Source organism: Budorcas taxicolor, chromosome 2 (genome assembly GCF_023091745.1).
Source record: "Budorcas taxicolor isolate Tak-1 chromosome 2, Takin1.1, whole genome shotgun sequence".
In the NCBI taxonomy this organism is placed as follows: Eukaryota; Metazoa; Chordata; class Mammalia; order Artiodactyla; family Bovidae; genus Budorcas; species Budorcas taxicolor.
This window is the reverse complement of record NC_068911.1, coordinates 20,391,716-20,496,226: the sequence shown is the minus strand read 5'-3', so window position 1 is coordinate 20,496,226 and position 104,511 is coordinate 20,391,716. Positions and strand designations below refer to the sequence as shown.

The 104,511-nt window shown below is 40.8% G+C and overlaps 1 protein-coding gene across 1 annotated transcript; it reads left to right on the top strand.

Moving 5' to 3' along the window:
* The first annotated feature begins 8,410 nt into the window (after window positions 1-8,410).
* On the top strand, window positions 8,411-103,937 carry TNRC6A (trinucleotide repeat containing adaptor 6A). Its single transcript, XM_052652139.1, has 25 exons — window positions 8,411-8,525; window positions 8,904-8,951; window positions 33,818-33,905; window positions 41,758-41,779; window positions 60,579-60,977; window positions 70,764-73,340; window positions 74,557-74,733; window positions 75,435-75,610; window positions 76,736-76,768; window positions 78,287-78,367; window positions 78,698-78,749; window positions 82,803-82,945; window positions 83,340-83,486; window positions 83,652-83,789; window positions 83,888-84,016; window positions 84,475-84,552; window positions 84,813-85,023; window positions 88,130-88,261; window positions 95,749-95,907; window positions 96,545-96,685; window positions 97,998-98,105; window positions 99,257-99,478; window positions 101,279-101,349; window positions 102,120-102,259; window positions 102,774-103,937. The coding sequence occupies exons 1-25, from the start codon at window positions 8,521-8,523 to the stop codon at window positions 103,147-103,149; spliced, it is 5,853 nt and encodes a 1,950-aa protein (XP_052508099.1). The 5' UTR covers window positions 8,411-8,520; the 3' UTR covers window positions 103,150-103,937.
* Window positions 103,938-104,511: the final 574 nt, after the last annotated feature.

The following is a 104,511-nucleotide window of genomic DNA, read 5'->3' as shown; positions in this document are numbered from 1 at the left end:
AAACAAAAGAAAAGCCCTTGGATTGAATTGTCTGGAAAAAGGCAGGTGACTGCAGATAGCACTGGGAGACCTTGCCAACCACATTAAAGATATTAGGCTTTGAGTCAAGAGCCCTGGAAAGCCTTTGAATTAATATTTTAAACTGGAGAGTAAGATCATCGAGTTCTCAATTGAAGAAAAATCACTGGGGCTGCTAAATGGAGAATGATTTCAAGCGAACATGTGTAAAGCTGGTGAGAATGTAAAATAACCTGATCTCTTTCTGGGACTGGAAATGTAACCTGTTGTAACCATTTCAGAAACATTGTATGGCTTCTTCTGTAGTTATGAATGCTCTTATCCTGTGATTCAGTATTTCTATTCCTAGCTATTTATCCAAGAGAGAGAGAAACATATGTCCCATGTCCAAAAAAAAAAAAAAAAATTCATACAAGAATGTTCAGAGCAGCTTTATTCACAATAACCCTAAACTGGAAGCAACCCAAGTATCAGTCAGCAGGAGGATGATAAACAAACCGTGGTACATTCATTTAATGGGATAACTCTCAATAAAAAAAAAAAGGAATGAACTAACACATGCAACAATGTGAATAACTCTCAGATACTTCAGCAAGAGTAACTAAGCACTGAAGGATATACACATACCATGTGACTCTGTTTATATGAGGCTCCAGCATAGACAGTACTAATCCATAGCGATGTAAGTCAGAGAAGTGGTTTCTGGGTGTCAGGTGTGCGTGTGGGGTGAAGGGAAAACAGGTGAGTGATGAAAAGGGACACAAGGGAATTTCCAGGGCATATTTATTTGTCAAGACTCGTCATTTTTTTTTTTTTTTACTTCAAATGTGTGCATTTTATTGTATTTAAACTAGTCCACAACAAAGAGAAAGAGGAAGGAAAGAGAACCTGTGGCATTTTCAGGGTTATGGGTGGGGGTGGCAGAAGGGGAAAAGAAGAAGTTTGGAAACAAAATAACAAGGATGCATTGGATGGGAGGGAAGGAAGAATCAAAATTAATTCAGGTTTCTGGCTGGGATGGTTTACTATTAGGTATTATTACTATCAGGGGGAAATTGTCTTTTGGGAACAGGTTTGTGTGTGGTGGGGGGAGTGGGACAGAGAAGGAATAAGGCTGAATTTTGACACGTCCGTCTGAGAAGCATCATTTGTCCCCATTACATGACGCTTAATCCTGTTAGTCCTGCCTTGCGAGGTTGCCACTGGGGTAGCTTTCCTCCACTCTTTCCTCACTTCACAGCGATAGTTCTCCATAATGTAATCCTTCGTCTCCACTCCTCAGAGGAGTTGGGGAAAGCACTGAAAAGTTTTGGCTCATCACAAAGAGGGAGAGGGGCTGAACAGGCTGAGCGGGCTGAACGGGGATGTGTGTGTGTGTGTGTGTGTGTGTGTGTGTGTGCATGCGCACACACGCATGTGCTCACTCAGTCATATCTGGCTCTCTGTGACCCCATGGACTGTGGCCCACCAGGCTCCTCTGTCCGTGGAATTTCCCAGTCAAGAATACTGGAGTGGGTTGCCATTTCCTCCTCCAGGGGATCTTCCTGACCCAGGGATCAAACCCACATCTCCTCCATTGGCAGAGGGATTCTTTACCACTGAGCCACCTGGGATAGGATTCCCCCCCACTCTCCACCCCCCATCCATTCTCATGAGTAAAAGGTACATTTGTAGTTATGCAAGGACCTAACTCTTTTTTATTCCCAGTGTTAATATACCCTTAAAATTTCAGTAATGCAATGTTCCCCTAAATTGAAAGAGACTTGTTTCCTAGTTGTTGAGAACTTTGACTGAGAGTTGTTCTCTCTTCCAGAGAAATGGCATCTCCAGCATCACTACACTTCTTGGTGTATGAGTAGTTATTTCAACACTGCTGTGTCAGCCTGCACTGGTAGGAGTGATTCAACACATAGGTGCCAGGATCTGCCAACTTTACTGAGTCTTTCAGTGTAGACAATTGCCCAATATTTACCTAGTGAAAGACTTTTTATTATATTTTGTTTTATTTTATTTACACTTCTTTGACTCTTTATTTCAGATGTCATTTTATGTGATTTTAAAATTATATGTTAAGTAACTTCTACTGTCTATGATGATCATTTAGGGATGGTAGGGGTGGTGTTACAAAATATTTCTTATCAAAGGGAGCTACAAAGGTTGCTTCAGTTGAGGAAAACAGATTTACAAAGTAGTGTTTAGTGATCTAGGCTCTGAAAACAAATTGCTTGATTTTACCACCTGTTATTTAGGTGGCTTTGTACAAGTTAATTATCCTCATCTGTAAAATGGGGATAACATACCTACCTTATTGGGCTGTGTGAGGACAACAATAATGATTAATTTTTTAAAAGCACTTCAAACGCTGCATAATTGGCCCATCAATTGCCACATATTAAGTACCAAATATATTTTGGTTAAATAAAACAAATACACTCTCTCCAGGAAATCTCATTTATGTTCATGTCTTCAATAACCGTTTATACATTTTTATGGACATTTTTCTAAATTTAAAAATCTTTTGAGTGAGCTTCATCTAAAAAGTACATATACATTTCATGATGATATCTGGTAGAGACTTGGGAGAAAAACAAAAGACTTTCAAGTACATAATATTCCAAGGATTAGGCTAGCCAATTACCCTTCTTAGATAAGAAAAAGAGGGTTGAAGAACATTTATGCTCTGGTAACCTCAGAAACTAAAGGAACAAAAATCCCAAGGAAGAAAGACAAATGGAGAAAAGACATTTACATTTAATTTCAAACAGCCACTGTCTCTTACTATGCTCACTAAGAAGAAGCAAGAATTTCCTGACGTAGTTACCGATTTTTCCAGAAATAGAAAAACATTATGGTAGGAAAGGCATATTTAATGTTACATACAAATTATCAAACTGTAAACATCAGTCATGAGGCATGTAACAATATTCACTTAATCTAGAGAACACGCTACACTGTAGGAAATGGCATTGGCTTACTTCAGTGAGTTGTGTTACGTGAGTCATCCGTGATTGAGCACGGCAACAGGAACACACTCTGCCCCTTATCTCTCAGTTCTCAGGTGAAGCCTGACATTTTCAAAGAAACCTTTGACTACACACTCTATGTAACATTCCTTTGTTTCTCTCTCAGCACAACATACATTTCCTTCTGTGCACGTGTTGTAGTTTGTAATTATACACTTCAGTTCAGTTCAGTCACTCAGTTGTGTCTGACTCTTTGCGACCCCATGGACTGCAGCACACCAGACTTCTCTGTCCATCACCAACTCCCGGAGCTTCTGAGTTTGCTTAAAAAAAAAAAATAGTCTGCCTCATTAGACTTTACACATGGGAGTAGTTGCTCTTATAGTGTTCAGAGTTGTCCCCTGGCACAGCACCTAGAACATACATAGCTTGACAAATACTTGTTGCATAGACAGACTGGCATTTTAGCTTCTGGGGTATACATGCGAGATATGGGCTACAAATATGAATTTGAAAGTTATCTGCATTTAAATAGTATTTTAAAACTAGAGAAAGGATCAAATTACCCATCCCAGGAGAGATAGGGGTGGGGGGAGCTTTGGAGATCAACGTTTTTTTTGTTGAAGAAATGAAGATGATGACAAAGGATACCCCAAAAATGAATGGGTAGAGAGGTAAAAAGAAACCCAGGAGACTGTCCTGCCAAGACAACCAGGAAAAGAAGCTCTCTTAAGACAGTGGGACTGGTCAGTTGTGACAAATACAGCTAAGAAGTAAATTAAGATCAGAATAGAAATGTTACCATTGAGTCGGGGAGCTTCAAGGTCATTTTGGACTTCCCTGTCAGTCCAGGGGCTAGGACTCTGAGCCTGCAATGCAGGGGGCCTGGGTTCGATCCCTGGTCAAGGAATTAGATTGCATATGCCACAAGGAAAAGCTGGCTTAAAATTCAGCATTCAAAAAGCTAATATCATGGCATCCGGTCCCATCACTTCATGGCAAATAGATGGGGGAAAAGTGGAAAACAGTGGTAGATTTTATTTTCTTGAGCTCCAAAACCATTGCAGATGGTGACTGCAGCCATGAAATTAAAAGATGCTTGCTCCTTGGGAGAAAAGCTATTAATACAACCTAGACAGTGTACTAAAAAGCAGAGACATCACTTTGCTGACAAAGGTCGGTATAGTCAAGGCTACAGTTTTTCCAGTACTCCCTTATGGATGTAAGAGTTGAACCATAAAGAAAGCTGAGTGCTGAATAATTGATGTTTTCGAACTGCAATGCTGGAGAAGACTCGAGAGTCCCTTGGACAGCAAGGAGATGAAACCAGTCAATCCTAAAGGAAACCAACCCTGAATATTCACTGGAAAGACTGATGCTGAAACTGAAGCTCCAATACGCCACCTGATGCGAAAAGACCCTGATGTTAGGCAAGAATGAGGGCAGGAGGAGAAGGGGGCAACAGAGGATGAGCTGGTTGGATGGCATCAACAACTCAGTAGATATGAGTCTGAGCAAACTTCAGGAGATGGTGAAGGACAGGGAAGCCTGGTGCATGGGGTCACAAAGAGTCAGACACAACTTAGTGACAATCAAGGTTATTTCTGATGTTGATAAGAGTGATTTGGGGTGGGGAGTGGGGATGACAGGTTAGACTGGGCTGGGAAAGGAGATGAGCAACTGGAATAAGTTGGTGTAGAACACCTTTTGAAGCAGTTTTGCTCATAAGAGAGAATACAACAAACAAAAAAACTTGGAGAGGAATGAGGTATCCATGGAGCTTTTTTGTTTTGTGTGCATTTTTTTCCTTCTGTGGAACTTAATAGAATATGTTTGTATGGTGATGGGACATTCAATAGACAGAGTAATTATTAATAAAGGGAAAGAATATTAGGGAAGATCCCTTAGTAGTTTCTTTTTCTTTTTTTGACTGCACGGGAATTTCCCCAACCAAGGACTCAACTCTCGCCCTCTGCACTGGAAACACAGAGCCCTAACCACTGGCCCACCAAGGAAGTCACAGTAGGTTTCTGCTAAGGAATCAGTGCTTGTTTGCTGTAGCCTTCTTTGACCTACCTCTATGAGCCAAGTTTAAGAGATAAGCAAAAAGTAGTTATCAGGACTTCATAATACAGCCCTGGAGGGTTGTCAAACCACTCTGAAAAGATCTTCAAGAAATTGCATCTTCTCAGCTTCCCTGAAGCTGGGAATTAGTTCCAGGGTTTCTCAAACTTGGGTGCTATTGGTATTTTGGTTCAGATACTCTCCTGTTAGGGGCAGCTGCTGCTGCTGCTGCTAAGTCGCTTCAGTCGTGTCTGACTCTGTCCTACCGCATAGACGGCAGCCTACCAGGCTCCACCATCCCTGGGATTCTCCAGGCAAGAACACTGGAGCGGGTTGCCATTTCCTTCTCCAATGCATGAAAGTGAAAAGTGAAAGTGAATTCGCTCAGTCGTGTCCAACTCTTAGCGACCTCAAGGACTGCAGCCTACCAGGCTCCTCCGTCCATGGGATTTTCCAGGCAAGAGTACTGGAGCGGGATGCCATTGCCTTCTTCGCCTGTTAGGGGCAGGGGTTTGAATCTCCTGTGCAGTGTTAAATGTTTCACCCAAACCCTGGCCTCTACCCACATGGATACCAGTAGTATCTAGTTGTGATACTCAGAAACCAGAAATTGCTAAATCTTTGTGTGACGGTTGGAGAGCAGATTGCCCCAGCTGAGAATCAATGATTTATTCAAACCTGAAAGTGAAAATCATCTCAGTCATGTCTGACTCTTTTCGGCTCCATGGACTCTACAGTCCATGGAATTCTCCAGATCAGAATACTGATCCTTCTCCAGGGGATCTCCCCAACCCGGGGAATCGAACCCAGGTCTCCTACATGGCAGGAGGATTCTTTACCAACTGAACTATCAGAGAAATCCTATTCAAACCTGCTGCTGCTAAGTCGCTTCAGTCGTGTCTGGCTCTGTGCGACCCCAGAGATGGCAGCCCACCAGGCTCCCCCGTCCCTGGGATTCTCCAGGCAAGAACACTGGAGTGGGTTGCCATTTCCTTCTCCAAAGCATGAAAGTAAAAAGTGAAAGTGAAGTCGCTCAGTCGTGTCCGACTCTTAGCGACCCCATGGACTGCAGCCCACCAGGCTCCTCCATCCATGGGATTTTCCAGGCAAGAGTACTGGAGTGGGGTGCCATCGTCTTCTCCGATTCAAACCTAAGAAAGTCTAATTTTTTTAAAAAAATCAGCTAATCCTAATAGCTGTTTTCATTGCCTTATGCTCTTATGGAAAATTATCATAAACTTGGTATGAAAGCATACTGTTCTATATATACATGTTCTAATTTTTTAATTCCTAAAAAATACTGTAATATAATTTTTAATGCTTTCAGTAGAAAGAACAATAAAAGAAAACCAAATGAAATATTCACATGGATGAATCAAACTTAAGGATGATGGCAAGAAAAGGAGTCACAAGATTTATTCGGTGCCCCCTACATTTTACATTGAGATTCCCCAGTGGCTCAGAGGTAAAGAATCCACTTGCAATGCAGGTGACTTGGGAGATTTGGGTTCAATCCCTGAATGGAGAAGATCCCTTGGAAGAGGAAATGGCAACCCACTCCGGTATTCTTGCCTGGGAAATCCCACGGACAGAGGAGTCTAGAGAGCTACAATCCAAGGGGTCGCACAACAGTCAGATATGACTTAGCATCGAAACAACATTTTATATTCTGTAAGAGATTAAAAAAAATTTTTTACAAGCATTGTATAAACTGGAAAAAAGATATTTTGACAAAAAAATTTAAAACTTCATATCGTCAGTTAACATGTTGGTGCATATGCTTTAGAACTTTCTGTGCATTCATTCACTCTCTTATTCATTAACTTATTTACACATCAGGGGCTTCCAGGTGCCACTAGTGGTAAAGAATCCCTGTGTCAATGCAGGGTAGAAAAGAGGCATGGTTCCATCCCTGGGTTGGGAAGATCCCCTGGAGAAGGAAATGGTAATCTGCTCCAGTATTCTTGCCTGGAGAATCCCATGGACAGAGGAACCTGGCAGGCTACAGTCCATGCGGTCACAGAGACAGGACTGAAGCTATTTAGCACACATTACACATCTCCCTGAGAGAGGACAAGAACTGGAAAGTCAAGGGAGCTTTGTTTTTTGTTTTTGTTTTTTTAATGGAAGACATTTAGGCATGTTTTAAAGACAATGAAAGGATCAAAGTCAGTTGAAAGAGGAAAATGGGATGACAGGTATAGTGAGGTTTCTGAGAAGGAATGGATTTCAAGCACAGAGTTGGAGTCACCTTTAGATTAGAGGAGGGGAAAAAAAAACATTGTGAGAGGATTGAAAGAATACACACATATCCACATGAATGTATGTATCAGGTATCTATATTCCTACATACCTGTATATACAGGTATTCCTGTATCTACCTGTATGTATCTTGTATCTACAAGTAGGTATTTTTTATTTTATCTATATGTATGTATCTTTATCTACATGTTTTCACCATGTGAGCTACTGAGGAACTTGCTTTTTCACTTATTCTACTGTAACCATTTTCCCCTCCTGCTGTTACTCTTCCTTACCATCATTTTTAACAGTATCCTAACACATGAAGTAGTTCAGTCTTTAAAGCCACCTCCTAATGTTGGACATTTTCGCCGTCACAATTTTTCACTACCATCAACGCAGGACTTAATATCACGATGGTGACATATTTGTAGCTACCCAGGATTATTTTTTGAACAGAAATTCATGAAGAGGAATTGCTGAGTCAAATGGTCAGCCTAACTCGAAGGATAAAAGTCGCTTTTAAACGTCACAGTCATCCTCAGGTATGCATTCTTTACCTGAGGAGGAAACGGAGAAGCAGAGAGGTTAAACAATTGGCCCAAGGTCAAAAGTAATCGCAAGTGGCGGATTTCAAAAGCCGCGCGGGCTCATCATGCTGCGGCAGGGATAGAATTTGCGGTTTAGGCGATTCTTTTTCTTTTTCTTTTTTTTTTGGTGTGTTTCTGTGGGGGAGGGGCCGGGCAGCAGGGAAGGAAACTTGTGTCGCAGCAAAGAAGGAGGAGAAGGGGAGGGAACTCATGTCAGAATCAGAGCTGACTGCACCGAGAAAGGGTATGCTCAGGATTCGGTGGGCCCCCAAGCCGCTGTGCGGGGCAGCTCCGAGGCTGTGACAAGCTACAGGGAGGTCCGGCCCGCGGCCGCGCCGCGCCAGGGCGGTTGCCAAGGGTCTGCCCAGTTTGCTGGTCTAGTTGCTAGGGCCTCCATCTTGAGGCCGGTGGCTGCGACACTCCCGGAAGGGGTTGCCGAGTGGGGCATTCACTTCCGGTCTGGGGCCTGCGGCGGCGGCGGCGGCGGCGGCGGCGGCGGCGGCGGCGGCGGCGGCGGCGGTAGCGGGTCGGTGTAGAAAATGGCGCTGGTGCAGCGGCTCGGGCCTCTCCCCGCGGCGCTACGGAGGGCTTGAGGCTCGCGAGCCTCACTCGCCGCGCCCCACTTGCTCGTGCACTTTACACACATGAGGTGAGCGGGGCGGGGGCCTCCCTCCGGGCGGGAGGAGCCTCGGGCGCTGCCGCAGGGCCCGCGATCGCGGGCGGCGGCGGCGGCGGCGCCGGGCGTCCCCGAGACCTCGGGCCTCGGCGAAGGGGGCGCCGGCTGCGCCGCTGCGGAGGCCGAACGGGAGGCCCGGAGGGGCCGCGCTGCGCCGCTGGGGCCGGGCCGGGGGCTGCGGCTAGCCCGCGCCGCCTGACCGCAATCGGGGCTGCAGCCCCGCAGCTTTGTGAGCCCCCCCGGGCTCCCTTTCCCCCGCCCCATCCGGCTCCGGCGCGAGCCTCTGCAGCAGCAGCTCCGTTTTCACGCGCATCTCTCTCTCTCTCTCCCCCTTTTTCTTTTCCGTTTCAGAGAATTGGAAGCTAAAGCTACCAAAGACGTAGAAAGGAATCTTAGCAGGTAAGATGGGCGCGCTTTCCGCCTCTCATCCCCTTTCATTAATCGTGCATTTCCACCGTGGCTCGCCCTTGCTGGGTTTAGAAGTTCTCCCGTGTCATTTTCTATCGCACGCAGGGAACAGACCCAGAGAAGAGGCTGGAGGGAATAGTGGATGGAGGAATTGCGGGGAGATGCGTAATTACGCGTGTGTTCCTTTCTTGGGCGGGGGGAGGGGGTGGCAAAAAACAGCGAAAAAGCAATTCTTGTAAACTTAGTTAAAGCATTCTCACCCTTTTAGAATTTAATTAGGGGACTTGTGCATTAATTACTATTGTAAATGGTTGCAGGCATTGTGTGACTCATGATTGAGGCGGCCCTTATGGCGGGCTGTCAAACTGTTTTGGCTTCCCCGTTATTACTTTGTAACTCAAATTGTTGCCTTTATAAAAAGATACTATGTCTTCGCTCCCCCACCCCCACCCCCAACACATTGTAGTCAGGCGGATTCTGTTGCAGTGAAAACAGTTTTGCCCTTGAACTTTACCGAGCATAGACTGCGTTTTGTTTTCTTTTGAAAATACATTTATATCTACGTTCGGTGTGTGCTCCTTTTATCAGGTGGTAAAATAATTAAAAATCTGTTCCCAGTAAATGGTTCTCACTCCCCTTGGGCCTGAGTGCTTTTGCACAGGTAACTTAAATCATCACCACAAAGGGGTTTTTTTTGTTGTTGTTTTTTAAACGATGCCCCTATGAAAATGTTGAGCTTTATTGATTGAGCTGTAATTGCTTAAGCATCAAGGCATTTAACTCTTTTTCACATTCATTTTCTGGTCTTACAGTCCTTTCTTTTTCGCCATTTTCTTTTGCATCATATTGGGACACTGAGAGAAACTTCTAGATTAATCAGTGAGCAGCTTTTACTTGAACGAAATAAAATAAAAATTGTCTATCTCAGGTGTTAATGTAGTTTGTGCTTGGTAATTGTAAGTTTTGTGTTTGTATTGAGGTCTTAACATTCACAATTCAAATCATCTGGATGTTTTTTCAGCATATAGAATCATTTCAAATTGCTGGTCTTTGGGGTTATATAGATATTAATTTGTTAAACTGGTCATTAAAGAATCTGTTCAGTCAGTGAAGGATGGTCGTCATTGGTTTAGCAAATAAGAGATACTCTGTTGTTCAAAATAATTACACAGTCATTTAAAGGAAATTAAGCCTGACGTTGCTGACTGAATAACTGGATATTTAAGTCTTGTTCGAAGCTATTAACGTTAAGATATGAAATGATTAAATAAACAGGTTGAGTTTTTAAGATAACACTTTCAGAAAGGGGCTTGGGGTGTCAGTATTTCTGTCTTTGCTTTGTCAGGTAACTATCAGTATAATTTCTGTGGAGGTTTTCTGGGACGTAATTAAAAATTGTCTCTACAACAGGTATAATTTTGGATAGAACTTGGAGTCTGTATCAGCTTTGTATCAGAGTTTGAATCCCAGCTTTGTCGCTTAACAATATGACCTTGACTCTAGGCAAATCACTTAGCCTCTCTCTTCCTAATCTGTGAAGGGAGAGGTTTGGGCCTGCCAGTTGCCAAGGTCTGTGAGGCCCCTTGGGTTTTATAAAAAGGAGTCAAGTGTTGTCCCTGTCCACAGACTCCATGTGCATTATAGGAGGAAGGCTGTAATGGGCACATGAATAACTAACTCCGGGTAAATGATGCCAGGGTCAAAAGACGATACCATTGCATTCATAAATTCACAGATCTTAAGTTGGTTAGAAAGAATGAAAAGGAAAAACAAATATGAAGGGTGTTACAGGCCAGTGTATACCAAGGTCCTTGGGCGAGGGGAACATTTCCTAAAGGTTAAAAGTTTTCTGAGAGAAGATTAGGTGGGTAAATGCTTCCTTCCACCTCCATCCTTAGCTCTGTGCTTCCTTTTTTCCAAATAAGGAGAGTATATTTGTCTTTACCAATTTGTGCCTCCCCAGGAAGGCATCATCCTAGATTCAGTGGGTAAACATTTCTTGCCCATCTTAGATGTTCCAAATGCAAGCCTAAGCACTAGGGAAGAGAAAAATGGCAGTAGCTGGGTTTAGTGGGTGTTTTCTGTCTGCCTGGCACACTTTGAAGATCTTACATCAACTCATCTGATCCTGGAACTCTCTGAGGTAGGTGCTTTCAGGATCCTGGTCTCTGTTTTACAGGTGAAGACTTTGATGCACAAAGAGGTTAAGTAACTTCCAGGAGGCCACACCACTGGCAACTGCAGGAGATGTTACGCTTTGGACTGTATTTGCCTCACAAAAGGCATGGTTCTTCACTTCCAAAAAACGTGGAAGTATCTTTGGAGAGGCAGAACCCTCATATACAGGCAGCACTCCTAGATAAGAATTTCTCATCCTGGGCACTGTTGACCTCTTTTTTGGCTGTGCCATGAGGCACGTGGGATCTTAGTCCCCTGACCAGGGATCAGACCCGTGCCCCCTGCCCCGGAAGCTCGGAGTCTTAACCAGTAGACCCACTGTTGACATTTTGACCAGATAATTTCTTGCTGTGAAGTCTGCCCTGTGTACTATGGGCTGTGTGGCAGCATTGGCCAGAAGTACTCAGGTGTGACGGTCAGAAAACGTCTTAAGATACCACCAGAGGTCCCCTCAGGGGTGGAATCACCCCCACTGTTCTAGATCTTCATGTTTCCTGAATACAACCAAACATTTGGATTTTTAACATTAAATCTGTAAGCATTAAATATGTTCTATAATACCGTGGGACTTCAGATTCCCACTGGGTAGACCCCCTGTTTGAAAACTCCTCCAGTCTCTGAATGGATGACGGAAGTTTTATTGCCATTCTCCTTTTCCTCTGCTAAGCTGCAAACCCTGAAGACAGTGTGCCAGGTAGCCAGAGCCGGTTAAATAAAATTGGCACAGTTGATAAGTTTGGTTGCCCGCATGAGGTCAACTCTCCTTCTTAATTTACTGTCGGCCATTAAAGTTGTCACTTTTTGTCAGTATCCTGTCATTCAAAAACAGAACTGTAATGTCTAGATAACGGGAGATCACCACTGAAACTAAATTTTAAAAGAATGGAATCCATTTTAAAAGGCAGAGGAAAAGGCAGTGTAGGAACAACAGCAGAAATAAAGGTGCGACATCCAGAAAGTATAGGGGATTGTGAAATAGCAGTAAGTAGTTCAGTTGCATTGGCGTGTAAGGGTGGGGGCAGGGGTAGAGTTTGTTGAATATCCAGTGGAGGATATTTTGCATAAATCTTACACTGTGGGAAGCTACTACGAAGCTTTAAGATAGGGTGGTGATAGGATAGAAAAATGATAACTAGTTTTCTGGGCAAGAGGTGAGGACGACCCAAGCGGTAGTAGAAAAGCAGGAGTGTGATTACTCAAGATGTTGAGTCTGGTGTTTGGCACCTACTTACTGGGGTTAGTTGTGAGAGGAGTCTTGGAGCTGCAGGAGTCTTGGGGCTTGCCTGGCCATCCAATGGTTGGGAATCTGCCATCAGGTCCAGGAGACGTGGGATCGATCCCTGGTTGGGGAACTAAGCCTGCGTGCTTTGGGACAGCTAAACCCATGGGCAGCCGCTGTTGAGCCTTTGAGCTTTAGAACCTGTGCACCACAACGAAGACCTGATGTGGCTACATGTTTTTTTAAATTAAAATCCACTAAATATACAGGGGTCTCTGTCTTGGGCGAAGGGGAGATTGACCCAGCCTCTGAACAAAATAAATGTGAGTGAGAACAGACATCGAGGTTTAGGGAAAAAAGATGATAAATTACAATTTATGGTTTAAAAAAAACCCTTCTAATTCAATGTATCTAACTTAAAAAAGTATATATGTGTGTATACAGTAAATTATATATATAAAGTACATGTATAAATTAAATTTTGTAAATTATATATATATAGGAAGCCAAAATGATAAAATCATTGCGTATTTAGATCTAGACCATAACACCAGCCAATATTTGGATCCTTCATTTTACAAGTGAGAAAACAGTGGTCAAGGTTATGGTCTCTAAAGTGACAAATCCAGGATTCAAACAGACCTTTTGACTCTTAGAGTACTTCAGGCTACGCAGTATTTTATACTGCACAATAGGAAAAAAAGATAACTTTGGTTTCTTCTTTCTTTCTGAAAATAATTACCTCAATAGACTGTTTTGTGACCATCTTACTAATTTAATGTAGTGTGTGTTGTCTGAAGTAGAAGTTACATGCTTTACGTTACGCGGATTTTTTCCCCCCCTAAAACCAACCATTAAATGCTATCACATGAGAGAAGTTGTTAAAGATACTGCATACTATATAATGTAGCATCTAACCTGGAGTGTTTTTATCTGAGACACCTTTTCCTGGGACGTGCTAACTAAGGCAAGACTAGAGAAAGCAGGTGTGAACTTCCTAGATAGGGTGCTCTTGGAATTCACCCAACTTTATTTGGGGGGAAGAAGCTTCGGATTTTGTTCAATTTTTGTGTTGCTTTCCTGTGATGTGCTTTGTAGGCCAACAATTTCATACTGATAGGTTTCTTTCTAGCATTATTCGGAAGCTATGTGGTACATCAGTTGGTAGAATAAATGAATCATAAAAGGTAAGCTTAATTTTAAAGTGTGTAAAAACCCTCTATGGAAATTTTAAATATAAACATTAAAAAATCTGAGTACCATTCTATAACCTCTTGTGACTTTTGGTATCTGAAATCAATCTGTGAGTATAAATTACTGTCCTTTACAGCTCCGTTTCATGACAATCTCATAAGTATTGCCCACAATTGGAAAGACTTAAATATGGCTGTATATGTTCTGCTTAGGTTAACTTATGATGTCTCTCACTCAAAATCAAGAAAATGTCCTCCCATTTAAAAAATTTAAAAATCATCCGAATCTTAATTAAAGTAGCAAGAAGAGTGCAGTGACCACTTGTATCTCCACCTAGGTTTACCAGTTACTAATATCTTGCCACATTGGTTTTTTCATGCCCTGTCACCCCTAAAGAAAGAACGGGCATTCTGTGTAACAGCAATCAAACAGATCATAGTTGGAGAAGTTTGGCTTTGTTACAGTACTATTTGGTTCATATTCAGATTTTCTCAGTTGTGCTAATAATGTCTTTTCGTCTTTTTTTCTCAGTTCCTTAATCCAGGGTTGCATTTGGTTGTCTTCATTTCCTTCCATCAGGAGCAGTTCCTTATCCCTTTCTTCCTGCTCATGACATTGACATTTTGGGATAGTCCAGACTAGTTTTGCAGACTTGAGTTTGGATTTGTCCTGTGGTTTCTGTGTGATTAGGTTCAGGTTAACCCTTTCTGGCAGTGGTGTCACATAGATGACGTGTTCGTTGCCAGTACATCACATCAGATGCCCTCCCCCACCACTCAGAAGGACATTTTTTTACCCAGTACTTTTACCTTTACACTAACTCAGCGTTTTGTTTTTTGCATTTTAGGATGTGCCAAACAATTAGTTGAAGCTGAGGTATAATTTTAAATAGTTGAGGTTACAATAATTCAGTTAAGTTCAATTCAGTCGCTCAGTTGTGTCCGACTCTTTGCGACCCCGTGAATCTCAGCACGCCAGGCCTCCCCATCTTCACTCCCTGAGTTCACTCAGACTCACGTCCATCGAGTCAGTGATGCCATCAGCCATCTCATCCTCTGTCATCCCCTTCTCCTGCCCCCAATCCCTCCCAGCATCAGAGTCTTTTCCAATGAGTCAACTCTTTGCATGAAGTGGCCAAAGTACTGGAGTTTCAGCTTTAGCATCATTCCTTCCAAAGAAATCCCAGGGTTGATCTCCTTCAGAATGGACTGGTTGGATCTCCTTGCAGTCCAAGGGACTCTCAACAGTCTTCTCCAACACCACAGTTCAAAAGCATCAATTCTTTGGTGCTCAGCCTTCTTCACAGTCCAACTCTGACATCCATACATGACCATCGGAAAAACCATAGCCTTGACTAGACGGACCTTTGTTGGCAAAGTAATGTTTCTGCTTTTGAATATGCTGTCTAAGTTGGTTATAACTTTTCTTCCAAGGAGTAAGTGTCTTTTAATTTCATGGCTGCAATCACCATCTGCAGTGATTTTGGAGCCCCCCAAAATAAAGTCTGACACTGTTTCCATTGTTTCCCCATCTATTTCCCATGAAGTGATGGGACTAGATGCCATGATCTTCGTTTTCTGAATTTTGAGCTTTAAGCCAACTTTTTCACTCTCCTCTTTCACTTTCATCAAGAAGCTTTTTAGTTCCTCCTCACTTTCTGCCATAAGGAAATGTCATCTGCCTATCTGAGGCTATTGATATTTCTCCCGGCAATCTTGATTCCAGCTTGTGCTTCTTCCAGCCCAGCGTTTCTCATGATGTACTCTGCATAGAAGTTCAATAAGCAGGGTGACAATATACAGCCTTGACGTACTCCTTTTCCTATTTGGAACCAGTCTGTTGTTCCATGTCCTGTTTTAACTGTTGCTTCCTGACCTGCATACAGGTTTCTCAAGAGGCAGGTCAGGTGGTCTGGTATTCCCATCTCTCTCAGAATTTTCCACAGTTTATTGTGATCCATATAGTCAAAGGCTTTGGCATAGTCAATAAAGCAGAAATAGATGTTTTTCTGGAACTCTCTTGCTTTTTCCATGATCCAGTGGATGTTGGCAATTAGATCTCTGGTTCCTCTGCCTTTTCTAAAACCAGCTTGAACATCTGGAAGTTCACGGTTCACATATTCCTGAAGCCTGGCTTGGAGAATTTTGAGCATTACTTTACTAGCATGTGAGATGAGTGCAATTGTGCAGTAGTTTGAGCATTCTTTGGCACTGCCTTTCTTTGGGATTGGAATGAAAACGGACCTTTTCCAGTCCTGTGGCCACTGCTGAGTTTTCCAAATTTGCTGGCATATTGAGTGCAGCACTTTCACAGCATCATCTTTCAGGATTTGAAATAGCTCAACTGGAATTTCATCACCTCCACTAGCTTTGTTCGCAGTGATGCTTTCTAAGACCCACTTGACTTCCCATTCCAGGATGTCTGGCTGTAGGTGAGTCATCACACCTTTTTTAAATTGGCCAAGTGTAATGATTGCAGCTTTTTGAAAGGTTATGCTGAAGATAACTCTTTTATTGTTAGACATAAAAGTTGTGTGTTTTTGGCTTTTCACCTGTAATAGACCGATAACCCTAGTAAGAAAATGAAACATCGGGCTGGGCTTGTGATAGGCTTTCTTCAAAAGAACGCCCCAGTTGAAATTACAGTGGTATTGTGCCACTGGAACACTCTCTCATCTTGAATTCCGCAGGGACCACAGATGGTATGAAATAGTTCAAAAAACTGAATGTATGCTTTAAAAAAAATCCTTAGAGTACTTCAAAGGCTTGTGGCTCCCCAAATATTAAGAAATATTGTATCATAGGGAGGATGATAGAGGAGCTGAATAATGTGAATAAAGATATTTTTAGGATTTAAAAAAGAGAAAGTAACATTTGACTAAGGCATAGTTTCTCTTTTAAAAAAACCAAAAAACAAAACCTCAAACAGCAACAATGTGAAAATAAGAGTTGACCCTCAGGGAGTTGGTTCCAAATCCCCCAGCCCAGCCCATTCCAAAATCCAAAGATGCTCAGATTCCTCATATAAAATAGCATGGTGTTTGCATATAACTTACACACTTTTCTCCCTTATATTTAAATCATCTTTTAGATTACTTATAATACTTTATTCAATGTAAATACTATGTAAATAGTTGTAAATACAGTGTAAATGCTATGTGAACATTTGCCCATATATAGCAATTCAGGTTTTGCTTTTTAGAACTTTCTGGAATTTTTTTTGATCCTTGGTTGATTGAATCTGAATTTGGAACTTGGGCTTTGGAGGCCCAACTATACAGTTTAAATGTCCTATCAAGGTGGTCTTATTTTTAAAAGGAATTGCATACTCTGTGTGAGCTGGTTATGAAGCAGAAATCCTAGCGTTTCTACTCTTTTAACGGGGAAAAGGCATTTTGAATTTTAGTGTGTTGTGTGACCGTGACTCAGCTGACTTCCCGTTTCAAATGGAATGTTCAAAACAGATTGAAGCTTGGTTAAGGAATTTTATACTTTGAACCTTACAAGATATTTTCTGCAAACATCAATTGATTAGGTTTTGTATAATAACAAACACGATGAAACCAAGTCACTTGTTTTGCTGTTCTTACTAGTAATTTTGAGTCAGCCAGCATTGATTGAACGGCTTGCTGCAGTGATACTGAATATTTTTTACAATTTTGACATCTGTGTTTTGTTGACTTTGGTCTCTTGTTTCTCTTACTCTTTTGGAGTATCCCCAGAAAACACTAGGACATAGTGCTGTGGGGTGTGAAGTATGCACTAGTTTTAAATGTATTTTAAGCATTACTTCACCGTGTTAGGGGCTTCCCTGGTGGCTCAGACAGTAACGAATCTGCCTGCAGTGAGGGAGACGCAGGTTTGATCCCTGGGTCGGGACGATCCCCTGGAGAAGGGAATGGCAACTCACTCCAGTATTCTTGTCTGGAGAATCCCGTGAACAGAGGACCCTGTTGGGCTACAATCTTTGGGGTCACAAAGAGTCGGACACAACTGAGCAAATCTCTGTTTGTTGCTGTTAATTGACAGTACAAGGATGTCAGAGAAATATGTTTCACTTAAGATTCTGCTTGTGAGTCCCTAAATGATGTGAGGCATATAAGTGAGAATCGCACTGTGAAAAGCTAGAAGGGGATGTAAAATGTGCCTTCTTTACATTGCTGCAAGTTAATCATGCTCAAGCTGCAGTTCTCAGCCTGTCACTTACTATTTCTTAGAAACGTCCACCGCCTCCCTGGTGACTCTGGAATTGAAGCCCGAACTCTTGTCTGTGCTAAGCTTATCTGTTTAGCTTTATCCCTTCTACCTCCTGCTCTGTCCTCAGTTCCTCCTTCTCTGAATGTCTTCTTCAATTTCTCCCTCAAAAAAATTTTTTTCTAACACTTTCACATAGCATAAAGTTCACCCTTTTAAAGTATATGATTCATTGGTTTAGTTTATTTGCACAATTGTGCAATCATCACAGCTCCCTAATTCCAGAACATTTTTATACCCCCCTCCCCCACCCCCTCAAAAAATGACCCATACTTACTATTGATCGCTCCCCCTTCACCCCGCCTCCAGCCTCTGGCAAACCACTAGTCTATACTTGTCTGTATGGTTTTGCCTATTCTGGAGATTTTGTATAAATGGAATCATAATATGTGACCCTTTGTCTTGCTTGTTTCACTAAGCATGTTTTTACAGTTCATACATGTTGTGGCATGTATCAGTACTCCATTCTTTTTATGGGCAAAAAATAATCCATTTCACTTTTTGGCTATTATGAATAATGACGCTGTGACCATTCATTTACAAGTGTTTGTGTGGACGTATGTTTTCAGTTCTCTTGGGTACGCACCTTGGGGTGGAATTTTGAGGCATATGGTAATTCTCTGTTTTAACTTTCTGAGGAACCACCAAGCTTTTCCAAAGCAGCTGCACCCATTTTCCATTTCTGCCAGCAGGGTATTTCATTTTCTGCATGTCCTCACCACTGTGAGTGGTATCTCATTGTGATTTTGATTTGCATTTCTGTAATGACTGATAATGCTGCACATCTTTTCGTATACTTACTGACCATTTGTGTATTTGATTTGGAGAAATGTCTATTCAAATCCTGTGCCCATTAAATTTGCTTATATTTTGTTGTTGAGTTGTCAAGAGTTCTTTATATGTTCTAGATGCAAGTCCTTTGTTGGATGTGTGATTTACAGATATTTTCTCCCATTCTGTGGGTTGCCTTTTCACATTCTTGATGTCCTCTGAAGCACAGAAATTTAAAATTTTGGTACGGCCAATTTGCTGTCTTAAACTTTTTTTAAAAAAATTTACTTATCTCTAATTGGAGGGTAATTGCTTTATAATATTGTGTTACTTTCTGCCATACATCACCATGAGCCACAGCCGTAGGTGTACATATGCCCCCTCCCTCTTGAACCTGCCCACCCCATCCCACCCCTTTAGGTTGTCACAGAGCACTGCTTCGAGCTCCCTATGGCGTAGCAAATTCCTGCTGGCTATCTGGTTCACATATAGGAACAGATATGTTTCCATGCCACTCTCAGATTATCCCACCCTCTCCTTCCCCCACTGTGTCCACAAGCCTGTTCTCTATGTCTGTATCTCCATTGCCACCCTGCAAATAGCTTCATCAGTATCATCTTTCTAGATTTCCATATCTGTGCATTAATATATGATATGTCTTTCTCTTTCTGACTTCACTCTTTTTAAATAGGCTTTAGGTTCGTCCACCTCATTAGAACTGACTCAAATGCCTTCCTTTTTATGGCTAAGTAGTGTTCCGTTGCATATATGTACTATAGCTGCTTTATCCATTCACCTGTCGATGGACATCTAGGTTGCTTCCGTGTCCTAGCTGTTGTAAATAGTGCTGCAGTGAACATTGAGGTACATGTGTCTTCTTCAGTTGTAGTTTTCTCAGGGTATATGGTGGAAAAGGAAATGGCGACTCACTGCAGTATTCTTGCCCGGCAATTTCCATGGACAGAGGAGCCCGGCAGGCTGCAGTTCACGGTGTCGCAAAGAGTCGGACACGACTGAGCAACAAACACACACACACGGTAAATGTCCAGTAGTGGGATTGGTGAGTCATAGGGTAGTTTTAATCCTAGTTTTTTTTTTTTTAAAGAATCTCCATACTGTTCTTCATAGTTGCTGTATCAATTTACCTTTCACCAACTGTGTGAAAGGGTTCCATTTTCTCTACACCCTCTCCAGCATTTATTGTTTGTAGACTTTTTGATGTTGGCCGTTCTGACAGGTGTGAGGTGATACCTCATTGTAGATCTCTAGTAATGAGCAATATCGAGCATTTTTTTCATGTGTTTGTTAGCCATCTGTATGTCTTGGGAAAGATGTCTGTTGAGGTTTTCTCCCTTTTTGATTGGGTTGTTTTTCTAGTATTGAGCTAATGAGCTGCTTGCATATTTTGGAGATTAATCCTTTGTAAGTTGTTTCATTTGCTGTTATTTCTTAAACATTTTTGAGTGTACATTTTAGTGAAATTAAGCACATTCATAATGTTGCTTCACTACCATTCACCTCCATAACTTCATCTTTGCAGAACAGACTCTGTACCTATTAAACAATAACACCCTGTTCTCTCCTCCCCTCCACCCTTGGGATCCACCATTCTACTTTTTGTCTCAGTGAATTTGACTGTTCTAGGTAACTCATGTGCATGGAGTCATAGTGTTTGTCCTTTTGTGACTGACTGACTTCACTTAGCACAATATTCTCAAGGTTCAGACGTGCTGTAGCATGTCATGCAATTGATTTTTGTATGTTGATTCTATATCCTGCAGCTCTGTTGAACTCATTTATATAATTTCCTTTCTAATCTTTATGCCTTCTATTTCTTTTTCTTTTCTTTTTTTATTGGAGGATAATTATTTTACAATGTTGTGGTGGTCTCTGCCATACAGCAACTCAAATTAGTCATAATTTTATATATATATATATGTGTGTGTGTGTGTGTATATATATATATTCCCTTCCTCTTGAGCCTCCTCCTCCACTTATTTTTCTTGCCTCATTTTCCTAACTAGAACCTACAGGAAAATGTTGACTAGGAATGGTAAAAGTGAACATCCTTGTCTTATTTCATCTTAGAGAAAAAGCATTCAGTCTTAACCATTAAGAACAGAGTGAACTGTGGACTTTATCAGATTAATGAAGTTCCATTCTATTCCTGGTGTGAACATTTTTGTCTTGTCTGGAAAGGGTGTTGGATTTTGTCGATGCTTTTTCTGTATCTGTTGAGACCATGTTGTCTTATCCTTTGTTCTGTCAGTGTTATATTACATTGATTTTCATACGTTAAACCAGCTTTGCATCCCTGGGATAAATCTCGCTTGGGCATAGCATACAGTTCCCATTATATGTTGCTAGATTCGACTTATTAGTCTTCTGTTGAGGATTTTTGAGTTTGTGGTCACAAGGGTTATCGATCTGTAGTTTTCTTTTCTTGTGACATCTTATGTCTTTTGGTACCTGGTGTGGTCTGGTCTGAAATCTGGAGTCTTGAACTGTTTGCTTTGGCATCTGCCTGATTCTGAATGGTGCATTAATCATTGTTTCTCTATATCCAGTTCCACTTTTCCTTTTTAATTTTTTTCCAGTTTTTAAAAACCTGTAATTACTTTTCATTGCGCAGGCCTTGGTTGCTATGCTCAGGCTTTCTCTAGTTGCAGTGAGGAGGCTGCTGTCTAATTGCACTGTGTCAGCTTCTCTGTTTGCAGAGCATGGGCTCTGGAGCACAGGCTCAGTAGTTGTAGCCCATGGGCTTATTTGCTTCAAGGTACGTGGGATCGTCACACACCAGGGCTTTAACCTGTGTCCCCTGCATTAGCAGGCAGATTCTTAACTTTTGGACCACCAGGGAAGTTATACTTTTCCAGTTTTATTGAGGTATGATTAACAAAGTCAGTTCCATTTTCTTTTCTCAGTACATACCTTTGTGTGTGTGTGTTATTGAGGTATAATTGACATCTGACTTTGTGCAAGTTTAATATGTACAGCTTGCTGGTTTGAAATATTTATATACATGTTGACCTTCGAGAATGTGAGTTTGAACTGTATGGTCCCGCTTATCTGTGAATTTTTCTTCTTCACTAAATACGTACTACTGTATGATCTTCGGTTGGTTGAATCTGTTGATGTGGAACTGTGGGTTTGAAGGGCCAACTGTAAAGTTACATGCAGCTTTTCGACTGCATAGGGTCTGTGCCTGTAATCCCTGCCTTGTTCAGGGGTCTGCTGTGTTCCAGCAGGATGACCACAGAAGTATTAGCCGATACCTCTCTCAGGTCACATAATTATTGTTTCTTTTTTGTGATGAGAACATCTAAAACCCAGTCTCTTGGCAACTTTGAAACATAAAACACAGTATCATTGGCAGTAATCACTATTCTGTGCATTAGATTTCCAGAACTTATTCCCCTTAGTTGCAAATTCATTATTCCCTTTAGTTGGAAGTCCTGTTTAACAAGATCTCAATTTTCCTATCCCCTGGTCGCTAGTAACCACAAGTTTGGTTTTTTAGCGTCCACATGTAAGTGATAGTCATAGAGTATTTATCTTTCTCTAACTAATTTTACTTAGCATGATGCTCTTATGCTTCATATCCATGTTGCTGCAAATGGCAGAATTCTTCCTCAAGGCTGAATGATGTTCCTTTGTATATATATACAGCATCTTCATTCATTGATGGACTTAGGTGGTTTCTCTGTCTTGGTTATTGTGAGTAATGCTGCAGTAATCATAGAAATGCAGGTATCTTTTTGATACCCTGTTTTCATTTCTCTTGCATATGTAGCCAGAAGTGAGATTGCTGGATCATTAGTAGTTGTCTTTTTAATTTTTTGAGGAACCTCCATACTGTTTTCCATAGTAGCTGCACCAATTTACATTCCCACCAACAGTGTTCAGGGGTTCCCCTTTTCTCCATGTCTTGCCAACACGTGTTACCGCTTATTTTCTTGAAGTTAACCATTCTGGGAGGTGTGCCATTTCTGTTTTCTACTCTCTTTTCTTTGGTCACCAGCTTCCTTGTATACTAACATTAACTTAGTGCAGTGTTTTGTACCTAGTCTCTTGTGGCCAATGTTTACTGTACACTGACGTGCATCTCTTAAGCACTTCCTCTGCATTACTTAATCTTCACAAGACACCTCTGAGGGAGGGAGGTAGCATTTAAGACCTCTTATAAAGATGGAGGCTTTAGAGAAATTAAACAAGTTGCTTATACAGGTCGGTAGTGGAGTTGACATTTAAACCCCCTTCTCTTTTAGGTTCAGAGCCAGAGCTCTTAACCACATGCTGAGCTGCCCAGGAAATGCTTGCTTGAATAGATTGGATTTAAACTGGTCCTTAAAGAAGTAGACTGTGGGTAGAAGAAAGAGTGAGAAGAGTGCATGTGTGGTGGTGGGTGGGTTTATAGTGTTAGTAAAAGCAGGAATTGGTATTTAGTTGGAGTACCTGGTGCTGAGGGAGTACAGTGTGAGCAGAACTGGTTTTTGTTCCCAGAGCAGTAATTAGTTCTGTTTGGAAGAGTGAGATTAACATCTGAAATAATTAGGAAAAGAGCATTGTTTAATTAGAGGTCAAGAGTGAGTTTTGTATGAGTTGGAAGGAATTATGAAGGAACTACTAATTAAGTCTCAGAAGAGGAGTGGATTTAGAAGAGTTGTTCAGCAAACCAGATTTTGGATTGGGCTTTCCCATTGTCTTGTGCTGTAATCCTTGTAATCCTTTCCTAGTATTATTTTATTGCTCAGACTATGAGGCCAATAGAAACCCCCTTTCAAGCTCAGCTTCCTACTTTTTTAGGCGTTCCAAACTACGTATCATCTGGATATTCGTGGCTACCTCATCATATCCTGTTGTACTCTTCATTCTTAAAAGGAAGATATGCTGACTTTGAACTGTGCTTTATAGTTCAAAATCAAATGCAATATAGAAATATACAGTATCGCTGCCACCCTGACTTTTGTCCTCTTTTTCTCCACATATTTCTGTCACAAATATGTATTTTTATTAGTTTCTCTGTGTGTGTGCTTCTAGAATTCCTTTATGCAAATACAAGCACATGGGGAAATGTATCTCTTCCCCACTTTCAACATGGAAGGTAATATACTGAGCCCTTTTTTTTCCCAGTTAACTATATACCTTTCAGAGCCTTTCATGTCACAACATGGAGACCTTCTTATCTGCTTTATAGCAGCATAGTGTTCCATTTTGTGGATGTACCAATATTATTTAATGACTTGAGCTACCTGTGACTGTAAACAGGCTGCTCTCGCGTTGCCTCGTTGATTGTTACCTTCTCTGATACTTTTGCTCCCTAACCCCTTTTCTATTTCCAAATAAGCACTAGCCTTCCTTATGCTGGGCTTCCCTGGAGGCTCAGATGGTGAAAAATCTGCCTGTAACGTAGGAGACCTGGGTTTGTTCCCTGGGTTAGGAAGATCCCCTAGAGAAGGGAGTGGCTGTCCACTCCAGTATTACTGCCTGGAGAATTTCATGGACAGAGGAGCCTGGTGGGCTGCAGTCAGTGGGATCACAAGAGTCGAACACGACTGGGCAACTAACACTTTCCTTATTTTTAAAAACAAAAAAATTTCATTTTTGTCTTGTATTTTTCATATCAAGGCTGAATTTTTAAAAATCTGATCACTCTTAATCTCTTTGCAACATTGAGTTTCTGTCTCTACTATCTGGTGAAATTACAGCTTTGTAGGTTACCAGCAACTTCCTGTTGTGTGGTACTAGACTGGCTTTGGTGATTAATTTAGATGTAGGAGGACAGAAGGAGGGAAAAAGGAAAGGCTGATGAGCAGATAGGGAAAGGCTGGGAGAAAACAGAGTAAGGGAAAAAGTAGGTGAACAACATTTTTTGGCAGAAGATGTGAAATCATTTTCATAACTAATTGGTGAACATACAGTTGGCTTCTGTGTGAAGATGGCCTGCCTTACAGTGATTTGTGACTGATAGGCTAGTTGGGCGCTATGGAAAGTTGCCCTCTATTTTCTCTATTTCCCTTATGACTCAGCTGGTAATGCAATGTGGGAGACCTGGGTTTGAGCCCTGGGTTGGGGAGATCCCCTGAAAAGGGGAAAGGCTGCCCACTTCAGTATTCTGACCTGGAGAATTCCATGGACTGTATATCCATGGCGTCGCAGAGTCGGACCCGACTGAGTGATTTTCACTTTTTATCACTTCTGTGTTATCATTTCTAATAGCAGAGCTTCTGTTGAGAAATTTTTGCTTTCTACAGTCTGGAGTTGCCATTAGCCTATCTCTCTTTTGTCAGTCGTATTGGTATTGTCAGCTGTTTCAATTTCTTGCGATTGCCTTGGATTTCTTCGCTTTTCATTTCCACTTGCCGCCCTCGTGGTTCAGGACATTGCACTTCTACTTGGATTACTGCAACAGTCTTGTCATTCGGTTGCAGGTTTATTCCTGCTTCTACCCAGTGCTTTTCCTCCCTTTTTCCACCCGGTCAGTCCTGGCTCTGGATATTGCCATGCTAATAGGTCTCCGTGCTTTGCTGCATCCATGCCCGTTTGTGCTCCCTTGCCTGAAACAGCCCCCCTCTGGCTTTGCAGAAATCCTGACTTTTCTTTAAGACCCAGATCAACTTCTTAATTCTCCCTGAAGCTTTCCTTAGCTGTAACAATTCATACGCATGTCTTGTTTTTCTAAACTTGCTTATAGCCTCTACCAGATGATTTCTTGTTTCCATATTTCAGGCGTGTTCAGTTGTTGTTCCTACAAAATTATAGTTTAAAAATGATGAATTTTACTTGAGTTCTCCTAGTACACAGCAGACTGCTTGACTTACAGAAATCCCCAAGCACATCCTTACTGATTTATTGATTAAACATTGTGTGGGTTGTTATTAAATAATTTTGGATGCAGAGAGTCAGATCATCCAGGTACCTTGAGGGTCTGCTTCTTTGCTATGCTGTGGATATGCACTTTTTAAAATGGGATTTTCTTTTTGATTTTATAACAAATGATATACACTAAACTGGACCTTGACCTTTTTTTTTCCAACTCAGTGGTGTGTCTTAGAGATCTTTCTGTAAAGCCATGTTTGTTGGGGGATCCCCAATGTCATCTTCAGTTTTAACAATTCACTAGGAAGGCTCACAGGATTCAGCATATAGTCATTCTCATGGCTGTGAATCATAAGAATGAAAGTATACAAAACAAAATCTGTAAAGGGAAAAGGCACAATGGTCTAAATCCAGAGGAAACTAGGAGCAAGCTTCCAAGATTTTTGTCCCTGTGATGTCACCACATAGAATGTGCTTAATTTCTCTAGCATCAAATTATGACAACATTTGTGAAGTGTCTACCAGGAAAGCTCATTAGAAATTCAGTGCGTACGGTTTTTTTGTTTTTCTTTTTTTAGGGGCTGATTGTGTAGGTACCATCTTCAGCCAGCCCCTAAAAAAAAGTTCATGGGGTTGCAAAGAGTCAGACACGACTGACGATTGAGCAACAATATTGAACAACAGTTGTAGGTACCTTCTGCCTAATATGTACCAAAATTCCCAACCACCAAAAACAAAGTAGGCTTTTAGCAAAACTGTTGCTCGTATGTTGATTTGGGATTGGTGGGAACCTCCCTGAAATCCGAGTACCTTGACCCCAGTCAGGAGCCAGTCTTGCAGTCCTTTCTCAGGATAGTAGTCTCAACCTGCTGTGCTAATAATAACTCTTTCCTGCACACCATGGAAATCTGTAACTCCCCTCCTTTAAAAAAAAAAAAAACTAATTAATGTGTAATGTTTCATGATCTGAGTACATTATGGTTTAACTTTCCCCTGTTGATTGATTTTTCGTCTATTATTTTGCAGTATCTATTTTTGTACATTTTCTTTTGTAGAGGCTTCGATTGAAATTGATCAGTGATGTTTAAAAATTTACTGTTAACAGATCCTTCCAAGTTGTTCATCAGAGGTCCTTATTAGTTCATGTCCAACAGCAGTTTACGGGAATATCCTTTGGAAGTGATTGCTTTGAATGATATTCATGTTGGGAATGAAGGGAAAGCTGACAATCAAGAATCAGGTCCAGGAAGGGCCTTCTGGATCCCAGACTTGTTGCCATTAAAGACACTTGTCTTGCCCTTTGTCTTCCCAAAATTCTTGGTTCACAGGCTCATCTCCTTTTATCTATCTCTTGCTGCCTTTCTCATTTGAGTAGAGGCTTGTTGTCAATCTTGTTTCATTTTTTCTCTTTTCCTATTTTTGGGAGGATGGAGTGCAGCCTAGAGAGTAGTGAAAGCAAATCCTAGACATGATGTTTTTAAAAGCATTCATTTTTGGTACTAATTTACAAAAATAGGGCATGTTTACCATAATTTAAATAGAGGTTTTCTTTTTAAAAAACTGAACAATTCCTATAAATAGGTTCAATTGTGAGGTTCCTCTGATGTTCCTAGTTCAGGAGGGTGTACAGAACAGACAACTTTTAAAAAATATGAGCTAACACTGTTTACAGTTTTACAAATTGCTTTTTTTCATTTAACAATGTTAGGGACATTCCTTCAAATCAACAAACAGGACAACTTATTTTCAGTGCAATACGCTATGCTATTATAGAGCCATCTCTTTACTGATGGACATTTCAGTTTTCCGCTAATATGCATATGGCCTTGTGTACTAGTGGCTTATTACTGTAAGATACATTCTGAAGCATGGGATGGCTGGTTAGATTATGTGTAACTTTATTTATTTATTGGCTGCACCCCATGGCACGGAGGATCATACTTCCCCTCAACTGGGGATTGAACCGTGACTCCTGCAGTAAAAGCTCGAATTCTTAACCACCGGAAGGACCACTGGGGAAGTCTCAGATTATGTGTAACTTTAATTATTAAAACTGTTACCACAATATTCTGCAAAAGGTTATAGTAATTTCTGCATTAATGTAAGAGAGAACCTCTTAATTTCTCATTTTTGCCAGCACTGGATATTATTATCCCTGATCATTTTTACCAGTGGAATTAGTATAGTTTTTTTTTGCCTTTTATTAGAAAGAAAACCCAGCAATTTATTTTGGAAAAAAACGTATTGAGTTGGCTTTATACTAGGAAACGCAAAGCTTGGTTCAATGCTAGAAGATCCATCTACAGAGTTAATCATATCAGTGATCAAAAGTCAGAAATTCTATAACCATTTCAGTAGAGACAGAAAAGAATTTTAACAGAATATACCATGCACTCATGACTGGATCTCCCAGCAAACCAGAAACAGAGAACAGCCTTTTACTGTTTAAATATTGAAATTTAATATTCATACTGGAAAACTTTTAATATTTAAGTTTTTGAATACTTACTCACATGGCTGAGAAACTTAAAATATTGAATGAAAAGGTTTATATGTTGAGGTCTCCCTTCCCCCATATGCCAAGTTTCTTCTGCCCCCTCCCCCCAGTTACCGTTGGTTCCTTAGGTGTTCTTTTAGAGTCATTTTATACACATACAGGCGAGTATGAATACACAGCCTCTCTTGTACTGTCAGGCACCTTGAATTTTTCATGAGTGTGTTTTTTTTAAGGCCAAGCATTATTGCTCACTTCTGAAAGCTTTTTAGCTACCTTCATGTTTCTCTGTCTAAAAAAAGAAAAAAAACTTGAACTCCTCAAACATGGACCTTTTAGCTCTTCACTAGTTGTTTGTCCCACATTGCCCTCCCACAAACTTTCACAAAATAAAAAATACTAAAATTGCTGTCTTAAATAGCACCAGTGCTTGGTCCCCTCTTGTTAAAACCAGTGGCTGTTCGGTCTTTGTCATTGAACCTTTTGCTGTTCTTACTCCTGATTATACTTGCATAGTGTTTGGGACTCCAGTACTTTGAGTTTCCTGTAGGATGGGGTTGGCCAAAAAGTTCGTTCGGTTTCCTATACAGTGGTTCTAATAGCTCTTAATTGTCTTTAGCTTCATTGGAAACAGTTTTGTAAGAGTCTGTTGTGACAGCTGTCCTATCACTGTGCATTTAAAAAAGAAAAAAGACATCACCATTGGTGAGTTTTGTGTAGCCATTTTAATATTGAAGATGGAAGGAAATGCAATGCTTTTAGCATATTATAGTTTATTATTTCAAGAAAGGTAAAAAACTGAAATGCAAAAAAGATTTGTGCAGTGCATGGAGAAGGTGCTGTGATTGATCTAATGTATCAAGAGTGGTTTGTAAAGTTTCTCATGCTGGAAATTTGTCACTGGATGATGCTCCACACTCCAGTACTGGTTGAAGTTGATAGTAATCAAATCAAGACATTGAGAACAATCAGTGCTATACCATGTGGGAGATAACCAATATACTCAAAATAACCAAATCAAGCATTGAAAATCATTCACACCCCCTTGACTGTGTTAATCACTTTGATGTTTGGATTCTACACAAGTTAAGTGAAAAAAAACCTTGACCATATTTCTGCATGCAATCCTCTACTTAGACGTAATGAAAATGTCCTGTTTTTAAAAGAAATTGTGGTGGGCGATGAACAGTGGATACTGTACAATAATGTGGAATAGCAGAGATCATTGGGTAAGCAAAATGAACCACCCCCAGCCACACCAAAGGCTGGTCTTCATCCAGAGAAGGCGATTTGTTTATGGTGGGATTGGAAAGGAGTCCTCTATTATGAGCTCCTTTCGGAAAACCAAGCAATTAATTCCAACAAGTGCTGCTCCCAGTTGTTGTTTTAGTCATTAAGTCATGTCTCTCTTGCAATTTTGTGGAAGGTTGCCCGCCAGGGTCCTCTGTCGTGTCCATGGGATTTTCCAGGCAAGAATACTGGAGCAGGTTGTCCTTTCCTTCAGGGAATCTTTCCAACCCAGTGATCGAACCTACATCTCCTGCGTTGGCAGGCAGATTTTTTATCTCTGAGCCACCAGGGAAGCCTAACTGCTCCCAGTTAGACTAACTGAAAGGAGCTTTTGACAAAAAGTGTGCAGAATTAGTCAACAGAAAACTCAGAATCTTCCATTAGGGTAACACAAGACCACATGTTTCTTTGATAACCATGTGCAACTTGTCTGGAAAGTTCTGACTCATCTGCCATATTCACCAGACACTGCACCTTCAAGTTCCTTTTATTTTGGTCTTTAAAAAATTCTCTTTATGAAAAAAATTTCACTTCCCTGGAAAACTGTAAAAGGCACCTGGAACAGTTCTTTGCTCAAAAAGAAGGAAAGTTTTGGGAAGATGGGATTATGAAGTTGCCTTGAAAAATGGCAGAAGGTAGTGGAATAAAATAGTAAATACACTGGTCAGTAAAATTCTTGGTGAAATGAAAAATGTGTCTTTTACTTAAAATCTGAAGGAACTTTTTGGCCAACCCAATACATTCTTTTTGAAGTGTTCTTACAAAAGGTGGAAGGAAATAAAAGAATTGTGTATGCACACAGTCTGAAGAAAAAAGTGAGATGTCGTCTCACTTAACCCATTTAAAGGAAACTCTGTTGCTTCTGAAAAGAGTCCTGGTACTTGACTTTGAGAAGTATTAGGGTGTAGGGGCGGAGAAGGCAATGGGACCCCACTCCAGTACTCTTGCCTGGAAAATCCCATGGACAGAAGAGCCTGGTAGGCTGCAGTCCATGGGGTCGCTAAGAGTCGGGCACGACTAAGCGACTTCCCTTTCGCTTTTCACTTTTCATGCATTGGACAAGGAAATGGCAACCCACTCCAGTATTCTTGCCTGGAGAATCCCAGGGACAGAGAAGCCTAGTGGGCTGCTGTCTATGGGGTCACACAGAGTTGGACACGACTGAAGTGACTTAGCAGCAGCAGCAGCAGGGTGTAAGGAAAAGGGAAGACCATGGCTTTGAAAACCTAATTGGAGTCCTGACCCCAGTCCATACTAGTTGTATGACCTTGGACAAGTTCCTTAACCTTTCTGAGCTGCAGTTTCTTCATCTATAGAAGGGAAATCTGTCCCTAACATTTAAAAAAAGTGACAAATGGGAAAATATCCATAAAATGCCCAGCATAGTCACTGTAACGTTCTGATCACTCAAGTTTGTTCTCATTTCTAGACCCAGAACTTGCATTTTGAGATGTCCTGCTGCTAACTTTTAAGGGGAGAATGATTTTGCTGACTGGACTGTTCCCTTTGTGGAGCACATATCAAATATGATGGGCGATGTAGACCTGTCAAATCCATCAACTCTTATTCCTTTTGATAAATAAGGCGAACGATAAACTCATATTTTGAATGAATTTCTGTTAGCATTTAAATTCTGGAAGTCAGTCTTTGCGCACAGGTGGTTGTGGGCGTGTGTGTGTGTGTGTATTTTTTCCAGTTGGCTTTCTGAAGGTGATGTAGGAAAAGTAGGGTTAGTTGGTTGTAATGACGATTTTGAAGAGAACTTTTGTTTCTCTTAATGCTTCTGGTGTCTACCAATACTGTAATATTTTCATGATACTGTAATATTTTCATGAGGAGAAATGGTTCATCTTTTAAGTACTAAAGAGGTCTTTTTGGTCTGCAAAACACTTGCTAATGTCATCAAAAGGTCTTCAAAATGAAGTTTGAGAAGGACGAAAAAAATTCCAGGTAAATAGTAAAGAAACATCCTATAGAGTAAAATTACAGAACAAGGACTTGTCTACAATTCACAGGCAAACACAAAGAGCAAATGCTAACGATTCCTGACGTTTCTGCATGTGAAGTGAAGTGAAGTCACTCAGTCGTGTCCGACTCTTCGCGACCCTGTGGACTATAGCCTACCAAGCTTCTCCATCCATGGGATTCTCCAGGCAAGAATACTGGAATGGGCTGCCATTTCCTTCTCCAGGGGATCTTCCCAACCCAGGGATGGAACCCAGGTCTCCCCATTGCAGGCAGACACTTTAACCTCTGAGCCACCAGGGAAGTGACCCTAAATATCTTAAAAGTTGAATGAATACAGTCTTCAAGATACCACTGAGAACGAGTGAGAAGGGTTCCTAACCAGCCATTTGAGTACTTACTCAAATGTGTTAATAAAGCATTCTTCATTGAAACCTGATAAAAAGGTGATGAAACTGATGCACATGGTAATTTATCCCCAGTTTCTTCTTAGTGCTAAAAGAGTTCTAAGTCTGTAGAGCTAGTAAACAGCTTTGGTTGAGTAAGATGACAGTGATGTAATTTATTTGCCTTTGTTTACTAAAATGCTTGTTTTTCTCTTATGCTGTAGCTATCTCAGGCCTTGACTTCTAGGATTATAATGTACAAGCTTGCTCATTTTTATTGCCTCCCTGACAGAATGCTAGAGAGTGAATCATGGTTACACTTGGCTTGATCAGCCACTAGACAGTGCTTACTTTGAACAAAATGAAATGAAAGACAGCAACAGTTATCATCCTCTTCTTCCAGCTTCTGATTTTAGCAGTTGTAAACTTAGCTTTACTAAATTATCATCAGTTTTACATAATGTCACTCTTTGTTTTTCACCATCTCCCTACAGCTCCTCTCAATTTCTTCTGTCAACAGAGCCAGCTTAAGTTTTGGGTAATCTCAGTGTGAGTGTACCTGTAGCGCCCCTTCTAGTTTCTTAGGTATTTGTCTCTGTTTTCTCATTTTATTTTCTATTGCATCTCCACTGCCATATGCATTCCAGCCTTAATGAATTATTTTACAGTTTTCCAAGTGTCTAGTTCCTGTTCCTTGAACCATCTCTGCCTGGTATTGATAATGACCCCTCTGAAAATCTTCCTCAAGGGCAGAATTAGGTACTTTTCCTTTGTGTGTTGATTTTCTTTAGATGTCTTGTGATTTTTGGTTGTCTGTTGATATTATGAATGAAGATTTAGGTTCTAGACACTAGAGTAATTAATGTAGGTAATGAGTATGTTTCCTCCAATTTTGTGTAGATTTCATTACCCAGTAGCCCTCTACATTGAAAGGGCTGGAGGAGTGTTGATGGGGAGCCCTGTATGTAGGAAGGGTGTTGACTTTACTTCAGTGTTGGTTTTTTGGTGTTTTTTTTTTTGGTTATAGGCTGAATTTGAATGCATTTGCTACCTGTGGCCGTGTAGCCATCCAGGAATGCAGACTGGATGGGAGTTGTTGAATGGTTGGGGCCTTTCTATTCCTTATGCAGTCTTGACTCCATGCCTGTTTGTGCTCAGCCAGCTGTAATCTTGGAGCCTCTCTGGAGCTGCACCAGAGGATGGGACATAAAGCCATTTAAGACTTCTCTGTGTTTATTCTTAGAGTGTAGCTTCCTTTGCACTTGTTTATTCATCAGCTGTGAATAGATTTAGTACCTTTTCCCCTATCATTTTGGTGAGTGAGAGCAGAAAGGAGGAGACAAACACATTTGCCCATTCATCTTGAAAACCTGAGCCAAAAGTTCTATTTCAAAATTTGAACATTTCTGATTTTAAGAACTGAAAAAAAATTATATTAGTGCATTATGGATTGTTTCCCAAGTGTTGATAGAATAGTTTTGAGTGTTTATAGGGTATGAAGTTGGTATAATGCTAAAATACAAGTCATCTTTTTATGAATAAGTTGTGTTCTAAAAATAGGTATGAAAACAGAGACTCACAGACTTAGAACTTATGGTTGCCAGAGGGGAAGGGATAGTTAGACGTTTGGGAAGGTCATGCACACATTTCTGTATTCAAAATAGATAATGAACAAGGACCTACTGTATAGCACATGGAGCTCTGCTCAGTGTTAGGTGGCAGCCTGGATGGTGGAGGGGAGTTTGGGGGAGAGTGGGTAAGTGTACATGTATGGCTGAGTTCCTTCACTGTTCACCTGAAACTACCACAACATTGTTAATTGGCTCTACCCCAGTACAAAATAAAAAGTTTTAAGTTTGGGGGAAAAATAAGTATAAAGCTTTTTAGAGCAAGGAAAGCTGAAACTATGCCAGATACTGGTCTGGAGAGGGTTGGGTGGAGGGGTGGTTCCAGGCATTGCCATTAGCTACTGAAACAAGATAACTCTGCTCATGAGATGTTGTTTACATTCTAGAATTGGAGGGAGTTGTTGTTTGCCAATGTAAAATTTGCTAACTTTAAGTTATCTTCCTTACTATAACATTAAAGCTCTACTACTTGTGACTTACTAAAGAAAAGTACTGTTCAGTGGCTGTATACTTAGATTGAGGTTTAAAGTTGTGTTTTATATTAATGAATGGTAAATGAATAATTTGCCATATCTTCTAATAAGAGTGAAAATGAATCTATATGCAACATTACTGTTATTCATTCATTTTGGGAAAGTTAATTGCAACTGTGTGGTTCAGGGATTTAGTGCAAGAAGAAGAACAGTTGATGGAAGAAAAGAAAAAGAAAAAAGACGACAAGAAAAAGAAGGAAGCTGCTCAAAAGAAGGTAGTATATGTATAAACTAATTACTTATATTAAGCAAACATAGATTTGAAAAGAAATTACTCTTATTGGATTACTTAAAGCATTTGATTTAATGTTTTAACTTCAGTGGTGTTTCATTTTAATATTTAATGTCTTTGAATATGCATAAATAGTAATGTGTATATAATTTAATGCATAGTTATTTGATTTTGCCAACAAGTTTTTTCTAAGGTAAGTCCTTTCATGGGTCTTTATTTTTGAATTAGGTGTTCCTAGGTTTTCATAATACTTAACATCATTTTATAGTGAGAAGAGCATGGAATTTGTACCTTTCTAGAGAGGAGTTGAAGTCTGGCTCTTCCACATAGCAAACAGAAGGTTGTGGCCTTCAACTTTATTTAGCCTCTCTGGCCTTAGTTTCCTTAATGTTTTGTAAAATGAGAGTTGAATTAAATAAGATAATGTAATACATATACATAATAGGAAATAATAATGGAAGTAGTAATAAATATAATAGGAGATAATGTCAGTTTTCTTTTCCCTGTTTATTTAGTACCTAGGCTCTTTTTTTTTTTTTAATTTGCAGGTTTTGCTAGGGTATATATGTATTTTCTTTCCTTTAAAATTTTTTTATTATAATATATTGATTTTACATACAGTAAAATTTTCACTTCTTGGTGTACAGTTCTATGTGTTGTGAAGCATGCTTAGAGTCATATCATCACCACTGTCATAATCAAGAAACGTATGTTTCATTACCTAAAAAAAGTTTCTCATGGTATCCTACTGTAATCGAAGGATATCTAAAAATAAGCCTAAGACATAATTGCTGCAAAAAATCTTTAGCCAGTACATTAATTAAAAACTATAATCAAAAAAAATAAAATAAAAAAATAAAAACTATAATCAAAGCAACACAAATGGCAGAAAAATAAAAGATGGCTGTAAAGATTTTTACAGATTAATAGTGGAGGCTGATGATAGTTAACTGAGCTGGGCACTCATCTCCTACTATGTTGTTTCAAGGACCTTAAAAATGTTCTTAAAGACCCAATGAAGATACTATTCCATTTCTATATTCTAGTGAAAAGTTATGACTTTAATTTTTAAATATATACCCTTTTTGTAGTAGCAACTGGATTTAGACTATAGTAACAGAATTATCTCCCCATTATTTAGTAGGGAAAAACTCAGGTACCAAACTATGGCAGGTAGGGAGCTACTGAAGCACAGAGAGAAGAGTTTAACTCAGCCTGAAATGGGGTAGAGAGACAGGGGAATTTTCTTAGAATAGAAATGAACCAAGTGAATGAGGAGCAGAATGGAAAATGGTTCCTGCAGTAACTGAGAATTAAGTGTCCATAGCTTGTATGGGTTAAAGGGTGGGTTTTGATTGAAAGGGGTGGTAGGAAAGGAGCCAAGTGTAGAAATGAAGCCAAGTGTAGAAATGTCAGGGGACGAGACTGGAGAGGCTGGTCATAGCTGTTGGCACTTCTTTCATTTTGACCATTGGGTGACCAAGACGTTTTAGTAGAGTGACATAAAATTTTCAATTTTAGAACTGTATTTAGAACCTTGACTGAGTGTAGAATTGGGTTGGGTAGAAGCTAGAGACTGTGATAATAGTGACGGGACTATTAAAAGGATCCATAAAATTTGTTTAAAGGATATGAAGGAGGAGTAATTTAGATTGACCCTTAGGTTCTAGATTGAGTGGCTAAATACATCTTGAAAGTGAAAATGAAGTTGCTCAGTCGTGTCTGACTCTTTGCAACCCCATGGACTGCAGCCTACGATGCTCATCTGTCCGTGGGATTTTCCAGGCGAGAGTGCTGGAGTGGGTTGCCATTTTCTTCTCCAGAGGATCTTCCCAACCCATGGATTGAACCTGCTTTCCCATATGGTAGGCAGATGCTTTACCGTCTGAGCCACCAGGGAATCTTAGGAGAAGTTTAACCAGGTTAGGGGATACACAGAAGGGGGAAAAGAAATATAATTCAGTTGTGGACTACAGAGTTTGGGTTATGGTGAAGCCAGTAAACTGGAGAAGGACAGAGTACAGAGCACTGAGGATGAGTAAGTGATGAGATGAGTTGATTTAATAACCCTTATTATAAAGATGCGTTGGTAGTTGCTAGGTAAGGTTTGGGATGGTTTCTCGTATACAGAGTTTTGGCATTGGTGATGCCTTAGGCCTCTGTCAGAGGCCTGTTGGTATAGGACAGTTTTTGCAATTGATCAGTCTTTGCTCAGGATTTGTTATGAAAAAAGTTGTATCTCTAAGTCTAAAGTTGGGAGGAAGGCTTATCATACTCTTGTTTGAAGGCCAATTACTTAACAAAAAGAGAGTCTTAAGAAACTTGAGATTTATTGAAAAAGATGCTAGGGTGCACTTAGTGTAGAATCACTAGTTTGTCAAGCATCTGAGTGATGGCATTAGGCCATATTGATCCCTGCTTCTAGAGTTCAGTATTTAGCTGGGAAGTTCAGGACGTATGTGAAGTGACAAGAGAAGAGGCCTTATTGTATAATGAAACAGGTTAATTTGGAATTTACTGTGATTACCGAGGAAATTCTAAGAAAGGGAGGAGTTACTCAAATGATTTCTTTAAATATTCTGTTTTTTTGAAATTAAGGAATAGTTGACATGCAGCATTTTAGTGTGTGCTAAGTCACTTCAGTCATGTTTGACTCTTGTGACCCCATGGACTGTATCCCACCAAATTCTCCTGTCCATGGAATTCTCCAGGCCTGAATGCTGGGAGTAGGTTGCCCTTTCCTCCTCTAGGGGACCTTTCTGAGCCAGGGGTCGAGCCCGAGTCTCTTAGGTCCCCTGCATTGGCAGGTGGGTTCTTTACCACTAGCGCCACTTGGTAACTATTTTAGTAGTTTCATGCATACAGCATAATGATTCAGTATTTGTGTCCATTGTGCAATGATCACCATAAGAAGTCTAGCTAATCGTATTTTTTTTCGTGTAATGAGAACTTTTAAGATTTTAGATACTATATTTTTAAAATATGTAATGTGAGTATAATTTTAAAGTTGCCACATATTTAAATAATGACTCTAGTCGTTGAAGCTTACCTCTACATTCTTCATCCCCAAATCTGGATCACAAAGTCAAGTGTCTTTAACGCACGAATGATGATTTTTGTGACATTTGGCCCCTCACAAAATCTGAAGCGACAGTTCTTCATGCTCTTCACTGCCGCATCTCTGCCTTGCAGTATGGTTCATCGCTCACCCCAGCTGTGTCCCACTGAAACCACCATCAGAGGCTTAGAGATGTGAGGAGGGTTTTTTTCCCTTTCATCAGATCTTCAGCTTTGATAGGGTATTGCTATGTATTCTGTATGCACAGTAGTACCTGGGGATTGAACATAATATAAAGAATATTTAATACTGCTAATAAGTGTTAAGCTTAGTAGACTAAACTGGCACTGTAAATAAGACTGTTCTCTGAATTCCACATAACTGGCTTACAACTGAATTTGAATACAACCCATTGGTGAAATGAGGACAGCTGGTGTTTCTGTAGGCTGTTACCAAATAGCTCTTTAAAAACAAAACAAAAGGAAAGATCTCCCAAGTTGGCACACTTACAGCCCATATGAAAGATCGTGAGTCACAGGAATTCTGCGTTTCCTTAAGCTTGTCTTTGGCTGTAGTAGGAGCCAGCAGGTGTATCCAGGTAGATGACAGACATCTCCATAAGTCAGGGAGATGAGCCCATTTATATAAATGTTGAAAACATGAATTCACTATGGTAAAAACAATCTGTCTGTCTTATGTAATCTGTGGACACTTTTTAAAAGACTACGTATTTTTGTTTCTGAAAAAGATTTCAGATACTATCTGTTTTAATTCAGTGAGTTTATGTGTAAGGAATCACAAGCATTAAAATGAGTTAAGTATCACAATCAGTGATGGAATAGGAATAGAATTGAAATCTTCTATTTCCCCCAGCTGGTGGTTTTCCAGAACTTGGTGCCACGGCTTTATCCTTTTGGTACAGAACATTATCTTTACTTTTATTTTTTACCAACCAAAGGTGAACGTTAAAGCTGGAAATAATATGATAGTTTTTATATAGTATTTAATAAATCTTTATCCCGTGAATACAGAAAACAGATTTAACAGTTCCTAATTGCCACTGTGGCAATTTAAATTTAAAAGAATTTCAAATTCAGACCTCGAGTTAGTTTCTATTTTAAATGAAAAGCTAGATAACGTAATTCCTTACATAAACAATCAGACAAAGCTCACTATACTGTTTATACTATGATAGTTTTTCTAATTTTGTCTATTAGTTAAGTATCAATTTAAATATTTTAAATTCCTCTATAAAATTTGTTTATACACAATTGCATGGTTTTTATTATATTTCAGTCCCAGTACATCTCTAGTTAATAACAGAAATCAATGACCAGATGATTTTTTTTTAAGCCTTCTATTTCACATCAAAGAATTATGGCTATTTGCTTATCTTCTGATTCTAGGCTCAGAAAATAATTTGCTACAGCACAGGAATGTAGTTTCTGTGCTTAAGGGCAACAATAGTAGCAGTAGGTAGCTAGGATGAATTTCTCTCGTTTCTGGTTTTAGAAGAAATTTCTAGCAGGAATCTTGAGGGAAATGTAGTGAGAAGGAAAAAGGAGGATGAGAAACAGGTTAATTATAGAGGGATAATTTAGTATCAACTTTACTTTAAACATGTAATTATAGTTCCTAGAAAGCATATCATGGTTGAGGGTTGGAGGAGAGAAGCACCAAAACAAATCGGGATGTTTTGGTTGAGAATGTGTAAAAGTCAGTGTTCATGAGTGTTTTTGTTACTGTGTTAAAAGCTTGAAGGGATTTTTATAAAAGGCTTTGTGGATTTAATATACTCATTTTGAGTTTAAATGAGACATAAAGTATAGAAAACTTCCAGTTTCATTCCTCCTCTTTGGAAATTTTAGTACATACTAGTCATGTCTCCCAAAGGTCATTTTGTTCTGAGACTGGGAATCTATTTTAGGTGATTTGAAAGAGAGGGAAAAAAGCAAGACCTGGGAGCTGGGAGTGAGTTTGAGTCAGATCCCTTCCAAATGTGAGAGCACGGAGCCAGAGCATGGGCGAGTAGGGCCCGACAGTAGCCACACTCGGTCCTATTTATTGCATGCTTTCTGTGTGCTTGGCGCTGCCCCACGTGAGCTCTTCATATGAGTTCAGTCCTTTTAGGCTAACAAGTCCGAGGTAGGTGTTTTTGTTCCTGTCTTATAGATGAGGAAACCAAGCTTTAGAGAAGTTAACTAATTTTGACCAGGGTTACCCTGTTCATGGTGAAGCCAGGAGTGGAAACAAGGCAGCTGGGCTTCAGACCCTGAGTTCTGAACACTGAGGCGCACTTCAGGGTCGAGGAGCTGGGGCAAGTGGTGCAGAGCCTGACAGAAACAAAACAGCTGGCACGGCCCTGGCATGTCTGCCACTGTCTTCCCTGAGACAGTGGTGCTAATTGCGGGATCGCAGCTCAGGTTTTTTTGTTTGTTTTTTAAGAAAACAATATTCAAAATAGAAATACTTTCGCTTCTCAGTTTTCTGAATCATTTAGTTCTGTTGTACAAGATCCACAATGGTACCTCACGTTTGAATAGTATTATTTATCCAGAAAAGATTTATGTTTCACTTGAGCCTCATGAGAGCCCTGGAAAGGTAAGCAGTACAGATTTTTTTTTTTTTCCCTCCTCATCCATTTGAGGGATTAGGAAACTTAGACCTAGACAGTTTAAATGACAAGGTCATTTCAAAATAAAAACAGGTTGTTGAAGTTAATTTTAATATATATTATGTAACCCAATATATCCAAAATATTGCTATTTTAACTTGTAATCAGTATAAAATATTATCAACAGGATAATTTACCTTTTTAAAAAATGCTCACACTAGCTCTATCTCAGTGGTCAGTAACCACCTGGGGATAGTCACCTCATTTTGAGCACTGTAGACAAACACTCTTAAAATCACTGACCCCCACTTGGAAAATTCTCTCTTTAATAGTTTGTGTAATATACAGGGTCTCTGGACCAACTCAGCACAAAAACCTGTTTGAATCATTCCATTTGCTCCTCATCAGGAGCTCTTGGGTTCTGGTAACTAACATTCTTTCACTGTATTAGTTGGTGTTCCGATGGGCAGACTCCTTTGAGGGTCTCCTTGGTGCTGTTGTCTGTAGATGACACAATACTTGAATGAGGTTAACCACTGTTTGCAAGCAACGTGGAGGATTTTTTCCCCAAAGGAGCTGGCATAGTAGATAGCCTTTACATTGTAAGGCCTGGAAGAGCAATCCTGTATGTCTTGAGATTTAGTAATATGGTCATGGTTTCTATGTACTGTAGCCTAGTTTCCTTTGGAAATAAACCGTGGAAGAAACCAGGAGAGTTAAACAAAAAGACAGAAGTCCCCACAAAACAGCATACGAAGTCTATTTTCAGTGCAGAATAATTTCTGTGTAGATTTTGTTTCAGAAAATTATGTTATCTTATTGTTTGGCATGATATTTATAATACTTGAAAGGATTCAGGTATTGAGTTCTATTTTTCTACTGCCAGATTTTAAAAACAATTTCTCCCAGAAATAAATTAAGTGTTCAAGCTAGTTGACTGGTCTTTTGCCATTGTCCTTCCATCAATTTTTTTTTCTTTTAAATTTTAAATCCATATAAAGTAAAGATGGGCCTCCATTATTTTACTTGTTACTAGTGCTCTAAACTTGGTAAAGCATTTGAGTGCTTGGATTTACTCTCTGCCTTTCTGGCAAAGTTTCATGTCTGGTCTGGCTTCAGTATTATAGTAATTGCCATACAGTGTTTCACCATGTAGTTCCATAATGATATAATTTTTAAAATGGTGTTTTGGCAACAGTTTACTATGATTAAGCAAAATGATTTATCCTGTCCTATGACAGTTTAATAAAAAGGCTTATTATCTTCATTTAGAAACAATTCCTGATTATTCAGTAACTAATTATTCAGTCTTCCCTCACCTCCCTGCCTATCTGCCTATCCTTGTATCTTTTTTTTTCTTTAGGATTCCCACGCAGTTGGACATAATCAAAAAGTCGATTTTCGCTTGTGGCCTTTGTAATCAGTTCTTATCGAGGCCCTTGAAGTTTGAGCCAGGCACCTTCAGGCAGTCCTGCTGTGCTCAAGCCCCTCTCCTTGTTGTATCAGACACACTGCAAGTAAGGGCAGGCATGGGAAGCAGGGCCCATAGCAGTTTAGCTTCAGAACACAGTCATTTGAATTGAATTGTCAGATGTGTCAGAAGAGACAAATATGTTTCAAAATTTTCCCACCCCAAAATACCTAAAAGTTAGCTATGTTTAACTGCAGCAGCCTTAATTTGTTACTGGCTTGGCCAAAGAAGTTATATGCAGCTTTTCTTCCAGAAAACATGATTTATCTTTTATCATTTGAAATAAGAAAATTTGAAGCCTTTTAAACATATGCAGAATTCAGTAGATCCATTAAAGGTAAAGGTGACAGTTATATAAAAATAATTTTAAAACTAAATGATGAGAGAAGTGCAGTTCCATTTTTTATTATATACTGTCATAGAATGGTGTCTTCTCCACTTTGTGCCTAAAACATTTCAAGAATTTTTTAAAATTAATAAACATTGTGTCAGGGACAATGGGGCACATCTGTGGGAAAAGTGTGCTTTCTTTGCATATCTTTTCCTATGCCGTTCATCAAAATGATGGATTCCTTATTTAATAAGAGTGTATATGTCTTATGTAATAGTAATGTATGAACATTTTATCATAACAATCCATTTCTTTCAGTTTCATATTTACATTGTTTTTTGTTTGTTTGTTTTTATTTTAGGCCACTGAACAAAAAATCAAAGGTACGTTGTTTAAAGCTATTTTTTATTATTTTTTTCCATTAAAGCAAGGTTGTTGATATACATTTTTATTCCTCTCCAGGATGGGAGAGAGAAGAGCGTGAAAGGAACAGAGGGGTGGGGGCAGACTTCTGCAGTGACATCACCTTGGAGTCACCTTTGGGGATTTATGGTTTATTGTAGTATACATTACCACTTTAAAAATACCCTGTCTCAAGACCTACCTTACAACTATCTCCTTAATCACCACTTCCTAACATACTCCCTGGATTTGAGTGTTGAACATACGTACCTTTCCTTTAGTCTTCCGTCTGAAAGTTGTCTTGTCTGGAGCTCCCTCTAGGACTTTATTCCTTGTTCTGTGTGTACTGTTGTCTCCGACTCCTTCCTGTAGGCTGACAGTGACGTCCATTCTATGTTATCACTGAGAATATTAGATGGCTAGCCTTATGGTCAGATTGAGCAGCCCCCAGTACATGCCAAGCGAAAGACTTCAGGGTGGTGAGGAAACAGGAACCTGATTCCTCTCAGATCCTGAATCAGAATTTCTTCACCCTCCCAGAAGTTAGTGAAAGGTGTACGGCTGTCTGATGCTGGACTTAAGATTGTGAATTTTTACTTAAGCTATACCAAAAGTATAATCTCTGCATTTGACTGATACCTGCAGTCAGAATTGCCTGTTTCTTTTAGAGGTAAGGTGTTGGTTAAGGTCACATTTTTAGATGCAGTTGTTTGAGAGTGAACAGGAACAGTTAAGGAAGACCTTTTTTGAGGTTGTGAGTCTTAAAAGATGAGATAGCCAGTCAAGGAAAATAATGAAATGGCAGAGGGATCAGCGTGATTGAAGACACAGAGACAACAAATAATGTGATGTTAATGTGTACTAGTGGTATTCCAAGAGCATTAAGTACCCAGTGATAAGTGGGCAAGGTTAAAGGATTTTTCTGAAGGAGGTTGGTAGGGGCCAAAGAGGGCCTTATATGCTGAATGTACTAAAGGAGCTCCTGGAGAAGAGCTTAAGAAGAGAGTGACATCATCATTTGTTTTTTCATTCATCTTGTAAATCTATCAGTCACTTACATGGAAAGTTTGGTTGAAATATGGGCAGGGATTTGAAAGATGGTGCCAACAGAAGACACTGGGCAGAGGAGGCAGGTGAGCAAGAAGAGGGAACATTCAGAGAATGAGTGTAGGAATGTTAAAGTGAGACGGCAGAATATAGGCACAGAGGTGGGGGGAACGGGAGGCCTTGGTGCTTGATATTTACATGTAAAGGTCATGGTCGTACGCTATGCTTTAGGAATATTTGTCAGTTGTGTCTAGTGTCACCAAAGAGGGAAGAGAAGGTATAGAGATAGTAATGGGGATTTGAACTGAGGTCTTGACAGTAGAGGTAGGGGATGGATGACAGATGTGTGAGATATAACTGATAGCATTGGCAGCTGGTGAGAGCAGAAGAGACCCCCAGGGTTATATTGTGGCCTTGAACCTGATGCCTAAGAAAGTTCCAGGGATGTGGAATGATGTAGGGAGTAGCATTGCCAAATTAATTAATTAACATGGGGAATTCCCTGGCGGCCCAGTGGATAAGACGCTATGCTTCCACTGCAGGGGCCACGGGTTCCATCCTTGGTCAGGGAACCAAGATCTCACAAGCCTCACAGTGTGGCCACAAGAAAAAAAAAATTTTTTTTTTTAGTAGGAACATGACCAAATTAGTTTTCTTAAAACACTTTTCTTGCACCACTCCCTTGGATAGGAATGTTGAGTTGTGTTTGTTACTTTGCTTCAAAACCAAACTCCTGATTGACTTACAAGGCCCTCTTTAATCCGACCTCCCACAATCTAACCAGCTTGTTTCCCATCACTCCTTCATATTTTTCAGATCCTTCTTATCTTTTTATGTTCATTCCTGTTTCTGTTTCTTTTTGATCCCATTTCTCAGCCAAGGATGCCTTTCAGCTTTTCTAAACCTCTCAGAACTTATTTTCTGATGGATCCTTCCAACTGCCATTGATCCTTCCCTTTCTGATTTCTTAAGATGTTGTGACATGTATTAAACTCGGGGCACAAAGTTATATTCTAACCTTAGGTTTTTGACTGGTCCAGGGATATTTTTGTTTCTTTAAGCATGATCTTTGAGTGGCTGCTGTTCCAAACAGAAGTCATTTCTTTTACATGTACTACCATACATGAAACATGAACATATTTGAATCTTTTTAAAAAGAATTTTTTTCCACAATTCTGAAAATGTTAGACTGAGCGTATGAAGGTCACTTCAAAATACTTTGTTGTTTTGCCAGCTGTTTTACTCACTTTATCCTTCTTTGGATGGCAGCTCCTTTCATACTTGGTCACACTTGCTCTGATTCATGAAAGTGTATCCATTTTTGTGGTGTGTATAATATCTGTATGGTGTTTATGGTTTGGGGTTTGCAGTGATTAGATTACAAATTGAAGTCTTGTAATATGGATTTGGCTCATACAGTTGATTTTTGCTAAGCTTAATTTTGGAATAATTTATGATTTACTGAAAAGTTGAAAAATAGTACAGAGAGTTTCCATATAGACCTCACCCAGTTCCCCATTATTAGCATCTTACATTTCTGTGGTACTTTTGTCAAAACTAAGAAACTGACATACGTTGATTGGCATTACTGAACTCCAGACTGTATTTCGATTTTACCATTTCTTCTATTAACTTTTCTGTTCTATGACCCAGTGCAAAATAATTTGTTTAGCTGTCATTTCTCCCTGATCTCCTGTGGTCTCCACACAGTTGTTTTTATTGATATCCTTTAAATTTTTAATTGATTGCCAACATTTAAACCTCAGGAGAATTCACCTTAATTCAAGATTATAGTTTATACTGTCAGCATCATTTTTGTCTTTTTGTATTATAGAGTCTGTATAAAGCCCAAGTTTAGTTACATGTGGCTTTTAAGTACTTGAAATGTGGATAATGCTGCTGGGGAACTGAATTTAAAATTTTATTGGGCCACAAAGCTCTAGAGCCTCCTTGTTTGTTGTTAGAGTCAAGATTTTAGTGCTCAGACTGAGCATAAGTGATTAGGCCCGGCACTTCCTTTAGAAGTCTGCCTTAATGAGCTATTTCTTTTTCTAAGGCTACTGCCATTCCCAATTAAACAACACCTACCAGTGTTGCTGTCATTCAGTGGTGAAACTGTATAAAAGCTGGATTTTTATAAGGTGTCACAAATTCAGTTCTTGACCAGCTTTGTTATATGAAAACAATATGGTGTTTATTTCTTGGTGCAGTGAACTCATGGTTCATCTCATAGAAGTGTGGACACTTATGAGTGACATAATGAAATTTTTGAAAATTTTATTCTTGTGACTTGAACTTTGAAAAACTATGAGGAGCATAAGTATTGGAATATTTGAATATTTGAAGTTCCTTTTTAAAGTATGTATTTGAGTATCTCTTTGAAACAGCAGGGAAATGAAGGGCTGAAAAAATTATGGTGCGATATAGGAATGGATGAATATCTTGTGGCCCTATACACTGTAAAGGCAAGGAAGAAGTGATTGGGAACTCTCTGAAGAATAAAAGTCATTTAAAAAAGAGCTTTCCAGCTCTGACACTGGCTTGTTTTGGAAGCATACGAAGGATTGTACATTCCTTACAAAAGAATAAGCACTGTTAATTTTTGTCAGCTGATAGTTATTTTTCTGTCTGTCTGTATATTATCATGCCAGGGCTTTCTTCTGGTGGTTTCATAAGCAAGCTAATTATAGAGAATGGTAATCCCTAGTGCTCCTAAAGGAGATAAGGGGAGCTTTCAGATGGAAGCAGAAACAGAGAGAAGTTGGTACAGATTTTTTGTTTTCTGGTGACCACATAGGGAAGCATAGTTTATTACTGCTGTTCTCTTTCTGGATTAATTTAAAACTGATGAGAAGTAAATCAACATTTAAAACATTTTTGTTTCTGCCACAGTTAGAAACCATTATTTGTATTCAGTTCTAGTCTTTCCTGTTTTTCTGTCAAACACAATTTCATTACTTAAATCCATTGATCTAGGGTGTGATCGAAATGCTCAAGAGCTGTTAAATCAGCTGCATGTCACCTCATATTAGAGACAGCAAGATAGTTAACTCTGAGCACTTACTGTGCAGCGTGCACTGTGCTTTACATTTACTTCATTTTATCAAGGTGAGAGTCCAAGTATTTAATCACTAATAGTGAATGGGCAGTGATTCAGAGCACTGTACTGCAGCAGGCCTAGAAGCTTGAGGTTGCTAAGAGTAAAACCAGCTCTTAGCTATTGAATTTTGGGAAATATGTGGGACCCAGGGAAGGGACCAGAGCAGCAGGCTGGGAACCATGAGACTTCACGCACTGGATATTTAAAAACTAATATGGGAAGAGGGTTTCCTCAGTGTGTACTAGTGCAGTATAAGCCTGCATGTAATAATTTCAATAGCCTTAGGAAGTGGATAGCATCATCACTATTTGCAGATAAAATCGAGACTAAGGAAGTTTAAGTAACTTGCCTGTTGGTTATGCAGCTGATTAACATCTGAGTAAGGATTGGACTACTAACCCTACTGGTGTCTGTGGCTTTGTTTTCTTTGAAAACTTCCCTGTGGTTGGTTACATGGAAGACAAAACAGAGCTACACCATTGCCCATGCTTTAATAATATGCAACAAATGAGCTAAAGCAATGTGTCTTTTAAAAATATTACAGAAAGCTCTTTTAATAGTATATGAAAGTATATGTATATACATATTTCCCATTTGAGCACAAAGAAGGAAGTAAAAACTGTATCACCAGCATATTTTTTTTGATTAGGTTTTGACAGCTTTGTGCTATGTGAGGTAGTTGGCTTTTCAAGAATTGTTAACGTTTGTGAAATGTTTATTGTGGGCCCACCCCGCTTCACGCACTGTCGTGGTCACTGCTGTGCATGAATAAAACAAACTCCCAGGTCCCTGTTCCCATGGTGTTGCCATTCTCATCCTTGTTTTGCTTTCAGTTCAGTTCAGTTCATTCGCTCAGTCGTGTCCAACTCTTTGCAACCCATGTTTTACTCTAGTAAAGGTAAATGTATTTACCTGTGATCTCAGCTTAGCACTCCATTTTCCCCGTAAAGTCCTAAGTTTCTTAATCACAAAGCTTCCTACGATGATGAAATTCAGGAACTTTGGTGGCTTGATAAAAGGTCACTGTACTGCATAGATTTTCAGAGGAGAAAACTGAGGCCCAAAGAGTTTGTGACTCGAAGCACGTTGCCTGACCTTGTTCACATAATGGCACGTGTAGAAAAGGACGCTTGTGGAGCTTTTATAGACAGAAGAGGCTGCTCTCGGCCCCAGATGACGGCCCCAGAGAGTCTGACCAGCCGGACTCTGAAGGGCTGCCCCCGCAGCGTCCGGGTCACCTGTTTCTGCTCCACAGGTTGTGAGGTCTCCTTTTAGAATCGGGGCTCAGTTCCGTGTGTTTCTCCACAGTGTGCATAGTACAGATACGACTTTTGTACTCCAGGCAGGCATTAGGTAATATTTGGAAGACCAAGTTCTAGTTCCAGATGTGCCATGATAGTACTTTGGCTTTGTGAGAAATTTTGAAGGCAAATGGGTGCTGACCTCTTTGAGGAAGCAGAGGTTCTTACTGATTAAGAATTTACTAATGGTGAATGTGTTTCTATGAAAATGTGTTTGAGCGGTATAACAGATAAGGTTTGTTAGCTGTGCGCTAACAGGAGGTGGGAAAAATGGCCTTTTACTTCATGGGAGCCAATAAAAACAATTAATTTGGGGGTATATCAGTCACAATTTTTCCTTTTCTCCTATTAAGAAAGAAAAATGATTTATATAGATTTATACATGTAAATCTTAATTTATGTACTCAAGAGGTTATAAAGAATGCTAAGAACCTCCCCCCACACACTTTTTTTTTTTTTTTAGGAAAGAACCATTTTATTTCTAGCAAATGTAGATGTGTTTGCTTATAATTAATAAATTATTAAAATAAGTAGAAGTGATTTTGTGTATTTGGATGTCTGATGAGACTGGAGCAGGACAAAGGAGACGAAATGAATAAGAGAAAAGTGGAGATTAATGTAGTTAACAAAGTAAACTATTGTTAGAAATGAGATTCAGAGACTGTTGAGCCTATAGTTGTTGGTGGCTGGTGGGAGCATCCTGGGTTTGTATCCTGAGCCCTGAGATATTATGCCTGGGCAACAATTAGATCTTTAGTTTCAAAGAAAACGAATTAGAAATCTTGTTTAAATTTTGGAGTAGAAATTGGGATGGATTAGCAAGAGTAGCTTAATCAGTGTATACTAAGTTTATAAGGGAAAACTCCAGACTAGGAAGAAACACATTGTATATGATAATTTCACTGTATATGGTAGTTCAGTGGTAAAGAATCCACTTGCCAGTGCAGGAGACACAGGTCCGATCCCTGGGTAGGGAAAATTCCTGGAGGAGGAAATGGCAACCCACTCCAGTATTCTGGGAAATCCCATCAGAGGAGCCTTGCTGGCTACAGTCCGTAGGGTTGCAAAGAGCTGGACACGACTTAGCGACAGAGCACCTTTAATAAGAATAGTAGCTGAGCTTCTGAATGCACACTAAGAGCTCGCTCTCAGTGCCAGTAGCCTTAGTGAGCGTGCACCTGATGAAACAATCCTTGAAGGGAGCATTTTGGAGGAAGCAAATAAGGTAGTCTAATAAGGCAAACCTGGGATTTTTGCGTAGACCAAGCATAGTGGTTAAAAGTCCATTCTTCTGAGTCAGATAAACTTTGATTTGAATCCTGCCTTTGTAGTTCTTATCTCTGTGACCTTGAGCCAGGTACTGTAACCTCTAAACTTGGGTTTGACTCTGTTAAAAGGAGATTATCTAAGCTACTTAATGTGGGAATGAAATGATATATAGAACATAAATCACAGGACCGGGAGGGTAGTTTATGCTGAGTATGTAATAGATAACTTATTATTAATATAAACACTGGTTAGAAATTTTTGATCTGTAGCTTTTAAGATGAAAATGTATACCGCAGGGAACATTGGTTTGGAGGTCAGATTTGGTTTTAAATTTTAGCTCCACCATTTACTAGATGTTTAATCATGGGCAGTCTTCTTCTGAGCCTTAGTTGCCTTACTGGTAAAATTGAGGTAATAATTCAAATGTGTAGAATCATGTGAGGATGAAGGGATATTAAATTGCGTGGTTCCAGCTGATACTTGGTAAGCTTTAACTTCACAGCTATGGTTTTGCAGTATCTTAGCAACCTTTGAGTCCCTTGAAACATCATACTAGTAGTTTCCCCAGTCGTTTCAGAGTTCCTCCTCACCCAGACGATGACTTGCTTTTTCCTTTCATTAAAGGAGAACCCAGCCCAACATGGGTGAATCACAGTAGTGTTTCTGCAATAGTGCAAGGAATATGAGGGTGGGATACTATGATCTTTATAAGTTTGTCAGGCTAAAATTGATATTTTATTGCTTTGATTTAAATATAAATCAATTTGTTTATTGGTAAAATGGAGTGTTATATGTTATTATTTGTACTTTTTTGCTCTAAAAAATTATCCATTCTTCTCTACCCATTTACTTTTTGAGCTAAGAGCTTTTGTTTTCTATTTACGTGAGCTCTCTATATAATAAGCTCATTAACATTCCATTTGATGTATTTGATGAAAAAAATTCTAAAATTATGGACTGTATCATATGTTTTAGGTTGTTCTGAGGATGAGATTCCAGGGAGAAATATCTAAACATCATAAGCCCCTGAGGGCTTATGTGTGTTTAAAAACAACAGCATTGTATAGTATTAACTGCTTAATTTTTCTGAACTTCATTTTTATATATGTGGGAGTGTTTTTTCTAATTAAAAAAATCATTTCTTCATCCTGTATTTCTTAAATAGTTTGTATCTTCAGTGATTATGACAGTTCCACTGCTATACAAATTTTGTGAACTTTTTTTTTTTCAGTATGTTTGGGGCTTCTGTTGTTCCTGTTACTGACTTCTAATTGAGTTTTTAGGTATTACCCTTTTTTTTCCCCTTTGGAGGCACAAACGGAAGTCAAAAGTTCTGTAAATGTTGCTACAGTATCTAGTAGAACGGTTTTCCAAGTTTACTCAGATATGAGAACCAGGTGGTACATTTTTTTTAATGCAGGTTCTGATTTAGTGAATCTCTGAGGCTTGAAGAACCTGGTTTTGGTTTGGTTTGGTTTGGTTTGTGTGGTTTTTGTTTTTAAACACATTTCCCCATTCCCCATAGCACTTTTAATTAAATTTGGGGGTCACTTCTAGAATTGTTAGTTATGAAGAAGAGACTCGAGGGCAGTAAATCTTTTTTAAATTTTTATTTTGTATTGGAGTATGGTTGATTTACAATGTTGTGTTAGTTTTAGGTGTACAGCTAAGTGAATCAGTTGCATGTATATTTATATCCATTCTTTCATATTCTTTTCTCATTTAGGTTATTACCGAATATTGAGTAGAGTTCCCTTTGTAAAAAAATACTGTAGGCAATTTTTTTTCTTTTTTAAGCATGAGCCTCTGCCTGAAAAATAAATCTTTTATCTTCCCACTTCTCTGCATCTCACACATTCGGGCAAGATTTGATGGAGAGATTAATCACAGATCTTGGGACTACCATATTGTGAATGTTGTGTGGGTATTCTCTAGCTCTTAAAGATTTGTGCTTTAGAACAGCTATACCTTCCTTTGGTGTTTTGCTGAAGAACAGAATTTGTTAATAGGGTGATTTCATCCAGAAATTCATTAATGAAGCTTGGCAGAATAATTTATTCAGTCATCAAAACCTAGAGGATTGCAGAAGGACACATCAGTTCTGTTTCTCTTTGTGTTGGCAGTTTAAGATGGGAGATTTGGGGTAGGAAGATAAGAGCTCTGAAGCAGCAGAGCTAAGACCAGGAAAATTTCTGATTTCTCTGGGATTTTGAAATGAATGAAAACTAAGGGAATTCAGGCATTCCCTGGTGATCCAGTGGTTAGGACTCCATTTGCACTTCGGGGGCATGGGTTTGAGCCCTGTTTAAGGAGCTAAGACACCACACGCCCCTTGGCATGGCCAAAAAAGAAAAAAACACCTCAGTGAGTTCAATTTCATGTTGGTTTTAAATTTGGGATCTAATTTTGAAGTGATTGTGTATATCTTGCTGTTTGGTTTTTTGTCTGAGGAACCTTTAAACAAATGCTGAGATTTGGGACCTCTCCTGTGGTCCAGCGGTTAAGGCTCCACACTCCTGATGTAGGGGACAAAGGTTCGACCCCTGGTCGGGGAACTAAGATCCCACGTGGCAAAAAAAGAACAATAAATTAAGATTTGCTTGTACCTGTATAAAACATAAATACAGTTTATTTTGTTTAACGTTAGTTTTTAAGTCTTATTTTTCAAGTTCTCAAATGGCCATCCAGTTCAACTTGTTAAGGATTAGCAGAAGTTAATGGATTGACAAGCATTTAGCTATTTTGCAGATTGGCTGAACGTGAACGTGAAGTCGCTCAGTCGTGTCCGACTCTGTGACCCCATGGACTGTAGCCTGCCAGGCTCCTCTGTCCATGGGATTTTCCAGGCAATATTACTGGAGTGGGTTGCCATTTCCTTCTCCAGGGGATCTTCCAACCCAGGGATCGAACCCGGGTCTCCCGCATTGTAGACAGATGCTTTACCGTCTGAGCCACCTGGCACGTAAAACTGCAGTCATTTATCCACAATGAAGATTTTAGCAGTGCATCTTTGTGTATCAACTGAAAAGCCAGAGTTCCCCCTCTGTGCCTTTCAGCATTCTAAAACTGACAGGTTAGTAAAGGACAAAGAACATATATTATACAGGGGAAGTATAATCAGTATTGTTAAATCATCCAGTATGCTTATTGATAGCAGAAATGATTTTTATAGTAGTACAGTGTTTGGCTATGTTTTTAATAAATTTGATTTATAAGCTCATTATAATTGAATAGAATTGCTCTTCACATTTTCAGCTAGCTGCTTCTTTCCCTTTCCCCCTCACACTTAAAATATAAGAAGATGGAATTCAAGTTATTGGGCCTCATATATAGGGAGAGTTGGCAAGCATTATTTCTGTAGCAGTAAAGTGACATTATGCCTTTCCTCCATTTTCTTCTGAACGCTGCAGAGTGGGGAAGCAACAAAAGTTGGAAACACCTATCTTTGGAATTTCTTGATATACAGAATTTTCTAATCTGCTGTGAAGTTTTTATCAGGTTTGTGCTTTGTGAAACTCTTGACTGCAAATGGATAATGTTGCTGTTTTCATCAGGAAAGCTGAAATAATTGATTTTTTATTTTATTGCCCATACTTGTTTTCACTTCCTTTGAATGTGAGGCAGATTCTTTAAAGTGAATGTTATTGCAAGCTACCTTATTATTTTAGTACAACAACTAGAATAATTAATTTGAGAATTTAGGCTTAAAGAGATTATAGTTACATATTAGAAACAATAATAAGGGAGAAAGATACATACTGTACATGGTATTGCCTGATAAACAGTAAAGTTTAAATACACTAGTTTGTTACACGTTAACTTTTCTTCCCAAAGTTATTTTATTTTGTGACTCTTAAGAGCATAAAATAATTCCCTGTGATAAAGGTTTTAAGGACTGTTAATTAATCTATAGTTGACACAAACTTTTTTAAAATACTTGAACAATTTTGTTTTCTAACTGACCAGCTTTCATTGGTAAATGCCATCTTGCCTTCAAAGAGGTTGACTTTCGTTTTTCCCGTATAATGATACATACTGAGATTGGAAATAGTAATTCTAGGTTAATGTAAGTTTGCCCAAGCACTCTATATTTTATAGATGCTTAGTAATTTTAACTATTTTAGTCCTTTAAATAATTCAAATGCAAATCTGTATGTGGTTTTTTATTTTCCAGACGTCCATTTAATACTTTTTTCTGTTAAAGTGAAACCATGTCTTAAAATGGCAGTTTGCATACTATGGTTATTATTTATGCTTGTACTTTTAGAAAATTTGCAGTGTAGCCAATAGGAAAACTATTATGCAAAGTTGATTTGTAAACTTCAGAAGGATAATAAAGGAAGATCTTGAGGCATTAAGATGTATTAATTGATGTTTTGGGGAGTTCAGTAGTAATACAAGATGATTGATGGCTGGTTTATATTTAAACTGGTCTTTAAATTTGTAGATAGCTGAAGAAAAGTTCATTTTAATTTTTTTCTGAAATGTGTTAAAATGTTAGCAAATTTTTTAAATGTTATTTTTAAGAAGCAAATATTTATATAAGATAATTTCAATCATTAAGGAATAAGAGAACATAACAACTTGTTTTTACAAATTTGGAGCTTGGTATATTTAGAACTTTGGATATTAAATTGTTTACTTATTGGTTTTTTATTTGAATGTAAGACTAATGCTGTGGGTTTTTCTTTTTTTCCAATTAATAGATTTTTTTTTAGCAACAGTTTAAGGTTTACAGAATGAAATGATGTTTTTACATTAAGAAATGCCAGAAAATTAGGAAAAAAGTAGAAAAAAGCAAAAGTTAATAATTTAATTGTGATATTGTTTCACAGTCTTGATTTGGAATACAGTGCAGGAAGATGTGGATTTAAATTCTTTCTTGAGTAATTTTTCCATTTTCAAAAATTAAAATGCTTGTTTATTTCTGGGCCAATTCAAATTTTGCTTATCTCCTTTAAACTACAAAAGACAAATTGGGTCATGGTATGGCCCAAAAAGAAGTAAAAGTGAAAAATGGCAGTGAATATGTTGTATACTAGCTGAATGAAATTTCTTCAGAATACTTTTCTGATATTATGGATAATATAATGTTAGGGCTAATTAGAGTGTCTTTTCCACATTAACAAGCATATTGACTAAACTTGTCTTGTTTTCTGGATGCTCGTTTGTGACCAGTGAGTTACTCAGCAGCGTACTTAGGCAGTGACCGTCACGTCCTTACTCTTTCTGCTTCTCTTGATCATTCTTTGTCCTTCTTCATTGGTTCCCGATTATCCCCTCTTGAACGTTGGTGTTGCGGTGTTTCATCCTTAGTATCATTCTGCATTGTTTTTCTGGATTCAGTCATCTTGTATACGCTGACGGTTCATAAGTTGTTGTTCAGCCTGTAGTTCTTGACCATTTGCTATGTTTGGTTCTGGGAACACCAGTGGAGAAAGGAAGAGAAGATAAGAAACCTGCACTTAAAGAACATGTTGCAGTGTAAGAGATGCCCCAGAGTTTTGTGGGAGTGGGGGAGGGGCACTGTCATAGTAGACTTCTAATGTTAGCTGAGTCTGGGAGAGGGAGAAGTCGGGGGGCGATTGGTTGTTTCCTTGGAAAGGTGGTGGACAGAAATATTTTGAAGAAAGGAATGCCGTAAAAGTGCATGATACCTTTTGGAAAACCATAGACATTTGATGCAGAAGAGGAGATGTATGTGGATATAGCAGAGTTATGATCTGGACAAGTGGTAAACAGGGGCTGTGTTAAAGACTTTGCATTAATTCTGAGAGCACTTTAAAAATATGGATAATATAGGGCAGAGGTTTGGGAGAAGAGGGTAGGGTGGGATCAACACTTAAGGAGACTAGTTGGGTTTTTGCATGATTGAATTGATGAGTCTAACCTATTCTTTCTAAGTCTTGCCATTTCTTATTTTACAGCTTCATAGCTTCCTTTTCTACCTGTATGTTGAATGCTAAACCCATATTTTTAAAAAGTTCAAACTTTTACTGAATTCTAGAACCATCTTGCTCCCAATCACTTAGCATTCCTATAGCAATGGTTTTCATAGTTTACCTGAGGCCACAGGAGAGGCTCCCTGAAGCTCTCTTGAGACCCACAAGATTAAAACTGTTTCCATTATAATAGCAAGACTTTATTTGTCTAGTTCACTTACTCTCTCATGAGTGTATAGTGAAGTTTTCTAGAGGGTACACAGTGTGCAAATCAGAACCAGTTGGATGCAGAAGTGGTTGTGAGAATCCACCTGCCTTCTGTTAAGCCAGATGTTAAAGGGATTTGCAAAAATATAAAACAATGCATGCTTTTTTTTTCTTCTTTTCTTGGGAAATAGTTATTTTTTTTAAAAAGAACTTTTAATATATAAAGAATTTTCCTAATGATTTAATAAATATTTTAAAATTTTCTTTAATTTTCTAGCATGGTATATATCTGTAGGTGTAACCCACATAAATGAAAGATTTTTGGTGTTCCATATTTTTAAAATTGTAAAGGGGTCTGGAACCGAAAAGTTTAAGAATGGCTGTCCTATAGTAATAAACCTAACAACAACAACAACAAAAACTAATTGAACGCGTTCTTTCACACATACTTCCCAGATTTAATTTTTTCTCTATTTCATATCTTTGTAAATGGTACCACTCTCTACTCAAATTTCAAGCCAGAAACTTGGGGTTCATCTACCTTTTTAACCTAAATGGTAGTAGTAATCACTAATGTTTATTGAATACTAACCATGTGCCAGATACAGTTTTTATTAATAATTCTTTACATCCATTATTGTGTTAAAGCCTCACAAAACCCTATAGGTATTGGTATTAATATTTAACTTTATTTTACAGATGAAGAAAATGTACAGAGGGAATAGATACCTTGCCCATGGTCATGTAGCTACCAAGTTTCAGAGCCAACCCAGCCAATCTTTTGAACCTGTACTTCTTTGTTCTGTAACAGTTTATGCAGGATAGATACATGTTTCTTGAGGACTTTATTGACACACACACACTCCCTGTGAAGTCATCTGGACCAAGTGCTTTTTAGAGAGGTAAATCTTGCAGGATCTTTTAATGTCCTCTACCCTTACTATACCATAGGATCTTCTACTCCTGTGTGAGCTCATTTTGGGAAACTATATTTTGTAGAGCAGAGACTGGAACACTATATCCTGCAGGCCAAATCTGGCCCACTGCCTGCTTCTTTATGTGAAGTTTTGTTGGCACACGATCACATCCATTCATTGACGTGCTGTCTGTAGCTGTTTTTTGTGCTACAGCAGCGAGTTGAGTGGTTGTAACAGAGACTGTATGGCCTGGAAAGCCTAAAATGTTTACTGTCTGGCCCTCTACAGAAAAGGCTTGCCAAGCCATTAGCTGGGTTTTCTGCTTTATTGGTATATATTACACATAGTATGTTGTCTTTACAGACTCTCTATATGTGAAGGTATCTGTTTTTCCCCCAGTACTATTTATATTTCTTCTTTTATTTCCCCCATTGTTTGGGATTACTAAACTTTTGTCTGATGTATTAGTAATAGTGTTAATGTTGGTATTCGATCTTATGCTGTGCCCTACAGCAATTTGAATAGCATTTGATTTAGAGATATGTTCTGTAACAGTGTGCTAGCTTTTTAAAAAGTGAAGTATGCATGGTAGTTTTGATCAAACTAGCTGATCCTGATGGATGATTTAATAATTTCTTCATTTCTTTTGTGCTAATTAGACTATCTTTTCTGCCTCTTCTGGAATCTTGTGGTAAATAATTACCTCCTCCAGTTTTTCTAATTATCTATAAGTTGAGCCTAAAGAAATATCTTAATTTTAGAAATCATCTCATTTTTTACATTTTTAAAAAATTAGGTTAACTGGTTGTTTACTTCTCTCTTAGAATCATGCCTTGGATTTATTGGTTCACTGTTTTGCATTTCAAAAAAATTATTGAATCAACAGTGTAAAATATTTCAGATCAAACTATAAAATTATAGCATATATTGTTTATAGTCTTTTAAAAATATTTGTCTCATATATTTAAATCTTTATTTGCTTATCGATTCATGTTTAAAGCCACTGGTTTCTGTTTTTATCTTTACTGATGTCTTACCTCTTCTTTTTGTTGGATTTTTAACTTGAGTTGGTTTCTTCGCATTCTCATTCCCTGGTTTAGTCATGTCTTAAAATTTATTGTGTGTATTGTTTTCATGATTTTTTTTTTTTGATAGCTCTAAAGTCCTGGTATTTATTTCCTCTTCAACTCAAGATTTATTTGAATAAGGCAATTTTAGTTGCTAGTTTTTCTAGTGTGATTACATTGTAGTCCAGGAATATCCTCTGTATTACTCCTACTTTTTGTAATTCATTGATATTTTCTTTAGTGCTGAATGGTTTGTGTATGCACTTCCTGACTATTTCATGAGTAATTGTCAAAAAGGTTTTGCTTTTTTTTTTTTTTTCAGTTTTTCTTTTCTGTCTCTACTTGGTTTTCGTGTTTTGATACTAAGATTTGGTATATAAAGGTTCTTAGCTGGTTGTTTCTTTTTAGTTGGTTTCTTTATCAGTATGCAAAATCTTTATAATGCTTTCTCTTTGAATTTTAAACGTGTGCTTTCATCTAAATTTTGTTAGCATCTCTTGTTAGTGTGTCTGTCTCTGTACTTTTTCCCACCAGTTTTCCTGAATTGTTTTGTTTCAGGAGTGATTGTTGCAAAGTGTATTCCTTAAGTTTGTTTTTTCTTTTCTTAACCCTTTTTATGGTCTTTAGTAACTAGTTAATTTAACCATTCACATTTTTATTGTGATTACAGATATTCTGAAGCTTATGCTTGGCATTTCATTTTGTATTTCATGTTAAGCACAATTTTAAAATAATTCTCTTTATTGCATTTTCTGTGTCTATTGAATGGTTTTGTCATTTTCCCCTCTTCTAGTGGTTTAGATATTTACTGACATAATTAATCTAAGCTATACACGTAGACAGTAGCCAAAATTGCTCATGTTTATTTCTGTTACCCCGCAGCCCCACCCGTACCCTGGCACACCCGCATGCACTGTTAGTTAGCTCCTTTATTCTTTACTACGACATCCCAAGTTTCCATCTGAGACTTGACTTCAGATTATTTAGTTTTATAATCAGTAGTTACGTCTCAGTGTTTTTTGCTGGCGTCACTGAAGTTTTCTGGCCCTAGAGACTAGTATCTATCAATATTTCAGCCTCTTTTTCTCTGTGGCACTTTATTGATGAAAAATACAGGAGTTCTTTGAAGTTTTGAGGTAAGTGTGGGGTTGCTGGGTGATCAGTGTAATACTGCTTCTGAATTCCTACTCGCTTCTACAGTAGCATTAGGGTTCTTGTACATGTCTTTATGTAAGTTATCTTCCTCCTTTCTTGAATGTATTAAAGAACACTTTCCTGTTGCTATCTGACATATATAACATCTTGTTTGGGTATTAAATTGTTGTCACAGTCTTTTCCCTTTAGGAATAAAGTGGTGGACAAACTTTTTAGCAGTGGGTAACTATAAAACTTTAAGGTTACATTCAATTGCCAGATACCATACTGAGCTCAATATTAGGCATGTAAAAATGGAGTTAAGAGTTTTTATCTGCCTTATAATATCATAGTTAACATATATTTGATCCTTTTGGTTTCAGATATACTTTAGAATATTCTAGTTTGGAGAAGGCAACAGCACCCCACTCCAGTACTCTTGCCTGGGAAATCCCATGGACGGAGGAGCCTGGTAGGCTGCAGTCCATGGGGTCGCTAGGAGTTGGACACAACCGAGGCGACTTAGCAGCAGCAGTAGCTGTAGCACTTCCTTATTTTCCTCACGACAAAGGAATATACATTATTGTTACATTCTAAGAGCATTAACTTGTCTAGGAGGCAAAATTTTCATACATAAAGTAATTAGACCTATAATACACTGGGCCCAAATTGGTAATAAGAGGCTTTCCAGTCATCAAGAATAGAAGGACTTTGAAGCAACAGTTGGAATATTTGTAATCTAAGGAATTCTTCCTGAACTACAATTTTTTTGTATTACTTTAGAAAAGTCAAAGTCAGATTTTTAAAAAATAAGAGGTCAAGATCATATATTAGTATCAGTAATATAAACTAAATCCTCCAACTGTTCAGAGAAAGAAGACAATAATAAGGCTAGACCATTGAATGAGAGGCGGCTGTAGATCTGAGCGCCTGTAAGAGGAAGTTGAGTGACTTGGAAACAATCTAGGTAACCAGTACTTTATCACAGAATCATATACATTGTAGGTATTTGGTGAATATTTCTTTTTGGGGGCTGCAGTAATGGCTTCTGTTATACTGAGTGTTTACATTATGCTGGGTATTAGACCACACTGTCTATATCATACAGACAAGGAAGAAGATGCAGAAATAACCCAGCTCCTGAGTGGCAGGGCTGTTTTAGTCTCAGGCCTGGTGCTCTTAACTCTTGAAGAGTTTTCTCAGTGTCCTCACCAATCACATGGAGATGAATCACTGTTTATTTGACAGTGGCATCTGCAAAGCTGATTAAATTGCTACAAAAGAATAAAGTGATATCGTGCCAATCATTTAAAAGTAGACACTACGTATAAGCATTTTGATGCAGATTTGGTTCCAGGCCACTGCGATAAAGTAAATATTGCCATAAAGCAAGTCACGAATTTTTTGGTTTCCCAGTGCATATAAAAGCTATGCTTACTCTGTCCTGTAGTCTAAGATATTTAACAGTATTATGTCTTTAAAAATTGTACATACCTTAATTTTAAAATAATTTATTGCTTTAAAAATGCTAACCATTAGCTGAGCCATTGCGGGTCCCAAGCTTTTTGCAGCAGTAACATCAAAGATCACTGATCGTAGTTCACCATAATAAATATAATGAAAAAGTTGGAAATACTGTGAGAATGACCAAAAGGTGAAACAGACTGACAAAGTGAGCAGATGCTGTTGGGAAAAAAATGCCGCCAATAGACTTGCTTGATGCAGGGTTGCCACACACTTTTCATACAAACATGGAGTATCTTTGAAGTGTGATAAAGCAAAGCGCAGTAAACCAGAGTATGTTGCCTAGCCTAATGTTTGGTGCTCTGTAAACATTATTAACATACTCAACCGTAGGATAGCTCTGTGAGGAATAGGTGTTACCCTGTTTCACAGAGGAGACCACAGGCTCAGGTTTATACAGCTTGTCCGGGGACATAGAGCTTTTTAAAGGCATCGCTGGGATTGAAACCTGGGTCTATCTGGCACCGAAAGTTCATAGACCGTGCTGCCTCTCTGTAGTTTTAGAGATTGGGTATAGTTTCCCTGGTTTAGAGTATTTCCACCAGTTAACTTATTTAATCTCTTTTAGGAGTCCAGAAATTCACTGTAGTTTCCAACTGTTTGTGCCATAGGCAGATTGTGTTTCTCTGATTTGCTTAAGCCAGCATATTCAAATTATTACTCTAGTTTAGGTTAGTCTCACAGATCTCATTGTATGATCTTTGTATTTTGTCCCTCTTCTGAATTTTTCTTACTTGATTCAGATTTTACATTTTAATAACAAAAAACAATGTTAACCTTGCCTAGCAGGATTATTTTCTGCCCTTACTCTTGTGTTGTCTTTCAAAGATGAAAACTAGGGATCAGATGCATTAAGAATGAGGCAGATTCAGAACAGTCACCCAGGACGTGAAGATTCTTCAGGGATCACCAAAACTTTGTCAACTTTGCTCTTCTAGTTACTGTGAGTCACAGAGTTGTATGATCAGTGCTTGTTCTCTAATCAGAGATAACAAGGGAAAGAGGTGGTGAGCTGAGCTGTCATCCAGGACAGGGAATGCTGATAGCTGTCCGCTCCTTTATCAGATAGGTAGGTAGCTGAAGTAAACAGCTGATGCTTGGCAGTGATCCTTCCCAAGAAAACTGAGCCTGGGCATGAGGATACCCCTGCACACATAAAGAGTCTGTTCCTTTAGGATTGTTTTCCTTGGGGCCTTTTTGCTTAGATGGCTTGCAATGGAGGTACACTTTACTGGCTAATCTTTTCCACCCCTTTTCTTTTGTTGGGATTAGTGCCAGAACAGATAAAGCCCAGTGTAAGCCAGCCTCAGCCTGCCAACTCTAATAACGGCACTTCCACAGCAACCAGCACTAATAATAATGCCAAGCGAGCCACAGCCAACAATCAGCAGCAGCAGCAGCAGCAGCCGCAACCGCAGCAGCAGCAACCGCAGCAGCCACAGCAGCCGCAGCCGCCACCACAGGCCTTGCCTCGGTATCCCCGGGAAGTACCACCTCGATTTCGCCACCAGGAACATAAGCAGCTTCTAAAGAGGGGTCAGCATTTTCCCGTCATAGCAGCAAACCTGGGATCTGCTGTTAAAGTGTTAAGCAGCCAGTCAGAAAGCAGTGCTTTAACAAATCAACAGCCACAAAATAACGGAGAGGTGCAGATCAGCAAAAACCAGTCAGGTGAGAGAAGGCATTTCTTACGAGACTCCAACTATCATCGTTAGCAGTGTAGCAGGTTTATAAATTCATGCCTATTTGGTGATGTATTTGTATTCATCAGTATCTGGGTTGTAAAGTAAGAATTCTATGCAGGAACTTGTGAATGGGGAATCTTAAAATGTTTCCTGTAAGTTAACTATCACTCTCCCTTCAGATCTTAACTCATTTTAGTAAACAGCTTATAGAGCTAAAGTTATATGCTAACCAGTTGTGCATATTAACTGCATTTAATCCTCAACAACCCTGTGAGGTATCAGCTGTTCTTATCTCTGCTTTTCAGTAGAGGAAACTGAGGCACCAAGGCAAAAATGACTTGAGATTGGTTACCATGTGCTGTAAAAAAAGACCACCACCCATGAAAGTTCTGTTCAGAGCACGTGCATTTGGTCATTATCCCACAGTGGCTTTTCTCAGCTCACTAATGATTGTGAGGCAGAAAATAAGTTCAGCATGTGATTAGTTTTCTCAGAGTCCAGTTTATTTCCCTGTATTCTGACAGTTGGTTTGTCCATTCATTTATTGAACTATTTTGATGCTTTTATCCCAAGCCATGTAGAGAATTGAGGATAGTCAAGATTCCCACACATGAAAGCAGTAGCAGACCAGTAACCAGCCCGAGTCTCTGGAGCCAAATGGACCTGGTTTTTTAAGTCCTGGCTCCACAGTATACCAGCGTGTGACCTTGGCAGGTCACTAAATTGCTCCGTGTGTCCGAGTCTCGTCTGAGAAGCCTTTCCTAACTGTCCCAGGCAGAGTTACTCACTTTCTGCCTCTGTGCTCTCTTCCATACCAGGAACTGCTCTGTACTTTATCATCCAGTATTTCACAACTAATAAGTAGCAGAGCCTGCACTCACACTGAGATCTGTCTGACTCCAAAGCTGTGCACGTAGCAACCATGCCGTGCTTTGGCAGCCTACTGGGTGTGATAGGTGAGGAAGCAGAGGGCACACATGTGATTTTCTGGCATAGGTAATTAGAGAAGCAAGTTATTGGAAAGGGTGCAAACTTAAATCATCAGCCTGAGTTAATACTTACCCCTACACACTTATCACTGAGTAAGCTTGGCCAAATGACTTATCAGACCGTCTTTGCTAATCTGTGAAGTGTTATGCCCAGTCCATAAGGTTGCCCTGAGGATTATGCTATGTGACATGTTAAAGCAGCTAGTTTAGGGTCAGATATTTGGGCACTGAATGAATTATTTTCCGAGACTTTTCTAGAAGGACCTGTGCTTTTCAGGAGGAAGAGTCTGGTTGAGACATGTTACATCTAATGCCAAGCAATTAATAATTCGGTTTGAAGTTCCTCTAAGAAGTCAGCTTGGAAGCAGTTGTATTGAGTCATCAACATCATTGTAGTTAAGACTTCGGAGAGGTTATATAGGCAGCAAATTCTTGAGTACCTACTGCAGGCTAAGCAATGGTGGCATATTTAACAAACAGGAAAGTGCGATAGTAACTTTAGGAAATACATGTTGGTTATGCTTTTTCAGTTGGGGACATGAAAGAGCGAAGCTGTTTTTGAAATGGAAACAATGGGAGTACAAGAATTTTCTCAAAGATCAGTATGGGTCAAGAAACCCAAAAGTGTTATGCGTATGCATTCAGGTGAAAAGAAGCCTAAGATGTGGACATAGGAAGAAGTCTTCAAAAAAACAAAAGGCTGAGGAGGAAAGATATCCCGCCTGTTTCTAAAACAGGTTCACAAAGGTGGACAGTGTTAATGTGGAGGCTAAGATGGGAACAAGACGGGTACAGCAGTCTGACTAAAATTTAGAATTAAATCCCCAAACAGAGAATGCAGAAGAAGATGCAAGCAAAGCATTCTGCAAGAGAACCAGACTTGTGCTTCTGTCTTTTTTTAAACATTTGTGAGTCCCCTTTTACCAGCGTAGTTTCATATTTATGTTAAAATATTTTTGTAGGTGCTACTAGGAATAAGAGAAACATAATGGAGCCTTGGGTATCTGTTTCTTAGAGAGGACTTCTTAGATCAGTCCTGGCTCCTGAAGGGTTAATAGTAAGTAATAGTGACAGTAATAATGTAGTGACTGACTAACCCTTATGGGGTGCTTGTGACCCACACACTGTTGTAACACGTTTAATTTTCATTCTACAGATTAGAAAATAGCCTAGGGATCAGTGAAGAGCGGTGTGCTGGACAATATGAATAACATGAACGGTAGCCCAGAAATCGGATAATCGGCGTGTTGGGAAGCTAGATGTGGTTCAGAAATGTGGGAACACATCCTCGACTGTCTTTGTCTATCTGTATTTGACTTTTTTAGTTTTCTGACCAGAGAGAGGTGATGGAGTAGATTTGACACTTAAATTGATACATGCAGTAGCACACCGAAATTTACTTAAAAGTTTCCATAGTAAAGATGAGGAGTGCTGGTTTCACTTGCCTTGGCTTCACAGAATGCCTTTCTCACTTATTCACTGCACTGAAGAGGAGGGCTAGTGCCTAGTCTAAATTAGAGGTCACACAACTAAATCCTTCATAGGCTAGCAGGTAAGTAGAGTGAAGGATGAAAAGAAGTCATGGGAACTGTGGTAAATGTACGCATTTAAGTTTCTTTGAACCGCACAGCTCTGCAGGTGGAGTTGCCAGCTTGTGGCTGTGCCGCACGCACGTAGTGATGGCTGCAGTAGCCACTCTCTCGCAGTTGATTTCTTAAAGCCTTAAGGTGTAAGACCCTCCTACTCCCCAAATAACCCTTGAGTTTGGGGGGACTAATGTGCTTTACCAGGGCTGGCGGCAGTGTTGTTCTTGTGAGCCAGAGTGTTCCAGGTCACATTTTACCATCAGCTGACATGACACATTCAGAAAACTTAAGTAGATGGGCAAACACCCATATACCCTCCCCTCAAATCCAGCTGTTGTTAGTAGATTATATGTACATACACATGCACCCATGTGCCTTACTGTTCACTGCACTTCACTTTTATTACTCCTCCAGATAATTTTTTAAAGAATAGAGTAGTCTTCTATACAACGAGGACACCACAATCACCCTTAAGCAAAAGAGGGATATATTCAGCAGTATCCTGTGATGTGTAGTTTGTATTCAGAATTTTGCAGATGGTACCAAGAATGTGTTTTGGTTTATAGTGAGATGCAGCTTAGCACACATACACACCATTTATATAAAATAAAAAGCTTCCAAAATAGCATTATGCCTTGCATATGAATGAATTCAAATACAGCATTTTGTGTGGTTATTACTCAGTTACCTACTGTGGGAGAAATGAGATATAATCAAGAGAAAGTACACAGGAGTTTTCTGTTAGTAGTATATTTCCTAAGGTGAGCGGTGTGTGAATGTTTTCGTATTAATGCTATAGATTTTCCTGTGTTTCTTTTTTTTAAAGAAACTTAAGTGTGAAGTATAAATATAAAGTATAAATTACTAAAAATTGGGGCTGTCCTAATGAAAAAACTGTTAGTTACCAGAAATGTTTAAAGGTTAGAATACTGTCCACCGACCTGTGCTCAACTGTCTTTTTAGTGCAGTAAATGTACATCGTTGCTGTCCTGTGACTTCTTGCTCTAAGCGTGTCCCATGGTCTGTAAACATATTTAAGTCTTTATAATCTTTAAAAGAAATTCCTTTAGTCTCCCATTCTCTTGGGATTATTGTAGACTTTCTCTTTACTTTCTTTTAGAGTTCTTAAAAAAATAACCTATACTTAGACACTCTAATACGTTGCTTCAGTCCTCTGTCATCTGGCTTCTGCTCACTTGATTAAAATAGTTCTTGCTAAGGTCACTGATCTGAATGCCAAATCCAGACTTTTTTATGTTTAATTGTGGTTTAAAAAGCAGACTTACCAAAAAAATTCCAAAAAAACAGACTTACCCATTTTTATCTTAATAGATATCTGAATTTTTTTTTTTTTTGATCACTGACCATGTTCTCCTTTTTAAAGCCCTTTCATTCTTTGATTTTCCTTTGACCAGTTTTCAGACTTTATTCCCTCCTATGGCTTTGTTTCATCTCTCTCCCCAGTTTTAGGTTTCATGTCTTCTGCATGTCTTCAGCTACTGTTGGGCCCTTCAAACTCAGTATGTCTGAAATTGAACTCAATTATCTTGCCACATACTGGTTTTTCATTCTGGATCCCATTGCTTGAAAGGTTGGCACCCCCATTCATCCACTCACCCGTCTAGAAATCTTAAGCTCATGCTTCACGCTCCCTCTTCTTCGCGTCTCACAGGCCTCTGGTTTGCCATGCCCAGCTGGCTTGAAGTCCAGAACAGCTCTTGGCTCTGCTCCCTCCTCTGCGCTGCTGCCGCCATTGACTCAGTTCAGACACGCAGCATCTCTTCTGTAGCTCTGTCAGACTCCATCTCTCAGACCAGAAGCCAGTCAGAATCCATGTATTGCTTCTGGTTGTGGTACTGCTTCTGTCTATAACCATCTTTAACCTAGGCTCTCAGCCTGTTTTTCTGGATGGCTGCTACACCTATTCATTTACATGTTATCTGTGGCTGCTTTCCAGCTACTGTGGTAGAGTAGTCACCACAGAGACTATTTAGCTGGCAGAACCTAAAATATTTGTTAATTGGACCTTCACAGAAAACCTTTGCCAGCCCCTGGACTAGAGATTAGAATAACTAAGGAAAACATTTTTCACTTTCTCGCCCAAGTGCTATTTGAAATTGTGCCTCTGAAGTTCTCTCATATTCCAAATGATAACATCTCATACTTCCTGGAAATGCTGTAAGGCCTTGCTTTCTGGTGAGATTGGAAGTCTTTAAGGCAGAAAGCATATATTTGGCTATTCCGTTTGTTACATGATATGAATTTTCCTGGATCTAAATTCTTCATGAATGAATTATGCAGTTCCCTTGAATTCTCACCAGTCTTTGCTTTACCCCATGTATCTTCTTTGTGAATAGGTGCTGTGTAATACACTGCTATATTCTTCTTTTATTTTTTTTCCTTTTGGCCGTGCCTCCTGGCTTACGGGATCTCAATTCCCCATCCAGGGATTGAACTCGGACCCTTGGTAATGAGAAAGCAGAGTCCTAACCACTGGACTGCCTGGAATTCCCTCCCAGCCCACCCCCTTTTAAAAAAATTGGAATATAGTTGGTTTGCAACGTTGTGTTCGTTTTTGCTGTACAGCAGAGTGAGTCAGCCACGAGTATACATATGCCCTCTTCCTTGGATTTCCTTCCTGTTTAGGTCACCACAGAGCACTGAGTAGAGTTCCCTGCACTAAACAGTCAGTTCTCATTGGGTGTCTATTTTATACATAGTAATATACATATGCCAATCCCAGACCTCCCACCCCCCTCCCCTCCATTGTGTCCATACGTTTGTTCCCTCCATCTGTGTCTCTATTTCTGTTTTGCAAGTAAGCATCTATACCATTTTTCTAGGTTCTGCATATCCTTTTATTTTTTAATATTATTTTTGGGGTATAGTACCAGAGCTGCCCTCAGTCTTCCTATCGTAATTTTGTTTGAGAGTGGGGTGCTGATTTTAGATTTCACATGTTTTTTTCTCAGTTAAATGCAGCCTTCCAATAAATTTTGTGTTTTGCGTTACACTGTGAAACTGAACTGTCCACTTTCCTCCCACCAGCGCAGGGGTTTACAGTCTCCCTGTTCCTCAGTTTCCTGGGAAAGCGTGACTGTCGTCTTCTACTTACTAATGTTGCTGTATGTTTATCTTCCAGATCATTTGTAATGGTGGATTCTGGCTTCCTTGTGTGTTAAGGGAAGTGCATTATTTGACTTCTTTCAATTCTGAAGTAGTCTCCAACTGTGAAATGTTTTAGTTGTTATCGCTGAGGAGTCCTGCACTTTTCACCCCACTCCCCCTGCCCCGCCCCACCCCGCCCTCCCCCGCCACACACACACAGATTTTTCTGTCTAAGCTGAAGTGTTTTTCATAACAAAAAGTGGTCTTTGTGACCTATCGTTGGTAAATGCAGTTTTTTGAGGTAGCCTCTTAATTTATGTTTTTGGGAAAGTATCAAGTATGTTCCAGATTAAAAATAGAGTTTTAGCTAATAATTACTGATGGCATCTCTTATTTTCCTAAAATACATGGGCATACACAGCAAAAGGCAGGTATGGACCATAATCTCCTCCAAAACTAGGTCATGGCCAGCCAGATTGTGAGAAAGTTTCACTACCATTAAAGATTGGTTTGCAAAGTGTATTCTGCTGTTTTCTGGGGCATTTTGCTTTTGATGTATTCAGACGTTTAAAAAAAAAAAAGAAAAAAACCTTACCTTTCTTGTAAATAGCCAAGTTTTTTTTTTTTTTAATGGTTTCTTTGCTTTTATTTATACGAAATTCTCATCACAAATTCATGGTTTCATCTTTAACACTTGAATCGTTTGGATTTACTTTTGATCATCTCATTTAGGAAATCTTTAAAAGTCTTGAATATTCCTTCTCTTTAGGTGATTTAAAATGCTGACATTTGGCATATAACCTTAGATAATACACTTGGGTCCATTTCTGGATTAATTTTTCTGTTCTTACATACTCTGATAGGACAGTGCTGTTTAGTGCATGATAAAAGTGGATTAATCCACTTTTATGGATTAATCCACTTTTATGGATTTTATTTATACGTCTTATGTGAATTTTTATATCTCTTTAATCAAATTACTGACTCTTGTTAGTAAATTTTTATAATTAAACTCAGAAGGAACATTGTTATATCTTCCTGTTGAGGAGCAAGTTTATATTTAATCAGGTTATCTGCTATGACCTACAATAAAATTTAATCGAATATTTTTGTTAACTTTATTTCAAAGCTTCCTTAATACTTTTTGTGGTTCCTATAATTTGGATCCTTTTCCATCCCATTTTCTTGTTGGTTATTCTTGGTGCATAGGAAAACTGGCTTTTTACATGTTAACCCTTTTTGTTCCTTTTCTACTATCTTGACCTCGTTTGGGGGGTCATATTTCATCAGTTTGTGCTTCTAGCACAAAGTTGAGTAGTTGTGCTGATAACAGGTTCCTGTCTTTTCCCTGTTGTTAGGGGAATGCTGATTATGTTTCACTGTTAAATCCCAGGTCCACTCCTTTGTTTTCAACTTGGGTAGTTTTGTCTGTCTTTCTCAGTCTTGTTTTCTTATTCCTGTTGGGAAGTGGCAACATACACGCACGCAAATAATAGATCAGAAGTACTTTTGTTACAGACCATGGCTTGACTGTTTTAGATTTGGAGAAAAGTGGAAGGTTTGGGACTTGCTGATGTTCTGGATTTGCTATTCACAGGAAAGAATCAAGGGTAAATCTTAGGTTTTAGAAAACTAACCAAGATGAAGAAAACTGGAAAAGAAGCAGGCTTGCTTTTTCCCTGGAGAGGAGGCACCTGTGGAGGTATAATCTAGGAGTTAACAACCTTTTTGAGATATCTAAGTAGAGATTTAAAGTAAGCACGTTGGTGTATGGTTTCTAACTTTGCTCTTTATGAGAGAGGTATGGTAGAATGAATAACTTTGCAGATAGGACTGAAAATTACGATAATCACTGATATACATTAATTAGTGAAAAAATAATGGCCCTCATTTGTATCTGAATCAGATACAGTTCAAAGCAATTTTAGTTAGCAATCATTTAATCCTTGCAACTCTGTGAGGTAACTACTATTACTATTCCCACTTTATAGATGAAGAGTCCAAGGCACAGGAAGATTTGAGGGTCTTACCTGTAGTCACACAGCTGGTAGATAACAGAGCGACTTTTAAACCCAAGCAGGCTGGCTTCGAGAGTTTTACTCTGCATCACTGCACCAAACTGCCCTTCATAGAGCACTTATTTGAAGCCAGCAGTGAGCTGCATACTTTACGTATGAAACTAGGTTAACCAACAACCAGGTAAAGACGTCCGTATGTACTGTGTATGTTCCCATCCTACTAGTTTGGTCATACAGCTGCTACACAGACTTCAGTCTGGGTGTCTCTAGAGTCCCAGCTATGTTCTGAGCCACGCTGCTTTTTTACTTCAGGATGAATTCTGATTTTCTCACCTTATTTTCTACAGCCCTTGAGCCTCCATTTCTTCATCTGTAAAGGGAAGGTAATGCCTACTCTAGGGCTGTTTCAAGGATTCAGTGACAGCATTCCACATAAAGCTTGTGCTCCAGCATGCTGAATGATATTGCCAGCAGTGCAAGCACTGTTTGTTAGTGAGACTGATGTTTTTGTGTCCTTTATTTCCTGAGAAAAATCCTCCTCGTGGGCACTGAAAGATGAAAGGCTTTCCTTGGAAGCTTCGAACTGCCAAGTAATTTTTAGTTAGAGAGTGGAAGTCAGAAGCACTTAGAGAACTTCTAAGAAAATATATATATTTAATGAGTTATGTATACGTTTTTGGTCTCTGTTTAGTTCCCCCCCTCCCTTGTTTTTTGCTACTTGTTCTAGCTCTTCACCTTTTGCTGCTTAGCAATTATACTTTCAGAAATAATGATGCATGTTGAATCTGATTTTCCATATCAGCAATACCCTCATGGGCTTTTCTGGTTCCTCAGACAGTAAAGAATCCCCCTGCAATGCAAAAGGCCTGGATTCGTCCCGTGGGTTGGAAAGATCCCCTGGAGAAGGGAACGACTACCCACTCCAGTATTTTGGCCTGGAGAAGTCCATGGACAAAGGAACCTGGCAAGGTTACAGTCCATGGGGTTGCAAAGAGTCGGACACAACTGAGTGACTTTCATTTCACTATAGCTGCACAATGAGTGATATTTTACTTTCTGGGCTTATAGCACCTAGTGTTTGGTTCATTATATCTGGGACATGACTTAAGCTTATGTATTACTTAAAAACACTAAATATGATTCTGATAACTACTGTAGTAAAGAACTACAATATGAACAACCCCCTGAGGACAGTCTAAATGCCCACATCTTATCTCTGAAGATTCCTAACTTAACCAGATTTTTAAACTGAATGAGAGTGATGTATTTGGGAAAATATTATAAGCAATAAAATAACTAGATGATAATACATACCAATAAGTCTTAAGTTTATAGGATTATATGACTAATCATTCATGTCTTCAATGTCAGCAGTTGAATTTTTAATCATACTTTGATCTTTAGCATATCAACTGTTTTTTGTTGTCTTCTAATAAACATGACTCTTAACACATTTTTATGAAGGCAATATTTCTACTTGTGTGCTGTATTTTTCAGATTGAATTTGAACACTAATGAAATGCAAATATAATGGAAAAGGCTTTATAATTCTTACAAACTTGTTATACTACCCAAAACAGTTGTGTGAAATAGCTATTCTAAAAACATGTGGATAAAAAAGGATTCCTAATATATTTCCAGTACATTTCACCAAGTTTGGCCTGTCCACTTGTCATTTCCCATTTGCATCCCAGCCCCTTTCTTTCTGAGGTTGGGCCTCCAAGCCTAGGTTGCTCCATCGTCCTAATAAATCATTTCTACCTTGTTCTTCCTGACTCCAAATTCTTTATTTGCTGATATGTTCATTCATTCATTCACATATATATTGAGGAGCTATTATGTTCCAGGTACTACTCTATGCTCTTGGAATAACATAATGAACAAAGCAACAAATTTCCTGCCTGTGTGGAATTAATTATTGAATATGGAAAGTTGGTGGCTGGGATATAACCAGTGCCCTTGTAATTATATTGCCAAGCGTTATATTTTGTTGAGGAGCCATACACATTTATAATATATTCATCATTTTTCCAAACACTTGATATTTTTTTGTGTTTCTTCTTTATTCTAGATATAAACCACAATACTTCAGGATCCCATTATGAAAATTCAGAGCGGGGACCTGTGTCGTCTACAAGTGACTCTAGTACAAACTGTAAGAATGCTGTTGTGAACGACTCCCCTGAAAAAGAAGCATGGCCCTCAGCCCCTGGCAGTGATCCGGAGTTGGTTTCAGAATGTATGGATGCTGATTCTGCCTCCAGTTCTGAATCAGAGCGACCCATCACTATCATGGCTTCAGGGAGCACAGGTGGTGAAAATGATGGCCTTCGGAATAGCGCTGGACTTGGATCCCAGAACAAGTTTGTGGTTGGTAGCAGCAGCAATAATGTGGGCCACGGAAATAGCACTGGGCCGTGGGGCTTTTCCCATGGAGCCATAATAAGCACATGTCAGGCCTCTGTGGATGCTCCTGAAAGCAAATCGGAAAGTAGCAACAATAGAATGAATGCTTGGGGCACTGTAAGTTCTTCATCAAATGGAGGGTTAAATCCAAGCACTTTGAATTCAGCTAGCAACCATGGTGCCTGGCCAGTATTAGAGAACAACGGACTTGCCCTAAAAGGGCCTGTAGGGAGTGGTAGTTCTGGCATCAATATTCAGTGCAGTCCCTTAGGCCAGATGCCTAACAATCAGAGTATTAACTCTAAAGTGGGTGGTGCTTCCACCCATGGTACCTGGGGAAGCCTTCAGGAAACTTGTGAATCTGAAGTAAGTGGTACACAGAAGGTTTCATTCAGTGGTCAACCTCAAAATATTACCACTGAAATGACTGGACCAAATAACACTACTAACTTTATGACCTCTAGTTTACCAAACTCCGGTTCAGTACAGAATAATGAACTGCCTAGTAATACAGGGGCCTGGCGTGTGAGCACAATGAATCATCCTCAGATACAGGCTCCCTCGGTTGTAAACGGCACTTCCCTTTCTCACCTTAGCAATGGAGAGTCAAAAAGTGGAGGCTCTTACGGTACTACATGGGGTGCCTATGGTTCTAATTACTCTGGAGACAAATGTTCAAGCCCTAATGGCCAAGCTAATGGTGACACTGTGAATGCAACTCTGATGCAGCCTGGCATAAACGGGCCTGTGGGCACTAACTTTCAAGTTAACGCAAATAAAGGAGGCGGCGTGTGGGAGTCCGGAGCAGTGAATTCCCAGAGTGCATCCTGGGGAAATGGTGCAAATTCTGGAGGAAGTCGAAGAGGATGGGGAGCTCCTGCACAGAACACTGGCACTAATATACCCAGCGTGGAATGGAACAAACTGCCTAGCAATCAGCATTCCAGTGACAGTGCAGATGGCAACGGTAAGAAGTTTACAAACGGATGGAAGTCTACTGAGGAAGAGGATCAGGGTTCTGCCGCATCTCAGACGAATGAGCAAAACAGCGTGTGGGCCAAAACGGGAGGTACAGTGGAGAGTGAAGGTAGTACAGAAAGCACTGGACGCCTCGAGGAGAAGGTGACTGGGGAAAATCAGAGCAGAGAGAGAAGAAAAGTGGACCAGCACACGTTACTCCAAAGCATTGTGAACAGAACTGACTTAGACCCCCGTGTCCTGTCCAACTCTGGCTGGGGACAGACTCCTATTAAGCAGAATACTGCCTGGGATACTGAAACATCACCTAGAGGGGAGAGAAAGACTGACAATGGGACAGAGGCCTGGGGAAGCTCTGCAACACAGACTTGTAACTCAGGGGCATGTGTAGATAAGACTAGCCCTAGTAGTAATGATACCTCATCTGTATCGGGGTGGGGAGATCCCAAACCTGCTTTGAGGTGGGGAGATTCCAAAGGCTCAAGCTGCCAGGGGGGATGGGAAGATGACTCTGCTGCTACAGGAATGGTCAAGAGCAATCAGTGGGGGAATTGCAAAGAAGAGAAGTCCGCATGGAATGATTCGCAAAAGAACAAACAGGGATGGGGTGATGGACAAAAGTCAAACCAAGGGTGGTCCGTCTCTGCCAGTGATAACTGGGGAGAAACTTCAAGGAGTAACCATTGGGGGGAGGCTAACAAGAAGTCTAGCTCAGGAGGTAGTGACAGTGATAGGTCTGTTTCTGGTTGGAATGAACTCGGTAAAACCAGTTCTTTTACATGGGGAAATAACATTAATCCAAATAATTCATCAGGCTGGGACGAATCTTCTAAACCGAATCCTTCCCAGGGATGGGGAGACCCTCCAAAGTCTAATCAGTCTCTAGGTTGGGGAGATTCATCAAAGCCGGTCAGTTCTCCAGACTGGAACAAGCAACAAGACATTGTCGGATCTTGGGGCATCCCGCCGGCGACAGGCAAACCTCCTGGTACAGGCTGGCTGGGAGGACCTATGCCAGCCCCAGCGAAAGAGGAAGAACCCACAGGCTGGGAGGAGCCATCCCCAGAATCCATACGTCGCAAAATGGAGATTGACGATGGGACTTCAGCTTGGGGAGATCCCAGCAAATACAACTACAAAAATGTGAACATGTGGAACAAAAACGTCCCAAATGGCAGCAGCCGCTCAGACCAGCAAGCCCAGGTACACCAGTTGCTACCGTCTGCAGGTACCATCTCAAACAAAGAGGCAAGCGGTGGCTCCGGTAAGTTCTCGTTTTCTGCAGTCTTGATTGTTTCTCATGGTGCTTCACAGTCGCAGGAGCCTTGTTTCAATTTACTGTTTTTGGATGTGCACACAAACCAATTTTTTTTAACTCTAATCCAGGAGAAGTTTGTAGGGAAGAAGGTTATGGGGAAGGTGTTACTGTCAGGAAACGGCTCTGCCTTTGGTAGTATTGGCTGTGAATCCCACGTTCTCCATTCTCTCTCCAGAAAGTTATAGACGGCAGAATTGGAAAAGGGACGTCAAGTGGGAATACTGTACACTTTCCTCATCTCACTTTTTCTGACTTGAGCCGTTAACATTTTGGTTTTATTATTTGACTATCCCCAGAAATAAAACAAGTAGCTAAAAGTACAGTCCTCTAAAAATCTAGATACTATAATTGGCCATAGAAGGGATTTATTTAAGTAGGCATGTTGAATACAGCGTGTATGCGTGTGACAATGACATTTTTCACTAGTTGTCATTGAGATGTGCTGTCTTTTTAATGGAGGTTTCATTGAATAATAATCCTGTTGGATGTAGAGACAGAAGTGTTTTCATGAACTAACATTTCAGCACCTAATTCTTTTTTCTGAGTATTATTATTAATTTAGATTTAATTCTAAGAAGAAATGTGTATGTATCTAAGGGGAAGGCTGTTGTGGTTCTTTTAAAACAATGTATTTATGGCTTAGCTTAGCCTTTGTTGATTATGGTTGGCTTTGGACAGCCTAATAAATTTTAAGAAGCGTTGTCCAGCGTATACAAGTAGGATGCCTACCTATCATTAGTCTTATATTAAACTACATTTTCCAGAACAGTGATGTTGAAAGGTTGTAGTTATAATAAAAGTTTTATACATATTCTGTTAGCCAGCTTGATCACCTGCTTGACTAGGTTTGACTCAGAATGACTTGGCTTTTCTAGGAATTAAATTCATCCTCAAAGGAGGATGACTTACCATAATTAAGATTATTCAAAAGAATCTGCTGTGCACCTTGAAGGCAATTCTGAAAGAAGAGGTGAAAAAAAATTATAGTTAGATTATAATAATGGAAAATTATTTGTCTTCTTACCTAAAACAGAGGCCATCGTTTTTGCCCATCACAGCATCATTATTTAATACACTAATGTGAAGGTCTTCTTTTGTTCCCTAAGTATTCCTTATTACCCCTTCAACCTGCTGATGACTTCTTTTCCCACACTTTCTAAAGGCTGGGGTGAGCCCTGGGGGGAGACTTCAACTCCAGCCACAACTGTGGATAATGGTACTTCAGCCTGGGGTAAACCCGTAGACAGTGGGCCTAGCTGGGGCGAACCCATTGCTGCGGCATCCAGCACATCCACGTGGGGCTCCAGCTCTGTTGGTCCACAAACATTAAGCAAATCTGGTAAGTTACTGATAATTCCTGGTTTCCGTTGGATAGCAGTGGTGATCTCATTGACTGTAATTAAGTAATTGGATAACGTTTATGACGTTGATAATGTATCCACATATTATTGTAATTGTCAAGCAACTTTCATGCTATCCAACACAAGAGACTGAGTAGAATAGTCCTGGGGACACATATCCAAGTGGTCTGGCTCAGGTACCAGACAGGTCCCTAAATACTGTACAGATAATGAGCAGAGTTCAGGAAGGACCCTGAATATTCAGACAGACATTGTTACTATTCTTGTAGGGATTCCAAAGACCAAGTATAGAGATGAGATACTTTTTGCTTCTGACCTGCATGCTGTACTTTTGGGCCATTCTCTTTAAAAACATGTATTAAGATGAATTTTTTTAAATTCCATTCATCCTCATGTCCCTAAGCAAATATGAACATGAATGCCACCAATGTCCCATGTTTAGGAACCCTCTGATTTGTAAAAGCATGAGAAGTGTTTTATTGAAAATGTTACTAAAAATAAATTCTTGTTTAGCTTTTAGCTCAGTATTTAACATACATTTTTGCCATGCAAACCTGGGAAGGGAAATGAAAGAGGGTCTCTAGGTTGTCCCCCGCTCTGCCCCGTTAATGAGTGCTCATCCTCCGGAAAGAATTGTTTGACTGTAGCGTGTTTCTTTTTGTCACAAATCCACAATCAGGGCCAAAATCTATGCAAGACGGCTGGTGTGGTGATGATATGCCCTTGCCTGGAAATCGCCCCACTGGCTGGGAAGAGGAAGAAGATGTAGAGATTGGAATGTGGAATAGTAATTCATCTCAAGAGCTTAATTCATCTTTAAATTGGCCACCATATACAAAGAAAATGTCTTCGAAGGTAAACATTTCAAGGGCAAAGCCCTTGAAACTTTAAATTCCAAAGGTAGTTTCCCCACAGATTACGTGCTTGCCTGCCCACTTATGGCAGTCAGTATAGTCCAGGCAGTCCCCAGCTTAGGTAGAGCTTCCTGTGTGGGCAGCCACCTAGAGAGACCTAGGACCACAGGAAGGTCCTTTCTCCCCACGGCTACAGCTTGGCATCTCTCGCCTCCTCCCCTTCCACCAGTGCTACCTGGGACAGCCCCTCACCCCAGGATGGTGCCTGCAGTGGGGAGGATGAAGAGAAGGGCAGACCTACATGCTGACGCCTCCTGTCCCACTGCCAGTCCATCTCCCATTCCACCGCCTCGCCTGGAGCCCCGAGCCTCCGAGTTACCCAGAGTTTCCGTGCTCCTTATTCATCCCCCATCTTCGTCCCTTCTCTACTCAGTAAGGTCCTGGGACTGAAATCTCTAGGAATGAGTAGAGCGCTTGGTTTTGCTTTTATATGTAGACAAACCTTATTCCAGACCTGGCTCTGCATCAGAATTGTAAGGCCTTTGTTAAAAGTGTAATTTCCTGTACCCTAGGCCTACTGTTGTTTTGGAAATTGAGCCAAATTTCTTGTTCTCAACAAGCTCGCCAAGTGTTTCTGATGCAGAGCCAAGTTTGAGAAGACTAGTGTCAGATTTTCTTGGGGCTCATTTTCAAAATATGTGCTTAGTCCCCCCAGGTGATTTTGATACATCCTTTCCAACCTGTTTGAGAATGAATTCTTTTTGAGGGACCTCAGAAGTCAGATACCAGTAGCCCATGGCCAGGGTCCCTCCCTTTTGAGCCTGGGGCTCTAAGTCTAGGACCTGTCATTTTCATTTTGAAGACTTTTCTTCATTGGGCTGCAATTGCCTGTTGCCTCACCATATAGTGTATGAATCATTTTCCCGTATTTTACATAAATCATTTGATCCTCATAACTTTCTGAGATAGAATACTGATAAGGAGTTTGAAACTGGAAAAGGTGGTGGCTTGCCCCAAGTTGCATAACTAGTGACAGAGCAAGGATTTAAGTTTAGGTCTTCCAGTTCCAAACCCTGTGTTCTTCCCACTGGACCATGCTGTTTTGTGACTTTGTCTTTCCTTACAGGGTCTGAGTGGCAAAAAAAGGAGAAGGGAAAGGGTGTGTAGCCTTTTTACTCTTTCTCCTTTGTTTCTACTAGTAAAAATCTTTTAGAAAGCAACTGCAAATATTTATTTAGCCTCTGCTGTGTGCCAGGTACTGTGCTTAGTGCTGGGGGTTCAAAAACACTAGGATAAGCGCATACTTCAAGGGAGCTCAGGGTTTCGAATGGGGGTGTGAGGAGTGCTCTAAGGATTGTTAGCTTGAGTTTCGAAGATGCCTGGGAGTGGGATGTGTTAGGAAAAGTGGTAGCCTGAAATACAGACTGTTGGGGGGAAGAGGTGACAGTCTACTCCACAGTTAGATTAGGGGCAGATACTAAAGTGTTTTCAGTAGCATGCCAGATAATTTGAACTTTATTTAGCATAATGTATGGAGCCAATCAAACTGAATAAAAGGCAGCATCAGTTTGGTTTTTAAAATTGGAAGAAAGAGCAAAGTTAATGATCTCATTTAGGAAACTTCTGCATTCATTCAGGTTAGAAAGGACGGCCTGAATTGGGAAGCAGAAATAAATATTTAGTAGAAGGGACTGATTTGAGAGACATTTGGGATTAAAGAGACAGATTTTAGCAACCAGTTAAGTTTGGGGTGGGGGTAAAAGAGGAAAAGGAATCAAAGTCAACTTCAGAAACCTTGGAAAGGGTTAGATGCTTGCTTCAGAGACCTGCTTTCAAGGGGAAATTACGAAGCTGTGTTCTGTCCCACAGTCAGAAGGAACAGGTAGTAGCAACGGGCTAGGGAAGTTATGGCAGCAAACTGAGAATGGTTCTGTGATCATTTATGGGCGGCCTTGGTCTCTGTGGCTTCCAGCCTCCCTGTCTACCAGGCTGCTAATCGTGGGCCGTTTGTTCTCTCGGCTGATGTTTCCAAGTGGTTTCCGTACCTTATACCCCAACCAGCCACGGAAAGCCAACACCAAGTAGGAAGAATCCCAGCTTTAGTTGCTGCTGGGGATATTGTGTTCTTGGCAACAGAAATTGGAATTTTAAAATACTCTTTCGTATGGAAACATATGGTGTTTTTTCAGTACAGTGCACATAGCATAATTAAATTATGGTTTTAATTGGTTTCTTTGGACTAACCTGAGAGCCTAGTGACTATTTTTACTTTGCTTTGGTGTGAGAATTCTACAAATCCAAATTATAATTAATTTTTTAGAACACAGTCCACTTGTATATTGGAAACTGTCTGATGAACAGTTCTCCATTATCCAGAGGACCTGTTTACCTTCTGTGAGTCATCAAGGCCCTTTGCTTCTGTCTTTTCCTTCTGACTGCTTGCCCTTAGAGATTTCTCTGTGCATTACAGCTATACCAGAGGACTGGAGCAAAGGAAGTTGAAAATCAAATAAGTTGATTTTTAATTATTAACAACTCTGTGAGAAGAGTTGGTTGGAGGAGAAATTTTTGGCTAAAAATGAGAGTTGGGAGTTGTCTTGAAGTTTAATTAATCCATCACTATACCCAGATAAATAGAGATGGCCATGGCATCTTTCTGCTCTTTTATTTTACAAAGGGAATGATGAAAGGTGGAAACAAACAAGAAGAAGCATGGATAAATCCATTTGTTAAACAGTTTTCAAATATCAGTTTTTCGGTAAGTATGTTTTCTTAGCAACCTCCTCCCCTTTTAATGGTGGTTCATAAACTTACCCTAATTTCATTTTTTTGTTTTCTTTAATTGTTCTCTGAGTCGCTATGAATATGCTGAGGTTAGAATAAAATTTTCCATGAATTATTTATTTTTATAGTTACAGCTAAAAATACTGATCACATATTTTCTTTTATTATTTTTTATCATGTGAGGCAATGAAAAATGAGGTTTTATGGTCCACTTAAATTTCACAAATAAATAAAGTAAAATGCTTCACTTTTATTTTTGTTTGCAAGCTAAGGTCAACTGACAAGCTAATTTTTTCTTTTTCAGAGAGACTCGCCAGAAGAAAATGTACAGAGCAATAAGATGGACCTTTCTGGAGGTGAGAAAAAATTAAATCAGCTTGAGTTTCATATTCATCATTGATAGGGAGACTCACCTGTGACATAATCCAACTGAAAGAGCATTGACCTCAACCAGGAGAGGGAGCTCTGGGTTTCTGCTTCAGTGTTCTATTCTCTTTGGCGTACATTAGAATGTGGGGATTATGCGATTTGGTGTGCCTTTTAAAGTGTAAATCACTGTGCAAATCTAAGCTAATGGTACTGCTGGTCTTTGGTTACTGCAGATTTAGTCCTGTCAAGAATAAGTTATCCAGGTTGGGTGAGACAGCCTTTCTTAATTTAGGGAACACTTTTTACAAAGGCCCAGATACAGTGACAGAAGCATCTGAAGCCATATTGGAGAAATGGCAAGTAGTTCCCTGTAGTTGAAGAATAGATAGAAACTGACTGTGGTGGTGGGAATGTGCTGTTAGTAAAAGCTGTTCCTAGGTGGATTTGCTAGAAAACGAGGTGAGGGCTAAATCATATGGCACTTGGGTGTCTGAGCTTTATTCTGAAAATAAGAGATTAAAGAATTGTAAGCAGGAGAATGGAATGATTTGGATTTATGTTTTAGAAAAATAATCATGGCTGTAGATTGAAAATCTTGGGACAGAAAACATTGGCAGCGAAGGAAGACTAAAAGTTACTAAGCATAGCAAACCAGTTAGAGATTTTGTTGCTGTAGCTGGTGAGAATTTTCATAGCTCTTAGATAAGACAGTTGGTGGGGAGAATCTTAATTCAGTGGAGATATAGGGATCAGAATCAGTAAAAGTTGATAATTTGTTTGAACCAGTTTGTTAGAGAGGATGAGCACAAGGGTATGGTAAAAGATAATTCCCAGCCTTCTTGTCTGGACAGTTTTGTAGGTGGTAGTGTTACTGGTTTAGTCTAAGTTCAGATGGAGGAGAGGGACCATATAGTAATTTGAACAGGCGAAGTTTAATACAGATGTAAAGAATTACTGTTAGATTGATGAGGGATTGGCTAGGAAGAGATAATAACAGGACCTCCTAAGAATATATGAATAGCTGATACAAGAAGTAACCTAGAGACTAAATTGTAAAAGTCAACTTTCAGCAGCTTAAAAATGCAAAAAGCGAAGAGAAAGAAGAAAATGGCCTGTACAGCTAACAGATAGATGAGCGATAGGTAACACGCAGAATTGTTGCTAATTAGGTGAATGGTGAGAGAAGCCGCTTCTGCTTTCACTTTTGGATTCTTGCTGCATCCTTTTAGGGTGTTGTCTCTCAGTTTGCTTTGTACCTGAGTCTTCAGTAACCACTTCTACCTTTCAGTTTGGCTAGCTACTTTTGGATATCTGTGGTAAGACCAGTTAAGCGCATTATTACTCTTTTCTTTGCTATGAAATGAGTTCTTGACCAGACAGTGCTGTGAGGAATGATGGATAAGGCCTCTGTGAGACCATGGATGGTAAGGGGGGAAAAAAAAATCCATATCCAGAATATGTGTCTGTTCCTATGAGGACAAGGCCCTGCCTCCCGCATGACTCACTGAATGGCAAGAGAAGTTGCTGGGATGCTGTGTTGTTGGGACTTGCTGGCAATTACCCTTCTAGGGCACTGGGACAAGCTTCTCATGGAGGGCTGTGTCACCATAGACACTGCTACAGAGCTGCTTGGAGGTATTTGGGAATGGTAGGAGAAGCTGGCCTCGGGAGAAGCTCACCACCCTGAACTGCGAGGGTAGGGCACAGGAGAAGCTGGAAGCACTGCCAAAGCCTCCAAGAGCAAGTAGGCAAAACTTCTGCCTGCAGCGTCTCTCCAGTGCCCCTTGCTGATAAAACCTCAGTGCCAGTTGGCAAAGGAAGAAAATGTAGAGTCCAGATACAGTTTCAGAGAGCAGTCAACAAGGGTGAATTTGGAGCTGAGAGACAAGAAACCAGTAACTGCCATTATTTGAGATAGGAAATACATAATAGGTTGGATAGAGAAGGTTGCTGAGTTCAAAGTTGCTATGAAAATCATGTGGTGATATCCAGTAACTAGTAAAAAAAAAATCTGGGTGTGGAGCTTATAAAAGGTAGGGCTAGAGATAATAAGTGTAATTAATTAGACATTAATGGTAGTACAGCTTCAAAAATAGGTTGTGGAGGGAATTCCCTGCCGGTCCAGCGGTTAGGACTCTGCGCTTTCACGGCCATGGGCCTAGGTTCTCTGGTTGGGGAACTAAGGTCCTGCAAGCTGCATGGTGTGGCCAAAAAATTTTAAAAGTTAAAAAAAAGGAGGGGTTGACTAGAGGCTTAGAGTGATAGACCAAAGACAAAGTCCAGGGGCAAAAAATGGCATTTAAGGAAAGATATCAGGAGAAATGGAACAAGTGATTGTCCTGGTATGGATTTGACCCTGGAGGTTAGGAGGAGTGTCACTGGTAACTTAGCCAAGGGCTAAGGGCCTTTTTATATGATTGGTCAAGGGAAAGCTGCCACATTTGGAGCTCAGATGGTTTCTGAAGTGATGCCGAATGGAGGAATGGTTTGGGGAGAGGATGTATCACACTACCTTTTTAAGAAAAGATTTTATTAGGTAGGCAAAAATAATGTGGATTTTTAGGAAAGAACAACTTAGAGATTTGAGAGAAAAGTTGCCTAGGTTAGATGTCAGAAGTGAGGAAAAGAGTTGAAAATGGCTATCTTGGATGTTTCAGTGAATTAACAGAGGAAAAGGGAACAGGAAAGAATTTGTTGCAGATGCTTATTGAAGAATACTTTCCTTTTGGTGGCTCAGACAGTAAAGAGTTTGCTTGCAATGCAGCAGCCCCGGGTTCAGTCCCTGGGTCGAGAAGATCCCCTGGAGAAGGGACTGGCAACCCACTCCAGTATTCTTGCCTGGAGAATTCCATGGACAGAGGAACCTGGTGGGCTATAATTCATGGAGTCACAAGAGTCAGACATGACTGAGCGACTCTACTTCCTTTTGTTAAAAATTTTTCCTTTCCACTCTCCTAAAATGAGGGTGGTAAAGGTGGGTGTGTCATGGTGGCAACAGCAGCAGCTCTCTCAAAGGAGGACAGCAGTTGCAAAGAAATTGTGGGTGAGATCTGAGGATGGAGCCTAAGGAACAAGGGAATGGACTGCAATTTTAACAAGTTGAAAACCAGGGTCTCAAGTTTGTGTGACTAGGAGAGCAAAGACACTGCCTCTGAGCCCCATGAGATTGAAGGGCAATATCGTGCTTGGTTTTTCCGGTTAGAAGTGACGAAGGGGCATTCAAGTGACGGTGCCCAGCAGGCGGTTGAAGATGTGCCACTGAGCACAGGTGTCAGGTCAGAGTAGACGTTGGTATTTGAGGGTCACCTTGATGGTGAATAAGCCTAAGGGAGGCCAGTTTGAAGAGAGTTGAAAGACTGAGACCTTGAACATACTGAGTATATCCCAACATCAAAGAAACAAAGAAGTGGGCTCAGCTTGGAGAGAGGAGGACTCTGGACAGGCATAATATGGTAAGGATGTGAAGTTAGAGCTTTGTTTAGGATGGTAGCCTGGGAGCTGGCTGTGTCAAGCACAGATTGTTGCTAGACACAGGGATACCATGAGAGGAGGTCATATTTATTGCAGAAAAGTCAGTGAGGAGAGCAGAGCAAGCCCTTAGGGAGAGGAAGATCTTTCCCATCTGCTGAATGGGGTGATGATAGTAGAGTTATCCGCATTAAATGAGAATGCATGTTCACAGCAGTGCCTGGCACATTGTAAGCATCTGCTGGGTGATGGTTAGTCACGGTGCTGTTCCTGTTGTTTGTTACTGGAAACTGTGTTGTTGTTATAAAACGAAGCAGATTTGAGATGACCAGCGATATCTTACCTTTTCTTTACTAGTCTGTTGTCAAGTTATTTGGTTCAATAAAATAATAGTGTCTGCTAAACCTAACTTGTGAGGAATGTAAGGTTTATTAAATGCTACTGCGTTTTTCACATGTCAAGGCGGAAGTCATTTTGGTTTGGAAGTATTTCTCTTTCTATTGTAAATTTATCTGAAACTAAATAGGTTAATTCTCTGCCTACTTGATGACATAATTTCCTGCATTTGTTAGGAATGTTACAAGACAAACGAATGGAGATAGAGAAACATAGCCTAAATATTGGTGATTACAATCGAACGGTCGGGAAAGGCCCTGGTTCTCGGCCTCAGATTTCCAAAGAGTCTTCCATGGAGCGCAGTCCTTATTTTGATAAGGTAAGTTGTCTGTCTGTTTTCTGTCTTGTTTTACCCCTGTGGCCAAGAAAGCGATACACTTCATAGCATAATTTCTCATGAATAGTTTAGAACATTTAATATAATATGAAGTGCTCTGACCCAGTTCCAAATATTACTGGGCTTGTAGTTCACTGTCCTTTTATGTCGCAGTTGATTACAGGGATCGTATTCATATTTTCCTCTTAACCCTGTAAAATATGTTTGGTTCTTTTTGTGTGCTCTAGAATTAACACTAATCTGATCTCTTCTGTTCTCTACCTGTTTCCTGTTGATGCTGGAATGTCATGTGACTTCTCTCCTGTTGCTGCAATGATTTCTCCCTTCCACTTGTTTGCTTGGCTGGTGTTGCACGTCTTTCTGTCTGTCCAATCAGGATGGCATTGTAGCAGATGAATCCCAAAACATGCAGTTTATGTCCAGTCAAAGCATGAAGCTTCCCCCTTCAAATAGTGCACTACCTAACCAGGCCCTGGGCTCCATAGCAGGGCTGGGTATGCAAAACTTGAATTCTGTTAGACAGGTAAGTCCACACGTGTATTTCAGGCTCTCTGTTGATTTGTATAAGTAATAAGAGCTCTCTTACATGTAGTTGCTGTGTTTAAATCAGAATTACAGTGTGTGGTAATGGGATGTTAGTCCCTAAAGAATCCCAGTGTTATTTGGTGGTGGCGGTTTGTTTTTGTAGAATGGCAATCCCAGTATGTTTGGTGTTGGAAACACAGCAGCACAACCCCGGGGCATGCAGCAGCCTCCAGCACAACCTCTCAGTTCATCTCAGCCTAGTCTCCGTGCTCAAGTGCCTCCTCCATTACTCTCCCCTCAGGTGAATAAGCTTTTCCACTAGACTCCCTACTGTGTTTTGTGTATTGTGAGCTTGAGTTTCTTTTATCAACATAGTTAACTCACCACTGTGATCCTCAGGTTCCAGTTTCATTGCTGAAGTATGCACCAAACAACGGTGGCCTGAATCCGCTCTTTGGCCCTCAGCAGGTAGCCATGCTGAACCAGCTATCCCAACTAAACCAGCTTTCTCAGATCTCCCAGTTACAGGTAAGTGGAATAGAATCACAGCCTTATTCAGCGTACATTCGTTGTCTACTGTGAACTCCACACTAGAGTCTGCGCAGAAAGTGTTTTTCAGTAGACAGAGTGGGCATAGTCGTGGCCCTCAGGGAGCTTCTAGTCTCTTAAGTGAAGGCAGATGGTAAACTGGAAGGGCAGGATGCGGTGTGAGCAAGCCCAGCCAAGTCTGGAGTGGCCGTGAGAGTAGGATGATTGGGAAACGTTTACCTGATGAAGTGGAAGTTTGGATTGAGCAAAGGACTGAGTTCACCAGAATGGCTGGAGGCCAGCGAGTCCAGACAAGAGATGATACTGGATGAGGCAGGGCGTGTTGGCATCGACTCGATGGAGCCATGCCTTTGTAGGTCCCTCTGCCACAGTCACTCTGCGGCACGCTTGTCTGTGATGATGTGATACTGACGACCTGTTTGCACTTTTCCTTCCAGCGATTGTTAGCGCAGCAGCAAAGGGCGCAGAGTCAGAGAAGCGTGCCTTCTGGGAACCGGCAGCAGCAAGACCAGCAGGTAGATGTGGTCCTTCCCCTTGCTTTGCTCACACTCAACTTAGATCAATTCCATTGTGACAAGGCAGTTGAAATGCCTTTATTAAAATATAATGGAAAACACTATTAAGTCTTCTGTCTGCCTGGAAGTCTTATTAACTGGTGGACAGTGATTCTTCACCTTCCTGATGAGAAGGAACTGAATTCAGAAATGAAGGGGGGCTCTAAGGTATCCGTAAAGACTTCTCGCCCCAATTTTCCCCAATCATTTTGTCTTTTAAGGGTCGACCTCTTAGTGTGCAGCAGCAGATGATGCAACAATCTCGTCAGCTTGATCCAAACCTGTTGGTGAAGCAGCAAACTCCGCCATCTCAGCAGCAGTCACTCCATCAGCCAGCCATGAAGTCTTTCCTTGAAAATGTCATGCCCCACACTACACCTGAGCTGCAAAAAGGGCCGTCACCAATAAATGCTTTCAGCAACTTCCCTATAGGTGGGTTTCTCCTTGGCCAAAGCATTGGGCTGGTGCTTGGTGATCACAAGTTGAGCTCTTGCTTTCTGACCTGTCCAGTTCTTCTCTCGCGAGCGCCACGTGGTTCTTTAGCTGCTCCATCTCTGAGTGGCCACACTTCTTCTAGCATTAGCCTCTCTCCTTACTTCAGGAACGTCTCTCTCTGTTCAAGAAAATTATACATTCCACGAAGCCCATGCCCCGTTGGTGCAGTGGTAAGAATCCACCTGCTAGTGCAGGAGATGCAAGAGACGTGGTTCGATCCCTGGGGTCAGGAAGATCCCCTGGAGAAGGAAATGGCAGCCCACTTCGGTATTCTTGCCTGGGAAATCGCACGGACAAAGGAGCCTGGTGGGCTGCAGTCCATGGGGTCAGAGAGAGTCAGATGCTCGTTTGAAATGAGTTAACATTACATATATTTCTTTTTAAGACTCAGATATCTTCATTATAGGGTATGAAGGGGAGGGGAGGACTGAAATTATTACAGCACACCAGAGAGATTTTGAGCTTTGCTGCTTTGTAGAAATAACTTGGAACAGTCACATCTGAAATTTTAACTATTGTGTAAACGTTTACAGTAAATTACTGGCATAAATGTAAAATATAGGGATGAGAGAAGAAATTGCTTTTATTGCATTTACATTTGCTTCCCCCCAACCCCTCTCTTCTTATGTCTCCAGGTTTTTTGTCCCCTCTGGGAATTTCAGGTTTATTTGTCTTCTTCCTTAGGTCCCTTTTCTTCTTGTGCCTTTGAATATCTTTTGACCTTTGATCATTCGCACCCTGTTTGTTTTCCTATTTCTTTCTCTTTTGTAAACCAGCTTCTTTGGTTACTAGCCTAACTTTGTTGAAGATGTTCAGTTAACTAGCATGTTCTGGGCTATGGGCGGAGGTTGGGCCTGCTGTTACCCCTGCTCCCATTTCATGTTGGCTGGACCTGATACATAACTCAGCTCTCCCTGGTTTCGTTATGGACTCAGCTAGGACATCGATGGAACTAATGGCACCCCACTCCAGTACTCTTGCCTGGAAAATCCCATGGATGGAGGAGCCTGGTAGGCTGCCGTCCATGGGGTCGCTGAGTCAGACATGACTGACCGACTTCACTTTCACTTTTCACTTTCATGCATTGGAGAAGGAAATGGCAACCCACTCCAGTGTTCTTACCTGGCAATCCCTGGTGGGCTGCCGTCTATGGCATTGCACAGAGTCGGACACCACTGAAGTGACTTAGCAGCAGCAGCAGCAATCTTTTTACATTCCTTTGTCTGTTTGGCGAATACCATAGAGGCCATGTCCTCCCAGAGACAGCAGTATGGTGATAAAAGAATACTCAGGTGTACATTGAGAGGTTTTGGTCTCACTAGTGAAAGGAAGTGACTCTCACTGTGTGATTACATACTGAGCATATAGATTGGGCCACTGAGGAGATAAGTTTCTAAATAAGCACTTTCTATCCTGGCCAGCCTCAGAGCAAGAGACTTTCCCCTGATTAGGAAGCCTGCTTTAACCCAGGCAAGCGCCAGTGTGGTTGTCTAACTCAGGCACTGGCAAACTACAGTCCATCGGTCAAATTTGTCTAGCTGCCTGATTTTGTAAATAAAATTTTATTGGAACACAGCCATGCCCTTTGGTTAATGTATTTCTTAGCTGCTTTTGTGCTACAACAGAGTTGCATAAAGACACTCAGACCGTGTGACCCACTGAGTCTAAGAGATTTACTGTCTAAACCTTCACCTGAAAAGCTTTCCGCCTACTGAGTCTAAATGGTGAGTCCAGAGGGCAGTAAATTTAATTACTTTTTCCAAATAGGGGTAATATTAGCGAATTTATATTATTAAAGCTTTAAGTTTGACCTAGTATCACATGGACTCTCCACCAGACCCAGTATCTAAAAACCATTTATTTTGAAACTTTAAAGAACCATTTGGATGTATTAAACAAAGATTCTGGCTCTTGCTGAAAAGTTTTCTTTTTTTAACTTTATTTCCTTTTTTTTTTGGATGGCATATGGAATGTTAGTGTGGATTTCAGCACTGGAAAGATTTAAGCAGAGAAGTAATAGAACCTCACATACTTTTTAAGAACTCATCTTGACTTACTTTTCATTGTGTGCCCATTTATATGCTTTTAATTTCTTACCCTGTGCATATTTCAGCTAAAGAAAACATCTGTCATCAATTCTTTTTTTTTTTTTGGACTCACTGCATGACTTGTGGTATCTTAGTTCCCAAACTAGGGATCAAACCTGTGCCCTCTGCAGTAGAAGCAGGGAATTGGAAAGTTTTCATTTTTAACGAGCATCTCAGATATTCTGTAAATGATGGTCCCCAGGATCACACTTCAGGAAACACTGGCTTAATGGTCAGTGACTAAGATAGAAATTTCCATCTTTGTTCCAAGAGAATATCTAAGGCCGATATGTGTCACAAGCAAATCAGGTTGCGCCTTGCGATATAAGCGTCTTGCCCTTAGGTACAGTCCTGCCCTTACAGCAGGACAGTTTTACTTTTAAATAACAGTATCCTTTGGTGGGTAAGGCAATTGAAAATTGTTGTTTATAAGCAAAAGTTAGCTGTAATTCTTCATGCGTGGTACTGTTGGGAAATTTCTAAAGAGATATATTTTAGTAGCTAAACAAATACTTGGCTCCCTGAGAATTTAGTTTTCCACAGTTAATGCCAGTATAGTACTGACAGTTTTGTGGTTTAAAAATGTATATTATGGAGTATTACCTAGCTCTTCAGAATTTCTTTAGGTTTAAAATTTTATATTATTGAGTGTTAGCTAGCTCTTTAGAATTTCTGTGTATTACTTTCTCTGGTACCCTAGCCAGGCTCTTTCTTCTGACGATGTTTCTGCGTGACCTTGGCCAGGAGCCCAGAGTATCTGTCCTGCCTGCCTTGCCTTTGTCTATAATCATTTGGCTGTGCCACGTTTGCAGGATATTTAGTAAGGAACATTAGACAGGATTGAAAACATTAGATTAACTGCGTATGTTTTTCTAGAAAATGAAAGTTGTGGTACCAGAAGGAGAATGCGCCATATTTTTATAAAGTGGTTTTTTAAAATTGTCATCTATTTTTAGGCTTGAACTCAAACTTGAATGTAAATATGGATATGAACAGTATTAAAGAGCCACAGTCAAGACTGAGGAAGTGGACTACAGTGGACAGCATTTCTGTGAACACATCTTTGGATCAAAACTCCAGCAAACATGGTATAAGATACATTCTTATATTCTGACTTTCTAAAACCTGTCAAATACTAAATTTAGGCCCTATTTTTAAATATATATTTTCATAACTAAATTCTCTTAAGAACCTTTCCTCATTATTAAAAAGTGCTTTATTTATTGAATCTTAGTTAAAATAAAAGACCTTTATTGTGCTGTTGTGAAAAATAGAGGTCAGAGTACACATTTATTTTTTTACTTATTCCCTCTTTAGATGGTCGTTTAATTTTTTGCTCTTATTTTACTGTTTTAATGTTCTACTTACCATTTATTCAGTTCAGTCTGATGTAAGGGATTAAAGACTTACACCATTAAAAGAAAACAAAACTTGATTTCTGATAGTTTCGTATCCATTCATTTAGTAAATGTTAATGAAATAGTTTCTGCTTTCCAAGAGCTGTGCTCAGCCACCTGGAATAAATAGATTCGGGTGTACATATGTGCATAGAGTTGAGTGTGCAGGTGAAAGTACTTGCCCTGAAGGAGCTCATTGTTTGGTAGCAAAAATAAACGTGTAAACAACTTGAGTTCGCTGTGATAGGTGCTCTGAGAATTAATACATATAAAAGGATAAACAGTATAAGATTGTAACTCCATTGGAAAAGTGAGTAAGGAGTAACAAACCATGGGTGTGGCAGGTCTACAAAGGCTTTAAACAGGGGCTCCTCTGAACCGAGTCTTCGAGAGTTTGCCAAAGGACTGGAGAAACATGAGAGGGTAGCGTGAGAAAAGTTCAGAGACTGGATAGCCTGGTGAGTTCTGCCACGCGGGCATGTGTGGGGGTTGACAGCCCAAGCGAGAGAGGGGGAGCAGGGTACAGCCGCAGTAGTAGGCATGGGGCAGTCAAGGAAAGCTTCTGTGCCTGAAAAATCACTCTAAAGCTGAAACGCGTGGCCACCTAAAGGTGCCAAGGCTTAAAGGAGCCAGAGTGAGGAGGGAAACAGACATGAAAAGAGGGAGTGCCTTGAGGGGAGCATTAGAATTAAGGACAGAGGGACTGGGTAACTAACTTCGCTCATTCTGCAAATACACAAGTATCTGTAATGCGCCTCCTGTGTTTATCTCCTTCCTCAGTCCAATCTTATACCTCACCCTGGGCTCAAAGGTCATTCTCAAGAAGCCTCCTCCAGGCTTTGTGCTGGAATAGCACCTCCTATGCATATCTGTCTTATGTCTAGTATCCATCTAGGCCTGTCTCCGTCACAGGGAGGAGTGAGTCTGTGCTTTGCTTACCTAGTCCCATTGAGCGCACTGCAGCGCTCGGGGAACCTTTTCTAGGTGAAAGGATGAGTGGATGATAATGCATTTATTGGTAGAGGAAATGAAGGAAGTGAAACAGGCCTGCTGGGACAGATAATGGCTTGATTTTAGAGTGTGATGTTCATGGACAAGTCTAGTAGAGGCCTAGTATTCAGAAGAAAAATCTGGGCTGGAGTAAGATTTGGTATTCATCAGAATGTTGATGTCATGGACATGGACGAGGTTGCCCAGAATGATGGAGCATAGAAGGGAATACAGACAGAATCTTGGAGCCACCAGGAATAAAGAAACATGGAGGAGAATGGGTGGAGAGATAGGATGCAGAGACCCAGAGAAGTGTTTCTACCTTACGATTGTCTGTCTTCTCGTTAAAATAAATTTTTCCATGTCTGAGCCTCAGTTTCTTTGTAAAAATGAAATATTTCCTTCCTTGCACTGCTGTTATAATATTTATCATATTCTCAAGTGCTTGGTATGCTTACCCAGGGCATACCGGGATATAACGTGCATTGTGTAAATGGCGTGTCGTCACGCAGCGTAGGTTTTGAAGTCAGACTTGGGATTTGATCGTAGTTCTTGCATAGTGTTTGCATCTGTGAAGTGGAAAGGAAACAGCGTAAACTATTGAGGATGCAATGAGATAGCATAAAGCTCCTGTCTTCTCTTCTCTTTCTTTAAACTTTTACCTGCTTTTTATCATTTTTTTTTACCATGCATTTTATTGTTTAATTCTGCATAAACCTGGAATGTGAGCAGTGAATTTTTAAGTTTTTTAGTAAATAGCTTAGACAGTAAATACTTCTGTACCTGTATACATAGCAGTCTATTGAACATGTTCTAGTAACATTCTCTTCAGAATAAAGAGGAAGTTGATGCTTTCCCTTTGCTTCGGTGTAAGTTCCTATTCTATTTTCTTAATATAGAGTTGATTATACAGTATTACATAAGTTACAAGCGTCCAGTATAGTGATTCACAGTTTTTGAAGGTTATACTCCATTTATAGTTATTAAAAATGCTGGCTAAATTCCCTCTATATTTCAGGTTTCAAAAGGTTGTGCTTTTGTTTTTTAAGCTTTTCAGTCTGTTGAGTGAAGGCGCTTTTCCGTGTCGTAGTCACTCTGGTTGATGATACTGTCATTTTCTCCCTGAACTCCTCCTGTTTGCTCCGTGGTTCGTTTTCTTCTCTTGCTATATCTCTTCGTCCTGGTGGAGATTTGGAGTCTTCTTCTCAGGCGCATTCTTTTTGTTTGCTTTGTTTTCTGTTTTCTTTACAAAGGGAAATGTTAATCATTTTATTTCTGTTGTTAACATTTTGGTGCAGTTTGGTTTTTTTCCCCTTATAAAAATAAAGTCGGGATCTAACTTCATGTATTTTGGGAGTGATCCCCCAATGGCGGGTCTGTGTGTTACGTGCTCTTAGACCCTCACTATTTTGAAAATAATTTTCTTGGAACCAGCCTCCGTTTAAACATTCACAGAGCCTCGTGTTCGGATTTCTGGCACCTCTGCGGGATGGAAAGCTCGGCCGGCACCGAGCTCCAGCGCCGGCGCGTCCCGAGCTGCGTGGCTGCTGCCCTGTGCTCGCTTGCTCATTCTTCCCACTCCCCTCCCACTTGGATCTTCCCTCCCACTGGTGGAGAAATATTTTTCTATACTCCCTAACCAGAGGAATATTTCCCTGAAGTTGTGTTTTTACTTGAGGAAGGACCATGGGATTTTTTTTTTCAAAAGGCAGCTTGCTTCGCTTGTTTATAAAACCTGGTTGGCCCTACTGCATTTGTAGTTCTATGCCTAGAAAATGGGGGCTGTTTTTCTAATAGTAGCAGAGGAGTGTAGAGATCACTTTTTAAGGGGGAGTGATCTGATCGCAGTATTCAGGCTCACGTCAAAGATGGGCTGGAGACAGGAGAGGCCTGTGGGAAAGGTTTGGCTGGCTGTGATAACTTGCATCACAGTCTTACACGGGTTCTATTTTTATCTCCATCTAGTGAAGCTTAGCAGGCTGGTAAGATAGTTGTGGAGCTGAGAAGAAAGGGCAAAGTCAAGAGAACTGTCTGTGTCAGAGATCCCCAGGTACACTAGTTTCCCTAAAGAACTCACAGAACTCAGAAAAGCTGTAATACTCATGGTTATGGTTTGTTACAGCAAAAGAACACAGCCTAGAATCAGCAAAGGCAAAAGGTGCATAGAAGAGAGTCCTGGAGAAACTAAGAGAAGCTTTCTGTTGTCGTCCCCTCTCGGGGCAATCTCTTGGACTTGATTCTCCCAGCAACAGTGTGTGAGAACGTGTACAAAGTATTGCCAAGCAGAGAAGCTCACTCAAGCCTTAGTGTCCTCAGTTTTTATCGGGAATCAGTTGTATAGTCGTGAACACACCTGCGTGTCAATCTCCAGCACCCTGCAGACCCTACATACATAACTCTTTTTTTCTGTGATTGCCAAGATTTCCGAATCATTTTGTTTTGGGTTCCCAGTGTGTTGAGACAAAAAGAGCATGACCCAGGCCCCATGCACAGAACAGATGTTCACCACAAGTCCCGTTGTTATCATAAACGCTGGCATGGCCATGGTTATGCAAAGAATCTCTTATCTGGCAGGCTCCTCTGAGCTACAGGAGCCCAGCAACCATCAAGGGCTCGTCTTGGAGCTCTTTGCCATGTGCAGCCTAGCCCTGCTGTGCTAAGTCTTTTGTGTGCACCTTCCACAGTCAAAACACCAGGCGAGTAGAGTGGAGACAAGGACATTTAACCCTGGAGTTGTGGAGCAGTGAGGGTTGGACTGGGCTCTGGGGTATTTGTGATACTTTATGGTCCTATGATTCTGTTTTCTTCACCAGTTTATATAACCCCTTGCCCCTCGTCACCCAGGGAAAAGTACCATGTTCAGGAGCAGGAATACGTTTATTTTAGAGTTGAGGGCTGTTGCTTATAAAGAAGTAAAAGGCATCATATAAAGTTATATGAAAGAACTAAAACCAAATATATATCGATTTGATTAATGTAAGTGGCTCAAACTAATTTATTAAAAGAAATTCATATTGAATCCTAAAGTAAAACCTGACTGTATGGTATATACAGGGAACCCAAAACAAAATGATTCCGAAATCTTTGCGATCACAGAAAAAAAAGAGTTATGTAGGAAGCAAAATTGACAGGGTTTAGTGATTTTAGATAAGGAAGAGCTAGGAGAGACTTGTTTTCTAACTTAAGTAACATCAGATCTATGTTCCCCTGCTTAGTATTAAAAGGATATTTTGTGACATCGATTCCTTTCCTTTTCATTGGATTTTCTCTTAAAACTTGGACTAACCTTGGCTTAAAGGTCAGTTTGCAGCTTTGTACACACTGGACTGATGATTACCTGAAATTGAAGGTGAAATTGCCATGTAATTGAAGGAACATTGGAACATGAATCAAGCAGCCCCGAATTCTAAGCTAACTTGCCTCTCAGTGGTGTACTACATCTGGAATTTCCCTTAAAAGTGGCAGCTGAGACAGTGGTAAAAATGTCAAAAGAAATGCATCCTAGAATCAATACGTAACTGCTACGTATTAGCTAGTGGCAAGTAACTTAACCTTTCTGAACTTCAATCCCTCATCTGCCCAATGGGAGTAATAACAGAACCCCTTGTGGTATTTTGAGGATGAGTAAGGCAATATCTCTGAAGCATGTAAGCACTAACCAGGGTGAGACACATAAGTGACCAGTGGGTCTCGCCCTTCCTCGTTATTCCCGTGGCCATCATTGTTATGTCATGAGTGCCCTCCCTCTAAGACAGGGCCATTTCTCGGTGTAAATCCAGCTCTATTTGCTTAAACTAAAATCTCCCACATAACTTTTATGTTTCATTTTTCTGATGTTCTCCCATGTAGTGACTGATAGAATATAATTGGACCATGGCTAACACTTAACTCACATCTATTTTACTTTTTAACAAAATGAAGTTTTAATAAGTAGAAATTGTTTCTTTTTAAAAAGCAGAGGACAGGGAGTGCTTTTATCATTGCTGGTTCTTGCATAAGAATTAGTCACTTGAAATTTGATAATCATGCTTACTTACTGTGTTACTTAGAACTACTACTTTATATATCCCACCTTATTTCCAAGTGGCTTTAATTCAGCTAAGATACATAGTTCACTCAGATAAAAGTAATAGCTAGATGAGGAAGCCAGAGAAGAGAGGGCAGTGAAATTGGTGGGATAACTGATTCAAGTCAGGGATGGGTTAGTGCCCACCAGTGAGTGGCATGAGGTCCTGTATTTTACCAGAAGCTCATAGCTGGAGCAGCCTTAAGTCCATGAACCAAAACTTTCCTCACATCTGTTTCAAAATCTACAGTGGACAAGACACTTTGCTTTTGTTGCTAATCCAGTTTTGTGTGTCTGACGCACAGTGAGGCCAAACAAATGGAAATGTCAGAGTTTGGAATAGTGCACTGCAAGGCCAAGTGAGGAGAATGTTAGCTGGTTCTCAGAAAGCCCAACTCGCCATGGTTTTCAGGGGAAGAGGCTTTTTATAGGCAAAATTTAAGGGGGGGGCTGCGGGAGTGTTACCTTCCTCTGGTGGGCGGTGGTTCAGGAATCTCAGCCACTAGCCTTCTGGTCCCATCCTCTTGGGTCCCGAGCTGGTGCTCAGCCTGCAGTCAACGTCCTCCACCCGGCTGGGGGTCGTTAACGCATGTCCTGGGAGGAGGGTGCAGGACCTGGCCCAGAGCCATGCTGTTGTTTCTTGACTGCCTTTCCTTTGTTTCTGCGCTCCTTCCCTGCCCGAATTGGTTCAGCTGTTCGGAACTCAGGGAAGGTCTAGGAGGCCAAAATCTTTTTTCTACAAACAAGAAATGGGGGACGTGGAAAAGCTTTTGTACGCAGGAGAACCCCAGAGGGATCTGATAGGTTTCACTTTCTTCACCCTTGCTCCTCCCCTTTCCAGAAATTGAATCTAGAAACTTACAAGGCAGTCTCTTTTTAAAAAAGTTGATTGAGATAATTTCCGTGGACGAGTCTCCTTTGGACGTGTACACTTCTGTGGCTTGTAGTATGTTCTCAGAGTTGTGTACCCGTCACACAGTCAGTTGTGGACATTTCCCAGAGGAACCCCTTTGGTGTCATTCCTCCCACCGCCATGAGCCATAAGTGTTTGCTGTAGCTTTGTCTGTATCGGACATTCCGTGTAAGTGGAAGCATGTAATATCTGGTCTCTTAAGGCTGGCATTCTGGCTTAGCGTAACGTTTCCAAGGTTCATCCATGTTGCAGCATGCTGTAGTTCATTCCTTTTTATAGTTGAATTGGATCACATGTACCACGTTTTGTTTACGTACTCATCAGCTGGTGGGTATTTGAGCCTAAGAGCTATTCTCGATCTCTTCCTTCCTCCAGTCTCCCCATCCAGTCCATCTCTGAATAGTGCCCATTTCTGCTTTTCAGCTTATGCATCTGTTGTGTCTCCTAATGGTCTCCCTGCTTCCGAGCTAGCCTGCCTTCTCTTTTCCACACCACAGCAAATGTGACTTCAAAATACATGGAACTGTATTCGTATGACTTCCCTTCCTAAAACCCTTCGATACAATGAACTCATTGCCACGTCCTAGAAAGCCCTGTCTTGGAGGGTGTTGCCAATTCTGAAGGCTTGAGGGAACAGACGGCATCGGTCAGTCTGCAGCGGTGGGGCCGGGCAGCTAGAATACGCAACACCCCACCTCAGGATCTTTGAATTCCAAGCATTTAAGACAAAATGTCCTTGGTCGTCCCTGCCCTTCAAGATCAGGGCCCAACTCCTTCATGTTGTTTACTCTCCCATTTACTATTTTTCGGACCAGAAGATCTTTCAGTTTCTGAGAAGTGGCAAACAGTTTCTCTCCTCTAGTCTTTGTGCAGGCCTCACCCACTGGCTAGAATTTTTTCCCCGAAACTCTTGCCATGCTGGCCTTGGCCCTCCTCACCATGCATTCTCTCCTTCCATCCTCTGTCCTTCAGCTCTTCTGTCAATGCATATACCGTCAGTGAGGGCCAGGACCCCATCGGAGAGAGGTGATTGAGGTCTTGAAGAAGGCGCAAGGCTTTTTTCCTCCTGACATCTTCACCTAATCTACAGAACACAGTTTGGAACCCACAGATCTAATAAAAAGTTTTCTTACTGTATTTGCCAAACTACAAGAAATAGGTGTGATGGTATATTTTGCTCACACTTCCTTTCCATTTTCTCTTTTGTAGGTGCTATTTCAAGTGGTTTCAGGCTGGAAGAGTCTCCATTTGTTCCCTATGACTTTATGAACAGCAGTACTTCACCAGCCAGTCCTCCAGGTTCAATAGGAGATGGCTGGCCACGTGCCAAATCGCCTAACGGCTCTAGCAGTGTTAATTGGCCACCAGGTAAAATGCTGGCGTCTTCTTTTGTGAGAGTTTGTTTCCATGAAGATTTCAGTACCTCTGGACATAAAAATGATTCGGCCCCAGTTCTGTCTGGTCGGACTGACCTGCACAGCGGGTGGGGGCGAGCACGGAAGTGGCGAGTGAGAAGCTAAGCGTCGGGCTTGGGCTGCTGAGTGACCTGGCCTGCCCCCGGTGCCTGTATGCTGTGAAGGTGGGCTTAGTTAGGCCAGCACGAAGCCTGAGGAAGCCTGCGTTCACTGTTCTTCTCCAGCTGTCTGGGGACTGGCACGACAGCATTTCCATCTATTGAGGAATCACCAGAAATGCACTTACAGCCTGCTTTGTCCAATCCAAGTTGCTATAGCCTTGTGATTGTAATAAAGCACTTTAAAATACACTTTTAAAAATATGTAAACCCAGAGAAGTTACTTCATGCAAAAATTTGCAAGTTACTCGTTAATAACAGCTTATATTAGTTGTGATATTAAATCAGCCTGTTAGGGTGTTGGGAAATAATTTGAGAATATTGGGAAATATTTGAGAATTGCATGGACTTTAGGAATAAAAGTTTGGGATAGTTATAGTGGATTTTTAGAGGACAATTAAGCCTGAACTAATTTTAAGTTTTTATTTCCAGAATTTCGCCCTGGTGAACCATGGAAAGGTTATCCAAACATTGACCCTGAAACTGACCCTTACGTCACTCCTGGCAGTGTCATAAACAATCTTTCAATTAATACTGTGCGGGAAGTTGACCACCTCAGGGACAGGAACAGTGGTATGTAGACGGGCACAACTTAGGGTTTCTGAATGGTTCAGGGCTCAAGGTAGACGTGAAACTCTGAGGAGCAAGAGTCACTCCAGCACAACACAGCCCCTGACATCCAGGGGGCTTCTGACAGTGATAACACAATTCTTGATGATAGGTAACTCTTAACCACTTTTTAACTGATGAGGATTTATTATCACTTGACAGGGTGAACATCTATATTAACTTAAAGAACCAACAGACATTTGCTTTCTAATAACTATATTAATACATAACTATTTTATAACAAGTTGCCATATTGTGGTTATTAAGAAATGGTTCTTTGTTATGAAAGATGTTATATTAAAGAACTTTCCTCTGGAGAAGCATTTGGCTTTCTTGGTCTCTCAGAGTGAAAATAAGAGCAGTTTAAGGGTCCATGCATCCAGATGCACTTTGCAATGGATTATCACATAAAACCCTCCTCCTCGTTACTACGGGGTTGTTTCTCACCATGCACAGGAATGCCACGCATACATGCAATGGAGGAAAGGTGAGCACAATGAAGGAGACTAGGTCTTTGTCTGTAACATACATCCTCACCGCTGTCCCGTTACACAGTTTGTAATAAAGAAAATATCAAACAGTCAGCGCTTTCTATTAAATACATAGTTTGTTGACAGATGTTTGCCATGTCACGGTGGTGAGATAAAAATCCTCGTCAGTCTAAAATGGCTGAATTAGCCGGCAGTGGTGTGTGGAACCACCTGGACTGTGGTTTCACAGGACAACGTGGGCAGTGAGCACTCGTGGCCTGCAGTTAATGCAAGGATCCAGCAGCAGGAACTATCTCAGAGATTCACAGAGTGGTCGGGTCTGGAGCTAAACCAGAGTAGCCATCAAGGGGATTTGCAGGAAGAGAGGCTAGGTTCTGGAGAACGTGGGGCACAGTGGGGAGGAACAAAGGCCTGGCCCACTGGTGGAGCCGGTGCCAGGGCACCTCTGAGCTGCCCAGCAAGCAGGCACGAGCTCAGAGACAGGCCAGGGACTCAGATGGAGCCTGGTACTGAGAAGCAAGGCTGGTGTTGCCTCTTGCCAGTCGCATTGTTGGGGTGTAGTCTCACAGACACGTACGAGGAGATGGGTGTGAGAGGGGCCTCTTCTGAGCCAAGGTGGAGGCAAGAAGGAAACTGCCGTCGTGGGCACCGCGCCCGGGCCCTGAGCACGCCTGTGTCCGTCCTGTGGCATGCTCTTAAGTTGCAGGTTCTCTGAAGGCTTTTGCGTCTCAGAACGCCTGGTCTTCTGCTCGAATGAATGACTCGTGGGCTCTTCCCTCGTGTAGGGTCATCCTCATCCTTGAACACCACGCTGCCTTCAACTAGTGCCTGGTCATCCATTCGTGCCTCCAACTACAGCGTTCCCCTCAGCAGTACAGCACAAAGCACTTCAGGTGGGCCTTGTCCCCGCGCCTGGGCTCTCCCCGTCGGAGCCCGGGGCTGGGCCCTTGTGTCCACTTCTTATTTTAATCCAGAGTCGTCTTTTCAGGGAGCTAGGAGAGTGTATTTCTGAGCTTGGGATGATATTTTTAACACTACTTGCCCCCTTTTAAAATTTGTCGTACCTAGTCGTCATTTATTAAAACAATCAGGTTTCACTGAATAGCCACTCTCGTCTGAGATTAAATGTAATTTAGTTCAAAGCAGTAGTTCTCAACTGTCTGTAGTGAAGGACCTTTTATTTTGTCTAATGCCCACTTCTTTGCAGACTGATCACTTTTGTAAAATACAGTAAACCTGAACTTGAAATTGCTAGAAAAATGATTACAGCCTTGGGGGTAGTGTCAGAGTGCTCTCGAAGTTTACAAACGCTCGCTCTGAATTTCTCATACTGTCACAAGCCATTAATAAACTGGGTTGTGAGCAGTCTTCCCATCATACTTTGAGATCTGTTGGCTTAAAGACAAGCTCCTTACGATTAGGTAGAAAAAGTTGACGGTAAAAGTAGAAAAAGATCATAGTTGACGGTGACAGAAGTTAAAAAATTTCTCTGTTGGCTTCTGCTCCTCCGCTTTTTTAGCATTTGTTTTATTTAGTTTCCTGTATCCCTGGCTGTGCACTGGACCCATAGGCAAATTGCTTACCCTCTCTGAACCTCAGTAGATCGGAAGGAGAAGTACACCCGGCAGACCAGCACTCAGTACAGCATGTCCCCCGTGAATGTCTGCTGTGACGACTCCCTAAGTCGGGTCTACTTTTTTTCATGAGTGAGCAACAAAACGCTAAAATCCAGTGGTCTGAGTATCGGTCCTGAGGGACTCCTTAGGATTGTTAAGGTGTGGAGTTCCCACTCACCACTCGCTCTTTGGAGCAGTTAAAGCAGTGTTCGGTATGTTGTTGTGTTAGCTGGACTAAGGGTCTCACAGATCTTAAAACTATTAATGAGACAGTCTGTTTTGAGGCAAGGGAGCGGGTTCCTTTTTAAAGTTTATTTTTGTCCGATCTGCTTTTAGTGGGGGAATGGGTACTGCCATTACTTAAATTTTCTCTTTTCTGAAAGCGTTTATCTCCTTTCTCCCCCTGTTTGTTTTTCTCCTTCGAGTAGCCAGAAATAGTGATTCCAAATTGACATGGTCCCCTGGTTCAGTTACAAACACCTCTCTGGCTCATGAGCTGTGGAAGGTCCCTCTGCCACCTAAAAACATCACTGCTCCGTCCCGCCCACCTCCGGGACTGACTGGTCAGAAGCCACCCTTGTCTTCGTGGGATAATTCTCCCCTTCGAGTAGGTGGAGGATGGGGAAATTCTGACGCCAGGTATACCCCAGGTAAGACGACATGCAAGAAGGTGGTTTCTTGTGGTTCATTCACTGAACACCAGCCAGTACCACCAGTCTAGAGACCCGAGAAGACTATTACATTATCCTCTATAAAGTAGGATTAGAATGTAACACAGCACAAGATTCCTAGTTCATTACTGTCTTCTGCCGTGCTTTTGAGAGTGTTAAATTTTACTTTAAATTTTGCCCACGTTATTTAGGTTTCCCCAGAAACACACACCAGTCAGCAATGAAGTTAATAGAATGGGGACCACCCCCTTTCAGAAGCTGCTCAAGAGCTTATCTCATTCGGTGTAGTAACTTCCTACACGTGGCAGACTTGTGGTGACACCGTATCACGTGAAGTATCGTCTGATAAACCTGGGGTCAGTGAGGACAGCCCATCTGGGCCTTTAAGAGTGGGCCCTGTTTTGGGGTGAAAGCTTGGCCTGTACTTAGGATCATCAGAACATTCGTTGATTAAACAGGGACATTTCAGAGTGAAAGGGGGTGCCGTTAATTAACCATGCAGGCCTAAACCGGACTGTCCCAGGAAACCTGGGACAAATGGGTCCCACCCTCCTGCTCCTTCTCTAAACAACTAACGTGGGACTTGTACTGGATCCCGTCCCCGCCTCCTCCCCCAGCATACACTGCACACACAGCCACAAACACAACTCAGGGCTCATCTGCTCCCCTGTCCCCAAGTGCACAAAGTTTTCTCAACTCCAGGCTGAAAATTGTAGTGAAACCTCATTAATAACAATTTCCAATCTTTAGAGCAATGATTGGTTGAAATAAAACTTAAAATGTTTCCTTAGAGGGAAGGTTTTAATTATATGAAAAGAACACTTGAGTCTGTTCCAAGTTACTAAATCCAAGTTAGCTTGGTGTGATGTGTGAGCGATTCTTTCAGGCCACAGGCATCTTCTGGGTGCCAGCTCACCGCCTGGCAGTGCATGATGAGGGGGCATCATAAACATGGCTGAGGACCCTTGACCCTCAGGAGGGTCGATGGGAGTCGGGTGGGATCAGGAAGCCTGTGTGAGTCAGCCACGTCAGCAGAGGGGGCAGGGTAGGCCAAGGCACAGAGAGCTGGGAAAACACAGGGTTTCCTGTGAAGTCAGAGCTTGGCAAGGGTTGGGGGGCGGTGTTCAGGGAGTGCTGAGTGCCTTGAGCTGTGACATTTAGCCATTTTCTAAAGGGTTTCTGAGGCTCTTTTGAACAGTTTTAGACAGGAGTGACTGGATCATGTCTTGAAGCTCGGCTGCTGGGAGAGGGAGATGATGCCTTGGGGCCGGACAGGAAAGCCAGATGCAGAGCCCCTGTGGTAGCCCAGGCTAAACAAGGAATGTCTGGACGATTGCAGGCTCTTAAATCCCCTCTAACTTAGCACCCTGTGGGACGTGCATGCAAAGTCATCCAGTACCTGAGATGATCATGAAGTTAGGCTATCTCCAAATAGGGAATGGGTTTAGCTTTATAAATGGGAAGAGCCCAAAGGCATCTGGCCTGTGGTTCACTCGCCCACTGTAATGAGCTGGCAGCCCTCTGAGCCCCTCACCCCCAGAGGCCAAGCCATGTGCCCCAGGAATTAGCTGCTGGTCAGAGCTGAAGTGAGGTGGCATCCTGGCCTGTGGGGAAGATACCCCAGGTAGAACCACAGGTGAGTAAGAAAGAAGGAAACGGATCCCCTGAGCTCAAGTGATTCTTCTGAATCCTTCCAGTGTAACTGGGCTGTGTTGTCCTGCACAGTCATTCAGGCCACAGTCTTGGAAGGCTGACTTGTCCTTTTTCTTCCTTGTTTAGGTTCCAGCTGGGGTGAGAGCAGCTCAGGGAGAATAACAAATTGGCTTGTTCTAAAAAACCTTACACCTCAGGTAAGAATATCAGGTATCCTGGTTGGTGGTGTCCTGGTTCCAGGTCACATGGAAGCAAAGGCTTCCATGCTGGTGTAAGTCTGAGATGAGGACTGCCCAGGCCTGCTCAGTGGACTAAATAGATGTTAAGGCCTGAGAGAGAATGGTCTTCAGATACCTCAGGCAGGCTGGTGGTCTGATCCTGTGGTTCTTATGCTATGAAATGCACGGGAGCCGATCAAAACCAGAGTCCTAGATCTCACCCCGCAGACCCTCAGGTAGCAGACCTGGGCTAGGACCAGGGGTCTCCATTTCTGTAAGGGCGTTCAGATGAGTTTAATGCAAGTGGTCCTCGTACCGCGTTTGAGAAACCGTGTCTGCCCGTTTAGATGAGAACATTTTCTTAGTCCCTGGACGACCCCCTCCTCTGGAGGCTGGGTGTTAAGAGCCCACCCCCCTCCTCCCCAGGGAGCAGTGCCTTGATGAATCCTGTCCTCAGGGCAGGGAAGAGAGAAGACCTGAAGCCACAGCAGGGGCAATGGCTAACTAAGGAATTGGGGATCTGGGGAATATCCAGGAGTCTAGAGGCCACAGAGGTATGGCTCTGGGACCAGTGGAGGTGGGGAGGGAGGCGCTGTGCCCCATGACAGCAGTGAGTCCCAGTGCAGAGTGGCACCAGGAGCGAAGGACCTTGGGCAAGAGAGAGAACCAGAGTCCCAGCCCGGGACCACCTCCCTGGACGGGCCTCGCGGCGGCGCGTCTAACTGGCAGCTCCCTGGCTTGTTTCCTAGATTGATGGCTCAACTCTGCGTACTCTGTGCATGCAGCATGGCCCACTGATAACATTCCACCTGAACCTCCCACATGGAAATGCTTTGGTCCGTTACAGTTCAAAAGAAGAGGTAGTGAAGGCACAAAAGTCTCTGCACATGTAAGTTGCCCATTCTACGCAGGCGCCTGGAAAACGCCCCTGGGGGTGCAGGTTCGGAATCCTCTTGTTAGGGCCCCCTCGGGTGGCTGGAAGCACCTCCGGTGACCCCGCGCACCACCCCTGGACCGGCACGTGCGGCCCCGCAGTGAGCATCTCAGAACAGCTGCAGCCTCCTGTGTTTTGGCTCCAAGGGCAACTTTCAGAAGGGAGCACATCACCCCAGATCAAAGTGGCCCTAGAAAGTCCCTTAAATTTCCCGTTAGGAGACAGGACGTGATCTGACGCCTCAGCAGAGCTAGGCGGCACATCTGGGTCTGGAGAGCCCTGGGCACTGTGCCCCACCCCGTGTGGCCTCCGGGGCGCGCGCGGGCTGGCGGGAGGGCCCTCGGCGTCCTTGCATGCCCTGCCCTCTTCTTTTCCCCCTCCGCGGCGACAGTATGCCCCCCTGACTTTGGCTCAGACCCCTCAGCTGGCCCCCGTCTTCACCAGGCCTGCTTGTGTCTCTCTCCTCCAGGTGTGTACTGGGGAACACTACTATTCTTGCTGAGTTTGCCAGTGAAGAGGAGATCAGTCGTTTCTTTGCACAAAGTCAGTCTCTGACCCCTTCTCCCAGCTGGCAGTCTCTCGGGTCCAGCCAGAGCCGGCTGGGCTCCCTCGACTGTTCCCACTCATTCTCCAGCCGGACCGATCTCAATCACTGGAATGGTGCTGGGCTGTCGGGAACTAACTGTGGAGACCTTCATGGCACTTCCCTCTGGGGGACCCCACATTATTCCACAAGCCTGTGGGGTCCTCCCAGCAGCAGCGACCCCCGGGGAATTAGCAGCCCATCCCCCATTAATGCTTTTCTTTCTGTTGACCACCTGGGTGGGGGTGGAGAGTCCATGTAACAGTGTAGACTAGACTCACGAACTTCGACCTCAAGCCGCGAGAGAAAGGAGCACTAAGTTGGGCTCGCCGCCTGCAGCCAGGGGCCACCTGTGGGAACAGCTATTCTCTGCACATTCTCCACTTTGTTTTCCCTGAAACATATCAGTTTGAATACTTGAATCATGCAGGCCAATATTATAATGTGAAAAGGTATCTATCTATTTACACTCCCAAATAGCGCCATACATGCTAAACCGTATAGAATGAGCTCACTCGTGTATATTCATCATGTTTAGCCTTTGAGTTCTCTTTTTTCCCCCGTTCCTACCCCTCCCCCCATTCATTCTTTTTCTCTTCTTTTTGCAAACAAGTTTTTTGGGCTGATAATGTATGAGCTTTTAACTTTGCACTGAAGGGTGTTCTCTCCGTCTACTCGGCAATATGGGGAGGGCAGCTGTTCCAGTGCAAGTGTTTACTCAAGGATGCTCTTAAGGTGTGCGTTCTCTACTATGCCTTGATGTTTGCCTACCTTATTGTGGTATCGTGGAGTTTAAAAGATCAAGTTATGATGCTGACTTAGGACTATAAATGAAAGTATTGCACCAGTTTTTTCATGTTATAAAACTAAAGAATTTCACTCTGCAGTTTGAAAAACTGTGGCCACAGCTGTGACTTGCAGCCCACCTGCCACCCAGGACGGGCCCTGCACTTTGAATAGGCTTTCCATTTTGTTTTGAAGGTTCCCACGTTGAGCCTTCTTGTTTACAGATTTTTTTGTTTGTTTTTTGAGAAAAAAAAAAATGTTTACTCTTCCATCATTTAAAAAAAAATTAAAAGACAAAAAAAAAATGGAGGATGATTTAAAAGATGCTTTCTATCTCTGGGAAAAAGGAGCAGCATTTGGCCATGTTCTTTTGTTTTTCTATTCTGTCCTAAATCAAAGAGCATGGTTCTCAGGAAAACCAGTTCCCCAGTTTAAAAAAACAAAAAAATAAAAAAAAAAACTCCTTGTAGTTTCTTATAGGAAAAAAGAAAAACCCCAACTTTTAGCACTGATACTACATATTGCTCTGTTTAAGAATTTTCTCTGCCAAAAAAAAAAAAAGAAAAAAAAACAAAAAAATGCTTAAAGCTGGAGTTTGAGATTCTGCTTTCAGATGCTGTCTTTTTATTAGTGAGTGATGATGGTTTGCTAATAATCAATAGGTAATAATTTTTTGTAATCCCATCAAGTGGCTCTCTGTTTCCGCTCTCTCGTGACTGTGTTAATGTTTAACTGTTGTACCTTAAAGCCGAAATCAGTAACTATGCATACTGTAACCAAGATATTGGGCTTACAGAATTGTTCGTTGTATAAAGAAAATTTTAAATGTTGTTGCAAA

Bases quoted from the DNA above. Each gene is read 5' to 3' on its own strand.
- TNRC6A (XM_052652139.1), top strand. The intron at 78,368-78,697 runs GTAAGTATGTTT...TTTCTTTTTCAG, and splicing joins TTTCAAATATCAGTTTTTCG to AGAGACTCGCCAGAAGAAAA. The intron at 102,260-102,773 runs GTAAGTTGCCCA...TCTCTCCTCCAG, and splicing joins GCACAAAAGTCTCTGCACAT to GTGTGTACTGGGGAACACTA.